At 49.3% G+C, this 135,097-nt stretch overlaps 8 protein-coding genes across 17 annotated transcripts; 4 read left to right on the top strand and 4 right to left on the bottom strand.

Annotated features, from left to right (window-relative positions):
- Positions 1-6,691: 6,691 nt before the first annotated feature.
- zmat3 (zinc finger, matrin-type 3) lies at positions 6,692-20,536 on the bottom strand. The gene is made up of 6 exons (XM_088914425.1): positions 20,414-20,536; positions 14,972-15,339; positions 13,562-13,705; positions 12,358-12,527; positions 11,349-11,443; positions 6,692-8,084 (listed from the first exon to the last, which is right to left on the bottom strand). Exons 1-6 carry the CDS (start codon positions 20,523-20,525, stop codon positions 7,876-7,878), a joined length of 1,098 nt encoding a protein of 365 aa, XP_088770551.1. The 5' UTR covers positions 20,526-20,536; the 3' UTR covers positions 6,692-7,875.
- A 3,338-nt stretch (positions 20,537-23,874) lies between these two features.
- pik3ca (phosphatidylinositol-4,5-bisphosphate 3-kinase, catalytic subunit alpha) lies at positions 23,875-50,293 on the top strand. Of its 3 annotated transcripts, none has more exons than XM_088914320.1 (22): positions 23,875-24,009; positions 25,408-25,505; positions 30,822-31,231; positions 32,360-32,569; positions 33,409-33,659; positions 34,840-35,085; positions 35,577-35,662; positions 36,134-36,239; positions 36,842-36,994; positions 37,111-37,245; positions 38,375-38,499; positions 38,989-39,070; positions 39,361-39,525; positions 39,663-39,766; positions 40,936-41,107; positions 41,878-41,984; positions 42,438-42,559; positions 42,771-42,849; positions 42,999-43,169; positions 44,420-44,537; positions 45,095-45,246; positions 45,601-50,293. In XM_088914320.1, the coding sequence occupies exons 3-22, from the start codon at positions 30,880-30,882 to the stop codon at positions 45,869-45,871; spliced, it is 3,207 nt and encodes a 1,068-aa protein (XP_088770446.1). In that variant the 5' UTR covers positions 23,875-24,009; positions 25,408-25,505; positions 30,822-30,879; the 3' UTR covers positions 45,872-50,293. The 3 variants fall into 3 exon arrangements, with proteins under 3 accessions (XP_088770446.1, XP_088770445.1, XP_088770447.1); XM_088914319.1 differs by having other exon boundaries at positions 23,912-24,052; XM_088914321.1 differs by lacking the exon at positions 23,875-24,009 and adding an exon at positions 24,396-24,469.
- A 1,881-nt stretch (positions 50,294-52,174) lies between these two features.
- Positions 52,175-54,469, bottom strand: LOC148837195 (calcium-activated potassium channel subunit beta-3-like). The gene is made up of 4 exons (XM_088912971.1): positions 54,363-54,469; positions 53,972-54,172; positions 53,053-53,251; positions 52,175-52,579 (listed from the first exon to the last, which is right to left on the bottom strand). The coding sequence occupies exons 1-4, from the start codon at positions 54,467-54,469 to the stop codon at positions 52,175-52,177; spliced, it is 912 nt and encodes a 303-aa protein (XP_088769097.1).
- Positions 54,470-58,006: 3,537 nt separating this feature from the next.
- On the top strand, positions 58,007-71,798 carry mfn1b (mitofusin 1b). The gene is made up of 18 exons (XM_088912970.1): positions 58,007-58,200; positions 60,265-60,388; positions 60,567-60,702; positions 60,804-60,966; positions 61,641-61,765; positions 62,215-62,323; positions 63,276-63,383; positions 64,626-64,779; positions 65,102-65,169; positions 66,387-66,508; positions 67,054-67,180; positions 67,470-67,574; positions 67,971-68,073; positions 68,590-68,816; positions 69,101-69,256; positions 69,480-69,676; positions 70,098-70,232; positions 70,808-71,798. The coding sequence occupies exons 2-18, from the start codon at positions 60,274-60,276 to the stop codon at positions 70,875-70,877; spliced, it is 2,220 nt and encodes a 739-aa protein (XP_088769096.1). The 5' UTR covers positions 58,007-58,200; positions 60,265-60,273; the 3' UTR covers positions 70,878-71,798.
- Positions 71,799-72,036: 238 nt separating this feature from the next.
- LOC148837193 (guanine nucleotide-binding protein subunit beta-4) lies at positions 72,037-108,690 on the bottom strand. Of its 7 annotated transcripts, none has more exons than XM_088913582.1 (11): positions 108,562-108,690; positions 90,676-90,800; positions 82,945-83,062; positions 82,718-82,756; positions 82,038-82,144; positions 80,847-80,910; positions 80,473-80,635; positions 80,294-80,360; positions 79,351-79,552; positions 78,697-78,913; positions 72,037-77,806 (listed from the first exon to the last, which is right to left on the bottom strand). In XM_088913582.1, exons 3-11 carry the CDS (start codon positions 82,999-83,001, stop codon positions 77,700-77,702), a joined length of 1,023 nt encoding a protein of 340 aa, XP_088769708.1. In that variant the 5' UTR covers positions 83,002-83,062; positions 90,676-90,800; positions 108,562-108,690; the 3' UTR covers positions 72,037-77,699. The 7 variants fall into 7 exon arrangements, with proteins under 7 accessions (XP_088769708.1, XP_088769712.1, XP_088769709.1 ...); XM_088913586.1 differs by having other exon boundaries at positions 90,642-90,800; positions 108,562-108,673; XM_088913583.1 differs by having other exon boundaries at positions 90,676-90,797; positions 108,562-108,642.
- A 2,397-nt stretch (positions 108,691-111,087) lies between these two features.
- On the top strand, positions 111,088-120,072 carry actl6a (actin like 6A). 2 transcript variants are annotated; one of them, XM_088913578.1, is made up of 14 exons: positions 111,088-111,272; positions 112,451-112,527; positions 112,667-112,841; positions 114,074-114,174; positions 114,807-114,904; positions 115,350-115,444; positions 115,816-115,922; positions 117,057-117,146; positions 117,594-117,655; positions 117,866-117,980; positions 118,061-118,141; positions 118,453-118,548; positions 118,793-118,879; positions 119,598-120,072. In XM_088913578.1, the coding sequence occupies exons 1-14, from the start codon at positions 111,248-111,250 to the stop codon at positions 119,676-119,678; spliced, it is 1,290 nt and encodes a 429-aa protein (XP_088769704.1). In that variant the 5' UTR covers positions 111,088-111,247; the 3' UTR covers positions 119,679-120,072. The 2 variants fall into 2 exon arrangements, with proteins under 2 accessions (XP_088769704.1, XP_088769703.1); XM_088913577.1 differs by having other exon boundaries at positions 115,816-115,937.
- mrpl47 (mitochondrial ribosomal protein L47) lies at positions 119,939-124,787 on the bottom strand. Its single transcript, XM_088913579.1, has 7 exons — positions 124,630-124,787; positions 124,353-124,498; positions 123,665-123,725; positions 123,395-123,491; positions 122,769-122,899; positions 122,070-122,165; positions 119,939-121,139 (listed from the first exon to the last, which is right to left on the bottom strand). The coding sequence occupies exons 1-7, from the start codon at positions 124,749-124,751 to the stop codon at positions 121,031-121,033; spliced, it is 762 nt and encodes a 253-aa protein (XP_088769705.1). The 5' UTR covers positions 124,752-124,787; the 3' UTR covers positions 119,939-121,030.
- A 221-nt stretch (positions 124,788-125,008) lies between these two features.
- ndufb5 (NADH:ubiquinone oxidoreductase subunit B5) lies at positions 125,009-132,496 on the top strand. The gene is made up of 6 exons (XM_088913580.1): positions 125,009-125,137; positions 129,545-129,630; positions 130,088-130,154; positions 130,437-130,498; positions 131,729-131,835; positions 132,243-132,496. Exons 1-6 carry the CDS (start codon positions 125,020-125,022, stop codon positions 132,361-132,363), a joined length of 561 nt encoding a protein of 186 aa, XP_088769706.1. The 5' UTR covers positions 125,009-125,019; the 3' UTR covers positions 132,364-132,496.
- Positions 132,497-135,097: the final 2,601 nt, after the last annotated feature.

Here is a 135,097-nt window from a genome sequence, read left to right as displayed (position 1 = left end):
CTGAGGTGTTTCGCTGATGATGCCAACATGACACTGCTGAAGTCATAAAAGAAAAAGCCTTTTTGTCAGCATGGTGCAGTCACACAGGGCTCAAACTGTAACACACCCCCCAGGGAAAGAAAAAAAAATATTCAGACAAACATACTGCAGCATTTACAGCTGTACGTTTAAAAAAAGCAGCTGCCCAGTAATTTGCGGTTTGGAGAAAGCCTGGGCACTCCTCTTTCCTGTAACGTGAGCTGGCAAGCTTTACAGTTCCAGTAACAATTACTCACTGCTGCCACACGCACGTAAGAGATTGCAAAAAAGTACAAACTATTTATTTTGAAAAACCGAAATAAAGAGGGCACGTGGCCAAATTGCAGGCTACTGGCGGAACAGACCATGTCACTTGAGGCAAGCAGCTGGCTGCTGGGGTGTCCAGTGGAGGGGGCCCCACTGCGCTCACTCCCTCCCCCAGCCGCTGCCGGAGCTGGGGTCACAGCGAAGGCCTCGACCTTCTCCTCCACTCACCTTCACAGCTGACAGCCCGCGGTCCAGCCCCCGGCCTGCTGACGAACTCGCTAGGCACCGACGGCAACACGGTAACCATAATCCTCACATAAATGAGAATATGCTAGAGGGTGTGTTTCTTTTTTTGGGGGGGTGAGGGTAAAATAACATTAAATGACACCATCAAACGATGTTGGTTTTAAACCTACATTTCCCAACCTAAGGGAAATATCTTCTCCAGTCCAGCATTGATTTGCAGTCCTTAGCGATGAAAAACGCTACATAAATGTAGGGAACTCAAGGGAATTCATTATTCCAAAGAAAACTCAGCATTGAACCAGGAAGGGAGGAACACGCTTGTAAGTTGTGTGCGTCCAGGGTGTTGCTGCTAGAGGGAGCTTCTCAGAATGTGAGAATACAGCAGGAAAATAAAATGTCACTCCTTGCATTTTCTCATTGCTTTTCATCCTGTAGAAGCCCAAAGCTCTGTACATACAGAACAGTCATAGGCACTCAAACACTTAAAACACACCATTACAGAGGAGCAGGTGGAGGTTAACTCCACACTGAAAAGCAGGAGGGATGAGGGACCCGAATATTTCAGCTCCTTCAGGTGTGAGTGTCGCCTCAGCTGCAATGTGCTTTCCCTTCCTTTACTTGCTCCTGTGCTGCCAACGTGCCCCGACGCAGCTCCCAGCTCGGACATTGGAGCAGCATTCAAACCAGACAGGAATCCTTCAGACTCGCGGAACCGGCTCCTCCGGAAACAGAGAGACGCACCCAGGCAGTAAGACAAGGGGCCACAGCTGGCTCACTGACCCTGCCCTCGCCGGGCGTCCCAGTGCCACTGGCCGGGACCAGAGCGGACCGGGCTTCTGCACACTTCAAAACCACCGCAGGCAAACAGCAGGACGGAGAAGGTCTGGATGCGAGTTCTGGTACTGGTACCGATCCACGTGAAAACAGCTCAATAGCAGATGGAAAATTCAAAACAACTTTTGCATCAAACCTTCTACTAGGCAATTAAACACAAAAATTCAGTACTTTCACTGTACTCAATTTTTATAATCTTTCGTTTTTAATAAATCTTGATTCGGATGATCTCAGATCTAAGTGAAAGATATTACTTCCAACATTCCACACCTACTGCAGCTCCAGCAGAACTGGACCTTGGAATTCAGACCAAATCTGCTTAAATTCAAACACCGTGAGCCACATCATCAACCGCATGACTAACGCTCCCCTGAATTGATTCTTCGTCTCCACTACGTCGTTTCCCCTTTGATTAATGAGCCACAGTGGCAATCAGTCCGAATGAGTAAATACGTTGCCATCCGGGGTTGTGAACTGAGTCTGGAGTCCTGGGCGCAGTGTTTTCTGAAAGGGAAATGTAACAGCACAGCAACTCTGTTCCCAGCTGCAGAAGCATGAGGGAGTAAGACAGCATCCTTCAAGGCTCCGAGTCCTCTTATAATAATAATAATGATTAATAATTGCTTACACTTATATAGCGCTTTTCTGGTAATGGGGACCCCCTCCACCCCCACCAGTGTGCAGCCCCACCTGGATGATGGTCTTTAACACAACCTTCTTCTCTGCCCTCTACAGCTGTTTTACTCTGGCAGCAAGTTGTTTTTTTAACCTTGTCTGTGACTGTTAATTTTCCTCTTACTTACTGGTGTGTTTGGAGACGCACCATGAGCTGGAAAGCCTACTGTGTGTCATCCCGAGTGCGGCTGGTCGCGCTGCCTGCCCTGTACTTCGCTCTTTTTAATAGGTGCCAGCCAGCTCTGGCCCACCTCGTCGTTTTTCCTGCATTTGTGAAATAATGCAAAAGTTGTTTGCTTTAATAAAAGTTGTGTGTTTATTGTTATTTCTTCTTACGCTTACGGTGTAAAAAAGTGCCCCATTTACTTTGTTTAATCTTTTTGATTTCAGTGTAAAAAAAGGACAGTTATTTTTCAGTTCTCAAGACACACATTTTCTCTTTTTGGTTCGTCACCAACACCCTTGTGTTTTGAAGCATGGGGGTTACAAGTGAGAAAAGAACCTACTGTACATCAGCCAGGCATGATTCAGTAAAATGGTAAAATATCACATCAAAACTTCAAAATGTCTGTCTTCATAACATTAGTAAATGGATTTGGTATTGACGAAACCAATAGGCTAATTTTAATTTTCAGTAAAAAATTGGTTAATTTAGATTAAAAATCCTCCCCTGATAGAAACTATTCTGCTCACTGGGTGTGCAAAAACACACACGTATATAAAATATAATCACTCCACAGTGCTGATGGAAGAGTATGCTGTTACATTATACCGCATTGCCACACACAAAACCACAGAGAGCAGTTAACAAAGATTAAAGTTTTTTTATTAAATTGTTAAAATCAACACATCTCAACGTGTCCAAAATAAGTGTTCCAATAATTTCAGCAACAAAACATATTTAATAGTTCTGCTTTCTTTAAATATACATTCAATACATCTTAGTTTTTTTCTACAGAGGGAAGTCAACCCAATTTAAGTGTACCTGTGACTATGACCCATTAAAATTCCAGACGTCTTGTTGCACCACAAATTGTTCTGCCTTCACAGGACATAATAGATTCTATGGAAAATACTGAGGGAGAACACATGTCCTTGAGGCATCTGTGACATGACTTTTGGTGGTGTTCAAAGGCACTACGGTTACGCATGTGTTACTTTAGCTATTTGGAACATTTCTACTATCTCTTATTACAGAGATTAATAGAAGCCACTGAGAGTTACTTGCTTGTTTGGGTTCTACTTTATAGCATAAATTTGGGGCGTTAAAGTGTGACAGCTTTCCTCTGATTCCTCTGGAATCAAAGCAAACGGAAAACGAGATGTTGATTTTGAAAATAATGCACCAGATGTCCAAGATCACATATATCTTCCTCTGATGAGCCGCCAACCGGAAAGACAACCGCTTTCAGAAAACACCCACCACTGAGCATCTGACCTTCAGCCCTGTGCTGTTCCAGGATGCAGACCGGAGTCTGTGCTGGCTGCTTGAACTTTTGGAAGGAGTGTGTTTTCCCTCCGTTTAAGAAGAGGCAGGTGAGCTGGGAGGAAAACGATCCTCCTTCAGGTCCTTTCTCGGATTTCTCTGGTTACCGGACTCATTTCTTCTCATATTGACCAGGCCTCTGGATCACGTGTTTCAGATATCGTGCCTGTGCCACCCTGCATTCCGCAGGGTTCATGGCAACGCATAAGGATCCTCCCATTCCACCTGGAGGCGTGCGGGGCCACAGCAGGATAAACCAAGAAGCACGAAGGACAACACACACCACCCGTCTTCCAGAATGCAAGGAGAGTTGAGGCTCCACAGCAAGAGGCCAGTGGGAATCACAAATTGGGAATCCCGAATAATTAACCCACACTGCAAACAGAGAACACAGTGAACATGAAGGCATCCAGAACCTTCTCCCACAAGCTTGTCTGTGCATATCCGCAGCCAGCTGGCATCTGCAAACACCCCGATGTGCTCGCCCCGTCTCGACAGGAGCTCTTCTCCCTTGTTTCTTCCTCGTCCCCGTCTTTGTCTTTCTTGGGTTCTGGTTCCTTACTCCTTCGGTTCAGCAATGGCCCGTTCTGCTGTTCTTCAGGAAATGCATCAAGGGCGACCCAGTCCTGTTAGTGCCACAAGGGCCGGGCGCCAAACAAGGCCCCGGAAAAAAATCCTCTACTTTCAAAAAGAACAGCTGCCTAGAAAATGTTCCGCAAACCTGTTCTTAACTGTGTTGAGAAAGAAACAAAAACTAAATAAATAAAGATAAATACAACTGTGGCCCTATTATTTTAAGGGAACATTAAGTGCATTTAAAAAAGTACAACCAGTTTTCTTACAGTTTAAAAAATGACTCGTTCACCATAGCCAGAGGAAATGCTACAGATGCTTACAGCCAGCCGTTAGGTACTCAATTCCAGTACTGGTTTCACTAAAACCCTGGAACTGAAGGGCAGAGGATGGGGCTGACCTGTCAAACAGTGCCTGCAGCTCTCAGGACCTTAAAACACAAATAGAGTTAAATGTGATCGACTTCCCCTCATATACTCTCTGTAAACGTTTAGTACAAGAGGTGAGGAACAGCAGGAAGAAAGTGACGTTGAACCCACGGGCTCAGAGCAGCAGTTCCCAGCCTCTTCGAGAGCGCGGAGCACCTCTAGGACGAGCTGGTTTTACACTTCGCTACACACTGTACTGAAACTCAGCACTCAGTAAACACTTGCGCCCACTTTAATTTATACAAAGTTCTTAACGATTACCTCCTAAAATGTATTTGTGAAGCCCAGCCATGCCATGTAGAGAACATGTGTGTGCTGAGTAATGAACTGTAGGAGGGTGTGTGTGTGTGCTGAGTAAGGAGCTGTAAGAGCACATGTGTGTGTGTGCTGAGAAACGAGCTGTAGGAGAAGGCTGGTCCTCTTTCTCTGACTTTACAACCAGCATGCGGAGTTGGAGCAGTTGATATCACCTCATCTTTTCCGCGGAACCCCTGTATGAGCTTAGTGGATCTCCAGGGGTCTGCAGAAGACAGGTTGGGGACTGCTTGTCTAGAGCATGGAAATCACACAAAGGGCTCAGAAATTCAATTCATTTCAGCTTGCAAAGTGTTTCAGTACAACTCCCCAAGCTTTTAAACACACAAAAAGCCTTCACAACTAAAAGAACACATGCAATATAAAAATATGTGCAATCAAATCAAAATAACTAAATTACAAAAGGAACACTCTGCATTTTTAGCCACAAACAGTAAATAAGTAAATGTACAAAAAAGAAATAAATGTGTAATGTAACGTTAACCTTCACATTCAAGTCATATAAAGTCACACAAACAGCTAAATGATCCGTGAAACAGTAGAGAGGCTTCTGTCTCTGCAGACAGAGCAATAGATCTGCCTGTGTTTTCACTGAGGAAACTGGCACAGCATAGCTCTGCCTCACCTCTCATACATCTTGTATGTGTGAAAAGAAAACATTGGCAATTTGTAACCTGTAGACACACTGTGTCAAGAGATAAATAAAAACTTAATTTAAAGCAGTGCTTGGGAAGGGAGTGCAGGACTCCCTACAGTGTGAGACGACCTGTGAGCCTTGTGTACTTTCAGCATGGCAGCCAGCACATCCCGCAACAGGGAAAACCTAGAACTGGCTCTATAGTACAGTACAACAAAATCTGAAATGCCAGAGTGTGTTTCAGCACAGAACAGGTTTTTACTTAGTTTCTGTTTTCAAGGGGCTTTGAGATTGCGTGCAAAATGAGAACATCTGTACTGCAAAGGCCACGTGACATATTCTACAGGCGGCCACATGTGAGGAGACCGGTATCTGGCCAGGTGTGAGGAGTCCGATACCTGTCCAGGTGTGAGGAGTCAGATAACTGGCCAGGTGTGAGGAGTCCGATACCTGTCCAGGTGTGAGGAGTCAGATAACTGGCCAGGTGTGAGGAGTCCGATACCTGGCCAGGTGTGAGGAGACTGGTATCTGGCCAGGTGTGAGGAGTCCGATACCTGGCCAGGTGTGAGGAGTCCGATACCTGGCCAGGTGTGAGGAGACTGGTATCTGGCCAGGTGTGAGGAGTCCGATACCTGTCCAGGTGTGAGGAGTCAGATAACTGGCCAGGTGTGAGGAGTCCGATACCTGGCCAGGTGTGAGGAGACTGGTATCTGGCCAGGTGTGAGGAGTCCGATACCTGGCCAGGTGTGAGGAGTCAGATACCTGGCCAGGTGTGAGGAGACTGGTATCTGGCCAGGTGTGAGGAGTCAGATAACTGGCCAGGTGTGAGGAGTCCGATACCTGGCCAGGTGTGAGGAGACTGGTATCTGGCCAGGTGTGAGGAGTCAGATACCTGTCCAGGTGTGAGGAGTCAGATAACTGGCCAGGTGTGAGGAGTCCGATACCTGGCCAGGTGTGAGGAGACTGGTATCTGGCCAGGTGTGAGGAGTCCGATACCTGGCCAGGTGTGAGGAGACTGGTATCTGGCCAGGTGTGAGGAGTCCGATACCTGGCCAGGTGTGAGGAGTCCGATACCTGTCCAGGTGTGAGGAGTCAGATAACTGGCCAGGTGTGAGGAGTCCGATACCTGGCCAGGTGTGAGGAGACTGGTATCTGGCCAGGTGTGAGGAGTCCGATACCTGGCCAGGTGTGAGGAGTCAGATACCTGGCCAGGTGTGAGGAGACTGGTATCTGGCCAGGTGTGAGGAGTCAGATAACTGGCCAGGTGTGAGGAGTCCGATACCTGGCCAGGTGTGAGGAGACTGGTATCTGGCCAGGTGTGAGGAGTCAGATACCTGGCCAGGTGTGAGGAGTCAGATAACTGGCCAGGTGTGAGGAGTCCGATACCTGGCCAGGTGTGAGGAGTGTATTCTCCTTCATGTGGTGGTATAGGACACTTTGGTTTAAAATTGGAGGATCAATGGTCTTTATACTGCACTGTATATTTATAACACTCAAGTTAAAGTGTATTAATTGATTATTATTGTTGTTATTATTACATATATTGAAAAAAGAGTTTTTCTTTTCAAGTGTGTTCTTCCGCTAAAACCCACGAGCGCAGCAGAACATCCTTGAACGTCTCCATGGTGCGAGGAAGGGGGTCAGGACCCCCCCACAGGATTCGCCATGGTCTGTGACTGAAAGGGCGCTGGCGTCTGCAAGGCCCGAGTGCACCGGAATTGGCTTAAAATTACAAAAGCAACCTGGCCGGGCTAGCATTGGAGGTCATGTTAAAGATATTCCACAAGACCACAGAACAGCTTCCACAAAAAACACCAAGGAAAAAGAAAACCTTGTCTCAGAACCGTTTTTTTTTTCTGCACGAAGCCAGCTAACTTGCTAAATGTCATTGCCTTTACAGTACATTCACCTTGTCTGGTGGAAGTCTGGACTGCAATGTCTGCTTCACTTCAACACTCCTGCTGGACTGGGAGGGGATCCCCAGAAGCCACTAAAGCTGACGAGACGCACGGTTTGTTTTCTTGAGATTCCCAGGACGGGCTGAACAAAGCCCATCCCAGCCCTCATCTCAGGCGCTAGTTTCATCACAGCACAGTAGTTAAAACTGAAGATCGATACATATTACCAGCTGACAAAGCAAGGACAGGCCATGGTGATTAGCTTACCAGCAGGGGGTGCTACTGTGCATTCAAAAAAAAAATATAGAATATCAATAAATAAATACCTAGAAATCCAGCAACATTATTTTCTTCTCGACAAAATGCACGGGGGACAGTGGTTCGCTCCGGACGTGGGCCAGGTGAGGGCGGGTCGCCCAGTCCAGCCCCGCGCCCCCCTCCTCCGGCCGGCCCCTCCGGCGGGGCGCTCCTGGGGGCTCCCCGCGCCCCCCGACGCCCCTACGTGTAGCCCAGGTTCTCCATCTCGCTGCGGTAGCGCTGCTCCGACACCTTGCTCTTGTGCTGCTTGCTCTCCAGGTGCAGCCGGAAGTCGGCCTCCTCGCTGGCGCCCGAGTTGCACATGGAGCAGTAGAACTGGCCGCTGGGCGTGACGCACATGGCCAGGTCGCGGGGGATGCGCTGCCGGGGCCGGGGGTTGTAGTAGGGCCCTGCGAGCAGAGAAGTTGCTGGAGAGGTTACCGCGGCAACACAGCGCACGCGCACACGAACGGGAGCGGGGCGTGGGGGCGTCTCCGAGACTCCGGTCCGGCGGTCTCGCTCCGCACCCCTGGATACCTTGCTCCACTCCCACAATGCATTGTGTAACAGAGGGTCTCTGGCTCTCTTTTGTACCAGCCCTTCCTGTCCAAGAAACATTAGCAAGGCTACACTCGGCCCTCTCCTAAAACAGAAACGTCACTTAACCAAACTGAGACGGGGAGAGGTGCAGCCAGTATTTGCAATAGTACTCTTGCTTCAAAACAGCACTTTTTCCAGCATGAGGTTGAACCCCCTGTCTGCTCCGAGCCTTAGGAGTTCAACAGGAACTTAGATCCGCAAAGCTGTGTAATGAAAGTGTGGGTTCCCTCTCCCTCAGTTAGAATTTAAAGCCTGATAATCTCGTACACATTGAACTAAACGCAGCAAAGCTTTGTCAGATGTCTATTTGGCTGGTGGGGGGTTCAAGAAAAACACAATCAGCCTCTAAAGACAACAAATTCGAGTCTTCACTACTGACTGCAGGCTGGAGATACTGAATGCCCCTTTTCAAGCAGTTCAAGTTAAGAGCGTTTTTTCATCAACATAAAAAAAATTACAGAGCAGCTAGAGGAAGCTTTAATTATGCAAGAATGACATTTAGAGCTCTTAAAATATTATCTCCTTAGAAGGGGCTGCAGCGCGCTCAGAGGGCTCCCGCGCAGCCTGGCCTGCTGTTCCCTTATCAGCGCTCCAGCAGCGGCTGAGCTTTCCGCGAAGAGCCGCCTGAGTGACGTCTGTCGGGCTCCTCTGACCTCTGGACTTGGCCCGGCCCAGCAGTCTCCTCGGGACCGCTCTGCTCCTCTCGCTGGGTCCGGCCCGAGCCCCAGGCCAGGCAGCACCGGGCTCTAGTGCCAGGAGCCTGGAAACATCTGCATCCGTGGCTCCGGCTTCGGCTGGGGGTGAAGGGGGGGCACACCCCTCTCCGCTGCTCCCCTCTGCTAGAAGAGCCCCTGTGATGTTCAGCACAACCCCTGCACGCTCCGCCTCTCACACAGGACTGCCGACAGCTTCGCTCCCAGCACGCCCGCGCACACATCCACTCCAGGAGTCCATGAGCGCCGCCAGGAGGGAGAAGCGTAGGAGAAGAGGAGATTAACCCTCCGCCTCCAGGGCAATCCAGTTGCGTCCCTGCTCACTGAAACACACATGCCCAGTGCTCAAGGCCTCTCGGCTGCCGCCTTGTTGCTTTTGTACGTTATGTAAGACCATCAGTCTTCAGAGAATAAGGACATGTGAAACGTGGAGGAAATCCCGATATTTTCCTGTTCGCCAAACTTGCTTTCAGGTTCACCCTTTGGATACTTTTTTCTCGTGGTTCATGAGAGAAAACTGACACGCGCCTCTTTATCACTCGGGCCTGTGGAACACAGTGGCTGGACTCCCGTTTTCATGCCGCAGTCATCACCACACTTCTGCCCCCGAGCTCCTGTGGACAGAAGTCACGTCGCTCCCAGTAAGCTGTGCTCCAGCTTTATCTCATCAGCGAGCAACGCCACATCGACTTCACAAGGGGCAGGTTGGGCCTGTATCTATGGCTTGATGAGAAAAACGAACAGACCCTGTGTTCCACACACAGGCCGGTATCTGCTCCTGATGCTCACAAAACCGGAGAAGAAAACAGGTTTGATAACATTGGATCCTGCTGAGTCCAGGCAGATTCTAACACAGTGTCTGTCCTCATGAAGTAGTTCTTATCGAATAGAAATGCTCTTATAAGTGTGTCCGCTAGCTTCAAACCGTTTTCGTACTTTACTGGCTTCTGAACAGATCACAGATATAACTTTGAAACCAGCAGTCATAGAGAACCCCCACCAATGTTACACCAAAGTAACAAATAGAAAAATGACAGGTTGCTTTTTTAACAGCATAGCAAGATCAAAAACCTGAGAGCTTTGAACATTAAAATGTATCACTGCCATGCAGATTACTAGCTGAAAAACAAACAGCTTTTAATACAGAGGGAATCACAGAGAGGTCTTTTAAATTCTTGTCTGACATACCAGCTGAGTGAAGGCTGCAGAATTTTGAGCTTCAGTTTAAAAAGGCCTGTGCGCTATGCTAGCGTTCACTTCTCCAGAATGCACAAAGGGATTCACAACTTTGCTCTCATATGCAAGCCAATAAGGCTTACAGTATATATATAACACAATGAGACATTGTAACATGACGTATTATCCACAATCCATAATAAAACAAAACAACACCAGTAACTGGTGGCCAGGCTAGATGGAGAAGACATCAGAGCAAGGCAGTAACCACATGTGAAAATTTTCTGACACGCCACTGACAACATGTGCTGAAACTGAGGTCAGTGGTTCATCCTCAAAGGGGTGAAAAACTGCAAGACACAGGCTGACTAAAGGTGACATTCTCCTCCTGCCTTTAAAACAGCACGTCAGGACATCAGAAAGGCTCCAGCCCCATCAGACCCATCCTGCTCTAGTTCTGCACAGTCCCAGATTTACTTAAAAGATCACAGAAACAACAGATTTTTTTTTTCCACTGAAGACGACGACATAAGCCTTTTCAGGCAGGATTACTTTTTCATGCTGTTGTTTTCTTGTGTTGTTTCACAGTTCTGCAGCCTCCTCCTGTTCTGATCCGTTTGAGACTGTCTGGATCTGCTGATTCCGAGCCAGAATTCTGGCTGTCACTTTCACGTCAAGGGCCACACAGCAGCTACCCGCTGCAAGAAGGTCTTACATTTATCTTTAAGACAGCTTCCTGTTGTGCTGTCATTACGTCCCCTGTTGCTCTTGCACAAATACTGGGTTTGTAGTCACGATTAGGCAGGATGAATCAATTCACAAGCCCTGGTGAAGCACGAGGGCAGAACACCCCACCCGTGCCGCGCCCACTCTGACCCGCTCTGCGAACCCTTGACTTCCCGAACAGCCCTGCAGCTCCGATCGGAGACCTCACCAGGAGGGGCTGCTCGTTTATGGAAGAGAGACTAATAGCAAGGCCAGGTGCCAGACCGTCAGCTCATCACCAGAACCATTCTGCCAGCTGCGAGCACTAACGCCCGAGTTAAACAGAAAACAAACAAACCTACATCTGCGTTTACCACAAGAATGTAAAATGAATCAGTCGTGCAGCAGACCTTGGCTGTGTTTTGTAATGCACTGTCCTAACTTCCTTGCTCTTCAGCCTGCGGTAGAAAGCAGTCTTACCTGGCACGTTTGGGGGCACATTCCTGCGATTCTTCATGACTCTAAACTCGCTCCCCTCTTTCCTTGGTCGCCTTTGGCTGGGTTCTGACGAGTCTCTGAAAAACACAGAAATCCACTCCATCAGCTGAGCTCCAGACTGCTGCCCACCATCTCCTGTTCTGAAGGCAGATATCTCCCCTCCCCCTCAGGAGAGAGTTCTTTGTTCTGCTAACACAATGCTACCTTCACCTACAGTTCGGGTTTACAGTTTCTGTTGGAGGGTGTGTCGGAGTACTCTGTGTTTTCTTAAATCATTTTAATACAAGTATTTAAATGTAATCTGCCACTGACGCACATTAAAACCACAGTTTCTTTGGGAACTTCCAGCCACGCCATAGATCTTTGTGGTCCTATGAAAGATCACTAGCTAAGAGTGATGTTTGGCTCCGCATGGCTTGGCACCACTATCGTCCTACTCCGCACCTCGCAACTTTCTCTCGTCTAATTCTGTCTGTGGGTCTAATGTCTGTCCCCCAAGCACTGTAGGGGTGACAGGGCTTCTCCTGCTGCGCCCCAAAGCTCTGGAACTCCTTCCCTAAAGATATCAGAGAGTCACCTTCCCTCTGTTTCAAATCTGGACTCAAAACCCTCTTCTTTAGAAGAGCTTTGATTTAACTGGCTCTGTGAGCCCCATGGCTTTCCTTCTGTATCTCATCTGCCATCTCCTCTTAATGTGTTATCTTCTTTGTTGTTCTTGTTCTGTACGGCACTTTGAAAAGCCAAAAGAATAAAGTTGTTCTGAAAACAGAGAGGCTATTGGATACACATTGATTTCATGTTTCATATTTCAGTGCAGGAGATCACTTACAGTGCAGAGTGTGGACCTCTTCCCAGAAGGCTGTTTGTTTTATCAGTAAAGATCAGCAATGTCCTAGCTTGTCAATGTTCAGTCTGCCCTGTGACGCCTGGCAATCAAGACCCAGCTACCTGTGTAGGGCTGGAAGCAGAAGGGGACTGTACCGCGACTCACACGAAGGTACTGCTCTGCTGGGCATCTGCCAGGCGCAGTCTCTTGGCGTGGTTCTTGCCCTGGTAGTGGGCCTGCGCCACAGCCGGGGAGCTGAAGGAGGCATCGCACAGCTTGCAGTAATCGTTCTCTGTCGCCAGGATCACCCGGCCGGCCGGCTTGAAGGGCGCCGCCTGGGAGGAAGCAGGCAGGAGAGACGGCGCCGGTCAGAGCAGCAGAGCGGGGGGGCCGAGCCCAAGAAGCCGCGGGTCCACCGCGGGTCGACATGGGTCGCGATTCGGGCCCCCTGAGTTACCGTCTTCAGCTCGGCTCACGGGCTGGCTGACTGAGCAGAAGCTACAGACAGGAATCTGCAGGCTACATTGCTAACCAGAAGACTCAACACTTTACAGGTGCATTTGAAATGTCTTACTCCTGTTCGGATGCCTGCGCAGCACGAGAGTTTCTTGGTCTCTGCCAAGAAATGAATCGGGCTGGTCAGGTAAGGCAGCGAGGGGTCATCCTGCTCTGGTTAAGCCTTACTTAGGTCAGTTTAACGCTCTTCCTCAGGCCTCAAACTGTGACATAACGGCACTGCTGCTCTTGATGACTGGACTCTCTGGCCCCTGGCTCGTATCTGCCCCACAGAGAGGCCCCGGAGCCCAGTCTCACTGCCCCACAGAGAGGCCCCAGAGCCTAGTCTCACTGCCCCGCGAAGAGGCCCCAGAGCCCAGTCTCACTGCCCCGCGGAGAGGCCCCGGAGCCCAGTCTCACTGCCCCGCGGAGAGGCCCCGGAGCCCAGTCTCACTGCCCCGCGGAGAGGCCCCAGAGCCCTGTCTCACTGCCCCGCGGAGAGGCCCCGGAGCCCTGTCTCACTGCCCCGCGGAGAGGCCCCGGAGCCCTGTCTCACTGCCCCGCGGAGAGGCCCCGGAGCCCAGTCTCACTGCCCCGCGGAGAGGCCCCGGAGCCCAGTCTCACTGCCCCGCGGAGAGGCCCCGGAGCCCTGTCTCACTGCCCCGCGGAGAGGCCCCGGAGCCCAGTCTCACTGCCCCGCGGAGAGGCCCCGGAGCCCAGTCTCACTGCCCCGCGGAGAGGCCCCGGAGCCCTGTCTCACTGCCCCGCGGAGAGGCCCCGGAGCCCTGTCTCACTGCCCCGCGGAGAGGCCCCGGAGCCCAGTCTCACTGCCCCGCGGAGAGGCCCCGGAGCCAGGTCTCAGTAATGAATTTACCTGCTTGCACGAGGCTGCTGCGTCCGCAGGAGGGGCAGGTGTCTGCTGGCTGACGGGCTCCACCACCTCTGCCGGTATCCGCACAGGGGGAGGCTGCTGACTCCCCGCGTAGAAATTCCTCAGCTTTTTGTTGTGATTTTTACCCTGGAAAAAAAAGAAAAAAAGCAGAAGCGTGCTTAAAGGGATTTTCTGCTCTCGTATCCAAGCTTAAATCAATAACATAATTAACTCCAAGGCCACTGCTCATAAATGATGTCAAACCACTTTAAAGTTTTATTTGGCACACGTAGCCTAGCGGGTGAGCCATTGCACTCTTGACTAACAGGCTGTGGGTTCGAGTCCCTGCTGCAGACACTGCTGCTGTAACCCTAGAATAAGTTGTTTACCCCAGTGGGTCCAGTCCTCCCAGCTGTCTAAGTGGGGACCAGTGTGGCCGGGGGGTCCCTGCGATGGACCTGTGTGGAGGGCTCGTGCTCTCCAGTCTGTTTAACACTACAGACACCAGGAGGCGCTGTGGCTCTGGTCTGGGCTGTGAACCTGAGAAACAGTGTTATTCATGAAAACAACACATTTCACTTTCAAAGGCATCATAGCCTTCTGCCAGGACCCTAAATTAAGAGTCACAAGAGGTTGAGTAACTATAACGTCTTACTGTTTTTCCCAGCTTCAGAGTACTGGAAGCATATTTCCTGTTTACCATCCCCAGAATCTCCAGAATAGACCTGTAAGCCAGGTCCTTCATGGTCCTTCTTCTCTTTTCCTACTGGGATCTACGGGTGTGAAACTTGCTTCCTGGGACTGACAGGTGTAAAACAAGTGTGATCTGGGACCGACAGGTGTAAAACATGTGTGATCTGGGACCGACAGGTGTAAAACGTGTGATCTGGGACTGACAGGTGTAAAACACATGTGTTCTGGGACCAACTGGTGTAAAACATGCATGATCTGAGACCAACAGGAGTAAAACACATATGACCTCTGACCAACTGGTGTAAAACATGTGTGATCTTGGACCAACAGGAGTAAAACATGCGTGATCTGGGTCCGACAGGAGTGAAACATGCAACATCTGGGACCAACTGGAGTGAAACACACATGACCTGGGACCAACAGGAGTAAAACACATGCGTGATCTGGGACCAAACAATAGTAGGTCTATTAGGGTCTGACAGGAGTAAAACATGTGTGATCTAGGACCGACAGGAGAAAAACATGTGTGATCTAGGACCGACAGGAGTAAAACACGTGATCTGTGACCGACAGGAGTAAAACATGCGTGATCTGGGTCCGACAGGAGTAAAACATGCGTGATCTGGGTCAGACAGGAGTAAAACATGCATGATCTGGGACCGACAGGAGTAAAACATGTGTGATCTGTGCAGATCCACTCTGCCCCCACGGCTGCCTCACCTGGTAGTGGGCCTGCGCCTGCTGTGCGGAGTTGAGGGTGACGTTGCAGAGCTTGCAGTACAGGGGCTTGCAGAGCTCCTCCAGGGTGGGCTCCTGGTGGGCCCCCGGCTGGGGCTCTTCGTCCTGCGGGGCGAGGGGCTGCAGTCTGGGCCCGGGCTGGGGCGGGGCGGGGGCGGGGGCAGGGGGTCTCTGCGCTGGCTGCAGCGAGGGGGGCTTGACGGACAGAGAGGTAGTGCAGACCGGAAACCGGAGGGGGTCAGGAGGCACGGCCTGCGGCCTGAGGGCAGGGGGCGATGGGACAGCTGGGAAGGGCAGCTGCTGCTGCTGGCACATGACGCCCACCGGAGGCCTCAGGTCGGGCTCGGGACCTGCAATCAGTGCAGAGAAAGCGGGTCAGCTCACCTGCCTGTTCGGTTCAGCTCCGCGCAGCCCACGAGAGCGACTGCGCCAACTGACATGGTCTGCCACCAGAGCCGAGCCCCTGCACACCTCACGCCAGGCGGGCTCTGGCCCCCAGAGGAGCTCCTGCCCTGCAACCCGCTGTAGAACTCTTATCGGCAATTGTTCTTCTTTAAATGTCCTTTTGCCCCCAGAACCTCCGCAGGGCTTTCGGGAAAACAAACCCGTTTATTCTACAACCCCTCTGAAATAAAACACCTTGCGGAATCAAGCTGCCAAACTCCTATCCGAGACGCCTGCCTCTGCGCTCATCCCTGTGTGTTCGGCAGTGTGCTGTAAAAGGGCATGACGCCCGTGTAACAAAGTGGCTAATAATAGCACTGTGGAGTATGAAAGGATCTGCCAGTGCCGGCTTATAATCGAGCTTATTTGTTCCCTGGAGTGATGCACAGTCCTTTCAGCTGGTGCAGATAAGGTGCTCAAGTATTTCTAATAAGTAAGTCAGATTTCTCATTTTAATAATAATAATTTTCTAGCTACGCTCTGCTCCAATTCCTGGGATACTGCTCAAGCCCTGGCAGTTGTGTTAGTTTACCACAAACCTGGCCCGAGGGCCCCTGTTTTCTGCAATTTTACTTCTGTGGGACTTCACAGTACAGTTTAAAGATTTTTTTTAAAAAAGAACATTCTGAGGCAAACCGGACAGCTCTTTATACCTAACAGGGCTCCACCGCCAGCGTGAAGCTGCTGGCTGAAAATGGGAGCTCGGTATTGGATTTCAAACACCTCCCCGAAACCTCCTCTGATTTAAATGCAAGATTTCTGAGGAATTAAGCAGGGAAGGAAAATGGTTGGGGTGACAAGGCAGTTCATGAATCCGTCAATTTTAATTGATACACACAGATGCAGAACTTGAATGAATGTAAAATATATAAAAGACAAAGTAATATTTATAATTGAGACCAATAATCTAAATGAACAACTAGGTGCCAACACCGGTATGGTAATTTTCCAGGAGTGCAATTCAGCAGAAAATCATCATATTCTACCATCAAAATGCTTTTGTTAATCTGTCTCACTATCCTTCTTTCGACAGATCTCCTGAGAATGAAATTTAGCCCTTTTGGCGCTGCGGTCTGGTTGATCAAGTCTTGCCCAGGGATGCTGTGAAACCGTTTTTCTTCTAAAACACCCTGCAGACGTCAAGAAATCTCTCCCGCAATTGAGAGCGCCTCAGACCCACAAATAGACACAAGCAAGACCTACATAGCGTTTTGTGAAGGTTAGAGTAAGTCCTCGTTTGCCAAAAGACAGGACCCTTTTTCTCAAAGACGCCCGTTTCTTTTCTGCTGTAAAGATATTCTGAAGCACCATGCACGTCTTTAAAGAGTATTCCCAGGAAGACACACCTGATCCGGCTCCTCTCCGGATACACTGTACTGGCAGGTGAGAGCGTGCCTGCCTGTCTTTACCAGAGAACTAAACTCGGCTTCGTTTTCCAGCAGCAGGGCCTTTCAGCTTCAGTCGCAATGCTTAATCGTTAGTCTTACTGTCAGTCTCTAATGGACAGCTTTCAAGGATCCAGAGTCACTATTTTCATTGTCTTTTTGCTTTCCAGGCCTCCAGCCTGAGAAAGAAGGCAGTTCAGTTGAGCAGCAGTGTGGGCGGACAGTGCGAACACCAGGCTAAGCCCCCCAGCATTCCTCTCTTCCCCCGGATGTCCTGGGGTAACGCTAACATTGTCTTTCTCGGGGGGATAACTGGACTGTAAATGAAAAACGGAAACATTCTCTGGGTTTTAAGTCTCCTTTCACTCCTGTAACAAAAGCAGCCGTCGGGGTCTGTGCCTGACTGTAGGTCCTGCTGTCTTTCCAGGTGCCTGTGACCGTGAGACAAGCGGAACTGCAGACCGGCAGTCCCTTCACGTCCCAGCAGAAGAGGTTCAGGAACAGGAGGAAACCCTGAGAGCAGGATCAAAAGGCAACAGAGTGATGGGAAAAGAGGGATATTTGTCATGTAATCTGAGCGTAAAGATGATAACTTCACAACTCCAGAGGGCGGAAACTACAGAATCAGCACACAGGCCATTGTCTCTTCATTACCAGGATCTACAGTATATCAATTATTAACAGAACAAAACATGAGTTTTACACCTTACAGCTGTACACCTGGCTAGATCTGTGATCTAACTGTGATATTCAGCACCTCGGTTTTCTATCTGTTCTGGTCCTTTTTCCTTCCAGTCCTGTTTATGTGAGTCCTTGGCTGTTTTTACCTTTGGAGGCTCAGGCTTTGTGTGCTTGAATACAAGCCTCTGCCCAGACGACCGGAGAAGCGCCGTCCTGCAGGGGCGACTGCTGGCACGTGGATGGGATGAGGTGTCTGCTGGGGAAACACACCCAGGACGAGCAGAAATATGGGCAGTTGGGTGAGATGGAGCGCTGCCCATCGGAGGCATCTGACCCCCAGAGTTCTGGACAGGCCCAGCCAGCACAGGCACTCCCCCGTAGAACGGGCTGAGCCCTGCTGCCCAGGCGGTGTGGGTTCGAGACTGGGCTTCCTCCTGAGCCGACTGATCAAGCCCGCCCAAGCAGTGGGGCACTATGGGCCGAGCGACACTGGGACGGAGTCAGCCCGCTCCTGTGAGCACACAGTGCTGCTAGCAGGGCTGTTTCCACAGCCGGTACAGATCAGGACCTGCCCTTCCCCAGCAGCCCTGCCTCTGATGCATCTAATTCCTGATCTTCTATTTTAATCTCACATTTATGCAGGGTTTTATTGTATTTTGTTTACTGTACTTGTTTAAGCATGATGCGTGTAAAGCACCTTGAGAGTGCTTTAAATATTGATTTTAATGATGCGAAGATGTTATATAAGAATAAAACAGATTGCCTGACTGCTTGACTGAGATGCAGGTTATGGTACAAATTTTACAAAACACCTTCAGCCCATTCCATTTCAGCAGCTAACTGACCTGAGGGTCTCATCCAGCCTTTTCTTGAAAAAGGGTACCTTGTTCCTGATCTCTAAGACATCAGTGTCCTGACCTTCTTCTTATCCTCGGTTCCAGTTGCCCTTCCCTGCAGCTTTCACCGGTGTCCTCTGAAGTCGCCCATGGTGCTGACTTCGACATGTCTGCCTGTGTCATCCATCCATCCATCCATCTCCTAACCGAATTTATCCAAGAAAGGGTCCTGGGAGAGCTGGACCACATCCCAGCAAGCAACAGGCGCAAGGCAGGACGGGAGTGGACATGAGGCCGGTCCACCACAGGGCTCTCACAGACACAGACACACACTCACACCAGGGCCAACATTCCCAGAAGCCAATGAACTAACCAGTATGTGTTTGGACTGGGGAGGGGGGGAAAGTGGAGCACCTGGAGGAGTCCCACACAAACACGAGGAGAACATACAGACTCCACACAGACAGCACCCCAGGAATTGAACCCAGGGCCCCAATGCTCAGCACTATGTCAGTATGCGGCACCTGCCTGTGTCATTTTACTCTAAATATGCTGATTCATATTAATTTGGGAATTACTTTGTACATTTTAATTTACATCATCCAACAGCTAAATCAGGCTTAATCACTTGTTTTTCTTCCATTTTTATCAAATATAACTGGATGTCTGAAGGATGATCTTCCGCCAAGATCCCATACAAACTCACAAATACGATCCCAACAAGACGAGAGATTTTCTTAATCTGTAATTGTCGCTAATGGAGGATGAATCCCTGTATTGCTGTATTCTTTGTCTAACCGTACAGAATAAAAACTAATACCCAACAAAACACAAAACACTTCAAATTGTAAACATACTGACATCTTTGGCTGTCTGGACTACGGACTACATACTATAATGCAAAGATCTGAAATCGTTGAGCTGCAGGATAAACACCTGGTTTGGGGAGCTACGCACATATACTGTATTCGGATGCACACATAACACTGAAAGCTAAAAGCGTTTTAATAATCGTTTACAGCAGCGCTGCTCGACCGAAGCTGAATTCCAACACCACAGCCTGCTCAACTGATGTGCCTGTAATGAAAGTGGAAACGATGTATCATTACAAGTGAACCAACATCAGAAGAACACCAGGTCCACCCTGCCGAAGGGCCTGGGGACCATTAAGATCGCCTTTGTCTCATATAGGGATCCTGCAGTTAACACTGGCTGCCTTCCACATTCTAATATAACCTGTTAGCAGTGTGGATAATCGAGATGAATTCACCAGAGACGAACTCACAAATCCCAGCTGGCTAACAACGTCTTGTGATTCTGCAGCACCTCATTTCTCTTCGCATCCATCAATGTGTTAAGCTTAACAGTGACTTAAAATCGTCCTTGTCTAGCTCGTGCCTGATCCTATTGGCTTTAAAAACGATCCTCGACTGCAATATCCGAGCTGTGCCGTGTATTTATATACTGTGTTTTTAGAGCCTTTAAACAAGACTGGCATGCACAGAATCGCACAGCACACGGAATGCCAGCAGGACGTGAATTGCCCCCCGCACATAAGAGCCGGGCATGAAATGAAAGCCGTGCATGTCAAAGGCTTGTCAAATCGGCTACGTTTGTCCCCACGTTTTTTTTTTGGTGGCCTCTCCTGGTGTGAGCTGCAGCGGTGACACCTGCGCCCGTGCCCGGACCCCGTGCCCGTCCTGCCCCCCGCTGTCCCGGGCCCCTGAGCACACAGGCCGGGGTTGCACAGGGAAAATCGTCAAGTCCTGGCAGCCGCAGAAATAATCCCCCCCCCAGAAAAAAACAAACACCGCCAGCGCCTAGACTCGCACCTCTCTCCTACGGCTCCGAAGGGCAAATCAGCTCCGCCATCTCTAAACAAGAAACACACGGCAGCCCGGCCCGCCGCCGTCCCGGCTCGCACCTCAGCAGACGGGAGCCGGGCGCTTGGGAGCCGCGCACAGAAGCAAGCTTTTCTGCTCCTTGTGCCACCAGCCCTGCTGCGGAGCGCATCAGTCGCCGCTCGCAGGATGTGGGCATCCGCCCCCGGGGCACCTCGACCGCCGTGCTTCGCCTACCTGGTAACCGGTGGAAAAGGGGGTTCCCATAGTTTAAAGGCTGCGGATTAAAATCTCTGCAGTAGTCGTTATGTTGGTAATAGGCACCTCTGTTCTTCACGTTCATCGCCATCTTCACCGCATCCTTTAACTTCTTTCAGCCAGACATGGGGCTTCCGCACTGTACAGTACGAGGGGAGGGGGGAGAATACTGGGCTGTCCCTGTCTCCCCCCTCCTTAAAAAAAAAACAAATTTCGTAAACGCGAAACCTGCGGGCTACACGAGAATACAGTTTTAACTAAAGTTTCCCTTTACAGATGACCAAAGCGTCAGACTTCGGTCTTGAATGTCTCGGGAAGGGCAGCGATTAAAAACTCCGCCTCCCCCTCCCTTCCCGAGAGTAGTACGGTCCGTTTCCCATTACAGCTGGCCGGTACTGTACTGGGAGGGGGGGGTCTGCCTGCCCGGCCGGGGTTCTGGCTGGGTACCGTACGCGCACACTTCCATCTGTAAACTATCGACATCCTCTGTGTGCTCAGAAAGACAGTGGAAACACATTCTAAGGGGATATGACAATAGGCAACAGACAGGGGAGAGGGAGAATATATACAGTATATATATATATTTATGCAGCTCCATTTAAGCAGTTTGGTATGTTTAAATGCTTCACAGATAGATGTAAAGAGAACTGCACAGGTCATTTTGTGTTATTGTGGCACCGTGACACAATAGTTATAATCCCTATATTAGAAAAAGTGTTTAGGAAAATAATAATATACAGTATATTGAATAGTGTTACACAGAGCCTGATGTACTTTCATCTGTAGAGGTACCTGCAGCACATTGGAGAGGAAATTCATTGGCATATGAAGACAACAGACTGTTTAATAAAGACTAATGTTCAATCACAAAAGCACTTACAGTACCAGCTGCTGTACTGGCTGCCCTCTAGTCCAACAGTATAAGTTACTGGGGGGCTCAAAACACTGAAAAATAGAGCAACGCCGAACTGGGGCCCCTGGTGGAGATGAAACAAGCTGTTGTGAGCTTGTGGTTGAAACAGTACAGGACTATGTGACTGGGTAACTGCACCAGAGCTCCTCTGCACAGCAGATCAAGTGGACGAGCAGGAAACTGCTTCATCGGTTGAATTAAGCCAGGACACTGGGGTTAACTCCCCCTCTCTTGTAACCAGTGCCCTGGGATCTCCATGTAGTGCGGACCTCTGTTTAACATCCCAGATGAATGATGGCACCTTCCACAGGACAGTGTCCTGTATCCCTGGTCACCATACTGGAGCTTTAGCTTGTACATTCTGGTCCGGAAGGAAGAGCGCCCTCTACTGGTCCACCAGAGAGGGCCCACCCTACTGGTACAGCAGAGCCCCGATTGTCCACGGGCAGGCCTGAGGCCCAGGCGTTCTTAACTTCTCAGAAAGCAAGTTTACAGTCAAGAGGAGGCCGTCAGACCCCCCCCCCCTAGCATCCAGCATTCTGAGGCCTGATGAGTTCAAGCTGCAAGATGGGACCTCAGCTACCTAATTATAACACCTTTCCCAACTTCCTGAGGTCCGATCGCAGGCATTCATCGCCTGTGGCAGTTAATCCTCCCGGTAAGACACCTGACAGTGAGACGGGCCCCGGTGTTAGCTCTTATCCTGTGTACAGGGTCAACACCACCTCCCTTCACCCCTCCTGACAGCAAACGTCCAGACAGCACCCCCAGGCTCCTGGGCAGCTGGAGCGCTTCTGTCTGTCTGTGAGAGCAATCTTCTGGACAGGTGACTGAAAGCAGCTCCCTTTAATAAAGCTTGCACAAGGAAGGAAGGTGCCTACAGAGTCCTAGATTCACACAGGCTCCGTGCATATATTTCAAAAAGAAATAAATGTAGAGTATAAAAAAAATCCTAATAATTTTACTTTGGCTTGAATGCTGTTTTTGATATCATTTTCAACATCTACTTGAGAGGACCCTTCAGCTGATATCATGTGACTATTTTCTTTTATTTAGTAAAAGCCTGGCTCATATTGTTCAGCACTCCCAAAATACTTCCAAAGAATGAATGAGAGCAATCTACATTTTCTATATATGAGAGAGTGTGTTTAAAGTTGCTGATGCTTCTCTCTAGTAAATATTTGAGGGGTTTAGATCGCACTGCCTGGCAAGGGCTGTACAGCCTGTGCTCTGACATGTGACAGTGTGCTTCATTACGACACAATGATATTCAGGGCCTCACTGTCAACAGCACTGCATCTTTATTGTGGATCAAACAGCTGTTCGGTACTCATCTGTCACAATAACATAAAACACCCATCGGTTTTCAAGCGCTTTATCCAATACAGGGTTGCAGGGAAGCCGAAGCCTATCACATCAAGCAAGGGGCGCAAGGCAGGATACACCCTGGACAGGGCACACACATACTCACACCAGGGGCAATGTCACAGACGCCAATCAACCCACCAGTCTCTTTTTCAATTAGCAATGATCTTGCCTCTGCTAAAACCCCGTAGGCTACAACAATGCCACTGTGCAAAGTGTCTTTGGACTGTGGGAGGAAACCCGCATGAACATGGGGAGAGCATGCAAACTCCACACAGACAGCACCCCAGGTCCAGGACTGAACCCAGGGCAGCAGCACTGACCGCTGCACCGCCTTGCTGCTGCGATATAAAAAACGTGTGTATCAAAAACATTCATACAATAACGACCATATTCATGAATCGGCACATTCGTGTCCAAATTTAGTTCTTTAACCTTTCATCACCTCTTGACATTTTTCTATTCCTATTTCTATATATTTTTTGGGAAACAAAACATCGTTTGCAAAAAAAAAACTGCCTATCCTGTTTGTTTTTTTTTAGCCCAAGTTGGGTGACACCTAACCAACTATTTCGCGCTGTTGAGCTCACAGTTCCCGGCAATTTTTAGGCGTGGGAGCTGCACAGATAACAAACACATGGTGCGTGTATCTAGAGACACATTATTATTATTGTTGTTGTTGTTGTTATTATTGTTATTAAGTTGTCCCGGGCACACCTTCACAAAGTTGCAATACGCCGATAATGTAATTGTTTGCCCTAACCCAACACGGTTTGGGCTCCGAGTTAGAGGAAGCAGAGCTAAGTTTGTCTGACGGTGGTATTTGCAGGAGGAGGAGGAGGATTGCTCGCCTGTGGAAAAGGGATTTTGGAAATTCTCGCAAGCCCTCCCAAAAGCTCGCGCGACAGCGGGAGTTTTTTTAGGGGTGGAAATTACGAAAAAGGAGAGAGAGAGGGCGACCTTCCCCGGTGTGGAGAATATTTTTCATTTGCGAGTTCCCCCCCCCCCCCCGTAATTGTTTTCGGTGGATGTTTAGAGAGCGTGTCGTCCGCCGACGGCCAAAAACACGTTTGCGTTTCTGTTGTTTGTGGTCGTCCGTGGCTCCCATGGGGGAGATGAAAGGGGGATTGTGTTAGTTTTTTGTGTGTGTGTGTTTATTTTCCTTGCCTTCAACTGCTTCGGTTCCACGCAAGAAAAACAGGGAGCGGGAGCCGCGCGGTTGCTATGGAGAAGCTGCGGCTGACAGGCCGTGGGCAGGCCTGAGCCTCGGGCTGGAGTTTGCCGGGAACGGGGAGAGGTCGGTGGGAGCAGCCGAGGGGAAACTAAAGAGGGAGACGGGGGTGAGTGGCCGCGGGGGGGGGTTGTCAATCGGATGAGTACAAAAAAATATGGAAGCATGAATCCCAAAGATCGACTGACCCTGGCGTGTTTACCGTGTCTTCACAAGCGGGACGGCGGATTTGTGGGAATTAACACACCGGCCATCGACGGGAAGCTGGGAAATCGGCACTGTGTAATAATAGCAGACAACAGGACTTGCATTGCAAGCGCATAGAGCGAGAACGGGGATGTCACGATGAAAAGGGATTATTTAGCCATTCGCGGCACTAGGGACGGAGGTTTACTAATAATTGCTGCAAGTACAGTTTGCGAAACCGAGAGACGTTGAGGAAGCCTGGAGCTCCGGACCAGCGAGCGAGGGGTTCAGACAGCTGCTCCGCAGAAATCGCCGAGATGAGCTGCGACGGGGTGTTTTAGTAAGAGGGGTTCGTGTGGGGGGAACAGAAACCAATATACTTGGAAATGTGAAGTTTGTTTTAAAAAACACACGCACACACACCGTTTTCCAAGCCGCCTACAATAACAGCGCGACTGTGTTTTTAATGGAGTTTCTCGGGGTCGTTGTTTTTTTCTTCCTTCTTTCTTTTTCTTTTTTAAATGCCGTTGCGATTCAGCGGCCGTGGCTGGTGAGGTGAATGGAGTGAGCCCCCCCCCCCCCCGGGATTAGGGGGCGATTTGGAGGGGTTGCGGTGGGTCTGTCGCCGAGCAGGGGTCGGTGCCTCTGACAGTGGGGAAATGAGACGTGGTCGGCTGCAGAAATGTGGTCTTGGAAGCTGCTAAGGTCCTATAGGTCTTTGTCTTCTCCGCTTTGAAATTCGGGGGGTACCCCCCTGGTCTTGGGCTCCCAGAGAACGGAAGCCCGGGTCTGCTTTGGGGTCCCCCTTCAGAGATCCGCCTCCCCTGTGCCCCTTTCTGTACTGTATGCAGGCAGTTCCTCACATTGGGGCCGGTTTCGCAGAATTTCCCTCCCTAAGAAAAAACTTTTCTATCCTCCCAAACTGGAAAGTTGTATTGCATGTCTTTGGGGGGGGCGGTGGGTTTGCGAAACGTCGTTTTCAGCGACCGGTTGCGAGATCTGGCCCCTAGTACTCGTTTCCACTGAAAAGAAAAGGAAACGGCAGAATGAAACATAGGGTTCCCTGTTTTGTTTTGTTGTTTTTTTTTAAAAAGAGGATATGGGTGGAATCGCAAACGGACACATGAGGCCTTCAGCCCTAACCGTGATCGGTTGTGGTTGTTGTCTTCTGAACCCACGAGTGGGTGCGAAGAGAGATTTTACCAGGCCTTGCTTCACAGCGGACGAGATGCGTGTGTCAAAAGAGTAAAACTGTCCTTTATTAATGTTTCCCGACAGAATATGGCCGTCCAGTGACGAGTTGCCAGGGCAGCGAGCGACAATGCTGGTGGACTGAAATCTGGAAGGGAGAGTTATTTCAGACCAGCGATCTAAAGGTAAGATCGCTGACAAGGAGGGACGGGGTCGCCGCACACGTGCACTGTTTTGTGTGCGTGCAACATATGGGCTATTTTTATTGATGTTTTTTTTGTTGTTGTATTAACCTCCAAACCTGCTTCTGCTCTTCACCGGTATCTGGTGAGCGTTGGTCCAGGGATGCATGAGAAAACGTGAGCTGCATCCCCTACGCCTGCGGCGTCTCTCGCATCCTTGTAGAAGCAGAGCTGACTGCCTGAAGAGCCCTGATTGACAGCCTTCAGCTGGGGGCGAACCCCAGAGATGTAGTAGTGGCTAGCACTACAGTGTCTGCCCGCCTTTCACACCACCTGAGCTGGCCTTAACTGTGCTGCGGGCTTTCCTGGAAATGACTCTGTGCCATCGCTGAGTTCGCCGTGGTTTTACAGAGGTTCTGGTATAGTTGGCCACCTCGTCGAGTTTGCAGGTTGCAGTTTAGCAGGCTTGGCGGTGAACTGGTGGGGTTGCAGCCCTTGTCTTTGGTTCTGGTGCTCTTGCGTAGCCTTCCTGCTTGATGCGTGGTTTTGGACTCTTTGGACCTGTGAGTGCCGCGGAGGTGCCCGGGGCGGCCCCGGTGCAGGATCTTTCCCACTTCCGGAGCAGGAAGGGAAGCCTGCTCCTGGTCTTGCGTGTCCCGGCCAGGCAGTTGGAGCCGAGCGGAGTCTGGCGGCTGGAGGTGGGGCGCCTGCGCCTGGAGACAGGTGGGAGGCTGTGCACCTCTGCGGCTGTCTCCCTCCCAGCTGGGGAGGGTGGTTTGGTTTGTTTCCCCTCTTTAAAATAAAGTTGTGTGCATAGGAACCTGCTTTGCTGTTACAGCCCATTCTTATCGCATGGCACCGTGCCAATGATAAATATTAGGCATTCTTTTGAGTTTCTGAACGTTCACAAGTATTTTTTCGAAAGACGTAACTGTCACCCCAGCTGTTTTCTTCAACGTTTTCCCCGCAGCTAAAGAAGTCAGTTGGGCATATTGGATGTTTGCGATTCTGCTCATGCGAAAAAAGTTTTTTTTTTCCGGACGTTTTACAGACTCGGCGCGTACTGCTGATTTATTCTAAACTATCGTGTTGTGTGCTTAAAGTAACACTTTCTTAATGGGCATTTGTTAGTTCTCTGTATCCTTCAATGCTGTGCAATGTTCTCAGAGTCCACCTCTGTCTCCTCCAGCTGCATACTAATCTCACGAGTTGTGTGTCCAGAATGGCTTCAGTCAGTGTGATAAGAGTTGCTATGGCGATGTTTACAGTTCGGTCCTCTGCTCCTGTGTGACTGTATTGTCTTCTGTCCATTTGCCAGTGAAATGAGTCTTAACAATTGGATTGCAGCTTTGTCCCAGGCTGCACATGCAGGCCTGCTCACTTTTCCCCATGGGACATCTGCAAGCCCATCTGCGGTAGGCATGCACAGAACTAGTCATAGTCTAGGGCTGCTAACTTTTTTTTTATCTGCATAGCTGTTGCATATCACATAACCTGGCTTCTGCGCAAAAGGCTACGCATGAGCCCTTTCAGAAAAGGCTTCTTTCTTGTTTTGATAAACACTGTGTGTAATACTACGTATCAGGATAATTGGCTCCTCTACAGACTGAAAGGTTTAACCACCATTGTGCAGCTGGAATACTCATGTTTTGTGATTGTTCATTTTCCCATTTTGTAGAAGGGGACAGAGCATGGATTAGCAAACATGCCTGTCGTGCTGATCTCCAACCAACTGAATAACTTTTGATGGAAACACTTGCATGAATTGCTTAAAGCTGTAAAATTAAATAGGCTATCACATTGATATAAGTTTAAAATCAGAGTGCATTTTTGCCAAGACTTTGTGTTTGCCAAGCTAAATGGTGTAATAGCCTGTTATTTTTTCCCCAAATGTTTTGTTTGATGTATTTTTTAAGTCATTCATTTGATTCTAGAAAATGAATGAATGGTTATTTCAAACTGTGTTACATCCTTAGGAAGTGTGAAACTGAAATGCATTTTTCTTACAATAGCCATCCGAAGTGGAAGAGCTATTGCCACTAACCTAACCTTTTCAGTAAAATATCTTTAATTGTCGGACTGCAATTTTATATTGCAGCAATTTGGGTTAGCAGAATAGAATATAAATGCATTATTTAAAATAGATTAAGTGGGACTTGTCACAGTCGAAATGTTCATATTCTTTAAACAAGTCATCTTTAAGAAAGTACTCTTGTGTTTAAGGTGTCTAATAGATGGATACTCTTATGTCATCACATTTTTGACATCAAGATGTCCTTGTAGGATAGCTTATTTGAACATTTACTCTGCTCTCTTGATCTCAACGCCTGGTTTTTGTTTCGGAAAGGGTGTGGCAATCTTTGATCTTGGACTGACGATAGCTTTCCATCCGAGCAGACTACTCGCTGTTTCCTGTGTTTGTGAAGTGAAACGTTTGTTCGCTAGGTGGGGAGATGAGTCATGCATGTCAACAACCTCTGTTGAAGTGAAACTGCATTGCAAGAAGAGGCCTTTGGGTGTTCAGCAGCAGCTGAGCATGTTGTAAAATCCTTGCATCCGATACATCTCTTCTAGTAATAGTTTCGTTTTCAGATCACACTGGGTAAAAATAAGAATAGGGGCTTTGTGTCTATTTTCTGTCTATTGTGTTTCCTCCTGAAGTAGTTAGTACGTTGTTGATTGTTTTGTGTGTGTGTGACCCGTGCAGATAGTTTTGGGTTGATTCAACTTCTTTCAGTTTGTCCTTTGAGGTTTTAACTGTATCCTGCGTCCAGGTATGTGGCTGGAATTCACAAGCATTTGCAGGACTGGATGGAAAGGAGCTGGAGTGTCTCAAGTCTGACGTTGTGTAGCTGCAGGTTTTCTCTGCTCTAGGGTGCTTTGGTTTTGATGGGCTTTGCCGCCAGGCGTACTCAACCCCGGAGTCCGTTTACGAATGAGGAGCAGTCCCGGAAGCTGACGGGGGGGGAAGTGTTCCGGATTTAGCCGTCTGCTGCAGACCTTCTGTTAAGGAAAGATTTTGGCAGCAGTGTGGAGGGAACAAAGTACACTCCTCTTTTCTGGGGGATGAGTTTTCTCTGTGGGTGACTCACAGGCTGAGCAGGTCTTTTCTTCCAGGCAGTTAACAGCGACACGTGAGCTCATCTGAACGAGCGAGACTTGCCGCAGTTGTTTTCCTCATTGCTGTCCCAGTCCTGCTGGTGTGTAATATAGTGGCTCATCTGTAAGCCACTATTTGGAGAGGGAGACATCTGTCTCTTAAAGGAATGCCACTGATCCCCAATTCTCCGACCTCCTTTCCAAAAGGAAGGCAGAGTATCTTTCCGCAGCTTGTTGTACACAGCTGTAGGTTATCGCATAGAGCATGAGAGGTTATAGACCAGAGTCACTGCGCTGTCTTTGTCAGGGTCCTTGAGGGTTTGGAATACTTGTGTTGGGTCGCCTCGTCATCTTCTCTGTTCAAGACTCAAAGGGTTCACCGTCTGTGCAGGGCCTTCCCTTAAGCCCCAGAATGCACCTGGTGGCCCTTTTCTGGACTGGTACCAGAGCTACCACTATATTTGTAATCTTTTTTTGGCAATATGACCGAAATTGTGTACTGTATTTTAAATGAGGCTTGTTGTTGCCATTTGTAAACATACCTTGCACTTGTCTGCGGTAAACATGAGACGCCAGGTGAAAATTATAACGTCAGATTTTGATTTATACTTATTTTAATTTAATAATAGCCGCCTTTTCTAAGTCTTATTAGTAAATCAGATGTATGAGATTTTATGTCTTGCAAGTTTTGGGCTCATTTTTTGTAGCATGATAAGTCTGTTCCTAACAAGATTTGTTAAGTGCGGCATGCGCTGCGTTATCTCAGGGCGTCAGCATGCACTAACTGCAAAGGAAAGGTAAATTCCCCTCTGAGAAGTTGAAAGAGGAAACATTTCGGCTGTTGTGCCTTCGTCACATGTAATACTTTTAGTGTGATTCTACCTTAAAGGGGTATCTGCTGGCCAAGAGCTTCTGGATCTCTTCATTGTTACAAAACAGATCAACCACATGTGTTAGCCTTTGACCACTGTGGTTATCAGCTGGACTTCTCTCCAGCTTCTCTCACTTCTAAGATAACCTAGACTTGTTTTGCCGGATCTGAAGAGACGTGTTAAATAGACTTTAATAACGTGCGATTTATTTTTTAAATGCTGAAATCTAAACATTTGAAGTAAATGACTGACACCTCCCACTTTTCCTCCAGTGTGTATATGCACGGATTTAAAGTTCGACGGTGTTCTTTGCCATATTAAAAGCCAGTAAATAAAAGTGCTTGTGATCGCTTTAAGTGGAACTCTAGCTGTTCCTCCTGATACACAATCTCTAAACCTTAGAGGCTTGTGCTCTACAGGTTAAACATTTGGACGCAGTAAATGCAGAGAGAATGCACTGAGGGTAGATTACTAATATGTTCTTTTCCTGAAGACAGAAGACGTGTCTCAAACCACTGCTGGCGCTGTGCAAGCTGTCCTCTTGTTGTGGTAACAATCTGCGGTCCTCATTATCACTGAAGCAGCATGGCTGGCGTAGAGAGTGTGTGTGTGTGCGCGTTAGCTTACATCCTCTTTAAGTGTTAAAATGTACCCGATTAAAGAAATTCATTCACACATAGATACCTTGTCTGTTCAGTTCCAAGTGATAACATATGGTTCTGAAAGAATAGCTTCTCTGTAGGTCTTAAATTTATTGTAATGCCAAAATAGACTCCTTTTGTGCAGTTTGTCAGAGGCATAATTAGCGGCTGGTGTTCGATGCTTCATGGCACCTTAAATGCAGCAGGAAACAGCATTTTGGGGTTGATGGCAAGCTGAAGTAGTAATCAGGTCTGAGATTGGGTCTGAGCTGTCGGGGAAAGTTTGAGAAAGAGAAACCCCCATCGGTACACCACAATAATTCATTAAGGCAGCACGTGCCCCCCTCCCCAGTGGTGCAGCTCTGATGCCAAAAGAAGAGCAAAGAGTGCTTGCGTCATGCTTGCGAGTTCACTTCCTCATCAGCCCTGTCATGTATTTTTAAAGACGAGGTGGTCGTGTGCTCTAGGATGCAAAGACAAGAACGATGCAGGCGTCCGAGTACAGAAAAGACAGCAGTGTTGGCCGGGACATTGGACTCTTCGGCGCGTTTGTGCATTGCTGTGTCCTTGTGCTCCTGTGAGCAGGCGGCGCTGTGGCTGGTGTATGGCTTTAGCTGCACAGAAGCCCAGGTAGGCAGATTGTCCCCCGGCCGAGTCAGCCCAGTCCAGGCTGTTTCATGCTGACGTTCTTGTTTTCCTCTCCATAGGAGAAAAGAACTCGCAAAACGTTATCGGCGTTCTGTAGGAGGCGAAGAGGAGATCAAGATGCCTCCCAGGCCGTCCTCAGGGGAGCTGTGGGGCATCCACCTGATGCCCCCGCGCATCCTGGTGGACTGCCTGCTGCCTAACGGGATGATCCTGACCCTGGAGTGCCTCCGGGAGGCCACGCTGGTCACCATCAAGCACGAGCTGTTCAAGGAGGCGCGGAAGTACCCCCTTCACCACCTCCTGCAGGACGAGACCTCCTACATCTTCGTCAGCGTCACACAGGAGGCGGAGCGGGAGGAGTTCTACGACGAGACCCGCAGGCTGTGCGACCTCAGGCTCTTCCAGCCCTTCCTGAAAGTCATCGAGCCAGTGGGCAACAGGGAGGAGAAGATCCTCAACCGAGAGATCGGTAGGCGTCCGTCTGAAAATCTTGGTCTGAGGTCTGTTTTAAATTCAAATGGAAGAAACCATCCCTTTCGGCCGCCTTAAACATTTAAAATGGTACCTAACTCATCAAGTTAACCAATAAAATGAGAACTGGAATCTTGTGTGTGGTTCAGGGCCCAGACCAGCACAGGCTGAGAAGAGCTTTCACAGGCAATTTAAAAGGGTTTGTGTGACTTGAGTCCTTCTCGGACGGGTGAGATGTGTGTGGCAGTGCTAACGGAGATCTGTAGGGTGTAGGACATGGATCTGTAGTCTAAGGCAACACTGTGGAGGTTGGAAGGAAGAAACAAGAAAACAAGCTGTGGCCCAGCGTTTTAGGTTCTTTTAAGTTCGTTTTGTTAGAAAATTGAGTTTCCACCCACGTGCACGGGGCAGAGTCCCATCAGTCCGCTGTTGTATCCACTCCTCCCACTGTCCCACAGCTGTCCAGTCCTGGTTCTGGGGGGGGGCCCACTGGGTCTGTAGAATTGCTTGACATCTTTAAAGCAGCGGCACCTGCAGAGCTGCGAGTATCCAGCTGGGTTCGCTCATTATCAGCTGTGGTGGAATGAAAGCCTGCAGATGGACTTTCCCTCCTGGACCAGGATTGGACACCACTGTCAGACACATTCTGGGCACTATGTACTGGGAGCGTTTAATACAATTCTAGATATAGAAGTATCAGAAATGCTCATGAAAGCTGGGTTGTTTTAGCTTTATGATCGGCAATAGGCACATGTTTTGCAAACATGGTAAGCATCAGTGTTTCACCGTTTGATTATAGAAAATGTGCCATGTGACTAATGGAGAGGGATGGGTCATCGGATGATTACTTCCTTTGTCTTGCATTCTGTCTGCAAAGGAAAGGCTTTTTTAGGTGATGCGTTTTTATCTAGAAAATGAAACACCAGCGTTAGTGGCATAAGCTTTCCTCGTTTTATTTGTAAAACTGTTGTGTGGGGTAAGGTGTTGGTAAAAAAATATTGCACTGCCGTTTTCCTTGGGTGCTGTAGAAAAAAAAGAACACAATGCCCAGGAACAGGAGGGCTTGGTGTACTTAATAAAATAGGCGTTTTATCCTCATGGCGAGTCCTGTGCGTTTCTGTTCCAGGCTTTGCTATCGGCATGCCTGTGTGCGAGTTTGATCTTGTGAAGGATCCTGAAGTGCAGGACTTCAGGAGAAACATCTTGAACGTTTGTAAAGAAGCAGTGGACCTCAGAGACGCCAACGGACCCCACAGCCGAGCCCTGTACGTTTACCCTCCCAATGTTGAATCGTCGCCAGAACTTCCGAAGCACATTTACAACAAACTCGACAAGGGTAAGGAGGGTCATCGGAAGGCTTACGTCAGCGGTCGGGGCTAGAAATTATATTTCTGTATAAAAAAATATATTTGAGCCTTTTTAGGCTTTTATTGTTTGCATACTGCTGCATGCAATCCAAAATCATTTTCTGGATTTTTTTTCCAAAACTGCAAGTGGCAGACGTTAGTATGTACTTGAAAGGGTTGTGTTGTGTTAGTTAGAGGTCTGGAAAATGAGATGTTATGCGCAATGAATTGTGTATACTTTATAAAAACAGTCCCTTAATTGGAGGCTATCATAATAATGCTTAAGAGGATCAGTTAGCTGAGTGCGCTAGCTGTGCCAGCTGCTGTTTACTTATTTCTTACAATCATTTGATTTAATACACTTGAAATTCTAATCTCACAGGGATATGGATCTGAATGGTTGCAATTAAGGAGAGCCAGGAGTAATGTTTTGTGTTTTTGAATAATGGTTATTTTTAAGGGGAACTTACAGACCTCTTAGTGGTGGCTACTGACATCACATAAAGCAGTGAAGCAAAAGGGCATTGCTAGTAGTTTATTTTCCTTGGGTGGTACCATCAACCAGCAGGTACATAAACCATTTGATATATTAAAATCGGGTTTTTTAAAAAAAAATTGTACGTTAAATCTTTCTGAATTTATGTAGTTTTGTATGATCTTGTCCCTCATCTGAACTCGCCAGTCTTACTATTAAGTCCCAGCGCGCTGACGATGATAAAACACCTGAATCCGTGTTGTCTCTTGGACAAATTCTAATTCTTTTGATCTTTCCTGTAAAACGTTTTCATGTTGGTGGTCTCTTCATGTTCCTTTTTTTTGTGCGGTTCAGGTCAAATCATCGTCGTGATCTGGGTGATAGTGTCCCCCAACAACGACAAGCAGAAGTACACCCTGAAGATCAACCACGACTATGTGCCAGAGCAGGTCATCGCGGAGGCCATCCGGAAGAAGACCAGGAGCATGCTTCTGTCCCCGGAGCAGCTGAAGATGTGCGTGCAGGAGTACCAGGGGAAGTACATCCTCAAGGTGTGCGGCTGTGACGAGTACCTGCTGGAGAAGTACCCACTCAGCCAGTACAAGGTAGGTCGCCCTGTGTCAGTTGGCACTCCTCGTTAAAATAAACAACTCGTGTGTGTGAGATGTGATCACTTTATTAGGCATATACAATGTCTTGTATTAGGAATTTGTCATTTTGCATGCCCAATCTTGCTCTTTATGAGACACACGGACAGGGAGAGAAGCTTGGGGTAAGAGCGCAGGGTCAGCCACTTATATGGCACCCCTGGAGCAGTTGGGATGAAGGGCCTTGCTCGGGCTCAACGGAGTAGGATTCCTCTGCTGGCCGTGGGATTCGAACCGACAGCCTTCGAGCCACCGCACCACCCTATGTGTGCAATGTGCATGTCGGTAATCTGCAGGTGGTCATACTGGAGCGCTCTTTTTGTGTTTTGATCTTTTTTGTGTTTTATTGGAAGAGGGGTTTCACAGATGAGTACAGCAAACAACTGTAATGGCATTGATAATGGTTTATTTATCTTGTTTCCCATGCTTGTGGCTATCCGCTATTGTGCCCGGCATCAGTGGTTGCAGGTGTATTTCTCCAAAGCACAGAAGGTTTCCACATTGACATCTGGCACACAAGCATGCTGAGCAAAGTTTTCCCTGGGCACTGGCAGCACCAGTATCGGGTAGCGGGGCACAGAGAAATGCTTCCTGTTGAGGTTCCCCACCAGGCAATATTTACGTAGATTAACCGAAATGAGCATAAATGTAACTGCGGTGCACAATTGCCTTCATCAAGTGTCTCGTCTAAGGGAAACCGCCAGCTGGTTACTTGATATTATCCAAAACCACCATTTATTTGCTAGTGTCCTTTTGAATGAATTACTTCTGTCCATCAACGCGTTTGAATCTCTCATGCATGCGTCCCTTTCCTTGGTTTTCAGAAAAACTGGTTTATATATGTCTGTGTTTTACAACGTTTTCTCTTGTACAGTAAGAGGTTTTGATTGTAATGTTGTTTGAAAAAGACCAGCACGCCCGGGCATGGGCACGTATCGGCCGAATGTCTTTTGCTTGACCCCTGGGAAACCGTGTGCGGTTGTGGGAGCTGAGGCCCTGTCTCCTGTCAAAGCTCGCTGGAGGCGATCCTCGGGTCGGTTAGCCGCTGCTGACCGGTGTGGGCCGCGCTGGCCGAACGGCCTCCCCTCGTAGGTGACCATCCCGAAACCCCCCTGTCCTGTGCTTCTCCCTCTCCCAGTACGTGCGGAGCTGCATCATGCTGGGCCGGATGCCCAACCTCATGCTGATGGCCAAGGAGAGCCTGTATTCCCAGCTGCCGATCGACAATTTCACCATGCCCTCTTACGCGAGGCGCATCTCCACCGCCACGCCCTACATGAACGGGGAGGCCTCCACCAAGTCGCTGTGGTCCATCAACAGCAACCTGAGGATCAAGATCCTGTGCGCGACGTACGTCAATGTCAACATCCGGGACATCGATAAGGTGCTTGACTCTCTCGTACCTCCGTCGCCCGAGTCCCAGCCTGTCGGGTCGCTCCCTCCCGTCGCTCCGAATCGAGCGGCGACGAGGCCGGCACTTGTAAGGGCTGCTGTGCCTCGGGAGAAGCGGAAATGGGCTTGGCCGGGAATGTTCTCAGAAAGTTAAAAGATTCTGGTTTTTCATATGCAAAACGAGTTGCAGTTCTTTTCAAAGTGTTCTCTTTGCATTTCTTCCCCCCCCTCAATTTCTGCTGCTTTCTGTAGGTTGTGTTTTTAAGTGGAGTAACCTGCAGAGTGTAGTCTAAACCTGTTTGTTCTTTTTTTTAAAAAAGTCTTTACTAAAAAAAAAAGGGGAATATGGATATGTTTCTAGCACATTCTCGGTTTTAACGGTGTGAAATGCGCAGCACACCTGTCTAAAGAGTGGACTTACTTAGCGTGAAACATTGTTCGTTTTCATGCTGTGGAAATGTTGACATGCTTTATGCTCCGTAGATTTACGTGCGAACGGGCATCTACCATGGAGGAGAGCAGCTGTGTGACAATGTGAACACCCAGAGAGTGCCCTGCTCTAATCCAAGGTATTCTGCCCATGGCTCTTCAGGGCTGTAACCAGATACTCTTATCCCTGTATCTTGCTGGAATAGTGAAGCCTTTAGTCATTTTTCCTAGGTTCTGACAGGAAAAGCCCATGAAAGCTCAACTTTTTCTTCCAAGTATTTGTTAAACTTGTACCTCTAGTACAGCTATTTCTTTGGCAAATCTTTATCGGAAATGATTTTGCAAAGCTAATGACTTCATAGGAAGCAGTGTGCATTGCTTGGGTTAACGTGCTCTTGAAGTGATCCCTGATCCCCGAGTGAACATGCGGTGTCCGCCTGTTGAGCAAAGATCTTTTCTAGATCTTCAGTCCCAGTCTGGTGACGCCAGGTGTGATCAGGTAACAGGTAGTAACAGAAGCGTAACTGACTGTTGGCTCAGTGGTCTTGCTGATGTTGTTTCCATCTGCACGTTTCAATTGTTTTCTTCTGAGATTCCCCCTTTCTTTCCAGGTGGAATGAGTGGCTCAACTATGACATGTACATTCCTGATATCCCCCGCGCTGCACGCCTCTGCCTTTCCATCTGCTCTGTGAAAGGCAGGAAGGGAGCCAAAGAGGTGAGGCCTCTTGGTGCGCAGAGCAGGCAATCTTAGGAGCTGTTCCCTTCTTCCTGTCGGCTGCTTGCGCAATCCTTTCGTTTGTTTCAGGTGCAGAGCTGTCGCACTTCTTGGATTTTTTACTTTTAAGGTTCTGTGCTCGGTGACGTGAAATGAAGGCGGGGGGAATAGAAAACATGGCTTCTGTGCGCAGCTAAACTTAGCCCTTGACATCCTGTGGTCAATGGGCGTGAGCCGAGTGAGCTAAATTTGCTTTCTCGCAGAGTGTATGTGAGGCAATCTGTGGGGGAAGGTGGGTGTTCGAGAACAAGGTTAGAATGTAGATTGAAACTTTCGTAGGATATTGTTACTAGTTTTGAAGCAGAAGTTAAATACAAATTGAGCTGTAAAACATGTAAAACAGTTTGTTGCTTGGGTTAATGTGGTAGCCTTAGTTTGCATAAGCATCTCTTTCAGTGATAGAGGACATTATAATGCTGAAGGTTTGTTTGCGGTGCATTTATGCACTTCGCGTTGGGTGACCGGGCTGTCAGCTCACTGTGAAGCACTTTGGTGAAATGTGCAGCTAATGTGGCGCACGGCTTTCTGATCACTGTCCTCAGGAGCACTGTCCGTTGGCATGGGGGAATGTCAACCTGTTTGATTATACACACACTCTCGTCTCGGGGAAAATGGCCTTGAACCTGTGGCCTGTACCTCATGGCCTTGAAGATTTGCTGAATCCTATTGGGGTCACAGGCTCTAATCCCAACAAGGTAAGGGACTAATAGGTACCTGAGGAATGTGCCTTGTGCAGCACTTTACTGTGTTCATGATGTCGTGCCTGGATACGATGGGTAACGCGGGTGTTTTCTTGTCTGCCCTTATTCAGGAAACGCCCTGCTTAGAATTAGAGTTTGATTTTTTCAGCAGTCCTGTGAAGTTTCCTGACATGGCGACGGTGGAGGACCATGCGAACTGGACCGTCTCCAGAGAGCTGGGGTTTAACTACTGCCATACTGGCTTGGTAAGGCCGTGTGCACCTGGACTGGGGAATGCGTGACTCGTACCAGCCCGTTTATACTGCAGTGATGTTTTCCAGTGTGGTGTTCCTTAAAGGAAACAGGCATGCTTTTGTAGAAACAGTGTAGAAGGTATTCATAGATTCTGCTGGTTTTGATTTAGCTGCTGTAGGTGTTTTTCTTTGCAGTGTAGTTATTGAAAGAAATAGAAGCTTTTTGTTAAATTTTTTAAGCATCCTTGTACTGCACACTGAGATGCTTCCATTTAGAAACGCTTCTAAAACAAAGCTCTTCTTAATATCTGAATCCGATCCAGAACTTGTGGACTGACAGTTGTTAAGCCTTGTATATATATATAAAAAATTTGTTTTAAAATTTCTCGGTCATCTGATGCTGCCTCAGGAAAGGCAGATCTGTAATTAAATAAGATTTGGCCAAGAAGAAGTAGAAGAACTGGGCAGATTGGTCCTGAAACCCTTTTAGCTGAGATTGAATCTCCCAGATCAATAAATCTCATGAGCGCTGCTCAAGCACAAAACGAAACAGTTTGATTTTGCAAGGAGTGCGATACTGCACAAGAAGACAAGGTTTTACAGCATATGGTAATCAAGATGGTGCTGTGTTAGTGGCAGCCTGTGCAGCAGCTCTGTGTCTTTTTGTTGTCTTTTCGTTCCTTTCAGTTAGTGTCAGTGAGCTCGTGTTTTTCTTTCATATCCTTGCCGGTACAATATATGCCAGGGGCTTGTGCAATACATTTATATTTATACTTATATTGTGCAATACAACTTCTTGTGTACTGTTCTGGTTTGTTCTTTGTATGTTCTGGACTGTGAGTAACTCTTCTTAGTGCACTTCTCACTGTACTGATTGTATTGTATTATTATTGTATCATTCGTTACACTGTTTTGTGTTGACTGTTAAGCTGCTATTGCACTGCAATTTCCCTCACGGGATCAATAAAGTATCTATCTATATGCAATCCTGCTAGCATGTGTAGCACAAAGTGTCTGTTGGTCGGGTAGAAGCCTTCTTGAGCCTGGTAGCAGACCAGTCTTGTGTGTCTCGTCGGCTGCTGGGCTCGCGTCTCTCCTGAAGCGGTGCTGGAGTGGTGAGGCGGTGTTCGTGTTCTTGCAGAGCAACCGACTGGCTCGGGACAACGCCCTGACGGAGAGCGACACGGAGCAGCTGCGCCTGGTGTGCAATAGGGACCCTCTGTCTGAAATCACTGAGCAGGAGAAGGATTTCTTGTGGCGGCACAGGTGCAGCATTTAAGTTCACATTTATTTGTCATTCCAGCCATGCACAAGTGTACAGTAGAACGAAACATCGTTCCTCCTGGTCCATGGTGCAATTGCAGACAAGACACCGACATAGACATTGTAGACAGATACACATAGTGCAAATTACTGATAATAATACTAATTGTAACTAAGAGTGTGTACACCAAAACAGAGGCAGTGTACACAGGATATACACATAGTGCAATTTAACCATCATAGAATAGTACAAAAATTACATCATACAAAACACACTGGGGGGATTTAAACCCTGTTTCTGGAATTGGAGTTGGTGCAAGTAGATTCCAGGGTGTTGAGAAGCCTGACAGCCTGTGGGGAAAAAGCTGTTACAGAGTCTGGTGGAGCTAGCCCGTATACTGCGATATCTTTTTCCATATGAACATTTCTTGAAGTGCATATCCAAGTCTCTTTTAGTTACTGACATCATTTTTTGTCTTGCTTTCCCCAAAGACACTACTGTGTGAACATGCCTGAGATTCTCCCCAAAATCCTCCTCGCGGTGAAGTGGAACTCCAGAGATGAAGTAGCACAGGTACTGATGAGCACGCCGTGAGGCCGATACCAGATTCTTGCATTGTACAGCTAAAGAGCGGTAAAGCCTAGTGAGATACAGACGTACAGTAGTAATCCATGACAAACTGCCTTGTATAAAGATATTAAACCTGTGGGGAAACTTCCCCCCCCAAAGTAATTTGTGCAGCATGTTTTTGTTCAGTGTGTTAATGTAGTGCTGAGATCACTAGATATTTTTATGACCGAAACTATTAATAAGACTTCCTGTTCAGACTTCCCGTTTCTTCTTTTACTTTCTCTTTTGCATAGATGTATTGTCTCTTAAAGGACTGGCCAGCAATAAAGCCAGAGCAGGCCATGGAGCTGCTGGACTGTAACTATCCAGATCCGATGATAAGGGATTTTGCTGTTAGGTGCCTTGAAAAGTATTTAACCGATGACAAGCTGTCTCAGTACCTCATCCAACTTGTACAGGTACAGTGGAAACTGCCCTTATTGTGTAATCTTGTTACACATGCCTTAGAATCTGTGAAATACTTTTACTCATGAGCTTTCTCTCTCGTTTCTCATTTTTTGGCTTACTGTGAGTATGTGTGCTAATTTACCACCAGGTCCTGAAATATGAACAGTATCTCGATAACCCCCTAGTGCGATTTTTGCTGAAAAAAGCATTAACCAACCAGAGGATAGGACATTTCTTCTTTTGGCACTTAAAGTAAGTTTTTTTTTTTCCCAGTATGAAAGGAATAGTGTATGTTGCATGATCCAATACAGTGCAGAGAAAACGTTTGTGACACCCCAGTATGTTTTCAATGCAAAATAATTTATTCATCCCTAGGGGGGGCAGTGTAAGATTGTGGGGATTTCAGTGTTTGATCATGATACCCTTGTTTAATCCCTTAAATGCCCAAATGGGATTATTTACTTATTCAATGTTTTTTGAGATCTGGATGGGTTGCCATCATTGGCACAGTTATGAATTTGGTGTTGTGTTGGCACAATCTCCAGGAGAGTATCATACAGCAAGACAGTGATCCTAAACATACATGCAGGTCTATAACAGAATTGCTGAAGGAGGAGAAATTGTGTGTTTTGGATTGGCCAGGGCTACAACCCAGACGTAAACCCCATTGAGAAGTTGTGGCAGGACCTGGAGTGACTTGTTTATACAAGGAAATCTTCAGTTGTCTCTGATTAAAGGCAGGTCTGTTAGATATTGGTTTAACATTTCCACCAGCAGGTAATCATTCCAGCTGATGGAGGCACCTCCAATTACAGACCCTACGGGTTCTGTACTTAATCTCTCAACAGTATTTACTGTTGGATAATTTACTAATTAAAATGTTTTTCTGTTATACATTTACCAGTTTATCTGAATCTTTTGTTTAGAATTTCATGAAGATCTCCTTACTTTGTAGGTCTTAAAATATGTGTACATGAGCCAGCAGAGGGGGTTCACAGACTTTTTCTCGGTACTGCATGTTGCTGTATCAGAAAAGATAAAACAATCCGTTCTTGGTTTGCTCTCAACAGCCTTGTGAAACAAATGGCCCCTGATGGGGCTTGATTGCTCTGTACTGTAATAAAAGTATTAACCTGCAGCATGCGTCAGCCGGGTGCAAGGCCACAGAGCAGTGTTTGTTGTAGACGGTATCGGGAAACGTCATTTTTGCACGAAGACCACGATTCCGCCCACAAATCTCAACCAGGCAAACAAGTGAAAAAAACAGCAGTCTGTAAACAGATTGTGATCCATTTTAATTATCTGAGCATTGAACCCCTGCTACATGCATAGTAAACTGGCTTGGATGCCGTTTGTACTGAAATCTGAACGCACAAAAATGCACAAACGCACATCTCCTTCCCCTGTGATTCCTCTGCAAGGTCTGAAATGCACAACAAAACGGTGAGCCAGCGGTTTGGGCTGCTGCTGGAGTCGTACTGCAGGGCGTGTGGGATGTACCTGAAGCACCTGAGCCGGCAGGTGGAGGCCATGGAGAAGCTCATCAACCTCACTGACATCCTCAAGCAGGAGAAGAAGGATGAAACGCAGAAGGTAGAGGCTCAGGCCCACCCCAGAGAGTTTTGGGGTTTCTTTTTTTGCTGGTGCTGCGGTGAAGTGCACGTTGCTTGTCACAGCTTCATAAGATTTGGAAAAAACAAATCTGATAAAGAATCTGAAGAATTGCAATTGTTAAGGATTAGATTTTGTTGATTAATTTGCCCTTCCTTTTTGCAAGAATAGATGCCTAACTGCTGTTTAGCCAATCCAGTAATCTAGGTTCCTAGCCTGGGTCCTGGGAAACACATGATTTTCATTTCCATCTGATTAAATTAGATAATTGAACCCTTAATGATAAGATGCACGTGGAATCCTAATTGTTTTCACTGTCCCAGTCATGTTGTAGGATGCCTTTTAACTACCGTGTCTCATAAGTGTGGATCTCCCAAGTTTACGGTTGGCGAAACTTGGAGGGTTCTGAATCAAGCAGCATGTTCAGTGAAGTCAAGGGCCTGACTGAGACAGAAGCCTGCAGGTGTTGGTTGTCCTCAGCACACCAGGGTGGGGAACCCCTGCAGTAGACCACATTCTTGAAATCTGTAGTCAGTCCTGCGGGAGGGTGAAGTTCTCCTCAGTGAGGAGGATGATAACTCGGACTTGCCGTTCTAGCCTGGGTTCAGCTTCTCTTTCTCTCTGCTGCTTCACTCAGTCAGGACTTGCCCGGATCTGCAGGGGAGTGTTGCCGAAAGTCTTGAGCTTCTATCGTGACCAGCCATGTTTGCGACCTTCTCCGAAGATGAGCCAATACCCCTTTGTCCTTTCAGGTGCAAATGAAGTTTCTGGTGGAGCAGATGAGGAGACCAGACTACATGGATGCATTGCAGAACTTCACCTCTCCACTCAACCCTGCACACCAATTGGGCAACTTAAGGTTTGAGACGGAGCTCCTGTACATAACAGCAAGCTTTTGTTTTGCAAGCTAGTGATCACAATGTAATACTGTTTTTTAAAAAGATAAAGCCTAGAGAGCATATTGTACAAGTGACATCTAATGTGCTTGCATGCTTTCTTGAAATAATTACATTTTGGGTTAAAACAATCAGCAGATCTCCTCTGTCCCTCCAGCTTCCACTTGAGTCTTTAAAGGCAGCTGGTCCATAATGAGTTAATCGGCTGACATATTGAACTAGTTAGATTTCACTCTGTTCTGTGTTGAACTGCTAGGCGGATGCAATGAATCACATTAAGTGGATTGTTTCTGCTCATTAAAAGCTGACTTCTTTAAAGTTCATTGCACTAAACGTACAGCAGGCTGGATGAAAACATGGAGAGAGAACACTGAGAGTGTCAGACTTCCTCCTCTGTGTTTTTCTTGTTAATTCAGGCTAGAAGAATGCAGAATAATGTCATCTGCCAAAAGGCCTCTGTGGCTTAACTGGGAAAACCCCGACATCATGTCTGAGCTTCTGTTCCAGAATAATGAGATCATCTTCAAGAATGGAGATGGTAAATATTTCCTGTTGCGTGAATTTGTGCACAGTGAGTGATGTGTTATGTATTAATTGTAATCATAATTATTACAAAGTTAGAGGCAAGACTTCAAACTCCTAGCCACAAGTATAAGTCTTGTCTTGTAATTGTCGATGGTGAATTATGGATGCCTTTTCTTTTTAATTGTTACATTTCTCTCTTAAAAGGATTCTCTGTTGTTTTTCAGATTTACGACAAGACATGCTGACTCTGCAGATCATTCGGATCATGGAAAACATTTGGCAGAACCAGGGTCTTGATCTCAGGTATCCCTGATGACACTGTGCTGGCCAATCGCAGCTTTCCTGCCCGAGTCAAATGGTGCTCTGCTGGCTCTGGCCAGGAAGTGTTTTTCCAGGGGTCTGCTTGCTGTGATTTCTGCAGGTTCGATGAAAGTCTTTTATGCCTTTTCCAGGATGCTTCCCTATGGCTGCCTGTCGATCGGCGACTGCGTGGGGCTCATTGAGGTTGTCCGAAGCTCCCATACAATCATGCAGATTCAGTGCAAGGGGGGGCTGAAAGGCGCATTGCAGTTCAACAGCCACACTTTGCACCAGTGGCTCAAGGACAAGAACAAGGGCGAAATGTAAGTCTCTGCGGAGAGCCTGGTTTAGCACTGGGACACGTGCTGTCAGGATCCCCACATCACACCTTTCTCCTAGTCTAAATCAAATGCCTGCGCTGCGGGAAACACAATCATTAATGCACAAAGCATTCTTCCTTTCCCATTGCTGACATGTGGGGACCTAGGAACACCTTTTATATTCAGAGCTTAAAAAGAATCGGCATTTGACGAGTGCATTTCAAACCACATGGAAAGTAAAATGTGCACAGTGATGTGTAAAACCTCCAATTTACATCGCCAAATCAACATCATTTCCAGCAATGCACAACCCCGTATTTGCTTTATTGTCTGCGATTCAGAACCAGGCAACAAAACATCCCGTAATGTGAACCGGCTCTGTTATAATAATATCCGTACATATATGGTGCTTTTCTGGACAATCCACTTAAAGCACTTTACAGGTAAGGGGAACTCCCCTCCATCACCAGCAGTGTGTACCCCCACCTGGATAATGCGATGGCAGCCAGAGTGCACCAGTTTGCTCACAACATAGCAGCTCTCAGTGAGTAGGAGAGAAGAGTGAAGAAGACAGCTCATAGATGGGGTTATTAGGAGACCATGATTGTTAAAAGCCAGGGGGAAATTTGCCAAGTTAATTAAGGTAACACCCCTACTCTTTTAAAAAAAAAATGCCCTGGGATTTTTAATGACCACAGAGAGTCAGGACTTCAGTTTTACATCTCATCCAAAGGATGCGTATAGTATTTTACAGCATAGCATCCCCATTACTATACTGGGGCATTAGGACCCACACAGACCGCAGGGTGAGCGCCCCCTGCTGGCCCCACTGACACCTCTTCCAGCCGCAGCCTGAGCTTTCCCAGGAGTCTCCCCTCCAGGTACTGACCGGGCTCAGCTACTGCTGAGCTTTAGTGGGCTGCCAGGTGTGAGCAGAAGCGTGATAGTACGTTACATTGTAAACAAGCAGGCTTGTGAACACATCTCTTTTAATCCAACAGAAATATTACTGACAAATACTACTTGTTAACTCTGCATGCACATGTAAAATCATTCGATACTGTCAATTAATTTGGGTTCGATTTAAGAACCGCTCTGAGAATTTTGGATTGCGGTTCCACTTTAAATGTTAAAGTACATGAACTGTTTCAATTTTCTCACAGTTTAAAAACTCAAGTCCCTCTTCAGCACATGGAAACTTCTTGAAGTGAGCTAGCTCACTTAGGTATTGATGATCCAATGCCTCTGTCCAGGTATGATCTAGCGATTGACCTGTTCACACGTTCCTGTGCTGGGTACTGTGTAGCCACGTTCATCCTGGGGATTGGCGATCGACACAACAGCAACATCATGGTGAAGGACGACGGGCAGGTCAGTCCGTACATCTCTTCACTCCTGAGCTCGAGAATTTTTAAAAACAATTTAAAAATTGTTCAGGATTTCATTGTGACAAAGTGATAGGATATTCACTAAGTACTAAGTACTATGAAAATTATCCCCATGGAATAACCAGTGTAAAATTGCAAATTTGTGAATTGCATTGATTTAGGACTTTCAGCAAGACTCTGGTAGAGTAAAACAAAGATTGCTTAATCCTTTGTCAGCCTATATTGATCCAGTAAGGCTGTTTCACAGTAGCGAAGGAGTTGTTGCTTCTGGTGTTTTTATTTAGTTTCTTTCCCAGTTGATGCTGCTGTGAATAACCTGCTACATGAGAAATGACCATATCCAATACAGCCAGTGGAAACTGACATTCCTGGAGCTAATCTTGATCACTGAGGAGATTGAACTGGAATTCCCCTGAGCAGCTCCCACACAGGGCCTTAAACATCAACCCCCCCAGAACATATTCTTTTGCTGATTCGAGAGAGTTTGCCTGGTTTTCCTTAATTTTCTTAATTGCAAAGTAATTTTCTTTGTTTTTCAAGCTGTTCCATATAGATTTTGGACATTTCCTGGATCACAAGAAGAAGAAATTTGGCTACAAAAGAGAGCGCGTGCCGTTCGTCTTAACCCAGGACTTCTTAATCGTGATCAGCAAAGGAACCCAGGAGTGCACTAAAACAAGAGAATTTGAACGGTAATTCAGTGTTGACCTCTTGTTTGCCATTAGTGTATTTTACTTAAAAGGGTTTGGCGGGATGACTTGCTAAAATTAAGATACAGGAATGAGCAGCAAGAAAAGTCCTATGTTTCTTTGCTTTGTGAGGTTTGGTTTCAGGTTTCAGGGGCTCGTTTTGGTTAGTCCTTTTGATACAAATTTTTGTCATTTTTCAGTTTTTTTTCTCAACCTTCACACACTTGATGAGCAGCTGTAGAAGTGTTGGAGCCGGGCGGTTCGCTCTCTGACTCCTTTATAAGCCCGCCGGCCTGCTCCGTTGGTCTTTGTCGGTTGACCGAGCTTTGTCGATTGTCCCTCTCGCGTCCCGGGCAGGTTCCAGGAGATGTGCTACAAGGCATACCTCGCGATCCGGCAGCACGCCAACCTCTTCATCAACCTCTTCTCCATGATGCTGGGCTCGGGGATGCCGGAGCTCCAGTCCTTCGACGACATCGCGTACATCCGCAAGACCCTGGCGCTGGACAAGACGGAGCAGGAAGCCCTGGACTACTTCATGAAGCAGATGAACGACGCCCATCACGGCGGCTGGACGACCAAGATGGACTGGATCTTCCACACGATCCGGCAGCACGCGTTGAACTGAGGCGGCGGCCCGCCCTGCCCCATCGCGTGGCATTGCACTACCGGCCTGCGGACAGCGGGCGACGGAACCACCCTTGTAGCACTGAACAATCCGGAACTCTTCTCTCATCGTCTTCATCATCGTCATCTTTGAAGCCCGAGCTTTGTTTTGTTTTTTTTCCCCTTGTCCTCCAAGCCTGCAGTTGTGTTTCCCGGCAAGCAGTTCCAGGTTTCAGCGGTGGTGTGAGAATCTTTCGTGAAGGAGGATCCTTTTGTTAGTGTCTCAGCGGTGTGCTCTGGTCTCCTCTGAGAAGCAGCTAGATATCCAATTTCTTGTTTTATGGCCTTTCTAAAATCACTTACCTCTTAATTTAACAGGAGCTCCGGGGGAAGGGGCAAAGGGATTGTAAAATGTCTTCCTTCTTTTTGCCTTTAAATATGCACAAAATATTTAATCTCCTGCGCAAAACACAGGGTAAACATTTTTTTTTCATGTTTTGAAATGCGTTATTGGTTTCAGTCCTTATAAAAGGTCAAAGCAGTGACCCCTGATGGGCGACCTGGGTTCCTGTACGAGATGGCCTCAATCCAGGCTGTGACACTTGGCGCACCGGCGACCCCTAGTGTCTACTGGCAGTTTTTCAACTTATTTTTACCTTTCAGCTTCTGCACTCCTGTAAGCATGAACGGCCTTAGTACACTTCGTTGTTTTTAAATAATGTACCCTGTTTACACAGCTTAGTAATACTTTTTTTTTTACCAGCAAGCTCAGATTCAGTCTCGAATTTCAGCCTTTGCTCGCGATACTCCTGTGAATCTGGAGCACGACTCCCAGGTCTCCCCTGTAGAGACGCAGACCGTGACGCCGAGGACGGTCGCGTCTGCTTGAAAGGGGGCGAGCCTCTAACTTCTTCATCTCTGAATGTCTGGTGCGGTGAATGTCGGATTGCATCGACCAAGCTGAGTTATGAGAGGTGGAGGGTGGTTTGTTTGTTTTTCTGTGCATAGGGAAAGTCACCATGGAGCTAGAATCTACATGAATGTTATGCTTTTAGAACCTTAAAGAAGGAGGAACGAAATAATCATTGTTTTCTTACACAAACACTTAACGAGGGGGGCAGTGTGACTTCAGGATGCAGGATCCAGTAATTTTTAAAAAATAAAATGCACATGATGCTGCTAATAGTTTGCTGTTCGAAGCAGCCAGACAGTGATATCGCCTTATACCTCTCCCTCTTGCCAGATGTTTTGTGGTACCAGGTGTGTGTGAAAATAAGAAACCAGAATACAATATAATTTACTACCATTCCCACGTGTGAAAATTTCCCAACTTTTGAGTCAGGTGGGGTAGAGGTTTTCCTGAGATGGTTTGGACAGCTTGGAAGGAGGTGAAGTTCTGCAAGGCAGAGCACTCCCGCAAATCACAGCTTATTTAGGCTTTTGTTCTCTGAAAGTAGCCGCTCGTGGTGCTGAAAGGATCCAAAGCTCTAAAAATAGACGCAGCTTAAAGGCAGTGGAATTTACCTTTTGGATTGCTTATGGGAAACAAAGCTCATTCCTATAATCTTGCTTGGCTGCCGTGCGAAACTAAAAATGTGAACTCTAATGGTCGGGCAGGGCTGCGAGGTGAATCCTTCTGTCTGCTTTCCATGGATTCAGATGTTTAAAGAAATCTGGCAGGATATTTATACGCAAAACCAAATGAGAATGCCCCCCCCTTCACCGAGAGAGAACTTTATATTGGATTATTTCCTTTCGCTGACGGCAGTGAGAGACGTTGTTGCAGCCGCCGCCGCTGCATAAATCTGCACGGTCTTGTTGGCAGTGACTAAAAATAGGCCACAGTTGCAAAAGACATGCGACAAAAATGGTGCCGCTCAATTTTAATAGATTTGCAGACGGCGTGTTTAGGATGCCTCCTCAATATTTTAATCCCACTGTACCGCGTATTAAATAACATCCTATCTCTGGCATCGAGTTCGTTCTTTGGTAATTGGAACTTCCTATGTCATCGGTGTCTCTCAAACAGGTGAGGCTCGAAAAGCAGCAGCGTTTCTGTTTGGAGTCTCTGTAAGGTGTCTGTGACCGTTGCTGTGATGGACTTGCACAGTGAAGGCACGTGTCTGTTAGTGAGGGTTTCATTAGATTTTGTACAAAAACAAAAGTCGGACTTTCACGGCTACTCCTTTAATTTGATGAGGGGCTCCGTCGGATATTTTTTTGAGAGGAAATGAGATGCCGTGGCACGAGAGAGATGTTGAGCACCCACTTGCTGAAGACTACAAATGTGTCGACTGAGCCAAAGTTTATAAGCAACATAATTGGTTGCTTGTATATAGCGTGTGCTGTGCAGTACATAAGATGACAATATAAAACTGCCCAAATATTTTGCAAAAAAGAGAAAGTAAGCAGGCTTCTGAATGGGAACGGGTTTTCTGAAGAGGATTGTTTGGTATAGACTATAGAAACGTAAAATACTAACAGCTTTAATCATCAACGACACTCTCAAATCTTGGCGATTAGCCTCCAAGCCTCCAGCTCTGCGGTTGTGACCTCTTTTGCACAGAAATGTTGCAATAAATCGAAACCAAGGTTTACTCTTGATAGGAACTTACAAGGTAATGTTTGTTATAGGTGTTAGTGTTTTTAATGGAACTTATTTATTGTAAATCGACAATAACTACTGGCACAGTGAAGGTGAACTAAATTGCCTTTCAGCCATAGGAGAAGTAACTTGACTGGTTTATAGAGGGACGTGAGTGTTTGTAAATCTTTTGGTGAAGAATCGTGGTGCTGTGTTTGGTTGGAAATGCATATGGTGGTAATCATGTCCAGTTCCAGGAACTCGGCCAAGGTTTAAAAGCTTGTTCATTATCACAGTGTCATCTGCCATTATGATATGAAGCTTTTTTTTTTCTAACAGGGTCTGGGAATGAGGCCAGATCAGCAAAATATTTTCTGTATTGAACACTACAAAGTTTGTAAAGGAAACAAGAAATCTTGCCTACTCTTAACACTTTGAATAAAATGTGGAAATCTACTGAGAACCTGCTCTCCATACTGCATTCTAAATGCATTAAACAATTTAGAAAGAAGGCCCAGATTTTGAACTGTGAATTTAATTTTTTTCAACTATATTTAGTGGAGTAGATTCTCTAAAGACTGGGGAAAGTATATACAGTATTCCAGACTTCCTATGCATTCGTGTGAGATACTTGAGGTTTTCAATTTTAAACTACAAATGTGGTTCTTATATGCAGTAAACCAGTCAACAGCTATACAATCGTAACTGAAGTGTGTAGGTGGTTTTGCACTTTGTAATTTTTTTATTTCTTTTTTTAAAGAATGCCTTCTGTCTAAAAGCAAAAAGGCTTACTTCTGTGCATGTAAACAAGTCATTTTGCTCTTTAGTATCAGAAATGGGTCAGAGACATTTAAAACCTTGTAGTGTACAGTAGCCTTACGCAATTTTTTAGGCCTTTACTAGCATGATCAGTGTCTTCTGTGTATACGTCTGTCTGTACAGGTTACAGACGCCTTGTTTGGGCCGGACCCAGATACAAAGCCCATTGGACGCCAGTGTCTAACTGTTTAAGACCTATTTAAGATGCTTTTCACTTGTTACAAGATTAAAAAAATAAAATAAATGTTGAGAGGGTTTAGATATGCTACATGTAGGATTCTGTAATGGAAGAAAAACCTTCCATGCTTCAGTTTTAAAGGTTTTACTTGAATTTCATTACGAACCACCTTTTTGTGCGTCGCGAACAGAGGTGTGGTCACCATGTGTGCAGCACTGAAGGTCAGCTAGCATGGGCAATTTCATACCGATCGTGAATGTTTCAATCCTTTGCTCAAACTAGTCTCTTCAAGCAGTTAGGGATTCTAACAAATTAGTACTGTTTTATTATAGACTTAGGCCAAACTTTGAAGTAATACAAAGCATGACAGAGCATTGCTATCTCTTGAGTTTTGTTTGAAAGGTGCATTTCCAGAGGGAGAGGGAGATCTGAGGCTGAAAAAGTCTTTGCCATCTGGGACAGTAAAATGTCTGGAGGGACGAGAGAATTTCATGGTGTGCCCAGGACACATCTCTCCAAGTTAGTTCTAGCTTTATTTTCATTATTATTAACATTATTTTTAATATATTGTGGGCCAAATAAAGATTGCATAAAACCCTATTGCATGCAAGTTAAACTGCAAACTCCCTGTTACTTTGGTCCATTCTGCTATTTAGCTTGGAAGGATAATGTTTGGCCTAAGACTGCACTCTTTAGTAAACATTTATTAGACTTTAACTGCTATCCAGTAACAGTCTGCATTTTTCATTTATCTATTGTCTGTTATTCATCATGCTATTTAATTAAACGATGGCTTTGTACCCTGTCTGTCTCGGATACTTTTGAGTGTGATGTAATTATGTACAAATAAATTTATTTCAAGTTGACTAGTTTTCTTTTCATATCCTCATACAATTGGTACATGTGGGGGAGGAGCTGATACAACTGTGAAGACAGACCTGGCATAAAAAATAGAAACCGTTTAGACTGTTTTCATCCTTTTTTTTTATCCTGGATGATGATAATTGAACAGGTGTGAGTGCAAGGCAAAGGATCAATCAAAACCTTTGACCATCTGCCAAGTGCGATCAATAAACGCTCGGTTGCGGAGGCTTCCTCCTAGTTCTTAATCAAAGACCACCTGCCAGCCAGACACTGGCCTTGTAATCTGGGCTCGGTGCCCCGTCAGCGGCCGAGTGAGGCAGGCCAGCAGGATCGCCATGATCCTGGGTGGAAATGTTTCATGGCTTTTCAGCACAGCATTTCCATCTGAATGTGAGGAGGAGCCCCCTGCCTTGGAGCAGCCGGTACGTGCCCCTAGGCTTCCTGGAGGAGCCGCTGGAGCACCAGGCCTGAGTCTGAAGGGAAATGCAGGCCGTTCGTTCGGGTCGCAGCAGCACGTGGCAGCAGCTCCCAGGCCGCGGGGGGTCCGCGACTCCCCCCGGTGGCACGCCAGCGCACGAGTTCAGATGCCCCGCGTCCACGCCACTGCGCCGTGCCACCTCCCTCCAGACGCGCTGCCGGTGCCGTTCTCGCTCGACGCATCTTCGTTTACCTATTTTTACCTGCAGGTAGCCTTTGCCCAAAATAATTGTACCAGAGTGTCGATCTAATTTTCATCTCAGTGGAGAGAAGTGGGCGTGGCTCCGTCCACCGTCCTTTTCAGGGGGGACGTTTTCGAGCCGGCACAAGATTTCAAGGCGGCTTGCCTTTGAATTGTTTCACCCTGTCATGAGAAATGAACAATTTTTCAGTTTTCTGAATGCCTGCAGACTGCTAACAGAGTACTGAGCGCCTGTTGACATCGTCCGACCGCTTTGGCAGGAGTAGCGGACAGCTGCTCTGTACACAGGTGCTGTCAGAGGCATTAAAGGTTGGAACGTGTAAGGCACCAGTTTGCATCCCTGTGAAGGTATAGTGCTGGAATGAGCAGTGATGGCATACAAGATGCCATCATTTTTCTGATGAATGTGCATGGAGTCTTGTTCCAGGAACTAACCCCCCTATTTATAACAGAACTGGGGGAAAATCAGTTCTGAGGTTCAATGTTTATGTTTGGCTTTCAGACACTAATTGTATTGTGCATGGACTGTATACACACAAAACCGTTTGCTGGGTGGGAAAGTGAGGAAACTCCAGCTACATTACGTACAGAAGCTAAGGAATGTTGTAATAAGGAAAGTCCCAAACAAGAGGCCGTTCGGTGCATCGAGCCCGTTCAGGAGTCGGTAAATAATCGATCCGAGGATCTCATTCGGTCATGTCTTGGAAAAGACCAGGGTCCCGGCCTCAATAACGTGGCCAGGGTGTTTGTGCCAGAACCAGGCCACCAAAGAAACCGCAGAGGCCACGACAAGCTCGTTTCTGCACTGCGGAGCAGAAGATCGGCAGTATCGGGCAGCCATGACGTCTTCGAGAGCGGCTCATGTCTTGTTCGCAATTATCAAGAGCAGGAGTAGAGAAATCAGAAGTCAAAAGAAATCAAAAGTTTAATATTGCTTGTGACAATGGGGAAGAAGAGAAGAACTGACAGCGAAAGAGTTACAAGCTCTTCCAGGTGGGGTTGAACAGTGTGGCCTTTCCACAGTCGGGTCCCTGCGTCAGTGTCTTCAGAGGAGGGAAGATCAGCTGTTTGCCGTGTGTGGGAACATCCGCGTTTTTCCTTCATTTTAAGGGCATTTTGTTTTGCCGTTTGCCCACGGCCTCAGTGTCTAGTCTCTGAGGTCAGGGGCGCCCCCGCTGGGAGGGCCCCAGGGCTGCAGGCCTCAGCAGAGCGGGGCGTGCTGGGCTTGCCGGAGCCGGGGTCTGCCCTGGAAGAGCTTGTAGAGCTTGCTCTGGCCGCTTCGCCTCGACCCCGGGGTGGGCGGCCCCGAGTCGCTCTTCTGCGGGACGGCGGGGAGCCCCACGGCCAGCTGGGACAGGTGCTGGGTGAGCTTCACCATGGCCACGATCAGAGCGCCGGCCACCAGCAGCAGGGAGGGCCACAGCAGGCAGTGCAGCACCACCGCGCTGTCGTACTTCTTGAACAGGATGGCGTCTCGGGGCTTCTTGTCCGGGCTGTAGTGGCAGGAGAAGGGGCTGCCGTGGCCTGGGTGTAGGGAGCGCAGGATCCTCTTGGCATCGCTGAGCAGCTCGTCCCCGTCTCGTAAGCACTTGGGTATGTAGAAACACTGGAAACACAAGAGCACAGCTCGGTGAGCTCTGCTGTCGCACTGCCTGGCGGGCTTTGCGCAGCAGAGAGCGAGTGGCTCTTGCACCCCCTCATTCTGGTAGCTAAACAAATTCTACACTGGGTGGATAATGCTCTGTGTGCGGCATTAAACACCCTGGGGGTTTAATGGTAAGGTGCTCATTTTTATTTTGAAAAAGTCTGTCCTGGCATGGAATGAGTTGTAACAGGTCTCAGCTGTATCTTTCCATGTGTCGAGTTCGCAGCAACACACAACCTTCCTGAATTGCATTACATTTACCATTTTGCCCTGTTTTTCTTCAGAAGGAGCATGTCAGGCAGCTGCCCTGTTGTGGTTTTGCAACATGAGGAATCTATGAGGAACAGCTGCAGCAAGCTTGTCTGAGCGACACGTCTCTCTATCAGGTGTCTCCCATGTTCAAAGGCTGGAGGGGAATTTCTCTCCTGCCCTACCTTGGGGTTTTGCTGGATGACCTCGTCGTTGTAATGCAGCACAGCCTTCTGCCCCGAAGAGGAGAGGTTGACGAAGACCTGCAGGCAGGGGTACTTGGCCTGGCCGCGGCAGTCCACCCCGCAGATGAAGGTGCAGTCCACCCAGTCCTCCAGGATCTCCGTGCGGATCACCGTGCAGTTCGCCTGCTCGCTCCAGCTGCTGCAGCGCGAGCATCGGGGGGCTTTATTAACACTGCACACACCACTCCCTGAATACTTATTCCAGCCAAGTCAGCAGTTCATTCCATTTACATTTGATTACATTATGAAGCTGGTGCAGCGTTGGCTTAAGGGGTCTTCCAAGGGCGTTATGCCTGCACTGTATGGACATGACCTGCATCATTTCTAACTTGAACAAATTAGTTCGGAATTATCTGGAATTTAAATCCATGTTTAGTTTATTTACAGTACCACACGTAGAGATATAAGCTCCACTACCTTGTTAAAACTATTACTGCTGTTTAAGACTCTGTTCTTTTAAGCTCTTGTTCTCCTGAGATGTGTTGCTTACTCCCTTTATTGTCCCAGGTGGGAAATCTGTTTTGCAGGCAGGTGAAAGAACACGATACAGTGTGCATTTAACACAACAGGAACCCATTAACTAGTAAGAAACAAGCAAGCGTAAGTAAGAAACAAGCAGCTGAAGTCATCTCCCCAATTCAGAAAGACAAAGAAGAGAGGTCACCAGCGTGTGAGAAACTGCAGACACGGACAGTGAGACGCATGCATGATGAAAAGCTGATGAAGCAGGTTAGTAGCTGCAGGAGGAGACGCACGTCCCGCCGCTGGTCCGTGCCAGTATGTCAGCCTTGAGCTCAGGGGCCTTTTGGAATCCCTGCAGGACCCGGACGCGAGCCGTGTGCGGCTGCTGGCTTCTCACCTGAGCATGTAGGGTTTGACCACGGTGATGCCCAGCACAAAGAGCATGAGCACAGAGAAGGCCATCATGGCGAAGCCCAGCAGGACAGCGCGGTCCTCCCCGGCGCTGGACACGGGCGGCTGACTCCTGCATCTGTCCGTGCCCTTCCCGTCCCTGGCCCTGCTCCGAGGGTCCTGGACGGGCACCGAGCCGCTCATATCCCTGCAGAAGGCAGAACACATGCAGCTTCTTCTGGAGCACCAAGGCCGGGGGACGGGCCCTCGCCCTGCTCACACCGCTGCGCTGCGCAGCGTGGCCGGGCCAGGTGAGGGAAGAACCCGAAACGACGAAAGACAGATGGGGGCCGAGCAGTCTGAGGCGGCGGAGGAGGCAGAGAGAGCGGCAACCCTACCTGGTGAAGCGTCTGCGCGCGCACTGCAGCGTGATCTGGACCGGGATTCCGCAGGACCCCCTGCGCGACGCCGGCTGGAGAGACATGTCCGCTCCCGGCTGGGACATGGCAACGCAGCCTCCGGCCCTGCCGCGGCGGAGCACACACACACACGCTAACGCCCGGATGAAGCGCGTCGCAGAGGCATGGAGCCTCTGACAGGAGGATTGCAGGTGCAGCTCGCACCCTGTCCCTCACCTGGGCCTGGCTGCCGCGGCAACCGCCCGGGTTTCTATAGGAACGCCAGCAGACCAACCAGCTAACGATGCCCCGTGGGCTGTTACAGGCCCATAGGGAGACTCCTTTCCTCAAGACGTGCGTGTCCTGTGCTCCATGTTTACGAGGGATTAGCTCCTGCTGTGTGCAAGGAGGAGAAGTGAACGAGAGGGACCACTGCACTGCCACCCACCACAGCACACGGGCAGAGGACGGGCTCCTCCGGTCTGCGCCTTGGACAGAGCAGGAGACCTGGCACAAGCCTTCAACAAGCTCAACCCTGCAAGCGTCTCCAATGAGCAGAGCGACATGAACCGGAAGACTCTGATGGAAACTACTCGAAGGTGTACTTCAAACTGAGAGGCAGAGGTGTGGGAGTGTGGAACAAGCTGCTCGGCCCTGTTGTTTAAGACGGTACCCTGGCCTCTTCCAAGAAACAGCTGGATAAGATCCTCCAATCACCAACATACTGACTACCAAACAGTTAGATGGGCCGAGAGCCTTTGTCTCATTTGTTCCGTTTCCTATGTTCAGAACAGAAGGTTAATTAATCTCCACAATAAGTGATGCAGCTACCAGACGAATCTGGCATAATGTGTGCAAAAGGTTACAACTCCCTCAGATATTTCGGCTCAGATTGAAATTTCAGATTCTCCAGCAAAAGCAAACTGCATACCAACAGTAAAATACTCGAGTGGAAGAGACGTAATTTTGTTTCCATTTTTGTCCTGAAATCTTTGCTTTGTCCGACAGTTAGAGGGTTTATGGGCTTAAACAGCAACAGGGTCTAATGTACCTATTAACTCAGATCACAGGCAATAACGCTCTTTCTATCCTGTCCTTTCACTTCATACCCAACCACGAACTTCATTCCTTTCAGCAGCCGCCTAATGATCTGTTTGTCACGCTGAGATTCTTCATGTCAAGATGTTGAAGCTGGTCAAGACACATCACCACCTTCCCCTGGCGCTCAAATCTCTCTGACTGCTCGCAGAGAGCGCAGGAGAGGCAAAACCAGCGAACGTACTGTAACTGTCGAGGGTTTTTAATTCACCGGCACACGCGAAGCGCAACGCAACGTCTTCCGCTGCAGTTGAAAGAGAACTGATGCATGCCATTACAGATTTTAAGATCCTTTCGGATCAGCTGTTGTCAGCTGCCTAGAGTAAGTGCCTTCGATCTTGCCACTGAGTGCTTCATGATATGACAAAGCGACTTACATGAGCAGTGTCATCGGCGCTGCTGTGGAGGACTTCAGCCCGGGCGATCTCTCTCGGCTTTTTCAAGGTTCCAGCGAACCTAGCGCTGTTTCTCCCATTTCCCGGGCTTCGATCTCCCAAACCGTCAGGTCTACAGCAGACTGAAGTTTCAAATCCAACTTTCACCCTGACAATATCCCTCTGTTTAATAATGCATGAAATGTGTTTGTGCAGGTGCTGCTCGCAGGGGGAAAAAAGGATATCAAAATAACAGAAGGGCACACAGACCTTTGCTGTACATGCAGATTTTACGAAGATATATCAGTTTTTGCTGCCGTAGGCAGGAGTGATGTAAAAGCTGTGTGCTGCAGAATCGGACTGCTGTGTGTCCCCAGATGGGTATCACCGCCTGCTCATGTATAAAGATGGAAAAAGCCACCTGGGTTATTGAAGAAGCATTAACATGTCCCTAATATTTTAGAGTGTAAAACTTGTTCTCTGTGTATAAGCTGTAGCTTCCCACGGTTTTAAACTAACACATCTCTGACAGGCAGGCTCTGATATAAAAAAACATCGACTCGCATCTGCCCCAAGGCCGCTGAGAACAAAACGCAGTGATTTTCTTCCTCGTTCTTTTACAGATGTGTTATTTCGGGGGCAGATCGAACAGCTTAACCTTGGATAACACCCCGGCATTCTGTATACGCGGTCGTTCCTAATGCAAGAAATTGTACAGGGCTAATAAAGTGATGTTATGTTAATAAAGTGGTGTCATCCACCTGGGAAGACTTGAAAAGACATAGAGGAAACATCTATTTTCCCCCCCGGCAAACCCATCCTCTCCGTTTTCATCTGCCAGATGTGGGACAGCCGATATCGTTTGAACTGCAACATGCTATTGGGTGAAACATTTCCATGCACCTGGGCGAGACCGTGCCCTGGACCTCGGGACTGTAGAGCAAAGAACCGGTTGGTATCCCGCCCAGCTGGGCGCTGTGGCCAGACTCCTCTGAAGAGCGGAGCTGGGGAAGGGACCGGGGAGAGTCAGTCCGGTGAGAGACCCGCGACACATCTTCCATTGCAGAACCTGCAGTGATCGGCACACACGGAGAACAGCCGAGATTTTGCTCCGAGCACCGCTCTTCGTAGCAGAGTCCATTTTAAGCGACGCACAGCTGTACAAAAGGTGCATGCCTGCAGGAGGGTTTTCTCCGGACAGTGCCTTATTGTTCCGCTTGAGGCCACACGAGCACCTTTTCAAACAGTGAAACACGATTGTGAAGAACGTCACGAAGAAGGAGTGATGAACTGTGAATAACTTCTCCCTTCCTTTTCTCAAGATGCTGGCTGTTCCCGCCTGACAGCGATCTGTGACATGAGCGCTCTTGCTCAGAACCAGACGGACCAGGGCAGGAGTACACCCTCCTGGACTGAGCCCAGTCCACTACAGCGCTCACACAGGGACCATTTAGGGACACCGCTGTACAAGAAAGAGAGGAGAAGACCCAAACGAACAGGGAAAGAACATGCAAACTCCACACAGAAGACTGGATTCACACAGAGGACCCAAGGGCTGAGGGCAGCGCCAGCCAGTGAGACACCGTTCTGTAGGTTGTATTAATGTAGTATGACTTTAACCTGTGTTTACGTTGTAATATCAGAGTCTTGCGCGGATGGGCAGGTCAAGGATCGGTGAGCAAATACTGATATTTTCTTGTTTACTGCAATATCACTCTGAAAAAGCGCTCTGTGGAGATACGGGCCCACCCGTGCAACTCAATTTATTGGTTCAAAACCGATTCCGGTCTTTGGAAAGATTGTTTTCAAAGCGACGAATGGTGGTTCACAATATTTTGGGCTCACTAACCCCTCTGTCGAGGTGAATTTCGGCGCCCAAGGGCAGGGTAATAACGTTGACTTTAAATGGCAGTTAAACGTAAGCATCTCGTTGCACTTGTGCATATGACAAATAAACTGAACTGAGCTGAACACTGCAGCGCTTCTGAGCGCCGGCGGGGTCGCTAGAAGAAGCAGTGACACGCTGCGCCCGCCAGGGGGGGGGGGGGGGGGGGGGGGCCATGCCTCTGGTGCTTTGCGCTCTTGTCAAACCACCGGTTTACGCGGTGAGCTCTTGTTTCCCCCCCGGACGGTTAACGCGGTGCGCTCTTGTTTCCACGCCGGACGGTTTACGCGGTGCGCCCGTGAGGTCGGCCCCGCAGTCACGCCTCCCCAGCCGGGCCGAGTTCTGACCGAGCAGCGGAGCGGAGCGACCTGTCCAGCTCGACAACACCGCACTGGCCGCGGAGTATGAGCAGCCGCAGCTGCCTGTGAGGAGGCCCGGAGACCAGGATAGACGAAGGGAGGCGGAATCTCAGCTCTGTCAGGTATAGCAGGAGCTACATTGCGGTTTTCTGCAGTTCCGAACAGTGATGAGAATGTGAGGAGACACTGCGCACAGATCCGGTGGCAGTTTCATGGCGAGGAGGGTCATGAGCGGTGTGTTGAGAGTCGCGTGTTTAGGTGCATTAAACTGGCTGACTGTCACCACTTGAAGATCCCGTAGCCCGGTGTGGGTTTTTATTGCTTCCAGGCAGTTTTGTTAACAGGACTGCGGTTTCGTTTCGTGCGTGCGTGCGGTCTTGTTTCAGTTTTGAATCTTCAACTGGGTGGTTTTAAAGTTCCAGTACTGATAATACCGGAGCGGTTCCAAGGTAAGGCAACTAAACAAAACACAGGCCTCTGTGCCCTTCTTGTTAATCTCCTGTTTATGAAGCTTGTGTCTGACCAAGGCGTCCGGCCCCAGTCGAGACAGGGAGAGAATTCAGGAAAGTCAGGAAAGGGGAATAAATTAGTCTGGGATACTTCCCGGGTCATTAATTAGCGGTACGTGAAGGAATGAGGGATATTCTGAAAAATTAAGCCTTGCTTTGCACAGCCAGGTTTTCCCGCGAGTTGTCTATTTTTCCCCAAGTCTGCATAATCATTTGGTTCTGAAATTCTTTAACTATCGGGATAATTATATCGTCGAGTCTGAACCGAGCAATTTCTGCAATTTTTCCAAGTCCAGTGTGACGTAGGACAGGTGAAGCGCTGTCGTTACGTATATCGCCTACGTCATACTAGAAGACTTGTGTGATAGCACCAGTTTCAACACTTCAAACTGACACTTTTTTGCTTTAAAGTGTCTGATAACCACAAGCTATGCTTTAAAAATAGCTGTATAATACATTTTCTTTAAATGTTATTCATGATGACTTTTAAGGACTCAGAGACTATGATTGCTACAGTATTAAAAATAAGCAAGGTAATTTTTTTCAGTTTTTTCTTACTACGTACTAGGGACATCTAAAACTGACGATTGAAAACGCTCCTTTTCTGTTTTATAATATCTAGTTTGTGATTTTCCTGCTTGTGAAGTAAAGTGTAAACAGAAACAAGGTACTAAAATAGATGAGGATTAGCCAGCTGTTCCCTTTGCAGTGCAGTCGTCACTCGGTCAGGTCAGGGGTGCTATTTCTGTGCTCTTCTGGTACTTGGGAAGGATGCACAATATTATTGAACCCCAAGATTATTAACTTTATTTGCTTTAGTAGTATAACCTTCTGTAAGTTTGAGAGACAGACTTGGAAAGATATACTACACAGAAACTAAACTAAAACCTTTTCCCCAGCAGTCTGCTCAAGTGGTGTGTAAGATGGGTGTGGCTGTAAAGAGTGTATTTCCCAGGGCTCTTCTGTGTTTACACACTCTCACAGGGTGTGTGTGTGTGACCTTACTTATGCATCCTAGGAGATAACCAACTGTCACGAGGTCACCTACAAACCAGAGCTAAACATTTCCTGTCCAGATCTCTGTATGGCACAGAATTCTCTAGTTTTCTCATGGGTCTGTTCCTGCTGTAGCAGTGCAGTACATGTTTTTTGCACAATTAATTAATGTACAATTATGTGCAATTCTCTGACTCTTTGTGCTTGTGGAGTCCCAAATCATTCCGCCAAATAGAAAAAAAGTTAATGGCCTCTTAGAATTTTTTTGAAAAGTGAGAAACATTATCCAATCTGTAAGCTTGTTGCAGACTCTCTCACCCCCTTGGGTAAATAAGGACCTCCTGTTCTCAGTTTTAGACACACTTTGGTGCGTCGTCCACCTGTATCCTCTGATTTGTGTTTCCATGGTTATCCTGAAAGAAATCCACGGGCTTGTCTTGGTTAGTGATTTTAAATACTTGAATCAGGTCGCTTGATAGTCTTCTCTGTTCAAGATCAAAAAGGTTCAGTTCCTGTCGGTGTGGGACACTCCCTTCAGACCAAAGAGACTCAGTTCCTCCAGCCTGTCAGTGTGGGACACTCCCTTCCGACTAGAGAGACTTAGTCTGTTTGCCTGTTAGTGTGGGACACAGCTGTAATGTCCACAGTCCCTCACGTAGTGTCGAACTGGCTGCTTTTCAGGACAACAGCATGGAGCAAGGAGACCAGTCCCCCCTGAAGCACTTTGTGCTGGCGAAGAGGAAGATCAGCTCCATCTTCCAGCAGCTGCTGGATTATGTCAACGAAGGGGCGGCATTCCTGGAAGGTAAGGGAAGAGGACCGCAGGAGTCAGGATCTTGGCTGTGCTGCAGGTGCTGGAGTTTGCGTCCGTCCCGGCGCTAAACCAATCGCTGGGCACTCGAGTGGAGTGGAGTGGAGTGGGCTGGGCGGGAATGCGGGAGAGGAGAGGACGAGCCTGAAGCTGTTTGGTCTGCTCCTGCCAGAAACCTGCCGGACCAAGGAGCTGGAGCAGATCGCCACGGCGGAGCAGAGGGCGCGGATCCAGGCGGACACCGAGAAGATCGCCGTGATCAGCGAGGTCCTGGCCCGGAGGCACATGAAGGTGGCCTTCTTCGGCAGGTACCGGCGCGGCGCCGCCGTTCCTCCGCGTGCCTCCCCCCGCCGCGTGCAGAGCCCGCCGGCGCCCGCCTGACCCCCCGCGGCTTCGTTTCCTTTCCCAGAACCAGCAACGGGAAGAGCACGGTGATCAACGCCATGCTGCGCGACCGAGTGCTGCCCAGCGGCATCGGCCACACCACCAACTGCTTCCTCAGCGTGGAGGGCACGGACGGGGACAAGGCCTACCTCAAGACCGAGGGCTCGGAGGAGGAGCAGAGCGTCAAGGTGCGGCGGTCTCCCGGGCCGGAGCGCAGCCCGTGTGTCTGGGAGCTGGCGTTGACGGGGGTTCCCAGCCCTGCTGCCCCTGTACCCTCGGAAAAGCACGTCGGTATCAGCCGGGGCCTCGCGGGAGCCTGCCAGCTTTTGGAAGGCGGCGCCGTCCTGTGCATAGTGGTATTGGGTCTCCCCACCCCCCCTCCACCCCCTGCTGCCACACGGTTTCCCCCCCAGGGGAACTGGGCACGGGCGTCGTGGTGCGCTGCTCCGCAAGAGTTTAGAAGCTCGGCAAGGCCCTGCCTGGCTTAAGAGCTTGAGGAGGGTTGATATCACTCTGGTATCCGGTGCAAGCAGTGTGGCTCTGCCCGGCACTCCGGTGCAGTCCTTTGCGCGGTGGGAGAGGTGCTTTGAGCCCGAAGGGGGATATAAATGGGGGATTAGAGGCTGTCTGTCAGGGCAGGGTACGTCGCCACCTGATGTTGGTTGGCTTCATCTGGCACCGTTGATGCCTGGAGTGACTTTATTTTGTACCGAAATCACGATGGATGTAACTGAGGCCTGTCTGTGTTCTGTTCACTCCTGTGAGTGCTTTATATGAACTTAAGTAACAGGATTTAAAAAAAAAAGTGTTCAGCATCCCTTTGTCTGCCCCCCGCTCCCTGCTCCCTTCCTGTTGCCAGCAGACCGTGAACCAGCTCGCCCACGCCCTGCACATGGACAAGAGCCTGGACTGCGGCTGCCTGGTGAAGGTCTTCTGGCCCAAGGCGAAGTGTGCCCTTCTGAGGGACGACCTGGTGCTGGTGGACAGGTATAGCGTCCGGTCCGAGGCCGGGGCCACTCGCGTCAGACAAGACTCCCGCTTCCCCTCTCGAGTGTGTTTGCCGAGCGCCTGAGCTTGACCACGTGTGCCGAGAGCAGAATGAGCCCAGGCCTCTCCTGGCCTGTCATTCCTGTTCAGCTGGTGTGCTTAGAAGAACAAGCAAGGGTGCTTTAAAACATTTAACTTTCATTTAATTTCACCAACTGTTTTTAAAGAGCAATGCTGAGTTTGCTATGCGTCCTTAAGTGTTATGTCAGCAAAACTCAGTGTTGCCAAAACTTTGTGGTGGATAAACATCAGACCTGGAGTCCAGACATTTTACAGGGCGGGGGGTGTCTTGTCCAGTTTCCCAAGGCTTGGAGACGGACTTTGACCCCTGCAATCCAGATTAAACACGGGATGAGTAGTAATTTGTGAAACTGGTCTCACTCTCCCAGTCCAGGGACTGATGTGACAACTGAGCTGGACACCTGGATCGACAAGTTCTGTCTGGACGCGGATGTGTTTGTCTTGGTGGCCAACTCTGAGTCTACGCTGATGAACACCGTAAGTGTGCACACGGCCTGTCCATCTGCTTTGTTCACAGGAGTGCTAAACTGTTTTTTATTCATTACTTCCTGTATTTGCCTGCGATTCTGAGGGGTCTGTTTTTGAATCCCCCCTGGCTAGCACTTTGAAGAGTGGTTCATGTTTGCCATACCACTTGTTGAAAGGCTAATGACGGTTGTGCAATGTTTCTTTGTCAAACAAGAAATGCCTGTGTTAGAGTCGTACATTTTACACCCAGAGTTAGCAAATAACTACTGGAACAGAGACATACAGCATTTGTACACGCTACAGAGTGACATCTCTGTTTATCTCTGCTGAACTATCTGAGGCACTCCAGAGCACACAATGTCAGACAGGTCATCCATGCCAGTGCTTTCAGAGGTCGGCTACTCTGGCCTAGTATTTACAGTAAGCTGTTCTCTAAATAGTCCCTCCTGCAGCTGCTGAAGGAGAATATGATATGTTCAATGCATGGACACAGACATGAGGATTATTGACATTCTTACAGTTCGTTTTTTTTCTGACCTTGAAGGGTTTTCAGGCCATTATATTTAAAGGTGTACAGAGAACAGTGTGTGTGTGTGTGTGTGTGTGTGTGTGTGTGTGAACATCGAAGAATTGATGGCCTGTTCAAAACTGTATCACAAAGACTTTGCACCCTCAGTGCAGTGCAGTCTGAAGTGTGTACAGCCTGGGTCCCAGTGGCAGAGAGGCTACTGCCCTGGTGGTGATCTCCACATGCCCCATGATGGGCAGCAGTATGGCAAGAGCCTTGTGATGTGGCCTGTCTTTGTCCATAGGCAGTGGACGCCACAATGGACACCCCAGTGTGAAGTCACTCAAAGGGGCGTAGGGCCCCCACGTTAAGCCTGTGATGAGGGCCAGAATCTATAAAGGCCTGGAGTGCACCTGGAAGTCTGAGCGCTTCTTGTTTCCTTTTCACTCCAAGGAAAAGCACTTTTTCCACAAGGTGAATGAGCGTCTTTCCAAGCCCAATATCTTCATCCTGAACAACCGGTGGGACGCGTCGGCCGCCGAGCCCGAATACATGGAGGATGTGAGTAGATCCCGAGTATAGGGGGGACGTGAGCAGAGCTCGAGGCCGCAGGCCAGCTTGTTGCCTGGATCGTGTTTGATAGGCGAGCCGTCCTGGGCCTTCTCCTGGCTCTGGTGGCGCAGCAGTGCAGCACCTTGCTGCTGACCTTGTTCAGTCGGCACTAGCAGAGACTTGGGTTCTGATGGGCCGGGGAGTCACGAGGCTGGGGTTCTGTTGGGCTGGGCTGGGGAGTCACGAGGCTGGGGGTCTGTTGGGCTGGGCTAGGGAGTCACGAGGCTGGGGGTCTGTTGGGCTGGGGAGTCACGAGGCTGGGGTTCTGTTGGGCTGGGCTGGGGAGTCACGAGGCTGGGGGTCTGTTGGGCTGGGGAGTCACGAGGCTGGGGGTCTGTTGGGCTGGGCTAGGGAGTCACGAGGCTGGGGTTCTGTTGGGCTGGGCTGGGGAGTCACGAGGCTGGGGGTCTGTTGGGCTGGGCTAGGGAGTCACGAGGCTGGGGTTCTGTTGGGCTGGGCTGGGGAGTCACGAGGCTGGGGGTCTGTTGGGCTGGGCTGGGGAGTCACGAGGCTGGGGGTCTGTTGGGCTGCGATGGGGAGTCACGAGGCTGGGGGTCTGTTGGGCTGCGCTGGGGAGTCATGAGGCTGGGGGTCTGATTGGGCTGGGCTGGGGTTCTGTTGGGCTGGGGAGTCACAAGGCTGGGGTTCTGTTGGGCTGGGCTGGGGAGTCACGAGGCTGGGGGTCTGTTGGGCTGCGATGGGGAGTCACGAGGCTGGGGTTCTGTTGGGCTGCGCTGGGGAGTCACGAGGCTGGGGGTCTGTTGGGCTGCGCTGGGGAGTCATGAGGCTGGGGGTCTGATGGGCTGGGCTGGGGTTCTGTTCGGCTGGGGAGTCACAAGGCTGGGGTTTTGTTGGGCTGGGCTGGGGAGTCACGAGGCTGGGGGTCTGTTGGGCTGCGATGGGGAGTCACGAGGCTGGGGGTCTGTTGGGCTGCGCTGGGGAGTCACGAGGCTGGGAGTCTGTTGGGCTGCGCTGGGGAGTCACGAGGCTGGGGTTCTGTTGGGCTGGGCTGGGGAGTCACGAGGCTGGGGGTCTGTTGGGCTGCAATGGGGAGTCACGAGGCTGGGGGTCTGTTGGGCTGCGCTGGGGAGTCACGAGGCTGGGGGTCTGTTGGGCTGCGATGGGGAGTCACGAGGCTGGGGGTCTGTTGGGCTGCGCTGGGGAGTCACGAGGCGGTGGTTGACCCGGCAGGTGAGGAGGCAGCACATGGACCGCTGTGTCAGCTTCCTGGTGGAGGAGCTCAAGGTGGTGGAGCGAGAGCAGGCCCCCAGTCGAATCTTCTTCGTGTCGGCGAAAGAGGCGCTGAACGCCAGGATGCATCGAGCTCAGGGCATGCCGGAGGGGGGTAAGCACGCACGCCGCGACCTGCAGGCACTTTCGGGAGTGGGCAGACAAGACAGACGTGCAGGCTGAAGAAGACGGGCACCATTCTGTCACTATACGTATGTGTCAGTTGGTTCTCCCTGCACTGCTTGTGCACAGAGCTGGAGTGCGTTATGTCACTGTAAAAGTCGACTTCGGTGTAACGTCAGCTTGGACAATAACGCAGAATCCATTTAGCTGGGTGTTAAACTTTTTGTTCCATTTTTTGTTCTTTTTGCTTGTGTAAAGTCAGATCAAGACCTGCTGCTTAACTATGTCAGGACTAATTTCACTTTCTGCGACAGGTGGTGCTTTAGCTGAAGGGTTCCAGGAGAGACTGAAGGAGTTCCAGAATTTTGAGAGAACGTTTGAGGCAAGTGCAGAGGCTGAGAGAGGCTTGTCCTGCTCCTCCTGGCTTTTCTTCTTCCCTCTGTGATTCTGTCCCTCTGTAGGGCTGCTGACTCACTGGTCTTGCTCTCCTCTCCTCTGCAGTACAAGTGCTGAATGCACACACAGCAGGTGCTTTCACAACAGACCGGGAGCTACTGCCTCTCTTTCCTCTCTCTTAGGAAATGCTAAGTTTTACTTCAGAGCTCAGCAAATAAACGGGAAATGAGGACCAGAATTCAAACGGTATACTTCCAGAGGGAACTGATCTAGATTGCTAACCTTTAAAATCAAGCACTTTAGTCAATAACACACAAAAGTATTGCACGCCAGTTCAGAATTTATCTGGGGTAGGTATTATACACTTTTTTTAAAAATTAAGGTTGCTGAAAAAGTTGAGACAAATATTATGTCCTATTAATTTTTGGGTTTTGTTATTTGAAATGAGCTATCGGCATAATGAAGTTGAAAACTGCCCCTCTGAGGAAACAGTAGCAAACCGTCTTGACACTAACCTGCTCCACTGTTCGCTTGCGGAGCTGTAGAGCTCACCGCAGAAGAGCTGACAGTTCTGGTCTCGCACGGTACTCCTGTGCTCGAGCCCTGCCCTCCCAGCGGCCCTCACTGCTCTGTGCACAACCATCGAGCTGTGTCCTCATTGCTGAAGTCTAGATTTACTTCGGCGAGGCTCTGAAGACCCCTCTCTCCTCTGTTCTTGCCTTCATTTTTCCTTTTTCTTTCTGTTTTTCTGCTTTCTGGTTGTTATTTTCTTTTAATTTCCCTTGGGATGTGATGTATTAAATGCGATTTATTTAATTTTCCAATGTCACAGTGGATTAGTTCCTCTTGGAACATCCTCAGTATCGCCATCTAGATGTTCAGCTGTGTTTGGTTATCTGCATGGTTATAGGAGTTTCAGTTATTGTCATGTTTCTTTTTGTGACTTTTGGGTTTTTGTGATTTTGAGTTTCTTCATTCTGGAAGAAGCACATTACTGTGAGAATTGAGGGAGTGGCTCCTGGGGGAAGGTACTGGTCTGCTGCTGCAGGTTTGCGGAGTCGGTGGCCTTGAGTTGGTGTTGCGTTGGTTTTGAGTTGGTTTCCGTTTGCGTTGCCAGCAGCAGCTCGGTATGTTCTCCCCACTCTCCGAGCGCGGCCGCGCTGTGCCGCTCTGTCATCACAGTAATGTGTCGTGGCCTCGCAGGAGTGTATCTCGCAGTCAGCAGTGAAGACAAAGTTTGAGCAGCACACGATCAGGGCCAGGCAGATCACTGAGACCGTGAAGGGCATCATGGACGCCATCAATATCACCTCAGCAGAGAAGAGGTGAGCGCCTACCACTTCCTCTCCCGCGTCCCAGGGCACCTGAGGGCTTGTTCTCCTCCCCTTCTCAAAGCTGCCCGATTTCAACCGCGAAACCCTTTGTTTCAGCTGCTCTGAGTCTGCACTGCTGCCTTCTGTAGGCAGCAGCAACAACAGGAGGACCAGCTCGAATTCACCAGCCTCTGCCTTTCGATCAGCCTTCACAGAAACTATTTTTAACTCCCAAAAGCTGTTTGTCACGGCTGATCTCCAAGGGCTTGAGATGAGCGTTAATGTCCCTCTCTTGGAGTCACACCAGTATTTAATGGCGACCCTGTTTCCACTGTTAGCATTTTATGCAGTCAGGCAGCAGGTGGTGAAGCATGTGTTTGCTGCTGTGGGTCTTGTTGCCCAGATGACTTCTGCAGAAAGCCTTTGGGCACATCTCCAGAATGGCATCAGCACTTCTACAGCCTGAATCCAAATAATACAGACCAGTCTTTGTGGTGAAGTGACACCTGGCTGACCAAGTGTCTAACGGCTCTCCTCCGCTGTCCCCTCGCCCCAAGAGTCCGTTCGCTGGAAGAGAAGGACGACCAGGTGGACCGACTGGAGTTTGTCCGCAATCAGCTGAACCTGCTGACCGAGGACATCAAGAAGAAGATCAAGTCTGTGACGGAAGAAGTGGAGGCCAAGGTAAGAAGAAACTGAGCTCGTGCCCTCCCTCAGTTCATGTCCCAAAAGAAGCAGCACAGCTGGAGCCAATAGGGGGTGCGGGTCTGCGGTTCTCAGGCTGTCGAGGTGCCCTCATATGTAACAAGCTGATAACCACGCTGGCTGGGCTGGACGTTATCCTAAATATATTCTGCCAAGTTTAAGTCGGGAGTAAGGATTGAGACTGACTCCTGGAACAGAGGCTCCCCAGACAGGAACCATCAGAATCTCTGCTGTAGACGATCTTGACCTCAGTTTTTTACCTTTTCAGGTTTCCAGCGCAATGGCGGAAGAGATTTGCCGTCTGTCGGTGCTGGTGGATGAGTTCCACTCTGATTTTCATCCCTCTGCGCAAGTTTTAAAAATGTACAAATCTGTAAGTGTACCGCCGGTGGAGAGCAGGCCCGTCCTGGTCGTGTTGAGGAAGAGAGGGGAAACTCGTGGGGCCTCGCCGAGATCAGCTGACTCTTCAGTTCCTCGGCTCGAACTCGCAGGATCAAACTGTAGGCAGTCAAGGGATGCTTTTGTAAACGAAAGAACGATTGATTGCTCCATGGTATTGGCGAAGACCTGCCAGTGTCAGATTTCCTGATCCAGGTGGCCTTCGGCACTTGTGACCTTTCGCTAGCAGAACTCAACTCCACCCCTGCTGCTCGTTTGCGGTTGAGCTCGTTATCAGTCAGGTCCTGTGTGTTAATCTCTACCTGGAGCTTCAATGCCTGCACCTGTACTCGCGTGCGGTGACTCTCATGCCCCTCACCTGTCTTTGAAGGAACTTCTGAAACACGTGGAGGAAGGAATGGGGAAGAACTTGGCCTTTCGCTGCTCCAGCGCCGTCAACGCGTCTGTGCACTCGGCCCAGCAGCAGATGATCGGTGAGAACATGCGGGAGGGGGTGAATTCTGCCCACGAAGCAGTACCACTGCGTCTTTCATTTGCCAACACAGAAAAAAATCACAGCCAGGTTTTTATGAGGAGTAGACGCGTTTTAAAATAAAAGTTGGGCCTTTGGGGTACACTCTGGCCCTGGAAGAGTGAAGTAAGAGAGACGGGGAGTTTGTTTTTCCAGTTAACGCAGGGAAGCCCCAAGGTATAGGAGCTGTAATTGTAGTCATCCCTGTGTTTTGCAGTTTACGAAGTCCTTAGTATCATGAGGTTTTGTCAAAATTAAACTTCTTTTTCATCAACGGTTTGACCATAAAATGCACACTCTGTATAAGGATTAATTGATGTGTAGCTAGACTGATAAGAAGCTGGATAAATGGGAAAAGCAGCTTGTGTGCCGGATAGCTGAACAGATGTCCAGACCGATAGGAACGTGCATCCCTACCTTCTCTACCTGGGCTGAAGTCCTGAGTCCTGACTGCTTGTCCTCCTCCTCCTCCTCTCAGAGAGCCTGCAGCCTCTGCTGCCCCCTGCTGCTCAGGACCGGCTTCACATGCTGGTCCCCTGCAGGAAGTTCGACCTCAGCTATGACCTGAGCTGCGGCAGCCTCTGCTCCGACTTCCAGGAGGACATCGAGTTCCGCTTCTCCCTGGGCTGGGCGGCCCTGGTCACCCGCTTCCTGGGCCCCGCCAACGCCAAAAGGGCCCTGACGCTGGTGGACAGAAGCTTCCAGGTAGGAGCGGCGTGCCGCTCGGAGACCTCGCGCGGGTTCAGGGTTCAACCCCTCTCCCCAGCCGTGAGACTCCCCTGCTTTCATCATGAAGTTAAAAAGTAAATACAAAACCCCAAAGGAGCACCCCTGCGGTGTTGATATCCCTACCCTGCCCGGTTAAAAGGAGCGTCTCACAAGCACAAACACGAGGGGCCACGAACACCCCTGGGTCTAAGCTAGCTTGAGCTTGTGCGCTCCTGGCAGCTGGGAGGGCTTTCCTCATCGTCCGTCCTTCCTCTTCCCAGATTCCCCAGCCTCTGGCGACGACTCCGCCGGCAGTGGGGGCTCTGCCTGGGGCCCAGGGCGCCCCGTCTCAGGACGAGCTGGTGCTGTCCATGGCCGCCGGCTTGGCCTCGCTCACCTCGCGGACGTCCATGAGCGTCCTCATCGCCGGCGGAGTGGTGAGTGTCCGCCTGTCTGGCCTCCAGTTCAAGTTCAGAAAGGGCAAGCAAGGAGGGAGTTCTCCCGGGTAAGGACGGGTGTTCTCCATGCCTGGCCTCAGGTGCTGCCTTTGATACAAAACTAACTACAGGTAGAGCTGGCAGCCAGGCCGGCGGCAGTCTGTGAGGGCTGGTGGCAGAAAGGGCAGGAGGGGCTGATGGGTCCTGCTCTTCCGCCGGGCAGGTGTGGCGGACGGTGGGCTGGAGGCTGATCGCGCTGTCGGCCGGGCTGTACGGGCTGCTGTACCTGTACGAGCGGCTGACGTGGACGACCCGCGCGCAGGAGAGGGCCCTGAAGCGGCAGTTCGTGGACTACTCCACCGAGAGGCTGCAGTTGATCGTCAGCTTCACCAGCGCCAGCTGCAGCCAGCAGGTCCAGCAGTAAGTCCGGCTAGCCGCCCTGCGGTGACCGCCCCCGCGTGACCCTCTTGCCGGCGCTCGGTGTGACCGCCTGCGTGTTGTCCGTCCGATGCTTATTCATTTCTCGGATCAATGGCGACAGTTTTAAAAAGGTATGTGAGGTAGCAGACTGGGTGGGACGTAGTTCGAGCAGCTCCAATTTAAAGGTTCCTACGACATTGACCTGTACTGACCAGCGAACACCAGGGTCCGTGATGAGGTAAAGGTCTTCATACCTTCATAGCTGTTCAGCTCTTCGGGGGCCACAGGCAGCGAGGGTGCGGGGGGCGTGCGGGTGTGGGCAAGGGGCCGCGGGCAGCGAGGGTACGGGGGGCGTGCGGGTGTGGGCAAGGGGCCGCGGGCAGCGGTCAGGTCTTCACATCCGTTTCCCTCGGCGCCGCAGGGAGATGGCTTCTACCTTTGCGCGGCTGTGCCAGCAGGTGGACCTCACGCAGAAGGAGCTGGAGGGCGAGATCAGCAGGCTCACCAACAAGATCGAGCGGCTGGCAGCAGTCCAGAGCCGGTCCAAGACCTTGAGGTGAGCGTCGCCGTCTTTACGGACAGACCTTTCCGGGAGACCTGAAAGAGCGGTTTAAAGATCCTTGTGTTGGACACTTGACCTCGACCTGTCTCAGGCATCCAGTTCTCGCCTGTCTTGCCTTGTACACACCCATGCATCCCTCTGGCAATTTTATTACAGTTATTCTGCTGCTTTTCTCACACCACATCGCTCTGCTGTTGAAGGTGTAGCCACGTCCCATGATATGTGCAGTTTTACATGACATGAAAGCTTGTGCTGCTCATCAGGCTATGTTCCAAAATACAAAAGCAGTTGCTGCAAATGTCGCTGTCGCTGTACGTAGCTCCATGGTTTTCAGGGATGTTTCTACTGTAATAAAGCCGTGAACACTGTCTGCCGATAGTTCTGGTTAGTAGGCTGGCTTGCCTCCCAGCCAGCCTGAGACAATACTGTACAGGTGAGGACCACAGGTCTGCATCACTCTGTTGCAACTTTCATCTTATACCCAAATGCCACCAACGCAGGGCTCTTGGCTAGCTTTCTGTATCAGGTTATTGTCAACCCACTTCTTGGATGCTGTGCTTTTCTTTTAGGCACAAGGCAACAAGACTGGAGACAGAGCTGCAGAATTTCACCACGCAGTATTTACAGCCTGAGCAGTAACAGTCTCCCCACCCCAGGCCAGAGGACCCGCAGGCTCTGCGCACCGTCGCAGGAAGGAGATCTCTTTTTATAGCAGATTTTATTTTTCATCAGAGAAGTCTGTACCAAGAGTTCACAAAAAAGGATCACCCACCCTTTCTCAATAAGCCCTTCAGATGTTTTTGTACCTTTCTACTTTTATCTCCCCTCTAGGATCCTTAATAAACCTAAGGTTGAAACAAGTACCTAAACGAAACACACCTGAATCACACAGGTCTGAATAATTTTTCAGGTATAATGTGGTGCTTTAGAGAAGAGCTTTAATACTCTACAACAAGCTAAATTACCAGAGTTCAATCCCTGTTTGAGCCGTTTTACAGGTATATTCACTTTTGAAGATCATTGTTGTCAAAGTCTGATTTGAAACAGATGGACATTTCCAGTCCTGCACTGGTCATTGGTCTGGCATGTCTGTTACTACAACACATGGAGCTGTGCTCTGGCTCGTCTTCCAGCTGGTGTCCACAAGACCTGAGCAGTGATTTAAAGACCGTTTCTGCTTCTGCAGATCATGGCTCTACCCTGTAGTGCTGTAACCTTGAGCAGAATATGTGAAATAACTCGATCGGGCTTTTGAGGGGCCATAACCTTCAAGGTTAACCCCAAGGTTTGCTCAATCTTTGCCATATTCACTGTTGTGAAAGTCCGTTTTTGAGAAACATGAGGTTTGTATAGAACTGTTTGATTACCACAATTGTATTTTATATTTTTTGGTAATGGTTTGTACAAGCATGAGCTGGGTAATACTGTTAAAAAAAACACTTTTTCTTCTTTGTAAAAGTCCCATCTATTATTGCTTTTTTCGGTTTGAAGAGCCACTGTAGTTACCTCTTTTTATTTATATGACAGAAATTTAATTAAAGTATCAAATTGTTAAAAGCGCATTTTTGTGTGGTGCTGGGAATTATTGGTCGATGAGCCAGAAGTGGCCGTTTTCTTTTGTCCCTTTGGCCTTTACAGCAAGAAGTAGTGCAGGATAAGTTAAGATGTAGCTGCCAAAAAACATTTTAAAGTTGTAATTGAAAAAGGCTTCAGAATTACAGACTTCCCATCACTATATGTGAATCACAGTAAGAGACTCGGCCTTCTCCGAGAAGCAAGGATGTACCACACAAAGCACTTTTGTTTTTTAGTGGTTTATTTGCAGGTGGATTTCTTACACGTGTGCCTATCAGTCACAATCTTATAAAAGCTCTGTTGCTACAAATTTGCACTGAAGAGTATAAACTTACAATCTCTTAACATAGTGAACACACTGAACACAACAGCCTTGGTTAAAAGCTTTTTCTTTTTTTTTTTATTGGTTACAATATCAAGTCATGGCAACATATCAGTATCACCGAGCCACTGTACAAATACAAAGAAAAAAAATCTGTTGTGGAAAAAAAAAGTTATCTGGTAGCAGGTGATTATAATTATTTCACACAAGAGCACTGTAAGAGAAAATGGTGGCACCAAGTCCCTGGTTCTGACTGGCTCAAAAAAAACATTGAAAAATAAAAAATAAGACTTTGTTGGGAGTACATACAAGAGCCAAAAGGCAGTGCATTGTTACTAAAACAGTGTTAATGTTGTGGTGATGACACACAACTCGAGCAATGGACAGCCAAGCTTCGACAGTCGGCACCTTGGCTCTGTGCTGTCCCCTCTAGCCCATAAAGCACGACCGCGTATGTCAGGGCTGCTTGAGGCCAACAGGCCTCTGTCCATCAACCACAGCGAGGAGGGGGGGGGGTGAGTCTGCTAGCTGAAGCCCTGGAGCATCTGAGCCCTTCCTGCCCTGCTGCTGTGACAAGACTTCCTGGACCACAGGGGGGGGGTTAGCTCCCTCAGATAGGGGCGGGGTCAGGGGCGGGCCTGGGGGGGGGTTGATGTTGGGGGGGACTAGTCTCAGATAGGGGCGGAGTCAGGGGTTGGAGTAAACCTCGCAGACAGGGACTAACCTCTCAGGACAGGGGTGTGCCCCACTGACCAGGGCCCTACCAATTTTACACCAGGAACCAAGGTAAAAAAAAAAAAGGGGGTAGCCCACTGGAAAAATAATGAAAATGTATTTATACATTTAATGCAGTTATTTAATTAACGGGTCAGACCAATACTTTCCCTCCCTTGGGATCTGCTTTCACCGAGGGAGGCGGCCTGTTCCATGGGGATTAAAACTGACCCCACCCCTCCCTCTACGAAACCCCACTCCGCCCGGAACATGGGAGACCCCAGACGTGTGTGAAAAATAACGTGAAGGTCCAGAGAGGACGAGAAGGCTCTATTGTCCATGAATCACTCAGTCAATCAAACCCCCGGACTCCCCTCATGGTCTCGACCTCAGGGGTCTGGATTCAGGTCTTGCTTCAGCACTACTGCTGTGCCCCACCTCTCACTCATAAAATGGGATTTGGGCCATTTTTACCCCCACCTCCCATGGGAAGCTAGAATCCCCAACTGCAAAACTTCATACACACGACAGAGGTGGCAACGGTTTGCTTTGCAGCGGTGGGGGGCGGGGGGGGAGGGATTATTGAACTGGCCGCACTCCTGGGCGTTATTGTAGAGGGTTGAAGAGCAGGTCAGGTTTTGACAAGAGCAGCTGGAGAGGGAGCAGTTCTTGAAAAGCGGCCACAGTAGGACCAGGAGCCCCTGGTTCTGCATGAGTCTCCCAGTGCCAGCCTCCTGCCTTGATAAAATCAAACCCTTTGCACATCAGGCTGCTCCATACTGCCTGAACAAGCCCCATCATTAGCTTCCTCACAGCAGATGCATTATAAAGTGGTCAGTGATGGTTTTATTTTTTTTGCACTTAAGTATTGTTCATCGCCCAGCTGTACCAAAAGTTGGTTAAATCGATGACCATCAACAAGGTGGAGAAAGTAAAAAAGAGGCAGAAATGCCATCTCTCGCTTCAGGCTGAAAGGGGCTCTGTTTTGTGTGGTGGCAGAGATAGCGTTTGATCTTTAACTAGGGCGGGACCAGTTGAATAAGGCTCCCGGGTGTCTAAACTGTTTCTGAAAGAACCAGAAGGGCCCCCTTGTATTCAGTCAAGTTGGTGGCAACGATGGCCAAATCTGCACATCGTCGGCCACCAAGGGGCCTCGCAGTCTGCTCGCCCTTCACCGCAGGCTTCGGCCATTTCTCTCCGAGTGCCAGTCTTGGACACGACTGAGTGATGCTCGCGGAGGGAACAGGGAGGGGTTAAGGGAGCACAGGAGGAGGCTGAAGCAAGTATTTTTTAACACCCCCCCCAATCATCATCATCATCATCAACACGCAACTCCGAGCGCACTATGCCAACGGGAAGACGTCAGCTGCCTGGCCCAGGTACGTACAAGCGGGAAAGGGGAACTGAAAGGGCAGCAGGAGGCGTGTGAACCACATGAAATGGTATAGAATTTGAGCAGTAGGAGGCAGGACTTAACAGGACTAAAGTGAAACCTTGAAATACGCAATTGCATGAATGACTAATTTTGTTTCATATTCTTTTTGAGGCAACCTTGGGGTTGGCATGAATGACACCGGAGGGGGGGCTCGTCTTCCATTTCAAATGCATCAGGGATGTGGGGTACCAACCTCACCCCCGTGTCATTTCCCCAGCGCCCAGGGGGAGGGCCTGCAGCACACCGTCTGCACTCTAAAGCAAGGGTAAGCCCGCAGTGGGCCCAGCCCTGCCGCTGGGCAAGTAATGTTGCTTTTCTTTCATCATTTACACACGCTCCCAGAACGCCTTCACCACAGCTACATAAACAGGTCAGATTATAAAAAACCTAAAAAGTAAGCTTGATCTTCATGTGCCTTTGTCCCATTTCTAACAAAAAGCTGTGTATTGTACACGCATATGTAATGTGATTGATACCCTTTTATCATTGTTAGAACTTTAATACTGTTGCATTATTTAACAGAACACTGCAGTATCCAACATCGCACAACACTAGACACACCCCAGGGCGTCCCGGGGGTGAGTCAGAAAGGCTCCGCTTTGATCGGGGAGAACCCAGCTCCTGGAGCTCTAACCCGAACCCTACACGAGGCAAGGAGTTTGAGAAGAACAAATGTTGCTTTCAGTTTTTAAGGCCATCCTCTAATGTGATTCAAAGAAAAACCTCCAGCAAGCCCACAGCTCTACATGAGCTATTAGTAAGATTGAGCATGGTTCTGTAGTAGGTTTAAAGGCAGAATTACCCATGAAAGTTATTTCTATTGAACTGAACTGGATATTCACCACTGCATCTTAAGCAAAGAGCCGTGCTGGGGCCCAGCTGGGCATTCTTGTTAGATGCCTTTATCATTTTAGGCAACTCATGAATTTAACTTCCAAGTATTTAACACATTCAAGAAACTTTTATACTGGATCAGCATTAGGGCACTGGTCTTTCTGTTCAGTCTTGTAAGCAAAAACATTAATACAAACAGACCTTAAATAAGTGGCACAAAGCAGCTGTTATGTAATTCCACTTCAGTGTTCAATGAGGGTATAATTTTGGCACAAAGCGTAGCCTTGGAAAAAAAAAAAGGCAGGTTGACCACACAGTACGGTAAGGATCTTTTCAACACTGAACCGCAACACATCTTACATCACGTTTACCTAAAAGCATCTCTTTCTGGAAAAGCCACATTCTATCGTCAATCTATGCAGATTTTTTTTTTCCGGAGAGTAAAAAATAATTTGGGAACTGTTGGCTAAAAACACAAAACCGCAACTAATTATACTACCCGACTGTAAAAAGGATTTCTTCATAAACAATAAATACAATAACCGTGTTCGTCCTAAGTGCAGAAAGCAACCCGGCTCTTCATCGCGCTGCAGTAGCTCTACAGAAAAGGAAAGGAGGAGGAGGAGGAGCTGCTCCGCCCGCGACAGGACGCGCCGCTCCGAGCGGGAGAAAGCCACCCCTCTGCTCGCCTTTCTTTTGCCTGGCGACTTGGGTCCCGGCCCGTCCTGGGCCTGGCGCTGCACGCGAATACGTCTCGCCCGGAGGCGATGGTGTGGTGCGGCGCATGACGGGCACGAGCCCCAACGAGCCCCCCCGCCGGGCGACGCCGGGGGGCTGGCGGCTGAAACAAACCCGACTGCTCAGGCCACGGTTCGAAAACGGCAATCGCGCGACGGGGGTCCTCGGTCGGGGGTGGCCGGTACGGAGGTCCGGAGATGAGGGGGTGCTGCAGGAGGGCAGGAGTGGGGCCGTGGGACCCGGGGAAACACGGGTGGCCGGACAAGCGCATCAGCGCGACTGACACTGTGCGGCAGCCGCCCCCCCAGCCCCTGCGCTTGGCCATAAGACAATCGATACTGACTTCGCCGGCTCACGCTTCGAAAACGCGGACTGCTTCCTCATCGAGTCCCTCCGTTTACCTCGGCAGAGCTGTGCAAGCCGTGTTCTGAAACGGGCCGCGGGAGGGTTCTGATGCGCTACGCGCAGGTCCTGCACCTCCGCTCCTCATCGCCACAAGCCCGAACGTGCTTCCCGGCCCACCTGCGCCGCGCCGGTCTCTCGCCTTCACCGAGCCAGCGCACACGGCGGTAACGGGGGGTGGGGGGGAGCGTTTCGGCGAGGGGTGAGCCAGGAGCAGCGCCCGGGGGAAAGAAGCGAGAGTGAGGTCCTAAAGCAGAGGCTGGGGGCCAGGAGTCTGGCCCACCTCAAGCCCTCTCCACGGTCAACAGGATGGGCCGTCTCCCCAGTGGCTCTGTACCGGTGACGTGGACATTCCTGGGGGACGGGGGGGACTCTGTTTAACAGTGCTGCTGTAAGTGGAGCACCCGAGGACCGACGAGGACAGGAGGGCGCCGCCCTCAAGCGCCCCCTGTTGGAGGAGCGGGAATCGCGACCTACCGGCTGCCCGCACCCCCAGGGACGGTCAGTCTGGACCAGCCCCCATCGAATCCTTCAGACCGTAAGGGGAAGGTCTCTACGTCGGTATTCCTCTCTTCTCAGCGGGAGAAGGGGACCAGACCTCTGTGACATTCGCTGTGCAAGTGGGCCTGGACTACAAAGACAGAGCAGTCCATTCATTATTGCAAGACACACCACTAGCATTTTTAACTTAATGTACATGGTGTGATACTACAATACAAACATACACATTAAATTGCCCCGTCTCCTCAAAATCCAGCCAAATGCTTTGTCCAGGACATACAATTACCATCTGCAGGTGAAGCAGGTGAAAGGTCATTGTCTCTTTCTTAATATTCTGTTAGGGGTTACTGATCAGTATTGAATTCATTGACCACTGGTCATCAGTTTCAGACAACCAGGCAACTAAAAAAAAAAGAGGGCTAACCTCTTACTGAAAATACTGAATTAAATCTATAAAAGGACAATGGATGTTTTATATATATATGCGTATATATATATATTAAAAAAATCACCGACGAGCACGTTGTGATTGGCTACTATCAGGTGTACATTTTGATATGTACAAAAAAAAACACTGAGCAAAGCAGAAAAAATAAATCAAACATTTAGGGAGTGGGCAATAAACAAAAGAACTATATATAAAAAAAATACATATATATATTTATATAACAATGACTGGCTCCTAGCTTCTTGGTCACCATGGTAACATGCTAGCCCCTGCCAGATGTCAGTGGACGGCCAGGGTTAATTTCTCATGTCCTCCTCTGCCTGGACTATGTACTGCAAGCCTTGTGTAGTAAGTGAATAGAAAAAACTTCACCTGGAAAGGTAGAAAGAATGTTACTCTCGCACAGCCGCGGGCTGCAGCAGTGACCCCCCCCTCCCCCCGCCTTGCAGGGGGGCCATGTGGTTCACCCCCCCCACCAGCCGCGCCCGCCAGTTAGTTCCAGATTCGGAGGAAACTGTCCCATGAGCCCGTGGCTACAGCCATGCCGTCGTCCGTGACCCCTAAACAGCTCACTCGGTTGTCGTGGCCGGCGAGGACACCTGGGGGGGCAAGACGGAGAGGGTCAGAGGGTCCCGTTGTTCCTTCAACCCCAACAGCCTCCGGTCCCAGCCACCGTGGGGCGCGGCCGCACAAACCCGAAGCCCCCGGGGCGGCAGGCGGCCGAACCCGGAGCTCAGAGGGGACCCGGTGGCGGGGGGAGGGCGCTCTGCCGAGCCCTCGTTCAGACCTCTCTGGCGACACGGTGGGGCCGCGCAGTGCGTTTTGGAAACGGCACGGGGAGACGTGCACGCCTCCATCTTGTACACAAGAACAGCCAGGTGTGCAAGAGAGGAGCAGGAGTGGGGGATTGATGCGAGGATCTCGCCCTGCCCTGGTACTGGACCTTTATGGCCCGGTAAATTAAGGACCTTGATATGCCAGCAGTTCCTACCCCGACGTGATCAGGGCTGTATTCTGCTTCCTGTCCATCTGGTGTTCTACTGCAGTGCTGAGCCAGCAAACTGCATCAAAGCCTCAACTGATGGACAGTGAAACCCCCTGCAAAGACCCGCCCCCTACCACAAACCCCCGCCCCAGTGCCCCTCGCCCTGCCCGCTCTCCCTTCAGCCCCGCCCCAGTGCCCCTCGCCCCGCCCGCTCTCCCTTCAGCCCCGCCCCAGTGCCCCTCGCCCCGCCCGCTCTCCCTTCAGCCCCGCCCCAGTGCCCCTCGCCCCGCCCGCTCTCCCTTCAGCCCCGCCCCAGTGCCCCTCGCCCCGCCTGCTCTCCCTTCAGCCCCGCCCCAGTGCCCCTCGCCCCGCCTGCTCTCCCTTCAGCCCCGCCCCGGTGCCCCTTGCCCCGCCCGCTCTCCCTTCAGCCCCGCCCCAGTGCCCCTCGTCCCGCCCACTCCCTCATCCCCACCCCAATGCCCCTCGCCCCGCCCACTCACTCACCTGCGCGCTCTCCCTTCAGTGTGTCCCACACGTTGCAGTTGAAGTCGTCGTAGCCTGCAAGCAGCAGGCGGCCACTCTTGGAGAAGGCGACGGAGGTGATCCCGCAGATGATGTTGTCGTGGGAGTACATCATCAGCTCCTGGTCCGCGCGCAGGTCAAAGAGCCGGCAGGTGGCGTCGTCCGAGCCCGTGGTGAAGGCATTTCCGTTGGGGAAGAACTGGACAGCAACGGCAGCAGAAAAACAGTTATTTAAAACCCACAGTGAGCCTTCAACAGCCATGTTGAACTCACCGAGAAATGTCAGCCATTTCCTCTTGCAGCAGGAGACAGACGAAGACACTCCACCGCCACACATTTGCATTTACGGCATGATAACCCTTTAAGTACCACTATCATTCTTCCTGATGCAAATGCAGGGTTTGTTACAGAATGTTACAGAAGCCAAGCTTCACCCAATGATGCCCCACTTAACCCCTCCTAACAACAACGTTCCAGAAACGACGATAGCCTCACTCCATCATCACGCAAAATGATCCCCATCACCTCAAATCTTTCCTTTATATACATTCAACTTTCTTCGGGGTCCCGCTAGAAGAGTTACCTACCCTCCCAGACGAACGAGAACCAGGAGGCGGCCGCAGCCCGCGTACTCACACACACAGCGTTGATGTCGGACACGTGGCCCGTGAACGACTGCCTGCACATCCCGTCTCGGACGTCCCACAGCTTGGAGGAAGCGTCGCAGGCCCCCGACACGAAGGTCTTCATGTCGGGGCTCAGGGACAGGCTCATCACGTCGCCCGTGTGGCCCGTGAACGTGGTTGTCTGCTGGCCGGTTTCGATGTCCCATAAAGCACTGCAAACCAGGGCACGGGGAGCCGTCAGCGATCACGAGGAAGACCGCGGAAGAAACACACCTTTCAGTTTCTTAACCCTCCATCATCTCACTCTGCAGAACACGCGTGAAGGTCCACTTGTCTGGAGTACTCCCAGCCCCTTATAATTTTACATTAAATGGAGGAACAAGCCTCACATGCTTTTATGTTTGGGTGAAAAGGTGACTTAGAAAATCGTGTGCTGGTGGTGATCTAATCAAGTGGTGTACAAGACTCTATAACACGGCAGTCTTCTTTGGCACTTTAGCCAAAGTGGGGAAGCTCACTTCGATAAGTAGCAGTCAGCTGGAGCAAAGACTTAGAATGGCAGCGACAAGGTCACACATCAGAAAAGGAGGTTATAGAAAAATAGACGCTTGAAATCATTGCTAGCTTCTAAACTTGTAATCCCACTAAGAGATGAACGATATCGGATCCCATTCTGTAATAGATGGAGCTATTTTAGGTCTTACAAGCTGCGGGATTTTGAACTTGAGGCAGAATCAAGGTCTGATTGTCTCACAACTGCTTTGGAGTAAAGTTCTGAAGGCTGACATGCAGAGCTAAAAGTAATCAGCTGCTCCGAGCACCTGATGCCATACAGGTCTTTTCTTCTCTTCCTGGGGAAAAAGACCCATGTTTAGGAGCCTTTGAGAAGCTCCATCTCTTTTATCTACGAGACCTTTTCAGCCCCCGGTTGCACACGAGAGGCAGCGACTCACCAGGTGGTGTCTCCCGAGCTGGTGACAATCTGGTTGTCATCCAGAAAGCGACAGCAGGATAAGTAGCCTTAAACAAACAAGTGAACAAAAATCGTTAGCCGGAAAGCACATTTCAGGTCTACTGTACTGAAACAACGCGCAGTGCTCTGCGGAGGACATGATCTTCGCGGGACTTTTACCTGTGTGCCCGGGCAGCTCTCGGGTGACTCTCACGTTGCCCTCTCTGGTCTTCAGGCTGTATATAGAGCAGATGTTGTCCAGGCCGCCACAGGCCACATAATTCCCAGAGGGGGCGTAGGCACAGGTCATGACCCAGGATGACCTCAGAGGAATGGCATGCATCTGGAGAGAGCAGGGAACCGCAGCTTACCAACTCCACAAGGGCCACAAGACCCCAGCTGGAAGTTTTAAACTTCACAGAAGCTTTATGCTAATTGCAGTATATTTTAAAAAAAGCACACGATCCAATGAATGTCATCTAAAAGACACCAATCGCACCAGAAACACATCCGGGATTAAGACGAATAAATGTCCTTTAACAAGGAACCCTTACCTTGTTTGTCGTATAGCTGTCCCAAATAATTAATTTGCCATCCTGAGAAGCACTGACAAGTAATCTGTTCAGAAATAAAAAAATAGATGTTGTGAAAACACTGAGGACAGATTGTTGTTCCAAAGTTAGACATACATCTCTGATGGCCAAGGATTGTGATTCTACCTAAAAATAACAACGCTATCAGTTCTAGGCTACTGTAGTATTTCTCTTCTTATCAATTAAAAAGTACATCAGGTCCAGCGGAAATCTACGTTTACAATTGAACAGGCAGAAGAATAATCCATCTTTCTAGGCGCAAAGCCAAGATAAGACAGGCTGTAGTACTGGCGAGCTCCACACTTCAGCCAGCAAGGAAAAGGTTAAGAGTTCTCGTTAGATCAGGAAAAAAAATGACAGATGGGCTGAATGACCTACTCTCACTTGTTCTAATGTTCACCTCTTTTCAAATTCTCTGCGGTTTGCATTTCTAGCTGCACTCTTGCCGGCGGTAATTTTACTCTGAAGAGCAGGTTTTCCTGCAGCCATGTCTGGCTACACGCTATGATCACAGCTCATTCAGAAACGCCCAGCTGGATGGCCCTGCCGTCACGAAGAGGTGGCCTGTACTACACACCCCTCCCTCGTTACAGCCCTCCCAAGCTGAGCCAGGCTAACGCAGCTCGCTCTCGGTCTCCATACAGAGCGCCACAGCGAACCGCAGCACAGCACACACGACACACTCTTCACTTCCAGCTGCTCAGGGAGACAGAGGACTCCAAACCAACATCTGAGCAAGTGAGACGCACACACAAGACTAAGACGAGTGGACAAATTTACTTCCACACAGATATAAAAACGGTCAGCTGTTACGGTGAGGGTGTGCAAGTCGAACCACAGAGTGAAATCACTACGAATTCACCAATTTATGTAAATCGACACAGATTATCTTGAGAAAACGCATTCAGGTCCAAGTAAAATGATCAGCACCTTCCCAAGGGCTCAGTATAAAGTGAACAGTATAAAGCAGTATGGCTCTTATAGAAGACCTCAGTCAGACAGAAGCCCACGCCTGTGCAATAATGCCACACAGCGTCCAGCCTCCGCTGTTTAAACAGATCCCTTTAAACGGCCCGTGTCCAGTCCAGGGGACGAGCCCGTGTGCATGACGAGCCAGCGGGAGGCCGGGGAGAGAGAGAGACCGGTATGGACCTGGAGTCGGAGCCCCAGTGCATCGCGTAGATTTTGGCCAGGTGACCCCTCAGAGTGCGCCTTGTTCTCATCTGAATGCGCCCCACCGAATCCAGGCCAGCTGTGATCTGGGAAAAGAAAATGAAGAAATCTTGGCTTCAACAGGAATGAAGGTACTTGATGTAATGTTTTTTTTTGTGGTGCTCTTTTCTTGAATTTCAGTATTATTATTATTAAAGCGCTGGAGCGGTCGTTCCTAATTTCCTCAGAGAGGTGCCTGTGGATGGAGAAGTACGAGCAACAGCAGGACTGCAGGTTCACAGGGGTTTCTTGCCCTTAGTAATTAGAAGGAGCTGCTCGTCAAGAGGGGCCAAGAGGTATCACTCCCTGATCTGAGACAGGAAGAGGTCAGATTCTCCCTTTTTTAGGGGGAGGAGGAAAGGCCAGTTCAAGTTGCACATCACCGGGAAACAGAACGTTACAGTACCATACGCCGCAATATTTATATTACAAGAGGAATTTTGAACTGTTACAGTACTAATCTTGCTGTAATAATTCTGACAACGTGAACAGCACGAATGCATCGCACACCAGTTCGTCCCCACTGGCGTACATTTTCAGCTCACGCGGGGCTGTGCAGGGACCACCCGTACTTGAGACACGCCGCAGCTTCCCGGCAGCACGAGCGCAGCGGGGCTTACCTGGGACAGGGTGGAGTCGCTACAGGCCTTCCTGGCATCCTGCGGAAGAGAGGAACAGAGCGCCAGTGGCCAGTCAGCTGCAGGGAGGACTCCTTGCAGGAACAGCTCATTAGGAACAGTCCGCGGTTCCACCCGGGCGACGGAGAAAAGCCCTCGCCGCAGGGACCGACAAGACCGCCCCCCTTTCCGCTCCTGCCCGAGCCGCAGCGGGACGCCGGCGGCCTCACCTTGATCTGGCTGCGCAGCTGCTCGGCCTCCTGCCGCAGCTGCTCCAGCTCGCTCATGGCGCCGTCCGCGCGCGCTGGGGGCGGGGTCCGCGTCGCTCGGGCGGCTGCTCACCGGCACCTGCGGGGGAGCACAGGCCCGTCAGGCCAGGAGAAACACTCCTTCCCGGTCTCGGGGCACGGCCGCAGAGCCCGCCGGGACAAATCCCAACAACATCTACGCTATTCAATACCTCATCGACGCCTTTATACCGTATTTACCCAGATATAAGACGCACTTTTCAACCCCCACATTGCAGGTGGCCTGCAGCTTATGTTCAAATAGAAATGAAACACAAATTCGGAAGCTGGTCTGGCCGGTGACTGGTTCCGCCGGAGTGCTGAACAGCTCTGAACTGTGACAGACCTCCATTTTGCTTGGCCCCGGCCTGTTGTTGCAATCTCGTGATAAAAAAAAAAACTTTCATATTCATTTTAAGTCATCCAAAATGAACAAGAGATCGCAGTACACCTCTGCGTCAAAGAGGGAGGCGATTCTGTGCGCTTAGCGTCAGGCTGGGAGGCCGTTTGTAACGGACAAGCAGTGCAGAAGAAGATGAAGGAAGAGCTCTCGCCTGAAACGAGTTTTAGAGGAAGAAAGGGTGGTGTTTATCCTGGCATTACTTATATCATCTTTTAAAATCCGCTCCCTTTTCCTTTATTTAAGCCACTTTTATTCAGAAAGGCATCTTGTCCTTTGTCCCCAAACTGTTTCATCTGACTGAGGCACTTATGCACAATGATGATTTCCTTGATTAAAACCACTACGCTCCCAGTCCTCCCTGTACAGGTGTCTTTCTGCAACGCAGCCCCTGCCCAGCGGCAGAGAGAAAGGCCAAGACGCCTCACAGGGACGGGAGAGGAGGAGGAGGAAGCAGCGAAGAGTAGTCGCTCATCACCTTGTACAGAAGCCAAGCGGCAGGCAGGCAGAGGCCTGGCTCGCTACCCCCCGTCAGAGCAGAGCCGCCGCCGGCCCAGGAGACCAGTCTGGGCTGGGGCTGCCACCTGGCTCATCGTGCCCGCCGACGTCAGAGCGCTGGCAGACGCGTGACTGCAGATCCAGGGCAAGCCGGCGCCAGGCGCTGCCCAGCTCCTTCGCCGCTAGGCCGGGCGGGGGCTGGACAGGAGCACATGGCTGAGACCCGGGGGCAGGAAGACGGAGAGTCTGGACCCGGAGGAGAACAAACTCACTCTTTTATGGAACGAGGGGACTGGATGTAAAGGAAGGGGGTTAAAATGCCATCTGTCTCCGCTCAGACTTTAATAAATACCCAGTTCACTCACACCGCAGTTGTGTCAAACATGGTAACTGGCTTTCAGAAGGCAAGGCTGTGCTCTGCTGCGAAGTCTGTTTTGGTTTTGCTGGGCTGCAGCGAGTGGGTACAGTGCCTTTGCACGTCACATCTCACCCACTTCTTTGCTTACCCTTAGAAACAGGCCTTAATCGTTTCAAATAAAGAGGTCGATTTGACATTTCTTATCACAGAACTGAGAGATATGCTCTAGTTTGTAGAAGTGCTCAGGCTGCAGCCTGGACACATCCGGTGTTTTCTGCAGAGGGAGCGAGCGGAGGAGGAGCAGAGCCGAGCGGGGACGACAGCGACGTCGTCCTGCTGGACCCCCCTGTACCCCACCCACACCCCCGAGAGGCTGACCCATTCGCTCCCGGCGCTGCTGAAGCACAGACCGACAGCTAACGAGGTCCCAAAAACACTTGAGAGAAAAATGTAAAAAAAGAAACTTGGTTTTGGAAGTAAAAGTAGTTCATACAGGATACGGGATGGCTATTTGCACTACAAATGGAACAAACAAAAACAGGCTGGAGAATAATCAGGATGCCTTTATATTTCTATATAAACACTGCCACCCTGTAAACAAAAGGGCTCTCATTGGATTGAGCCTACTCCCAGCACTGTCAGCTCACATACAGCTTCTGCGTTTAAAGAACAGACGCTCTGGGAAGCTGGTCAGCATACAGACTTCAAAGCCCCGCCTCCACGCCCACGAGGGGCACCAAGGCACTCCAGGCCACAGAAAGCAGCCGCAGACAGGAACAGCCGCAGGCCTGTGCCCTGCACTGAGCTTCACTCCCGCTGCCTGTCGCCCTGCCCCACTTCTGCAGCATCATAAAGGGACAGGCAAGTGGACATGACCTTGGTTTTCCGGGTCACGCTGCTCCTCCTGCCTCTGCACTCTACTTATCTATGGTGGAGGGGCTTTCGACAACGCAGCCCCACAGCAAAAACAGGAAATGGCCCCGCCCCCACCCGAGCCCCGCCCAGTTAAGCCTGAGCCCCGCCCCCACCCATGCCCCACCCTGTGACAGCCGAGCTCCGCCCCCTACCCTCTGCATACCCAATCAGCACACTGGAATCGGTGTCCCTCTGCCACCAGTCAAGCTCAGTACCAAGGCTTCAGCTCCAAAGTGCACGCACATCCCCCTCCTTCAACCCTGCAAAACCTCTCAAAACCTCACCGGCAGGTGAACCCCAGCTGGAGAGAAATGCACGTCGCTCACTGGGGTCACGAGGATCTGGCCTGCCCCTGCCTCCACTACTCCTCAAGAACATTAAGCCAAAGACTGGCTCACTCAGCACAGACATGCGGGCGAGGTCGCCTCGTGAACAAGGTCAGGCCGCGGCCTCTGAAGGGACAGTTTATCGCAGAGCGCGGGAGCAGCAGGATCCGCGCCAAGGGCGAACGAGCAGCAGAGCTGAAGAACGAGCAGCCGGCAGAACCAGAGGCACTGGGAGGCACGTGACCGTGAAAACCAGTGACCTCGTTCGAGCAATCTAGAGCTTCTTCTGAACTTAAAGAGGAGAATCAGGTCAAAATCGGTTAAAAGGGATGTCCCAAGATCAAATGCAACAATAAAAATAAAAGCTGCAAAAGCTTAAACCGTAGATGTCTTCGTCTGATCATATAGCACAGTCAGAATGACCGACGCATTGCTCAGAAACTATTTCCTGTTTGTCATGGAAAATGAAGACAAACAAAAACCAGACCACAAACACACAGAACTCGAACTATCCACTCACATGGATTTCCAACACATGAATGTTGACAGTCCATCTGTTTTAAACCCGGAGCACTGCTCTTCACAGCCCTACTCGAACACCCATCTATCACCACCTATTCCTGTTGTGCTACAGGAGAACTTGAAACACGAGCTAAATTTTCCAAATGTCCTCGGATTAACGGTTTATGTGAAGGGCTCTTCAATTATCGGGAGCAATTTTGTTACAGCACAGAATGTTTTTTTCCCTTAAAAATTAAAGACTTAATTAGTAGGCTATATTTAGAAATCTAAATAAGAGATAATGTGAAGAACTTTGCCTAGTTTTAAATTGGAGTTCATGAAATCACAATTCTCAACTAAGCAGAGTGCATCGTTAGCACAGCTACATGTATAAACCACGCTGTCTTCATGAGTGTAATCATGTCATTTAACAACCACTTTAATTCCTACGTCTACACACATGAAGAGACACCTTCTAGCCAGTACGGAAAGTACCACAACAATTTGAACATTATACCCAATTGGTGCCAGAAGAGACTAAGGAAGAATCTCATTTTATTTCTGCATTTTCTGCACAAGTCAAATCAAGCGGCAACAAAAACTAAGATCAGGGGTTCCAGGGAAGAGATGCGCTTGTTAGTTCAGGACTCCGGAGTCTAAACTAAACTGCTTCAATCCTCAGGAGCAGCTTTTCTGCACACTGTTCTTCTTTTCTTGCCTGGTTTGCAAGCCTTAAAAAAAAAACAACCAGAAGGATATGAGAAGGATACGCCGGAACTCCACAGGGAGTTTACCTTAAGACCATCCAGGCTTTTCTCAAGCAGGGCACTAAGTGATGGAGGGGTCTGAAACTCTGAAGGTGAGCTTTACTGCACCATGTGCCACATACAACTAACACACTGCCCAATGGCTAGATGCATTCTATACAAACTTTAACCAAAAACATCTTATCTGGCAAACAAAACACTTTGCGAGCTCCCTTTTTTCATTTAAAATGAATGAGATGTCCTGATTTCTTAATCAGGCTTCGCGATCCTCTCTCCAGTGCCAGTGGAGTCCGACCGGTCAGAAGGAACATGTCCGCACTCATCTGATCGAAACCAAACTGCGCCGCAGTCCGTGCCAGCTGGGTTCTTTTTACAAGCACAGCAGTACAAAGGACCTGGAAACACGGCCTTTTCTGACTGCAAAGGTTTTCGCGACATGAAAGACTATTAACTTGTCGTATGTGGACCTAACAGCTCTCCTCTTCGCTGTCCCAGGGTTCAAACTCAAGAGATCCCAGGTCGGATCTGGACTGCTGCTCACGGCCATCGGGAGCCGGCGGCAGGCAGGGGGGGGGGGGGCAGCTCTTTGCAACGAGACCCCTGTGTGGCCGACGAGATCAAAACCGATCACCCGGGAATCCGGGGCCACAAAGGAGGAGGGCCCCCGTTAGCCCTTTCCTCACCCCCGTACCCCTCCGCCACAGAGGGAAAGCATCAGTCTAAAAGCAAGAAAAGAGGATCTGGCCCCTTTTCCCCCCCACTTCTCTCCGGTCAGGTTGCGAATGGAACTGGGAATCTCTCTCCCGGTGGGAAGTGTATTAAACACTGGAGCAACGCGTCACCCGTAGGCAAAGGACCGCTAAAGGCCCGACCCCAGATTGACAATGTACCCCTCAGGCAGCAGGAGGGCCTTGGAGACGGAAACTTCTCAACCATGTGCGCTCGGCTCAGGACGAGCGCTCCCTACACGTCAAGTGCGGAAGATTTCAAGAAACAAGATGTGGGAGGCAAAAGATTATTTTGCCAAAAAAAAAAGCTTCAGAATCAGCTCTACCTATCATCAACACCCCTCGTGCGAGAGGGCGGGAGGGGTCAACAAGCTGGAGGCTTTTGCCTGAACCCCCTTCCTTTGGGGGCAGCGAGGAATGAGGTATTTGCACCTTTAAGTGATGTGAAGTGGATGTTTCTGTGCGCATAAAACACACCCGATTGGATCTCCAAAACACATTTCTGTGAATGAAAGGTATAATCGTATTGTACTAATTGCTTATAAACTTTTAGTGCCTGGATCATTCATAACCTGTCTTCTGGGTCACTCGTGACATGATATCGGGACCGCCAAAATTATGACAGCAGATTTGCCCTTTGACCTGCTCAGAGTATTGCACGTCAACTACTGAATTTAAAACTCTTTTGTGAAATAAAAATGTGGTTCTCTGCACCACTTTGAAACATTTTACGCCGCCACTCACAAACAACTGGCATATATGTGCGACGTCTGAAATGAGAATAAAACCGTCCACTGCAGTTCCTTTACCGCACTGCAAGTACAGTCACAAAGGGCCCGATCTTCCAAGAAGCCACAACAGATCCTAGATGAAGCTGGAGAAGGTGGTTCCTAACTCCAGTGAGACAGATGAAGCCCATTATAATTAGAAAACAAACAGGCAGTGTAGTATTAAGGCAGGGAAAAAAAAAGCTAGAGGCTTTGATCTCGTTGTTTGTCCCGAGCGCTGCCCACATACATCATAACACACTCCCTCTGAACGCTTCTTCAAACGAGGGCGGGGAACAGGAAGGAGTTCCTCTGCCATTTTTAGCCTAAATGATCCCAGCGCCGAAACTCACAGCGAGCACCGTGCAGGAAGACGCAGAAGCTTGCTTCCTGGCAAGGAAGGGAGCAAAACTGGTACAAAATACTGACGCCGGGGTAGCAGATCTCTGGGCACAGTGTCACACACGAAGGCCGAGCTCCAAGCCAAAGATGAAAAACATTCAATTTCCTGAGAAACGAGCAGAGATACAGCGTGAAAGTGACCTGACTCCGAAACGAAAGAGAAAGCAAGAGTGAGGTCTTTGTTTTGGCCACAACAGAAAGGTTACTGTAGCAAACAGGCAACTTGTAAGGTTTTACAAAAGGAAGTGAAGAACTGTGACAGGGCTGCAAATCCCCCCTGCAGCTGGAAGATGATGAATCAAATCTTTTTAGCCAAATTTTTAAAAAAAATTATGGTTCAAACCAAAATAAAAGTGTGCACAAATGTGAGAAAACAAAAAAAAAAGACTATTTCAGAAGCATACAAACAGACAGGCAAGGCACCCAGGGTATGATTCTTTGGGCAGAACAGGAGGCACTTCCTTACACAAAGGGTGGGGGGAGTGTGGAACCAACAACCCAGGCGTGTGGCTGAAGCCGATACCCAGGCTTCCCCGAGACTCGTCATCGTCGGGCAAAAGCACAGGTTAACAACAGCAGACACGGGCGGAGCTGGATGAGACCCTCAGGCCGATGAAGTTCTCGGGCCGAGAGGGCAGAGTGTCTTCCCCCTCGAGCCTGTAACCCACCCCGCAGCGCCCCAGGCCTTCCAGGGGTCCCCCAGCGCAGTTCTTCTGAACTACCCCAGTACCAACGGCGGGGCAGCGGCCTCACACCAGTCCAGGAGAGAGCCGCGATCAACGGGCAGCTCCGTCCGCGAGTCGACCCAAGACCTCTGCCCACCCCAGTTAACCCCTCGCTGTCGGGGTCTACCCTGGGTTGGCCACACTCGACCACTTGGGACGATGTTCCCCACTGCTCAGAAACCGACAGCTAAGATTCCCGGTGTGAAACTGAATTGTTTACCATTTCGAGGGAGTTCTCCCGTGGATTAAAGGGGTACCCACGATGAGGCCAGCGAAGTGTGCAGAAAAGCAGACCCACATGACCAAGGTATGACACACTGTCGTAGCTCAGATCCTGGCTTGAATTAAGATGTCTAATCTCCACATTTACGCTTCACACTCAACATGCCCCATCTGTGACAAGCGCTACCTCTGAAACGACTTCTGGTAGCGATTAATTAGAGCTTGGCGTCTACCTGGTCAGGTGCACTGGCCGAAAACGACGGTTTAACGCGATTTAAAAAAAAAAACAACAACAAATCTGCCAACACACTTCGGCATCTGTAAGCGCTGGCTTCTCTCCGATTATAAAGAAAGCAAAACGATATTATTTCCGAGACAGAGCCGCAGCCCGGAGACGAGACTCGCCATCATCAAGCGACAGCGCAGATTAACGAGAGGCGAGCGATACAGGGGCGTTTAGGCTTAAAGTCCCCCTAAACGACCATGACAAAGCAGAAAACGGCACTTTTAAGCCCCGACGGCGCTACAGGATTCATAAGTCGGCACTAACGCAGGCAGCACGAAACCCGCAGGCCGGACGGTAACCTTGCGCCGGGGCGCAGCCGGCTCCCGGCTCCCGGCTCCAGGGCCCGCAGCGAGGGCTGGGAAGCCGGGAAGCCGGGTCTCGGCTCCCCGTCCCGGAGCCTCGGCCCCGGCCCAGGCGGCCCCGCCTCACCCGAGCCCGGGCCGCGCAGCTCGGTCTGCGCCCCGGGGGGGCTCCGCGCTCCCCCGCCGCCCCTCCACCGAGATATAGAAGGAAAAAAGGGTTTAAAAAAAAAATCCACCTCCTGGCGCTCGTTTCGCTGCCCAGACCGTCGCTTTTTCCCCGGGAAACAGCGCCGCGACCAACCCCGACTAAGGACACCTCCCGGAGCCGCACGGAGAGGGAAGGGAAGCGAGCGGCGGCGGCGAAGACACCAGCCCTGCCCCTCCGGGCCGGGCCGGGCCGCTCTCGGTACCGGAGAACACGGGGACGAGCGAGCAGTTCCTACCTCCTCCCCCCCCGCCCGCGGCCGGGTTATTTACCTGCGCTGGGCTCCGGGGGAGGGGGGGGGGAGGAGGGGCGAGTCTCGGCGATCTCCTTCTCCACCGGTGCGCCTCCGATCAGATCCCACACATGGCCGCCGCCGCCGCCGCCGCCGCTGCTGCTGCTGCAAAGGGGGGATTTATAATTTTTTTTTAAAAAAAAAAGAAAAAGAACAAGACGCTTCTGAGACTTTGTTTTGTTTTGTTTTGTCTCGTTTGCTCGTTCGTTCCCTCCACCTCCCTGCTAATTAGAATACGGTGCAGTTTTTCCCCCCAGTTATCGATACGGGCGAGCGCGGATTTAAAGGGCCAGCCGCACCGCGTCTGCTCGCCACACCCAGGCAGGCGCAGGGCGCACGGCCGCGGCGCACACGCGGGGAGGGGGGAGCCCGGGCGGGGACCAAATCAAAACTCCCTCTTCCCCGCCTGTCAGTCTTCGACACACACGCACACACTCGCCCTGGGCTGCTCTGGGGGGGGGGGGCACTGCGGGGCAGATGCGCGCCCCCCTCCCACCCCGCAAACCGGAGTAGGTTGTGCGAGCGCCGCCCGCACCCCCCCCCCCCCCAGTTTCCTCGCTAATGGCACAGTCCGGCGGCCGCCTGCAGCAGCAGCAGCAGCACGGGAGCCTGAGACGGCGAAAACAGGAAATCGGGTGGGTTTTCCAAGGAGGAGGGAGGGGGGGCCGAGCGCACCCCCCCCTCCCCGGCAGCGGCCGGGAGTCCAGTCTACTCCCCGGCCTGGTCCTGCCGCAGCCTGGCGCGGTGTGGTAGCAGGACTGCTCCCCGCCGTGGCAGTGGAACAGCCCGCAGTGATGGGGAGGAGGAGGAGGAGGGAGAGAGAAGCGTAGCTCTCGGGCTCTCTCTCCCTCTCACCAGCTTTCCTAGAATATTGCCCAATTTTAATTTTAATGGTGTGGCATTAAGAAAAGGAAAAAAAAAACTACCCTTTCCTGCGTAGGCTGAAACGCTGTTCCGGACAAAATACAATAAAATGAAAAAAGATTTATTTTACCGAGTCGCGCTGTTTTGACGCACGTGTCTTATTATTTAAATGTATTTATTTTTTTGCTCCGGGGGCTGGCTGTTCATGGAACACCTGTGGGGACGATATAATAATTGATCATATGCACGGTTGCCATTTGTTATAATTCGTCATATGCGTTTATCATATATGATGTCATTTGTGCTGTGTGCTGGTTGGGAGAGAAATGAATTAAAAAAAAAACGAATCTGCTACCTACACAAAAAATAATCCTCTACAAAACAGAACTACTGCATCATGGCTGCTGTTACATGTTAGGTGAGACCTAAAACTGTAGAGCCATTATCATATGGTTGAGACGTGCTCTTCTAAGAAGAATGGGTTTGGCGTCACTCCTTCCAAAGCTATAAGGCTGTGCTCCGTCTCTCACGCCTGCACCAGGTACTGCTGGGTCCAGAACCCGTGCACCACCGCAGAGCAGCCCCTGGATTCAAACAAAACCAGTCACAGCCTCCGGATAATAACTCAGGGGGGAGGGGAGGGGCCGGTCCGTGCGACTGGAGTGGAGAGACTGAAAACCAGCTCAATCGCCAGAAAACTGCAGCTCAACCCCGTCCGCTGTTGGGCACACAGGCTCCACTGTGTCAGCCCTTCATGTTCCACTCTCCTGTGGTTCCCAGCCCTGTCCCGGAGGAGCACGGAGCCTGCTGGTTTAAGGTTGAGCTCTACGCCTCCACTGTTCGTCGATGACCAAGCTGATCCACTTGCATGTTCAGACTTTCATTCAAAGTTTCTTCGGTCAGTTTCGAGTGATTTCAAGGAAACCGTACACAGCCACTTCCCTGCCTGATGACCGTGGTTTCGGACCAGTTGCTGAGGAACAGACACAGGTGGGAGGGACACTGCACCAGACACGCCAACAAGCAGCTCTCTTCCTTCTGCAGAGGTCCAGTTGGTTACACTTCAGTCAACAAACCGTTGAAGAAGAAGGACCGTTCTAAAGCCCAAGGCATCGGTACCGGCTTGATAGCAATTACAAATCCCACCTGACCTTTCAAGAGTTGAAAGCAAATCGACAAATACGCCGCATTTAGAAAACTGACACCTACGCGTCTGCGATTAAGAGCTCAGCCGGAGCAAAGATTCAGAAGAGACAGCGCTCCCCCAGGCACAGGGCAGAGGACTGCTGCCTCAACACAGCTGTTCGCCACAGAACAGGCCGGGAGCACGTCACCGTCTCCGGTCTGCCAGTCTGTACTGTACACATTACTTAGCTGGGGAATTCAGTCAAAGTTTTTGAATCAATCGTTTTTCATGTATTCTTCCACCTACAAGATGCTTCCCAAGTTCCCTCTCTGGCAGGCCAAGGCACTCAAGAGAAGAGTTGTTGACCAAGCCTTATTTTCTTAAATGTTTACTGCCTTTCTTGCCTATCTGCTTTAGCAGCCACAGCGTGGATCACAGCCAGGGAAACCATCTCTGGCCGTCAAGAGTGGCTGCTCTGGAGTGCCACACGCAGTCAGCGGCTGACGCGCACTATTCGCTCTTTCCACGCTGTGTGGCTGCCTGAAGGGCGCCCCCGTGGGGGGAGCGACGTCAGCGCGGCCCGTCTTCGTGTCACACGGATAACCGGCCCCCCAGAGCGCTGCAGCTGTCGACAGGAAGAGAGGTAACGCTAATTAGCACCATTCCTCCAGCCCGAACCGTGGGGATGGGGGGGTGTGGGGAGCGGCGCTGGGGTTCATGCATAAAAAATGCCCTGCGCCCACCAAAACACAGACAGCCACCAAGCTGGGGGATTAAAACATTCATGAAAACACCTTCAAAGTTCATCCTTCACAGCACACGGCACTGACGTGCTGCTGAGGCCTTTTCAGGATGGTTTATTGCCTGGGCTCGGAGAGCGGCGCTGGAAGACTGGGTGAGTTGCTGTAAGTGTCCAGACCATTTCTGCAGATGGCTAATGGGCACTGAATTCGCCAAACTCTTGCAGCACTCTGCGAAACCTTACAGTACATGAAGCGCTCTGGCAGCCTAGTCCCAGCCCAGCGTCAATTCTGCCCTTCTGCTCGTACAAGGTCATTGGAGCTCTGACTGGATAATCCCACCTATCACTTCTGTAACATTCTGTTTGCTTTTTCAAAGACCAATTTGTCTGAAATTCAAGTGCAATCAGGTTAGTTACTTCAAAGCTCCAATCAGAACATCATTCCATTTCCCTCCTGGGATTTCATAATGTGGAAAATATGACCAAAATAAAAACAGCCTGGATTTCCTGCTCAGGCAGAAGAGCACTAAATATTTCTGGTTCCTATCCTAACAACTCAATGATCTACATTCAAAACACAACAGGTTTCAGCCCGCTTCTCCGTAAAAACAGAAAGAGAAACCTTAACACCCTTCCCTTCCTCCGCCCTCTTGCCTTTTGCTCAGAAACCCTCACTTCAAAATCAAAACAAATATTTATCTAAACGTGTTTTTTTTAGCGTAAGCTTTTAATTAATAAACGTGTTAACATTCAACTTCTGGCTCTTCCGGCTTCACTGAATATACTGCGAAAGATCTCCTTTCCTTGTTTCAATATCTTTTAAGTTGTGCTTTTCCCTGAACCGATCTGTTCCTTTAAGATGAGCAGCACAGAGATTCAAAGAATATTTACCCCTCTTGCACCTTGGGTGTAGAATAACCTTAATTTGAGCCGGGGTCTTGTACGTGACAGCAGGAGGAGACAGCTGATGCATTTGGTCCCCCTCTTCTTTATAAAAGGATTAAGTAATTAAAAATAGGAATTTTGTTTTTTCCATTAGGAACTCATGAATTGTTAATGCCACCAATAAAAGTGAACAGTGGGGATGACTTCCCCTCATCTCTGCAAGAGCTCTGATCAATGATGAAAGGGGCAGGAGCCTCCCATGTTTTGTTTTTCAGGATGGGGATCAGATGGGATGCAAATTTAATTTGGAAGATGCTTGTGGCTGCTGTTAACCTTTGCCAATGTCCACAATGCACACTTCAAATGGAACAATAAATAATAATAATAATAATAATAATAATAATAATAATAATAATAATAATAATAATAATAATAACAACAACGATCTTGTAGGGATCTTAATCGCATCTGCGTTTGTGGTTAGTAATGTTACTTTTGCCTTGAAAAAAGTTTCCAGATGGTTTTTCTTAGTGCCTGTCATGGTGCCGTCTAGGATAGCTGTGTGCTCAGAAGGCTACAGATCAGGGCTGCACCCCACCCACAGATGCTCTGCAGTACTTCAATACGACAAGCTCCTTCATGGCAAGACTGAGCCGGCTAATTGTCTGCTAAAGAGCTGAGCAGCTGGTCATCACAAAACGCAGAAATGAAGCAGACTGAAAGCAGCACAGGTTCAGCAGTCCTGCCACAGTAAAAAAAAAAAAAGACTATTTTGTGCAATAGGTTGGGGACTCTTATTCACAACAGGATACATTATGAAAAAAACTGTAGCTAGAAATGTGTCAGACTGTTACTTACTCAATGTGTCTTTGGATTGCTTGACAAGTTGTGCAAGTGTTCTGTTTCTTGTCAGAGTTGTTGAATAAATGCGAGCAAGGTGGCTGGTAGCCTCCCCAGTCCTACATTTCTGAGGATTTAAACAGGAAGAGACAGAAGAGCCACCAGAGGGAGGTACGAGAGGACCACTGGTGGCTGAGGAGCTGGGGGGGGGGGGTTGAAGTTGCCATCTCGGGGATTATTGCTGAACGCCTCTAAGTCAGACCAAGTAAAAGCTAGAGAGCTGGCCAGCTGAAGCAGTGGCTCGTCTGCTGTTCACAATGAATGCTCTTTTGCAGTAGTAATCTTTCACACGGCCTACAGTTTTTGAGCTAGGACCTCTGGACTCAGCGTCCTGTGATCTCGTCAGGGAGGGACCCCGCCCCCCCGCCCCCATCATGTTGAACTGCGTGTCTTGCAGTTTTATCCTCTGGATGCAAGAAGTGATGTAAACAGCTGAAAGTCATGTTACGAATGGGCCTGTACTTAGCAAATCGCTGCCGTTAATCAAGTCTGCCACAGAGCCGCTGTGCTGGTGTGCAATGTTAGCACTTGGTGGTGACAGTGCTTATTTCAGGGGAGAAACGGCAATATTTCTCCAACAGCTCCCAGCAAAGGAAGGTGATTTGAAGGAATGGAGAAGTGGAACTCGGCTCTCGTCTAGTGACGAGAGTTGCATGCTTCTAAGGAATGTACAAGGCAAAGCATCCAATCAGAGCAAATTACATCTTCTAAACGAGGGTTGAGACGTCAATGAAAATGTCACAGTTAAACACCCCGCAGTTATCAAAAACAGGTTAGTGCTCAAATCAGATTTCGAGTCTTATAACAGCATACCTTCCAGCAGAACAAGTTTGCTTATTTTTATTTCTACCGAGATTTGAACACTGAAATCCAGTAGTACTATCTGGATCAAGGCGAGCCTTTGCATGTCTTCAATGGGACATTCAGGTGATCGTTAAAGCTACATGAAAGTGCTTGTGACTATATGCTTTTTTGCAGCCTTCAGAAGCAGAAATTAAAAGCTTAAAGGACAAATGGTTTTCATTACTTTCAGTGGAAGGCAGACAGATGGTCTGTCTATCTTTTGGGGAGACAGAACCAGAGAGCTCCCTGACACATAAACCCCAACCTGAGCGGCAGGCCATCACATCAGGCTGCTTGTACCGTGGGTCACTAGTTAAGACACAGGAGCAGTATTTACAGGTTCAGCGACAGGCACTGGAAAGGGATTAGCGGTTCACTCAGGGCTCAAACAGCATTCTCTGTTTCGGGTTTTCTACACACAGTACACTGAAGCTGTAAAGATGACCTTGAAGACAACAGAAATACTGCACAAGGAACAAAGCACTGGCCTAACTCTCACCAAAAGTGTGCGTTTTTCACACGCGGAGCCCTATTTAGCTGAAAGCGTGAGGCCTGTGTAAAATAAGAAATATATTTTGTGTTGTGATTTCTGCTGTTTACTAGAAAATGTCAGATTCGTGTGAATCTTTTTTCACAGCTACCTGAGTGTTACTGCCCTACACAAGGTAAAGCAGCTTTTTAACTGCTACCTGCACTGGACAAAGGAACATGCCAAATGAGCAAATGTTTGCTTGCTACTGTAACTCTCAGTGCCGCTTATCTAGACTTTCAGGAAAATTAATCATTGCTGAACTACAGGGCTGTATGCCCCAGAGTGTGAAAGAACAAGAAAGTTCATGTACTGTATGGAAATAGCAAAGTCTTAAGGTTCACACACAAATCCTCAATTAAGCCACAAAAATGCTGGGAAAATACAACAGAGTTAATAATTTGAATAGGCAAATAACTGGAGGAAGAGGTTTTTACTGGAAGTTTTAATTCTGTATTTCATTCCATCATTGCTTCTACCTGTAATCAGTTACATAGAGTACTCAGCAATTGTCAATGAAACTTGATTGACAATACATAATCAATGAAAAGATGTGTTTATTTTTCCTGCTTCTACTCAAGTAGTTAAGAGTTGGTTTTGTCTGCTTGTCTGAGCAATGCAAGAGCTACAGGAGGGCATGACTGCCAAATTTAACATAACAAAGCCTCCCCAAAAAGCTTGATATTGTGCAAGGCAGTAGCTGCTGGCTACTTTCACAGCTTCACAACAGAAAGCTGAGCTGCCGTCACCAACTCTAGCCTCAGGAAAGGGGAGCAAACTCAGTCTGAGGGCGTGTGCTAGCAGTATGAAACTGACAAAGGCAGAATCTTGTCTGCAAGGATGCGACACTTTGAAATGCATGGTCTGGCGGGGCAGTGTGAAAGACGTCTGTGTGCTCGTGCCAGCAGGAAGAGCTGCTTGACAAGAATTTCTTCTGACGTTGCAGGATGTTGCCTTTCCACCTGACAGGTAACCCAGGGGACGTTATAGATAGATAGATAGATAAGACTTTATTGATCCTGAAGGGAAATAGTATGTAAAATGATGTATTTGAGTCCTCGGGGCCGTTTTCCAAATGTAGCCTGAGCCCCTACCATTGGGACTTCCTTTGGAAATGTGTGTTTTCTTCTTGTGAGCTACCTGGGTTAATGCTCCCGACCGCACAGCCTGGCTTCGCATCACTGGAGTGCTGAAGTCTGCCAGTCCCCCTGATGCGCTAGCCACATGCCCTGCTCCCGAGATAAAAGAGGCCGCCTTCGGCCTGAGCCGCAGCTCACAGGCAGACCCCTCGCGGTGACCCTCCTGAGAAAGCAGGGAGCTATATCGGGAAGCCTCTTTCAAACTGCCCACGTGATGGAATAACAAAGTCTCTTTCCTAAAAGCCCAGTGACGTCAATGAGAGAATGTATGAAGCCTCCTGTGCCACAGTGCAGATTAGACGTGTGATATTTAAAAATGTCTGGTTTCCAGAGAGCAGTATGAGGGCTCAGCTGGGACACTTATCACAGCTGCCACCAGAGCTTCCCCTCTAGATGCTCCTCTACACTTTTCTCAGTAATAAAGTTATTTTTTAACTCATTCAGACTACCATTAACATAGAGGTGTGGCAGCTCCCCTTAAACAGGTTGTAATTACAGCTGACCTGCCACTAGAGGCCACTAATAATAATGTTAATAATAATAATAAAAATAATAATAATGTTGCTTTATCAGCCCTATACAATTTCTTGCATTAGGAATTCATCTTTGCGCAGACCCCAGCTTGCTCTCCATGAGACACACAGACAGGGAGAGAAGCTGGGGGTCAGAGCGCAGGGTCAACCATTGTACACCACCCCTGGAGCAGTTGGTGTTAAGGGCCTTGCTCAGGGGCCCAACAGAGTAGGATTCCTCTACCGGATGGATTTGAACCGGCAACCTTCAAGCCACAGGCGCAGATCCTGAGCCACAGAGCCACCGCTCCGCCCCACTACCTGGCCTCTAGACAGCTTGTAAATGGCCACACAAGAGGGAATTGGTTTGCTGCTCAATATTGTTCTGTGTCTCTGTATTGTGTATTGACCTATAGTCGTATATGTTGTACATTTATGAACTCTTGATGTGCAAGACAAGTTCCCTTAGGGGCAACAGAGGTTAATTCAATTCAATTATTTAATCAATTAATACTTAATTGGTTTAGGAATGCGCATCCACAAGACGTTACAAGATGACCTGCTGCTCAGATTGAAAGGAGGCCATCAGGCCCCCTGGTTGTGAGTAGTGAGTTGGGTTGAGGAACTCATCCAGCTGCTTCGTGCACGAAGCCACTGTAACGGCTTCAACAATGTGGCTGGAAGGTTTGTTCCAGACTCCTACAACTCTCTGTGGAAATGCACACCTCCTCTGTGCGTCTGTGCTGTAAATCCACTCCCTCTTGTGTCTCACTGTTGACTCTGAAGAGACTCAGCATATTGATACTCTGTTCCAAAACGAAAACACAGAAACTGTCTCATTTAAGATTCTCCGATGGTCCTTATTATTCCTTTACAGTTCAATCCAGAGGTTCCCAGTACCGGGGAGTCCGGCCTGGGCCAGGAGAGTCCACTGCTCTCGAGCCAGAACCTGAGGCGTGCACTGTCACATGGATGTGGTTTTCTTTCATGGAAAGACAGCAGACATGCGACTCCAGGAGTAAGAGGACAGGTCTTACACATCTCTGCAAAATGCTTCTCTCACTCTGCTGCGTCTATTCCTCAGGCCCGTCGGACTCTCAGAGCCCCGCAGACACGCCCACGAGGGCGGCAGCTCCCACACTCCCACACGGGCCGCGCCTGAGTGCCGGGCGAAGTGCATCCCCTCCGATGTGTGAAGCGCCGCTTCAGCATCCTCTGGGATAAGAAGCGCCACGTAAATGCAATTAAATGAATAAAATATAACTGGGATCACAGTTGTGAGCCGCCGCAGTGACGCTCGTCTGCGGTTTAACACCGCGCGTCTGAGGCTGTCCTTGACAAAGACAGGAAGGGCATCAAATACAGGCCAAAAAACCGTTTAGCCAGATATTTCATTCTGAAACGATCGTTTACTCGTCTATAATCCCTTTTCAAAGCTTTGCCTCTTCTGAAGCCGTTTTCCTTAACTCCACTGCTCTACAAAACAGAGCCCAGCTCGACTTCCAGCAGAGGCCTCTTTCAACAGAAGAGGCAACGAGAGGAAACGTTTTTCTGTGCCTATGAATGACTTCACGCTGCTAAAGACTGAGACAGTCAGATGCTCATGAACATGTCGAATGACATTTCTCTGTGCCTAGAACCAGCTGTATCCAGATTTCAGGCCACAGCCTGAAGCGGCACTCTACAGACGTGAGATGCATCACGTAATGCAATAGTTGCAAGTAAAAAAAGCTGCAATAATCACATCTATGCATACATATCATATGGGGAGTGAGCCATAGCATAGTGCGTGAGCCTTTGGTCCCAAAACTAACAGGCTGTGGGTTCGAGTCCCTGCTGCAGACACTGCTGCTGTAACCCTAGAATGAGTTGTTTAAGCCAGTGGCTCCAGTCCTCCCAGCTGTCTAAGTGTGGCCGGGGGGTCCCTGCGATGGACCTGTGACCCCTCCTGGAAGGGGTCATGCTCTCTGGTCTGTTTAATGCTGGATATTCCCGTTACAGCGCTGGTGGGTGTGCCGAGATATTTTACGGTTTGTTCCCTGTCAGTTTTTCTATTGCACGCTTACCATCTTCAAAATGACGGTAACACCACATCCTGGAAATCATAAAAGTAGCTTCCACCAACATTAGGCATGTCTGAATGCATCATCTTCAGGTTGTTCTTCCTTAAGCGAGGTTTATGCTGCCAAGACGAAGGTACTTTGTGTGCAAAGAAGGACAACATGCTGTTGATTGACTGTTAACTTTGAGCTACTATCAAGCCAACACAGTGTATGGAGCCGCATTAGGCCCTGTAGTAGCTTCATCCTCGCCAGACCCTCCAGAGCGGCCCACCCTTTCCAGCATAACACTCAAATAAGAATCCACTGCAAAATGTAACCTTGGCAACGGCAAAAAAAAACCTGCCAGTCAGAGTCTGATGGTCAGACCCGACTAAAGACAAAATTAAAAATTAAAATACCACTCGTTCACGGATTTGGTCTTTAAAAATGAGTTAATAATACCTTCAGGGACTCCATGGCTTTGGGGCTTCTGCCTTCTTAAAAATCGGTTTCTTTTTTCGGCTCGTTTTATTACTCTAATCTGTCTTTTGTCACAGGCTGCTCTCTGCAGTTGTGGGTTCAAGCCTGGGCCCCGACTGTGAGCAACTACACAAGACCAGCTACAATACGTGTGTGACTACCAGGGCTCTCGGCGACACAGCGCCCCGTGTGGCCGGAAATGCGGCGATATGTCATGTGGTGGGTGAGGGACGTGCCCCTTCCCCAATCAGCGTTGACCCTGCAGGTAGGGGGGCGGTGCTGACTGTGACGTCTGGACACACGAGTGGTTCGACGGCGAGCGGGAGGAGGGGCCTTCACCGCCCCAGTCGCCCCCGTGTGAGGTCACAGGGACTGCAGCCGTGACGCCAACAGAGAAAAAAAAAGACATTCGGTTGTTCTAATTCAGGAGGTGAACTCTTGCCACAAACTGTGCACCTACTATTTTCAAATAGTTACAATGCACATTCTGCTGCTCTTTATTTCCTGATGCATGAAATGGAATTTAGAACTAAGACGCACGCTGCATCATATTTGTCCGCCCAAAAAATACACCCGAACAGAACCTGCATTGAGCTGTGTTTCAGATTACTTTCAAAATTCAAAATCGCCTTCTCTGCTCCGGCAGGCACTCGGCTGTCCCGCTCGTTCTCTGCAAGGTTTAGCTTTCCTGCTCCACCGGGAAAGAGCAAAGATCACAGAAGCGCTGGTCAGATTCCTCAGCTCTGAAGCTCTCTGCCCGCAGGCTGGCAGCTCTCCTCCAATGGCTCAAAACCAGTCTCGGCTCCTAGAGTCTGGACAGAGTAGTTATGTAGCAGCTAAGTGACCTCTGTAAAACACTCCCGGACTGACGAGATGCACTGGTGCTCTCGGATTTGATTTGCATCAGAGTGACTTGAATGCACTTAAATGAATGCCCCTTAATGTATACACGGCTTTCCATTTGTTATTTCCCAAAAGCTTCCGGAGGGTTTTTATTTTTTTATGAGATTGTATTATAAAATGTTAATCCCGGCAACGGTAATCCAATCAATCAGGCAGAAACCGCCCGTGTTGAACACGCAGGGAAACGTGCACAGCAGGTCTCGGATGAGATGCCAGTCTTAAACCACATCGTGGAAAACGTGGACCAGGGCGTTGTACGATTTCTTGTTTCTCTGGGCTCCGCTCTTTCAAAAGAGCAGAATAAATAATGAGCTTTGTCGTCTGCTGTTAAGATTCAGCTCCAGATTCTGCTTTGTTATCAAGAGCTTGAGGGGAAAAAGAAGAAGGGGGGGGGGGGGGGTTGGAGGAGAGAAATTCAGCACTCTGGGGGAAAGAATAGAACATCAATAGCTTGGTTTCTAAAAATAGATGCGGTCGAGGCTAAAAATAGGCTTGCGGATCCAAGCAGGTAGCCTGCGTGCCTTCTCAGCCGTCTTGGTGCTGCTCCCTGACAGATAGCCCTACATGCGAGCGTCGTAGCGCTGAACCTGCTTTGAAAGCGCAGAAGCGCAGATGCCAGGTCTGACATCACCAAGGCGCCCAGGGGCGAGAGAAAGACGTGAGCCGGGGACTCGTCTGGAGCTCACATTAATGCCCCGAAAAGAAGTCGCAGTCAATCGGAGCGGATACATGCCCGTGTAACCCCCTACTCCCGCGAAACATGATTTATACACGCGATTTCTTTTTTTTTTTTGGTGCTTACATTTTTCAAGCATGAGCCTGTCCTAGAATGACATCATATTCGCTGAATTTGCGACGGACATCCTCCGCAGGCACACATTACACAGGGCAAGACTGCAGTACACATGTACGCAAAAAAACAAAACAAAACATTGACAAACCGAGGCGAAAACGGGCAGAAACACGACATGACAGTGTGAAGTGTGCTGCAAAATTGTAATTAAACGGCGCTATCCCATCTTATTGATATACGCACGCGGAATAGGACTACTGCTGTTTCATTACACGCACTCGTTATAAAAGACACATATATACTGCATATGTTACAGCCTAAAAAGGAAAAAAAAATCCGTGTTTTATCTACCAGACGCATCTCCAGGGGTGGTTGGTCGTTGCCCGGGCAACTCTCGCAAATGGCAACTGACGTCACGTAGGTAGGAGAAATACCACCCAGCGCAGAGCTGTCATCCATAATGGATAATTCAGAAGGGCCCCACTTGAAGAGCGCTAATGTGACTCAAAGTACACGAGTCTCCCCCCTTGCCTGCCCCCCCACGACCCCTTTTTCCCCCCACAGATTACCCAAGAGTTCAGACGAGCTCGGGCTAGAGATCATGCGCCTTGTTCTCTCGGCCCGGCTCATTTTAATCTGCCGGCTCCCCATTACGATTCGCAGAACCCCCCGGGCAGCTGCTCGCCTGACTGCTGGCCATCGATGGATAATGCTGAGCGTAAAGAGCCTCATTTTAACCCGTCAGTGCATTACGGAGACGAATCGTATAGCCTGCCCTTTCGGAAGTGCTGCTGCAGATTTGCACACGATAGCATGCTCTCCGTTTACTAAATAAACCAGTTCTGCTGTGTGTTAGCTGAATGCAGTAAAACACAGGGGTATTTAGACTTTTGTCCTCATGACCTGCATCCTTAAGGCTTTAGACATTTTTACTTTAACAGTCCACAAGTTTGTAGAATCCGTACAGTGCTCTGCTGTAGACCATACCTGTCTGTTTGCAGACTGAGAGCTTTCTTTTTGGCTTGAGATCACCCTTAATTCCTACAGGGTTGACAATGGTGTAGTTAAGCACAATGCCCAGTGTGGACTAAAGAGATACAGGCATGTGCCTGGATTTTATTTGCTTTAGTTACTCAAATGCACATACAGACTATGGTAGACTTCAGGGTAACAGAAATTAAAGACAAATGTCCTGTTATCTGTGTCCTGTTTACATTCATTATTTCCATAACTCCCCCAGAAGGGTTTTATGTTTTTATGTTTGATGAAGATGTATTTCAATTTAATCCAGGCAACAACACCAGTGTGCCAGAAAGGCTTTAGATAATGTTCTCAAAAAAGGTTAATTCTGAATTTTCAGGGTAATGAATGTCTTTGGATTGAGAACTGTTTAATGGATAAAAAACAGAGAGGACTGATGAGGATAAATGCCCAAAGTGGGGTGATGTAATTAGTGGAGTACCCCAGGGGTCTGTATTAGGACGCCTGCTCTTTGTAATTTATACTAGTGGTCTAGACTCTAGTAAAGTTAGTCAATTAGTCAAAGTTGCAGATGATACCAAAATAAAAGACAAGCTAACACTGCAGAAGCTGCAAAAAGAAATTAAAAAGGACAAAATTCAAGACTGAACAAACATCTGGTGGAAGACATTTAATCCAGACAAGTGTAGACTGTTACCAGCAGGTAACAGAAACATAAAGAAGAAATATAATAATGGAAACGTTCAGCTTGTAGAAGCTTAGACTTAGGTTTTTATGCTGAAACATCATTTTCATATCACAGTCAACGAGGGTAACCAATTTCTAATGCAAACTGAAAGTTTGGATGTATAATTAAATGTGTAAATTTTGAATTAAGAGATAGTAGTTTAAATTCAGATATATCTTAGAATATTGCATTAAATGTTGGGCAGCACAACAGACACAACACGGTGTTCTGCTCTGGAAACAGTACAGAGAGGAACAGTGAAGTGTGTAATGTACCTTCTCCGGCTTAAAGTAATGTTATACGCTGATTGAGAACACAATCCCTTAATCATGAGTAGAGAAGAGTACAGGAGTTCTTTGTACAATTGAAGTATTCAACTTTTTCAAAAGCTTTAACAAAGTTAACACGATCAAATTCTTCAGAATCAACAGTGAACCACAGACTAAAGACCACAAGGGGAAACGGTGTGGAAGTGCATTTAAAACTGAGAACATCGGGCACCTCTGTGCACAAACGGGTGTGGGAGCGTGGAGCCAACGATCCAGCCCTGTTGTTGTTGAAGCTGATGCCCTTGTTTCTTTCTAGAAGTGCTGGATGAGATCCTCTGATCAGCTACCAGCAGCCAAAAGAGCTGAATGAACCAAACGGCTTCTCTTATCTGTCACCTTTATGTTACTGTTTTCCCATATTCAGCGCATCATGACATCCTTACCGATTACTTAGGAAAGACGGTCATGGTGGTCAATCATCCTATCAACCAATCAAGCAGTCATTCGGCAAAGATTCATTAAAAAGAGAATGCAATAGCAAATATATGGCCTTTGTTCCTGAAGGAGTGGCCCCTGATTTCTTGTTTTCAATTTCAACAGCTGTCGTACAGGTGTGTCACTCCATCAGAAATCTAAGCCTGAGATATTCTTGACGCAGTTCACCTTCCTACATTGCCGACATGACCGGATGGACAACCACATGAAGCACGCACAGGACCAAAGCACATTCCCGACGGCAGAATGTGTTGCTACAAGTGAAATATGGTGGAACATAACCAGAAGGTATTTTGAAAGCACTGCATTATTGCTAAATGTTGTGATTCATTCATTAGTTTTCATTTCAAATGTTAAAATCGGAGGAACAGTCACTCCCTCCTCATCTTCCACCCCTTCCACAATAGCCTTAATGATGCTTTAAACTTCCAGCTCGTTAAAAAAAACAAACTGTTGCAACAGTAATGAAGGCAAGGCTTGTACACAGGTCTGTAAACGGGTCCCCACACTGAGGAAATATCCATACGGATTCTGGCAAACTCAGCAAAGGCCTTTGTCAGCGGTGGGTGTGTGAGCTCCTGAAGATGCTGCAGCCTGTAATGGAGTTCACTGCCCGTCTTTGTTCTGTACTCCTTGATCGTTCCCTTTCTTTCCTTGGTGCCATTGTTGGATCACAATGGACACACTGTCATTGTCGACTCTTGGGGAAGTGTCACCCCAGCACAGCAATAAGGCTGTGTTTGTAGTGGGGAGAGCACACAAGAGCACGCCATTGTAACCAGACTCGCTGTGGCGCCCAGGTGCAGAGCGTGTGGTTCCTGTCCGCAACAGCACTGCCAGTAGCTGGGAGTCCGGTACTTCTGGTAAAGATCTCCAGCCACAGAGGAAGAGTATTCGCCTGAAGGACTTAGAATTGTGTGATTTCAAAAAATGTTTGTGGAGTTGCTTACAAAAATATGACATGTCTCTGAATGTGTAAATTTATGACAACAGCTCAGGAGTTTCCATTCATGCAGATCTTCATACCCGAAAAACAACAACAAAAAAACGCATTAAAGAAATTAATTGTTCAAATTCATCTTGCATTAAATGAATACTAAAAACAGACAAGGACAAGTCCAGTCCAATACCCCAGCAAGCCAATCTTATAATTATTTCCTGATTAAGAAAAACCTCTGAGTACAGAAGTATGAAGTACAGAAATCATTCTGGTGGACAAGACAGTCAGGAATCATATCTCATACTGATCAATCAGCAATCAATCAGGAATCACTCCCTAATCTCTCTCTCTCATACCAATCAATCAGTCAGGAATCACTCCCTTATCTCTCTCTCATACTGATCAATCAGGAATCACTCCCTGATCTCCCTCTCTCATACTGATCAATCAGGAATCACTCCCTGATCTCTCTCTCTCATACTGATCAATCAGGAATCACTCCCTGATCTCTCATACTGATCAATCTGGTCAGTAATGTCAACCTCCACACCTCAAAAAATCACTATTGGAATAACTGGCTGCCCCCTACAAAAAGCTCTTCATATACATTTATAATGTATTAATATGGTAAAATAAATAAATGTGATGATAACAACCTCTGTTGTACACTGATTGCATATCAGCTACAGGACCCTAATCCTGACCACAGCCTGAACAACACCCCAAAACACAGCTAGAAACTATGAGATATAATTGTTACAATACTTTTGATCCTACAAGTACGCAATATTTTCCCAGTCCCTTACAACATTATTGATAACATGTTAGTAGATTATTTATAGACAGTTACTATTTTAACCGTGACAATTTTAACTAAGTAAGAGAATCACAAAACAGTGGATCTCATTGGCCACCATTGTTCTGAACAGCTGAGACACTAGAAATAAGATTTTGTCTTCTTGTTTCACGTAGGTCAGCTGAAATAACTCCTTGAGAGCTACAGTCTTCTGGCTTTCATTCCACACGGGTTCTCTCTTTGTTAAATGGACCAATCAATTAGTTAATTGGACCAATTTAATTATCTCCCAAGATGTGATGGAAGTCAAAGATGAATCCTGTAATAACTGTTGGCAGAGAGTCCTGGCAGACCTGCCCTGAGAAAATCCAAGCACATTGACACCCCCTGCGTCATCAGCCCTGACTACAGTTCCTGAACCGCATTTCAGGAAAGACCAACCTTAGACACCCTCGCGGGTAAGAAATATTCACAGAAAACGAACTGAGGCAACACAAACGAATACTAGACAGAAATATCGAAAATAAATCTTCTGTAGGTTAAGTGACATACTTGTTATTTTCATATAGTCCAAGATTAGACACTGCTACACTTGTACTTTTATTTTATTTTTCATATTTAGGAATAGAAATATCTTCAACGGTAATATTGTTACACTGAAAAAAGGTCATTCATGAAAATGTTGCAGCAATAGTTTGCATTACTAATGAGCCAAATGTAGTGTCTGAGCCTAGGAACGTTGTCACAGGAATGACAAAGCACCCAAACTGCACTAACAGGTGGGCTCAGAATTGTCACTTTCTGTCAAGAAAGTGCTGGCAATCTGATTCTTTGGCTCTAAGGGTGTGGGGCGGCAATTTCTTAATGTGATGGAACATGTGGATCTGAGCTTGGTGGGGTACCCCACCACGCTGACAGGAAAAGACACACAACACCGCAGTGACCTGTGTGTGCATCTTCCACACAACACGGTCACATAGAAACAGAGTCTCTCCTCTCCCCTCCCTGTGCTCTGTACCAGGGCTGGGCTGTCCTGGTTCTGATGTGCCTGCAGGGTGCGCAGGTCTCTTCACAGCAGCTGGGAGAGGCTGGTAAATTGCTCCTGTTGAGCCACTGACCAGCTGATGTAGGTCAGGAGAACCTGGCTGGACTGGAAACACATCTCCTGGTTTTCACTCCAGGGGTTAAGGGCTTTAATTATTCAGCCGCCGCCTTAATTTGTGATCCAGCTGTGCTCCTGGTGATGGCTCAACAGAACCGGGCAGTTCTCTCGCCCTCCATCGGCAGCGGCTGGAGAAACGCAGCCTGTCCGTCTGGCGAGCCTCTGCCTACAGGGCCGGGCCCGTCGTCAGGGCGTTCAGCGGCCGCGGCGATCACCATTTAGAAATGGCTGACTTTTTAGCCATTTGCAGCCAATAGTGCCAAGTCAACTAGGCGTATAATCTGCATTTGCGGGTTTTTTCCTTTTAGATAAACATTGCATTGCAAATCTCACTGAAAATGAAGCGCACGGAATCTGTTGTTACCCCAAACAAATGGCGTTTGGGGGACAGTAAGAGAAAGTAATAATTATGCTGTGATGAACAGCAGCCCGTCACTAAGCCATTTTGTTGTGTGCTACACGACAGCGACAAACGAGCCACCCAGAGCCAGCCTCGACATCCACGCAGCGCAGACGGAAGCCACGACCAGCAGGCTTTAGAAACCCAGGGTGTCACCATAAACCTCACCGCGGAGCGGATCGGCGCTCGTCGCCCTCCGCGGCGAATGAACGGCTCTGATTCCCCTTCGCCCTGTCTGGGGCGTGTGGAGCGACACGCAAAATAACGGCAGCAGCGAGGAGACACGCAGACGACCGACGGGGCTGTGAAATACATCGGAACCCGAGGGGTTTACTTACATGATTCAGTGGTCTTGTATCTTGTATCCCGAAGCAGGCAGACGCTCGCCCTTTCTTCCTGTTACTCCCAGTAAGCGCCTTGGTGCAGAGCCGTGCGCGCAGTTTCGGTTCTGTGTCCGTGCCGAGTGTGGGTGGGTGTGGAGCAGATCCACAGCAAGGCGGAGGTGAGGGGCCGGGCGGGGGGGAGGAGGAGGAGGAAGGGGGGGGGGGGGCACAGTTCTTTAAAGGGGCAGTCCTTCTCGCTTTTCTGCAACATGTATCACTGCCCGCTAAACGGCAGCAGTGGCAACAGTGTCACGGGTCTGTAAACGCGTCCGCGTCTGCAGTCCAGGCCTGGAGACCAAACGACACGTCCCCCCCCCCGGACCCCCAGGAAAGAAGCAGCAGCCCTCTTCCTCTCGCATCCCAGTGACGTTTCAGGCACAGCTGCTCCGAGTCGACCCCACTCCTGATCAGACTGTAGCAGATTCAGTTCACGTCAACAACTTGATCGGCATAACCAATGGATAACTCGGTGTTGCCAAAGCATATACAATTAACATAAAATATACAGACATTTACATACCTTTACAATACATACACATCATAAGACATTTACATTCAAACATATGGAGCATCACTGGGAGACAGGCTTGCTGTTCCTCAGGCTGGGACAGGCTGGGACATACTGGGCTGCCAGTTCAACTGAGTTCCCTCCTCCCTCTCCCAGTAGGATTGGGACCTGTTGTGATTCTGGCAGGTCTGGGAAATCTGGGATTAGATTAAGGGAAGAATGTTTCTCTAATCCCAGAGTATCTGTCACAGTGCAGTAGGAAGTGCACCTCTGTCTCTATTTCTCCCCGCTGGCAGTGGGAGCACAGCCTGTCCTCTCTGGACAGCCAGGTCTGCCTGTGTCCAGTTTCTATGGCCAGGCTGTGGTCACTGAGCCAGTCCTCTCTGGGCAGCCAGGTCTGCCTGTGTCCAGTTTCTATGGCCAGGCTGTGGTCACTGAGGCTGTCCTCTCTGGGCAGCCAGGTCTGCCTGTGTCCAGTTTCTATGGCCAGGCTGTGGTCACTGAGCCTGTCCTCTCTGGGCAGCCAGGTCTGCCTGTGTCCAGTTTCTATGGCCAGGCTGTGGTCACTGAGCCTGTCCTCTCTGGGCAGCCAGGTCTGCCTGTGTCCAGTTTCTATGGCCAGGCTGTGGTCACTGAGCCTGTACTTCGTCAGGGTCTGTTTCTGTTTGCTGTTTAGAGTCGTTCATTTCTACGCTACTCGTACTGGCAACTTTTAGCATTCCAGAGTTGTTTGCATCCAGAAAACATACGTTGTTAGCATAAAAGAGGAAAGTCATTTTGCGTGAGCATTTTGCTCGGCCTAGCACGGCAAAACTGTCTGGGTGGCAGTTTTGCAACGATTCAGGAAAAAGGCCAGGCAGTGCCCTCGCAAAATGACATGATTTAAGAATCCCCCCAGCCGTACTTAAGTCGATTACATGTATCTGTAAATGGCATCACGTCACGGCCAAATTACTCTTCTGAAAAATCGCAAAGCCCAAAGTACATTATTCTAAGCTTTCACTTTGTCGTTGTCAGCCAAAACCCCAAAACAAAACACACTTCCTTCACAACGAGCGGTGGGTGATATTCCGATACCCGCCCACAGAGCGACGGCACTGTGCGTGTGTGTGTCACACCGTGTCCCGTCTGACAGCCCGCAGCTCCCCGGCGCCCCCGCAAGGTGGCGCTCTAGCGGCGGCCTGTTCCCGCTGGAGGAGCGCACGCCCCAGCCGGGGTTAGCGTGCCACAGCCGCATTCAACAGCCCCGGAGTGTAATTAAAGTGACAACCAGCAGAGGCGGCAGCAGCGTCACCGCCTGGTGCAGGGTGTTAAGATCAGATAAGATCACTTTATTGGCCAGATACAATTTCTTACAGTAGGAATTTGTCTTTTCGCAGACCCCAGCTTGTTCTCCATGAGACACACAGACAGGGAGAGAGAAGCTGGGGGTCAGAGCGCAGGGTCAGCCATTTATACGGCACCCCTGGAGCAGTTGGGATGAAGGGCCTTGCTCAGGGGCTCAACGGAGTAGGATTCCTCTGCTGGCCGCGGGATACGAACCGGCAACCTCCCAGCCACAGGAGGAGGTCCTGAGCCACAGTACCACCGTTTTTACGAACTCCCCGGGCAATGTGCTGCTGACAGGATACGCTTTAATTTCTCAGTTTTCTATGCATCCCGTCCCCATGCAGAGAATATGCATCCAAGCAAACCCTTTCCATCCCGAAGAAAAAATCAGTTTACTATTTTTTAACGTGGATTAAAACCTTCCATGGCAGTGATATACTGGGACAAACGTCTCTGATGTTCTTGCAGTCTGTCTCTGGGGCACTTGAGACAAGCACGCCGGACCCGACGAGCGCCTTGCACACGGCGAGTAATAGATACCCCTCTAGCCTACCGGCGCCCTGCAGGCGAACCGTGCCGGAAATAGTCGAAACATTCCGGAAACTGCCGAAGCTAGGGACGCCATGTTGTGTGTGGGGACGCGTATGTGGTTGTGTCGTATAAGCCAGGACGGTGTAGTACCTAATTTCTTTTGTTGGGTTAAAAAGGCTGGGGGGAGCAGAGTTTCTCGCAGTACTAGTTTTCAGTCGTGATACAGCGGGGCTGTGCGTTTTGTTTTTTTGTGCGGACCAGCAGCGGGAAAGGATGAGCGGCGGGGTGTACGGGGGAGGTGAGTCCAGACGGGAGGGAGCCGCCACGTTTCTTGCGAGTGCTTTGTGCGAGCAGCAGGACCGAGGGGGCCTGTCGGGAAGCGGACACGGGCCCCCACCCGGGGAAGGGCACCCACCCGGGGGTGGGGGAGCGCTTCACTCTGAGCAAGATTACAATCGCAGCGGTTTGCGGGATCGTGCCGTTTTCTAAAACTTTTCCCTTCGAAGGAAGCCTTCTTGCACCGGGGAGGCTGGCAGTGACTGTAGAAGTTGCTCGTTTATTTTATTTTAAATGTACAAAGGAAGGGTTAGTGAGCTGCGACGGAGGTGAGCTCGGTGCACAAGCCGCCTCTTTGCCAAAGCTATTTCGCGGCCGGTCCTGCAGCTGCGGCCGGGACGTGTTTCTGCATCTCGGCACCGGGATGAGAGCCTCGCTCTCTGTAGCTCCCGGGCGGACACGGGGTGCAGGACCCTGCGCACGTCTCATGAACTGCCCCCCCAGGACCCACCTGCACAGCGCCCACTGCTCCTAGCTCTCCCCTCTTGGTGCGCGATTCGAGGAAAGCAGGACGTCCGCTTTGATGAAGTTCATTTACCTCTTCATCCAGGGCAGACAACGGTACCGCCGTCCTGACGTCAGTGAGGCCGAGTTTGCACAGGATGGGTTCCCGCACGTTTTAATGCTCAACAGGTGTGAGCCTGGCCAGTACCTGGAGGGGAGGCCTCCTGGGAAAGCTAAGGCTGCTGCTTGAAGAGGTGTTAGTGGGACCAGTAGGAGGCGCTCTGTGTGAGTCCTAATGCCCCAGTATAGTGACAGGGACATTATACTGTAAAAAGGCGCCGTCCTTCCGATGAGATGTAAAACCGAGGTCCTGACTCTCTGTGGTCATTAAAAATCCTGGGGTGTTGCTCGAAAAGAGTAGGGGTGTTACCCTACTGACCTGTCCTGGCCAAATTCCCCCCAGTCCTTTACCAGTCATGGCCTCCTAATAACCCCCGTCTCTGAACTGGCTTCATCACTCTGCTCTCCTCCACTGAGAGCTGGGGTGTGGGGAGCGGACTGGCGCATCGTCCAGGTGGGGGTGGAGGGGATCCCCATTGCCTGTGAAGCTGACTTTGTGTGGAGAGTCCAGGAAGGCGCTCTATGAGTTTGAGGAATATTGTTGCGTGAACGTTAATCGGAGTTTGTCCGTTTCAGATGAGGTCGGTGCCCTGGTCTTTGATATCGGCTCTTACACGGTGAGAGCAGGGTATGCAGGAGAGGACTGTCCCAAGGTAAGACGCCCTGTCCGCGGCTTTAGTGAAGTTGCCTGATCAACGGGTGAATCGAGGGGCCCGCCCAGGCCCCCCAGCTCGGGGACCCCCGGAGGAGCGCCTCTGACGGCCAGCCTGTCCTCTGCTTGTGCGCCCGCAGGCGGACTTCCCCACGGTCATCGGGGTGGCGCTGGACCGCGAGGACGGCACCGTGCCCATGGACACGGAGGGGGACAAGGGCAAGCAGGGTGGCACCACCTACTACATCGACACCAACCAGCTGCGCGTGCCCCGCGAGGGCATGGAGGTCATGTCCCCGCTGAAGAACGGCATGAGTACGCCCCGCTCGGCCCGGCTGGGGGGGGGGGGGGCGGTACCGGGCCATCAGGGCCCCGCTCGGCCCGGCTGGGGGGAGGGGGGGCGGTACCGGGCCATCAGGGCCCCGCTCAGCCCGGCTGGTGGGGGGGGGGGGGCGATACCGGGCCATCAGGGCCCCACTCGGCCTGGCTGGGGGGGGGGGGGGTGGTACCGGGCCATCAGGGCCCCGCTCGGTCCGGCTGGGGGGAGGGGGTGGTACCGAGCCATCAGGGCCCCACTCGGCCCGGCTGGGGGGAGGGGGTGGTACCGGGCCATCAGGGCCCCGCTCGGCCCGGCTGGGGGGAGGGGGGGCGGTACCGAGCCATAAGGGCCCCACTCGGCCCGGCTGGGGGGGGGGGCGGTACCGAGCCATCAGGGCCCCACTCGGCCCGGTTGGGGGGGGGGGTACCGGGCCATCAGGGCCCCGCTCGGCCTGGCTGGGGGGAAGGGTGGTACCGGGCCATCAGGGCCCCGCTCGGCCCGGCTGGGGGGGAGGGGGCGGTCTTGCTGGGAAGAGCTTCCTCTGGGGTCGGTGAAGGGAAGTAGTGGCTGGCTGGGCGCTCAGCAGGCACCGTGTGTGTTGGGTGGGCATGGTGCAGGGTGACTCCCAGCTCAGTGCAATAAGGCGAATAGCAGAGTCATCCTTAGCCCTCTGTGTTCGTCGCTGATCGTGTAGTGTTAATTGACCAGGCACTAGGATACCCTGCTCTTTCTCTGCTGGCTAGGCCTGCCCCTCAGCTGATGTGGAAGGAGAGAGAGCACTTGTCTTCATATTTCATTATCTGTGCGCTTGGAGAGGTAGTCCTTTCTTGCTTTGAAAAGGTCAGTTTGGACAACGAAGATCTCCTGTATAGGAGGATGGTAATGATGCTATTTGAACACAGTGCCGTGGTCTCCTGGAGTTCATTTCACCAGCAGGACAGCCGCCAGTCCTGTGCTGAGCTGAGTGACCGGGTGAACTTGGTTTTTGAGTACTGGTTCCGTTTCAAGTCTCGTGCCCCCGAAACGCGCTGGCTTGTGTTTTGTAAGGGTGTGACGGTTCACCCACCTGGTGTCCTCTGGGGTGGTCCGAGCTGTTTGTTTGAGACGGAGTGTGACTGATCTGGGTCTGCTGCCTCTTTAGGTTGAAAGCTGAGCTTCGGGTGGTTGCTCTCGCTCTGAAGCCAGCGGGGGGCCGGTGGGTAACTGGGTTTTTCTGGTCTCCCTCTAGTTGAAGACTGGGACAGTTTCCAGGCCATTTTGGATCACACCTACAAGATGCACGTCAAGTCGGAGGCGAGCCTCCACCCCGTGCTGATGTCCGAAGCCCCGGTGAGTCCGTCCGCCAGCCCGAGCCCGAGCCCGGGTTTGAGCCTCCTGCGGGGCCGGACAGGGCAGTCGCAGCGCTGCTCCGTTACTCGGTGTGGCTCGGTGATGTGAGATAAGATTGTAAGAAGGGGCACGAACGAGAGGAGACAGTGCGGTCCATCTGGTCCATTTGGTAGTTATTGGTTAACAGAATCTCATGCAGCTGTTTCCTGAAATAAACCAGAGTATCCGCAGTATAGCAGGGCAGCTTGTTGCAGACTCCTGCAACCCTCTGTGTAAAGAAGCCTCCCGACTCTGGTTATAAATGCTCTTACCCGTGGTTTTGACTCCTCCGGTTCGTGATTCACTGTTGGTTTGTTGCAGAAGTCTGTTTGGTTGGCTGCCTCCCCTTGTTATGTTCTCTGCTCAGGTCTAAAACTGACATCGTCGTGCGCCATGTGTAGTTATACTGTACGTAAAGGTTAATATTAGGCGACTTGGTCTAAAATCATCTTAAGATTTTTATGTTTTTCAAGATATGTTACCAGCAATGTGTGGCATCTGTTTCTCTTACATCTTGTGTAAAACCAGATTGCACTCTTATGGTGTGCTTTGCACTACGTTTTTTTTTCATTTTTCTTTTTTAAATACAACAGTGGAATACAAGAGCAAAGAGAGAGAAGCTGACAGAGCTGATGTTCGAACATTACAACATCCCTGCGTTCTTCCTGTGCAAAACGGCTGTGCTGTCGTCGTATCCTTTCTGTGATGCTCCCCGTCTCGGGGGACGAGCTGCTGCCGCCCCGTGAGGGGCTCGGAGTCGGCTCTGTGCCGGTTTCCCTATGGGCTCGGAATTAAAGTGCGCCTGGACCAGTATACAAACACACATGCTGCTTTATGCTTTCGACAAGAACATTTTACTTTTTTTTTGGCAGAAATGCTTGTTTTGCATTCTCGTCGGGCTTTTGAATAGATTGTAACATTCAGATTGCAAGACCTCAAACTCTTTCATTAGGGTTCCTCCCTCACTGTGGGGTTTGTTTAAATGAGCAAAGTCCCGCGTCGCTGTCCTGGCGGTGATTCTCAAAACCTTGCAGCATATCGCGTATCTCGCTCATGCCCAGTATTGCATCTTTTTTTCCCCACTCCTGTGATGTATTTTTGAAGAGGTGCGACCTGACCCTTAACCCCTCGTCCAGGTTTGCAAACGGGCGCTCGACCGGTCTGGTGCTGGACAGCGGTGCCACGCACACGACGGCCATCCCAGTGCACGACGGCTACGTGCTCCAGCAGGGTAAGGCGGCCGTCGCGGTCTGCAGTCCTGCCCTCCAGGTGGCGCTCTGTCCGTCCCGAGAGTCGCTGGGCTCAGGCCTGGAGAGAGCTCGACGCCCGCGCAGCGAGAGAGAGGCTGCAGGTGTGGTACGCGGGGTCGAGCTTGCTCTCGGATTGAGCCCTGACTGGTTTGTAACGATCATTCCAGACGTGTTGAAATTGGAATCTGCCTTTCAAACGGTTAGATTGCGGCAGCAAGCCGACAGCTTTGATTTAGAACTGCTGTGAAATTTAAAAAAGTACAGAAATATTATTTACAAAGAAGACGAGACGGTTCATTGAGGGGTGGGGCATTTTCTGTGGGGGTACGCTGAGAATCTTCTTTTCTTTCAGGTATCGTGAAGTCGCCTCTGGCGGGGGACTTCATGAGCATGCAATGCCGAGAGCTCTTTCAAGAAATAGGTGTTGAAATAGTTCCTCCTTACATGATTGCTTCAAAGGTGAGACCTGATAAAGTAAGTCTAATCCATTCCTACGCTTCATTTTTGGGTGTTTTTTGTTTTGCAAACATCATGGTGGAGGGTTTTGTAAGTATTTTGTGACCAGTCCAAGGTGCATGTGCCTCTGTGTGTGTGCAGCTTTGGGGAAACTTGTGTCTCCCCCCAGGGACTGAGATAGTTCAACCACAAGCGTCAAGGAGTAGCAGTTAGGTCCTAAAGTTGTGGTTAATTCTTGGTCCACAAAGGGTATCGGGCATACTTTCTAACCAAGGACTGCCCTAGCTTCATGTGGCTTTCACCTCAGGAGGATAGTTCTCCTAAAGGGGATGAAGGTGTTCTTACCTTGTTTCAAGAGCAGTAACGGATGGACAGCTGTTTTGAGCTGCTCTTTTGAAGCTAGAGGTTTGCTTCGGCGCCTGGAGTGTCGTTCACGAAACACTGGTGACTCCCACAGCTGGAGGATCATCGCTGCACTGAGAGTCACATGTCTGACTGTGTCTGTGAGGGTGACGTAACCACTCTGCCTGTACATCAATAGTACATACTACACATGCACAGGTACTGTATTTAACCTGTATAAACGAGTACAGGCTACATATGCACATACTTAATGTAATTTCCATCTTAACATTTTTCATTTCATATAGGTCGGGTCTCCTGGTATCTGCTGATTCTTTGCTCTTCAGGTTGCCATTTTCCATGTGAAGTAAGGTGTACATTAGGAGCGGCTTCTGAAAACGTATTAGTGCTGCGACACTGCAGAGCTTTATTCTGCTTGACCTCTGTCTCCTCCCTGTCAGTCAGCTGTGAGCCGTGTTTTCACAAGCTGCATGGTGTGGAATATTTCATCAAAAAGATGGGTTCGTCTAAAAAAGGATGTGGAGTAAATGAATTTGAACAGCTGTTCCGAGTTGTATGGATTTTTTTGTGTTGGATTATTCTTCAGCTGCTCCTGTTTGTCTCGCATGAAATCTGTCAATTCGAGTTATAAAACATGCACATTATATTGTTGCCACATGCTGACTTCTCTTAAAAAAAAAAAAACCCCCACTAAATTAAGACTTTTTTTGTGGGTGTAATGTGCAAACATCAGTCTCGGCTCATGCAGATTGACAGCAAGGCCTTCCTCTGCAGGAACCCGTGCGGGAAGGAGCTTCTGCCAACTGGAAGAAGAAGGAAAAACTACCTCAGGTCACCCGTTCGTGGCACAACTACATGTGCAACGTAAGCGCCCGGCTCTGCAGCGCCCTGTGGGCCTTGTCCTGTGACCAGCTCCTCTGCTTCCTGCGGTGCCTGTTTGTCCTGCTCGCGGCAGGAGGGGCCGGAGGAGTCCAAGCGCACAGTACAGGAAGGGCCTAGAGGTCTTTCAGGTCCTTCTCTGTGGGTTTGGCGCATCTAGTTTTAGTTCCAGGCTTTTTTTTTTGTCTCCGCCCTGTGTGCAAAAATCTCTGATGCACGGACTGCATCCTTTCAGTTTCTGATGAGCAGCTCTCTTCCGGGTTCGAAGGCCCCATCAGTTAGTCGTTTAGTTTAGTCATTGGGCTCGTAAACAGAGATGCTAAAACTGGCCTGGAATAATCACTTTAGAGCCGTGTGTGTCACTGTGTGAGCGGCGCCAGCAGTATTTGTTGCGCCGTTTTAAGACGACTGATCGCTGTGTTTTCCCTTCAGACTGTGATCCAGGATTTTCAAGCCTCAGTGCTGCAGGTGTCCGATTCTCCATACGATGAACAGTAAGTCTGGGCGTTCGTACTTTAAAGTCCTGCTGGAGCTCGGGTTGCCAAGGAGAAGCCACACAGGCCGTTGGCTACTTGTTTTTGAGAATGAGTGTGCCACAGCGACTGGGCTCTGTTGTAACCGCAGAGCACCACGTACGGGTCTGTGCCCGCTGTTGTCCTGAGTCCCCCTCGAGTCGAGCTGCAGATTTCACCTCCTCTCCGCAGAGTTGCAGCTCAGATGCCCACAGTGCACTACGAGCTGCCTAACGGGTACAACTGCGACTTCGGCGCCGAGCGGCTGAAGATCCCGGAGGGCTTGTTCGACCCCTCGAACGCCAAGGTGAGCCCCCTGCCGCGTGCGAGGTGAGCGCCTGGCCGTGCCCGCGTCACGCCCTCATCCTCGCTGCCGCCTCGTTCTAGGGCCTGTCCGGGAACACCATGCTGGGCGTGGGGCACGTGGTCACCACCAGCGTAGGGATGTGCGACATCGACATCCGGCCGGTGAGTGGTGCCGCCGAAAGCGATGTGCAGAATTTACTGGAGCTTGGCGTGGGGGGGGGTAACGATGAGCAAGGGGAAAGTGCGAGGGGGTAATTCCGATCAGGCTGCATGTCCGTGTGGTCGACGGTTATTCTGCTAGATCTCCCAGGAACTGGCTGGATGAGCCAGCTGTAGGAAGCAGAGCGAGCGAGACGGTTCTTCTGATCTAAAGGGGGTAGATTCTTTAAAAAACTTGAACCTTCCTGGGGGTTGTGTTCCCCGCCGGGGTGCGCAGGCAGTGACGGCTCTGTGTCTGCTTGCTCCTGTGGCAGGGCCTGTACGGCAGCGTGATCGTCACGGGAGGAAACACTCTCATCCAGGGCTTCACGGACCGCCTGAACCGCGAGCTCTCCCAGAAGACCCCTCCCGTGAGTGCAGCCCGAAGCTCCCCAGAGCGCGGCTTTATCGAACACGCCGATTTGACTTTGTAAATCTGTAACGACCGACAGTTTCCATTTTATTCTGTAGGGCTTGAGTGATTCTTTTGAAGCTTTTTTTTTTTTTGTAATATGGTCAAGATGCCAGGACTTTATGTCCCCACCATTCAGTGTGTCTGCCCAAGCCAGCCCTGTACCCCGGTGAAGAGGGTTCCCCTTTTTTTTTTCCCCTCAGAGCATGCGCCTGAAGTTGATAGCCAACAACACGACGGTGGAGCGCAGGTTCAGCTCCTGGATCGGAGGCTCCATCCTGGCATCGCTGGTGAGTGGAGCTGCCGTTGCCCTGGGGTTCGGGCTCCTGGGTGGCTCACTGGCGTTGGGCCCCGTGGCCCAGGGGCGGTCAGTTGGGTGTAAGTGACGGTTGTTCGAGTGGCGCCATGCAGTTGGCACTGCGTGCCCAGGGCAGGGTGGCATTAATCGGTTCTGGCCCCTGCCAGCAGCGATGGCAGCGCTGGTTTCCGGTCGGGCCCGACGTCGCCCGACGAGCGGTTCAGTTCTCGTTCTCCCGCAGCGGTGCAGGACTGTAGCAGCAATGCCAGGTGTCAGTAACCCGTGAGCCCACCCTGGGTTTGCATAACACAACGGCAATTCCAAACTCAGTAAGAGCGTGGTAAAAGCGCCACTGTTGTGTGGCTCTCTGGAGATGAGATGGTAGAGCACAGAAATATTTCTTTCAGTTGAGCGCAGGCAGGCACATTTGTAGTGGGGAAGTGGAGGGGACTTTGAACCTGTGCACTGCACCAAGACTGAATGGATAAGAACTTTCACTGTTTTCCTGGAATAATTTTCAACTGTGCAGTGTCTTCTCATAGAAGTTGAGGAAGCAGGGTTTTTACAGACGGGGACCCCCCTAAGAGAATCACTTTGGAGTGGGACTGTGCACCTGAAGAGAAAGCAATCTCCAGTTCTCTGCAGGACCCCTCCAGTGTGGAACAGAGGGCTTCAGAAGCTCGTTCATCTTCGGTTATTTCTTTCTGCAGGGGACTTTCCAGCAGATGTGGATATCGAAGCAGGAGTATGAGGAAGGAGGAAAGCAGTGCGTTGACCGAAAATGCCCCTAATGCCACTTCTACCACCCTTCTACCTTAACAGACAAAACGCCACCTCCGAACTTAGTCCAGCCCTTCCCACAGTACTCAGGAACACCAAGGACACTTGCAATTTTGTAGTTTTTTTCCCCCTTATTTTATACATATGTAATTAAAATGGCTTTCTTTGTATTTTTATGTAGAAAACGTTTGTGGCGCACATATTGTACAATCAGTGTACAAATAGGTTTTTGCTATTTTCTTACTTTGAAGACAAACTACTGTTAAAAAACATAGTTCTATCGAATCTTCCATTTTTATTTTAAAAAAAGGCTTTTTCTAAGCCTCTTTTGATACCAAACAGTTTGTGATGACAGAACTAAAGTACATACAAGCAGTTTGGAAATAAACTTTTTTTTTAAAGAGATTGATTTTCTTTATGTAGTATATTCACCAGTTTAATATTGTGTTCCAGATTACAACACTCCGCTGTTCCAACAGTTTTGCAAAGTTGGGACTGAACTGAATTGAACATATGTGAAGATAGAGCAATAAATACCAATTTTGAGTTAGGCAATATACACCATAATGTCACATTTTCTGTGAATGGTCTCCATGGTTTTGGAAATAAGGGGATCCCTGCTTGAAATCCGTGTGCCAGCATATACAGTGGTGTTCCATCTCTTGGGAAAAGCCTGCCCCCTAGAGATCAGATCAAGCTTTGCCTATAATGTAAAGGTAAAACACGTGAAACACAGGTCAGGTGTGTGGCTGCGTCCGCTGCAAAGGAACAAGTAATAGGTTTATTCCATGCTGAGAAGAGAGAAAACATTTTGGCTGTGAAGCCTTCTTCTCTCTTCACCATGGAACAAACCTATTACTCGTTCCTTTGCAGTACAGTTAATGTACAGGCTGTCGGAATCATTCATAGACATCATCTACGACACTTCTCACACTCAGGACAGGAATTCGTTATAGAAGCTCAGGATAGAAACAGGCAGTTTTTATGTGATTTAGTTTTTACCCTATTAAATAAGAAAAAAAACAGTATCCAGACTTTGATCAGTTGTAACAATTTCAATACAGTATATTTACAAAAGACTTTAACAATTACTAAGGTAAGGTTTTCACTCCACGGTCTTCACCAAAGTCTCCTGCCACACAGAGTTTATGCCCAACCTCTCAAGCCAGCCAAGATGTACAAAACACTAGATTTTAAAATGCTTGCCCTGTGCAACAGCCATCACAGGGTGTGGCTCTGTGGTGACATGTCTTTTCTCCGTGATCTTGACTAATCGAAGTAAAAAAGCACGTCATCGTGAAAACCTTGCTGGCCACGTCACTTATCCGATGCTGAAAGCGGCTGGCTGTGGGGAAATGTACGGTTACAACTTTGCAGCCTGTTTGGGAAACTTCTCCCTGAGTTTCAGCTGCTTGTCAGCCTCCATTTTCTTCTTCTTGTTGCTGATACGCAGGCGCTTTTCAATGCGAAGCCTAAAGGAGAAACAAAAAGTGGCAAGTTTATACTTTTTCATTCTTTAAACCAGGGGTCTTGCCTACAGCTCCTGGAGAGCCTGATGTCTCCTGGCTGTTGTTCCCCACCAGCTCTGGGTAACAGCTGCATAACTAATACTCCTAACCACGATGAATGGGTAACTATATCTTTAAACACACGAATGCCTTGTGTTAAGAACATTAAAAGACCTTGAGGAAAAAAAAACCTTCCCTATAGTTAATTTAGACGATCGCTAGGCTAGCACTTGTGTTGACTCTCGGGCTAAGAGGAAGCAGAAGGCAAGGCCCTGCGGTACAGAGCACGTCAGCTGGCTGACCTGAACAACTGCACCCCTCCTATACTGTCCCTTTCAACCAGGACTCAGGCTGCGTTACACCTCTCAACTAGGGAGGGTTTGAGTCATCATCTGTACCAGACCTTGAGGGAAGAAAAGCCTACACGTCCAAAACAGAATTTGGTTAATTGTTGAAACGGGAACTCGTGTTGGGATAAAAAAAACAAACGACACTTGACCTTACAGCAATTTAGACGGAGACCCCTGTTATAGGCATTATGGCAAAGTTAACGTTTACCATTTTGAAGCACACCGAACGGGATTTGATAAAAGTTATTTCCCATCGTCTCCCGAAAGAAATTTGGAAGCCGTATCAACAGTGCAGACGCTAACCTTCTACAGGAGCAGAACTGCCTGGGACTTTCAGTCCTTTGACCCTAATGCCATTCGGAAACTGGCATTCAATGGACCTGTTTTCCCAAATCCTAACCTGTTTTCCACAGAATCCCTAATCCTAGAAGTTGGGCTTCCAACCAAAGTATATAATCGCAGAAGGCCACAGACGTGGAGGATATCAGGCTGAGGCAGAGCTAAAAAACTCCCTGTCTATCCTACACAGCGAGGCTGCACTCACCTTACGAAGTGACTGACGAATGGAGGAGTGAAGAAACGTTTCCTTGTGTATCTTCTGTTCATGTACCAGGGAATTGCCCATTCCTTAAATCTGTACCTGAGGAATCGAGACATGACTCCCTCAGCACAGTGTAACAGGTAAGGACCGGAACAATGTGAAGTTAACACAAGACACCTTGAGTCACCACAAAGTGAACGTGTAAAACAGAGGAACCTTCAATTCTTTTTCTAACTGTTTCGTCCAGTTCAGGGTTGCAGGGGAGCTGGAGCCCTACCCCTGCAGGAAACGGACACAGGGCAGGACACACCCTGGATGGGACATCAGTCCATAGCAGGGGGCACACAGACACAATCACACATTATCACAGCAGCCTATTAGCCTATCAGTATGCCTTTGGACTGTGGGAGGAAACGGGGGCACCTGAAGGAAACCCACAGGCAGAGGAAGAACATACAGACTCCACACAGACAGCACCCCCGGTCTGGAATTGGACCCAGGGCCCCAGCCCTGCAAGGCAGCAATGTGGACCACTGCGCCAAGCAACTGAGGAGCCCTGGACTCCAAAAGCCACTGTAACAGCACAAGGAACAGTGCACGTTTGCTTATAGAGTTGGCGGCTTCACACCCCCACAGCCCCACGCTCCCTCTCTGGGGCCTCAGCACCGACACGGCGACCGGGCAGCGTGGAAAGAGCCTTACCAGTAGGTCCAGCCGAAGATGTGTTTCCTCCAGGCCCCCGGCCTGGCCCTCTCCTGGCCGGTCTGCAGCAGCCTCAGCGCGTCCTCTCGCTCCTTCACCACGGTGTCCAGCCTGATCATGGACCGCTCGACCTGCAGCAGAGCAACAGCTGCCCCCTTAATACTGCCCCCTGCGCCTGCAGATCGACCGCCAAGCTGCAACGCCACACGGTTTGAAGGCTAAGCCTCGGAAACCTTTCACAGCCCTTCACCGAGACCGGGCGGTAAACAAGACTGGGAACACAATCCCAAAAAATCATAGGGCTGTGTGAGAAAACACAAACGCTGAGCCTTAAATATTTGGACCTTTTTGTGTTGGGTAGCTAAGTAATCCTGTACCAGTGTCCTCCATCTCAGTGATGCAGTGATACAGTTATAAAAGGGCTGTCTCGTGGTGTTTGTATAACAGCTGTGTTACAGTCAGGCCATTGCCCCGGGTCTCAAGTCTTCAGAAGCTAGGCGTACAGCGTACTGGGATGTTGTTTCTGCACAGGGAGCTGGACACTTGCCTGGGCTCTACAGCTCAGCAGAAGACCTCCCTGAGATGTTCGGGGCTCAAATTCAGACTCTAGCCCCAGTTACACTTACTTTCTTTAAGCGTTCAGGACTCGGCATCTGAATTCTCTGTCTCTTGGCCTCCTGTTCCACAGTCAGAAGCATGTTTTTCTCTTTAAGCAGCACATACCTGCACAGACAAGACAGTCTTAAGCAACAGTTTGTTTTTCCTCAGCACCAAATGTCTGTCACTGTATGAAGGATGAAAACACATTGTAATCGAATTCGGCTAGTAGTTCTCATTAAAAGATGAACAGTAGCAGGCAACAGCGGTGGATGTGCGTGAGCCCCGGTCTGATTTACCACAGCTTGTGCAAGTCTTCATTGCTTTTTGTCCGTAGCTGCTTTGCAGTCCATGGAGCTCCTGGGGGAAAGCAACGTAATAAAATTAGAGTCCACAATCGATAAAAAAGTTAACAGGCAAGACTGCAGTACAGTCACATTGGAGACGCGCTCGAGGTGTCAATCCTAACTGAAATCAAAAAGGATTTACTGCCAAACAGCCTCACAATCTCAGCGTTAGATACAGGTACTTCTGGAAACAAAAGGCAAACATCACATCTGCATGACAAACACATCTACTAGGGGATCCTGAATAAAGCCACGTACAAGTAACAATAAGGCTACGATACTAAAAGCAAAATAGAAGTGCGTCTAGCTTCTAATTTATGCAATCAATCTTGGATGACAACTGTATGCGGCGTGTATTCAAGAACAGATACAAACGAAGTGTCACCGACTAGCCACCCTAAAACTAAATTAAAACTATGTATTCTAATGTGGAGAATGTATTCAGTCGAGATAGTCTGAGGTGAAAACCACCGAGTTAGTACGGAAATATTAAAGGCTAAGAACTCTTAGAGAGTTCTAAAGATTTTTGCACTCGCTGTAAATAAAATGCCTCTGGACTTAATGTTAAACGCGACTGAAGCACAGGGCTGTTCCAGTCGGCGGTTCTGACCGCACTCGGACCCGGGGCGGGTCGGCTCACCTGATTTTACAGTGAGCGCTCCCCAGTTCTGCGGGGAATCAAAAAACTCCTCCAGACCCCGTCGGCACTGGGACGCGTGGACTGCCCTGCACTGCTTAGCAAGACCGGTCCCCACACTGCTCCGAAGAAGGGTGTGGGCATTTGCACTTGAAGAAAGAGGAGAAACAGGGAGATGCATCACACTTCCATCACCAGTACATTATGTAGTGTATGAGAGGCTTCACTTGCAACCGGACACAGGCTACACCTACAAATAACTGTCGCAACACTGCGTTACCTGAGAGGATGCAGAGACGGACTGTTCAGGGGAAAAGAAGCATGCCGAACCGAACAGATCCCGAGCCCTTTCTGAAACTGCCTGCAAAATGACAGAACTCGCCCCAGCGAGGTCGCAGCCATCTTGGAAATGACCGTTTACCCGGCGTGCAACGCGGTGTCAGTTTTGTCCGGAACTCGTCACGTGTAGTTAATTGCATATTTAGGAAATTAATTACCTCTTGTTACTGATTGTGAAAAGGTGTAGGGCGACGAGAGCAAAATAAATGTATACAGAAATAGATATGAAAAATAAAGTCTGCTGCCCTAAGTAAAGATGGCGTTTTGGCCGTTACTGCAGTGCTGAAGTCCGATCATCGACTTCCTGCCGTCCGCTTTGCCCTTAACAGCCATGGTGGGCATGAGCGTCCTGTCGTCTGCGGCTGCATTTGCAGCTAGATTGAATGTATTAAAATCCGGGTTTTCGAAAGGGAATTTTCTCTTCAGGACTGTCCCACGAATAGAGAACGGTAAGGAAACTCACTGAGTCTTCTAGTGGCTACGATGATCGCCTTAAAAACGCAGTCTGCTAGTTTTGACCTTGTGATTCTGTACCTCAAAAGCGAATGACCCGACATGGGTTATCATTTGTAAAGCGGCCTGTAATTTCAATATTAAAGCTGTAAGAAAGTTGATGAATTTATTTTGATGCTTTATCGTGCCGGTGGATGTGTTTCGTAAATCGATTGCTTTGGCGTAGATAAATCGTATTGTGCGAGAGGGAAGCATTACGTTTAAGCTTTATTTTTGTTTGCTTCAAGATGGCGGCCGGAAAGCTCGCTCCGCTACAAACTGCTACTATGTTTTACCTTTCTGCTGTTTTTGTTTGGCAGATTTAAGTTTATGTCAAATTAAAGATTTGTGACACATTAGAGAGCGTGTTAATGTTGCCATTGTCCATCCGCACACAATTGCTTATAACCGACATACCTGGTGGGAACATTGGGGATACACCTGCACCAGGTAGACAGGTAGAAGATCCGGCGTCCGTGCTAAGTCCAGGAGACGGCCCTACCGTCTCCTGTTGTCGAATGCCCGATCGCTCAGGAACAAAACGGACGAGCTTTTAAACCTTATCCAAACCGAGAAAGATGTTAAGGAATGCTCAGCCATCTCACGGAAACCTGGCTGAACCGAACGCTCCCGGACTCCACCGTAACCCCTCTCCATCTTCAGAGCCAACAGGTCGGCAGAGCTTTCTTTAAAAAACTCGAGGAGGCGGCATCTGGTTCACGGTGACTCGGCTTTGGTGCACGAGTGTTTCCGTACTGCTTCTGTTCATCGTACACTGAATTCCTCAGTACAAGGTGCAGAATTTTTTTTTTCCTGCCCAGAGAGTTTGCTTCTGTTGTTATCGGAGATTATATTCCACCACAAGCAAACGCGAACTCGGCGATCTGTGAGTTAGCGCAACAAATGTTTTTTTTTATTGCAAGATCTCGTCCAGATTCTGTTGTTATAGTTTTTAGGGAATTTTAATCAGGCCTGCTTGTCTGACGAACTAACAAACTATAAACAGCAAGTGGATTGTTATAGCCGAGAAAACAAAACACTGGATCCTTGCTACACTGTTTCCTGAAGCCTCCCGCGTTTTTCCCCACGCAACGCTCGGTAGATCCGACCACACTCCCCTACTCTTTATTCCGTCGTAAAAATAAAAACTTAAATCCAGTAAACCTAAAAATGTTACTGTTAAGTCGTGATCGGCGGAGGCCATTGAGATGTTGAGGGACTGCCTTGACTTTACTGACTGGGACATGTTCAAAGCCACGTCTAAAACCATTGACCGGCACACTGATGTTGTATCATCTTACATAAACTTTTGTGAAGAATTGTCTGTTTCTAACAAAACATTGACTTTGTATAATAACAAATCCTAGTTTTTGAAAGAGGTGCAACTGCTGAGGAGTACGAAAAACTCAGCCTCCATCAGCGAGGATAATGTACAGTATAAATCAGCAACATATAAATTGTGCACAGCCATAAGGATAGCTGAATCAAACTATGCCCAAAAGATTGATCCTCGGTTTTAATCAGACATCGGAACGGTATGGAAGAACCTAAAGAATATGACAAACTACAAAAAACCTACAATATCCCTACCAGACGACAACTCGGAGCTCCCACAGAAGTTTGACGGGTTTTGTGCACGCTTCAATAAATTAAACACATCACACACACACACACACACACACACACACACAGGAAGAGGTGAGAATTGGGTTAAAAAATAAATAAAAAGAAAGCTGCAGGCCCTGATCATGTAAGCCCTGCTGTGCTCAGTCACACTCTCAGCTGGCTCCAGTGTATACAGCTATTTTCAACAGCTTAGTTTACATGAAGTGCCACAATGCTTTAAAGTGGCAATGATAATTCCAGTACCAAAGTCCTCCAAACCAGGTTGTCTCAATGATTACAGATCTGTTGCCCTAACATCTGTGGTTATGAAGACATTCGAGCGTATTGTCCTGCACCTCCTCACGGCTGGACCCACTCCAGTTTGCCTACCGCGCATGCCAATAGGTCTGTGGAAGACGCCATCAAATTGGTCCTCTGCTATACACTACAACACCTAGAGATGCCAAACACCTATGCACGCATTCTGCTCATAGACTTCAGCTCTGCTTTCAATACTATTAACCCTCTTAAACTTTTCAATAAACAAATTGATATGGGCATTAACCCTGCAACGTGCCACTGGCTGCTGGATTTCCTGCAATGCAGACGTCGGGCAGTCAAGGCGAATGAGTTTACCTCCCATCCTCTGCCCATCAACACAGGCGCGCTGCAAGGCTGTGCACTCTCCCCACTTCTCTTCTCCTTCTTTCAGCTTCACAGCACAGTACTGTCGAAATACGCAGATGACGCCACCATCATCGGGCTCATTACTGAAAACAGTGAAGCACAATATCGGCTGGAAGGAGATAGAGCAGTCACTTGGTGTGCTAACAGTGACCTACAACTTAACACATCCAAAACCTTAGAGGTCATGGTGGACCTCAGGCACTCACAGGATCACAAATCCCCCATCTCCATCAACGGTCAACAAATAGCCATAACCGACTCATTTAAATTCCTGGGCTCCTATATCTGTAGCTCTCTAAAATGGCATATCACCACAGACCATCTCATCACGAAGGCACATCAGAGATTGTACTTCTTCAGACAATTATGGAAGTTTGGAGTCAGTCAACACCTCCTTGTTCGATTTCTACACAGCCATTAAAGAGAGCATTGTGACGTCTTCTATCTCTGTGTGGTACAGAAGCATGGACATCCTAACAAGGAAAAGACTTCAACGCATTGTTATGAAGGCCTAGAAGATCACTGGCACTGCCCTCTCCTCAGCTGAATCCTTGTACACCCAAAGTACCACCACACGCGCTAACAAGATCATTGTGGACCCATCTCACCCCGCACACGACTTATTTCAGCTGCTCCCCTCGGGTAGAAGTTTCAGATCACTGACATCCAAAACTTCACGTTTCAAGAACAGCTTCTTCCCGACTGCTGTTTGGCTGCTCAACAAGTTACGTGCCCCCAACCATCAAAAACTTAGTATTGTGCTTTATGACCTGTATCACATTTAAATTGCACTGATTTGTCTGTTTACATTGCAGGGCATCAACTCGGCATTTTATTGCATATCCGATGATAGAGTGAATTTTAATGTTCTGTATTGTGTACAGCCTCTCGTCGTCCTGTATTTTAATAATCTGCATTGTATATTGTGCAGTCTGGTCCTGTGCTTATATTCTGTATGTTATTGTCACATGTCAAATGTCTGTAGCAAAGCTGTACCAACAACAATTTCCACCGGCCTTGGTGGTGTGGCAATAAAGATTCTATTCTACTTGTTTCAGTTCATATTAAGTCTCTACGGGCTTGACAGTATATCGCTTTCTTGCAGTAACGATGCCGCCTAGAAAGACTAGGTTGCTGTTTAAGGTGATGATGGTGGACCAATAGGTGGTACAGTTCCCTCTGCACTACAGTTGGCTATCTAATGTCCCAGTATGGTGCATGTATCTACTGCAGGAGGTACCAGCCTTATGACGAGATGTTAAGCAGAGTAGAGGAGTTTATTACCTTATGTACATGTGGATTGGATCTCTTGGGACAGAAACAGCACAGCAGACAACACCACACAATGCAGCCAGCACATGACAAACATAATAAATACATAGCACTGAAAAAAACATGGTAGACCATTCAAAGAGTGCATAGTGCAGACGTGCATTGAGTCTGAGGCCCTGCAGCGAGCTGTTGAGGATGCGTACTGCAGTAGGGTAGAAGCTGTTCTTGAGTCTAGTGGTCCGCGTTTTAAGAGCGCAGAGTGGGAGAACGGTCTGTGGAACATAAACGAGACACCGCCTTCTTGAAAACACGTGAAGTCCTGATAACCTGGTCATTAAGGATTCGTGGTGCTGTTTGTGAAGGCGGGGCCTGGTTACCCCCAGTGTTCTGGTATCATTCCGCTATGATCTTGGACAACTGGCCTCCCCGTAGTGTTGCCCATAATTGAGCTGGTGAAGACATTCCTGCGTCTCCCCCGTGATCTGCTGTGCTGTGGGGCTGATGGCAGGAGCTGCAGTCACGCACGAGCCAAATGGCACTGCGTATCGGGGCCAGACCAAGCAGGTCTCTTCTTGTGTGAACTATACATTAGGGTCCTTGAGGATGAATCCACTGTATAAACTCAAAGAACTGTATTTTTCTGTTGTTATACTGCACTCCATGATGCATGGAGTTTGTTAATGAAGGATACCTGCTGTGCATTTCCAGCTACTCATTCTGCTCCTCAGCCCAGACTGCAGTGTTGCTAGTGTGTCCTCAGCCTTCCTCATGATGACTTGCTCATGAAACTGTCTTTGCAGCCACTGTGCGATATGGGAGCCATTCGAAACGGATGTTTGTCATCAAGCCTACCAGGTTCTATGACTTGCGTTTCCTTCGTTCATTGGTAAGTGTCCTCCCCTATCATTGCAGGTGCTTGTCCCATCCTGTGACTTGCAGCAAGTAGATCGCTAGTGCTCATGAGAAGTCTGGTGTGATGGATCCAAGTTGTTTCGTCTTGAGACAAAAGCACAGAGGGTTTGACTCAAGAATTCAAGACCCCGTTGACAAACGTTGATTTATGGTTTACTTTACGCTCAGCGGTGACACAAAAACACAGCTGGAGGTTACAAGGAAGTGGTTTTAAGACTGAGAACAGGCATCCTCTTTCCACTAAGAGTGGTGGTGTCTGGAACAAGCAGCTCTGACACGTTAGAGCTCATTGCACAGGAAGCTTAAACAGGTGGCTGAATGACACACTCATCCCAATCACCCACTAGCAACCAGAAGACCCCGGTGTGTCAAACAGCCTCTTAGTCGATGTTTTCCTATGGCAGGATAACCAAGATTTTTTTCCTTTGCAGTACTTCTACATACTGTTAACTGGCATCCCAGTCACTGTGATCATCACGTGTGTGAATGTATTTATCGGTAAGTTTGTGAACTTAAACTGGACTGTTCAGATTTGTTTTAAAGAAAGACCTATAGTCATTTAAAACTAGGGAAATGTGTAGTAGTGTCTGAATCGTGTGTTGCAATTTGCCATCTCGTGTAGATTCTGCAAAATGCTGGGAGGGATCTTTTTATCTGTGTAATTCCATCTAAATCCTTAAGATGCCAGTCTTGTCTTCCCAGAAAAAATGCATTTAAAAAATAAGTAGTGTATCAACAGGCTGCTGGTTATGAAGTTTCAAGTGGCAATTGTCTCAACAGGGCAAGCGAAACTGGCAGAAATCCCAGAAGACTATGTCCCAGAACACTGGGAGTATTACAAGGTATGTTGCCCGTTTCTTTCATCGAGGACATTAGTGCTGACATTCTTGTTTAATGACATGTTAGTAGAAGGCTGTACAGGAAAAATGCTTAAATGTACTATTACGTTGTGACACAAAAACTGTGTCCCTGGAATTTCAGGATTGTTCTGCGAGAAACCCTGCAACTCTGCTGTCTTTCTTGTTAGATCTGAGATGCAGTCAGGCCGGGCCTGATTAATACTTCAGAGTCCTCATAGGAAGGAAGTGGTCTTAGTGGGCCAATAGGTGGCACTCTTCCATCTAGACCAGAATTCCAAACCCTCTAAAGTGATAACATGTCAAAAACGGGTCGCTGTTCTGTAGGAAGTACCCCTTCAGTCTGAACTCGGGTCCCTGCAGTCCGAAATCCAGTCTGGAATTTGGGACCCCTGAGCTTGAAGGAGAATCGGAGGTTTTGTCAGGACCATGTTGGATATTGTGCAGTAGCAGGGATATTAATCCCCAGTTTGGAGACCAAAAATAAAAAGGTTTCAAAATCTGTAATACCTAAAGTCCACATCTGTACCTTAATTAAGGTTGATGTCTGTATCCAGCCTACCCTAGAGACCCATACAAACCAGGTCTTGCTCCGTGGTGAAAGAGGAGTTTAATTGTCACGGAGGATGTGATTGTGAGTTTCACTTCCTCCTGGACACGTCCATGAGGCAGTGCAGGTTGCCTCGGTGTGGTAAACAGTTCCAAATGGGGGGGCGAGGGGGTGTTGAAGGAATGAGTCTGCTAGTGATAATCTGCTTCGAGCTCCTCTGAAGGTGCTCACCTGTCTGCAGGCTGGGCCCCACAATCGCGGGTTCGAGCCGGGGGTCACACCACCAGCCCAGCGTGACTGGGATTCGCAGAGGGTGGGGTGGGACTGAGTCTGTGGGCAACACAGTGCCTCCTGTGGCCTCCTGGGGTGCTTGCAGGCCTGCGGTGCGGTCAGTGAGGCACTGACCCTGCAGGGCGGGGCGGTGCTGCTTGTGACGTGTTCAAACACGAGCGGCTCAAACGGCCGGGGGGGGGGGGGGGATCCTCCTGCTCTTCCTCACTCTCCCCCGTGTGCAGTCACAGGGCAACTGGCGATTCTAAACTGGGCGGGCAAAACCAAATTAATCTCTGAAGAGGAAAGCTGACAGTCAGCTTGTAGATGGACCCGTGCAGAACCAAGAGGTTCTTCTGTCCAACGTCCCGGGTCTGTCCGTCTCTCTCCTTCAGCACCCCATCACCCGGTGGATCGTCCGGAACTTCTACGACCCGCCTGAGAAGGACTACGAGAAGATGATGGCTGTGATCCAGATTGAGGCGGAAAAGGCTGAACTGAGGTTAGTGGCGGCGTGGAGACTGAAGAGCCTCTCCGCTCTCTGAAGCGTCTCCGTGGAGCTTGTCCCCTCCGCTCAGCTCGGCGAGGGGTCTGACTGAGCAGGCTCTCCCTTCTTCAATACTTCAATACTGCCCGCGATATCGAGAAGTAAAATCACTGTAGCTGTTATTGTTTCATGCCCTTAGCAGACCCCTTGTCATCGTCCGTGTGTTTTTGGGGAGTCCTGGCTGACGTTGGTGTCTATGTGTGATTGCGCGTGCCTGGGGGGCGCCCCTAGGCTCCCCAGTGAGGACAGTGTAGCGGGCCCTCGGCCCATCGTTGTTCCAGATGTCCCGGCGGGAGGCGGGGGGCGGGGGGCGGGGGGACCCGCTCTGCGAGAGTAACGCGTTGCCTTTGCTTGCGCCACAGGCTGAAGCAGCAGGAGGTGCGCAGGCACATGCGCCACAAGGGCGACGGGCCCTGGTTCCAGGTGGAGACCATGGACAAGCGGCTAATTGACTACTCCCACAAGGCCACGCCTGACAACTGAGGCAGCGCCGGCCTTCCGTGAGCCGCAGAGACAGCCGCCTGCTCGCCTGCTCGGCGGGGGCGTGCTCGGAATTTATCCCCTGTATATGTTTGTATAATAATGCGCTGGCTTAAATAAAGCCTTTTCAATGTTTCAGTTTTGTTTAAGAGTGTTGTTTAAAACTGTGATCCCCTGTGGTCCCTGTCCTGCTGACCCGGTTCTGCTCCATCCAAACCCTCAGGTACACAGTCAAGTCTTCATTCACTTAATATGGGGCGGAGCGGTGGCTCTGTGGCTAGGGATCTGCCTGTGGCTGGAAGGTTGCTGGTTTGTATCCTAATCCATTGGGCCCCTGAGCAAGGCCCTTCACCCCAGCTGCTCCAGGGGTGCTGTATAAATGGCTGACCCTGCGCTCTGACTCCCAGCTTCTCTCCCTGTCTGTGTATCTCATGGAGAGCAGGCTGGGGTCTGTGAAAAGACAAATTCCTAATACAAGAAATTGTATATGGCCAATAAAGTGATCTTATCTTAATAGTTAATTTGAACTGTGTCCAACTCTTACACACATTCAAGCTTTAACCAATGTACCATTTTGCAAGAGATTTAAATTCTCAAGCTTGTGACTATTAACACATGCAAATGTTGAATTGAAGCAGCTCCTTGCTGATCCATTATGGCCTAAGTTATCTGCTGGAGGAGGATGGGAATGAAACCCAGCAGGTGTGGGGCTCACCAGGACCAGCACTGGGATCTACTAGTTTAAAGAGAGCAAACTATTCATTTTAAAAAGATTTTGAATGTAGTTTCCTACCCTACCTTTCATTTTTGAGCTGGTCATTTTTTTTAGTCCCAGGAAGTGATGGCAGTTTTGTCTGTTTTTGTGCTCTTAAGGAGACGGCTACCTGCTCTGCCCACATGTCTTTCGTCAATTAGATGTGATGCTCAGAGTCTATTACAGGGGTGCCCAACCTTTTTTTAATGTAAGATCTACTTTTTCATGTGCCAGTCCAGTGCGATCTACCAGTGGGAATTTGAAGCTCCGATACAGGAAAAACAGACTGTGGGCACAGCGGTACAATAACGATACCCATCACTAAAATGACAGCAAGTAAAAGCAAGTGACTCAGGCTACAGTGAACAAGTCATGTTCCCCATTTTAGAAAAAAAAAATCCTACCTTCATGTGATCATGGGCACTGAGAAGCTTACTTGAGGACACTTGTAATCGTTTTTTGAGCGTGTTGACACTGCTGATCATGTTGATGACACTTTTATTGTGTCCCTGCAGCTCGACATTCAGCTCGTTCAGCAGTTCAGTCAAGTCTGTGAGGACTGCTAAACCCAGAAGCCACTGGTCGCCCTCTCATTGGGCATATTCACCGTGTTTAGACGACTTGAGAAACTCTTTCATTTCAGCTGTCTGTACCTGCCAAAAATGTTTGATTTTGAAATCTCCAAACAGCAAGTCAGCAGCAGCGATGACTGCCGCTTTCCCTCTTGTATTGGGCCTCGTGAAAACCGACTGCAGCTAGTTGAGATTTTAATTTTTCCACTTTTCTTTTCCGTAACTCGCTTTTAGTGGGGAAAGTCCACATCCTACGTTTTGTGTGCAGTTTTGAAACGTTCTCTGTTTCCTTTCTTTCGCGTAGACGCTAGCATTGCAGATTTGAATGTGAAAGTCACAAAAAATAATCACACTCCCATTCCTTGTGGTGACGGTAAGTCTTCGGGCTCTTTGCTTCATCATTTTCGCTCAAACACTACAACTATCAAAAAAAGGCAATCTAACTTCTCAAACTGCTGGTGAATTTGTCACAGCCAGTCTGTTTCGCTCCACTATGCACTGTGGCGAATGTGGGGTTCGTGCGGCAACAGCCAAGGGACCGGTCTTGGGCAGCACACACAACTCTCTACAGAGCACCTGTAGCCTTTCCTTCAGTGTCAGCCAGCACTCAGGGAAGGGACTTTTCCAACCCGTTCGACAAGGGTTAAACACACACAAGGGCAGTAAAATGTATGACATTACATACACAGATCTGAATGAATTTTTAGGCTATCGAAAAAAGTAGTCAAATAGCCCATTTATTTTTTACCACACATTCTTGCGATCGACTGGTTGGGCACCCCTGGTCTATTACCTAAGAAATGCAAAACAGGCACTTAGAACTGATCTTGACTTTGTCTGAGGAGAGCGACACTCTGGAAAGCTGGAGAATCCAAAAAGATCATCATTAACCCACAACTGAGTGAGAGAAGCCCTAAACCACACTCGTGGTTGTGGCACTGAAGCAGTGAGATGCTGCTGTCTGGTTGGTCAGTCACTGGTTTTCTTTGTCTGGTGTCTAAGACATTTCTGGGAAAACAGTCTGCTCCTCTATTTGATCAGCAGGAAGCAGGTGAATATCGGGTCGGACGTGAAATTTTCATGCACCTCGTAACAAGCCCTGTCACCACGCCCGCCTTGGACTCGACGTCTGATCCACCCGAGGTTCAGCAGAATCGATTAACACTTATTTACTTATTTTCGGCGATTTAAACATGTGTTGACTGGTCAGCCGGGTCCGAGGAAGCGGAGTCGATTCGGGGCGTGTTCGTCCAGTTCATCTGAAGGTCTGGTCTCTTTTGGGTGCGTAATTCGCACAAAGAAGGACAATCGGGTATTTAAGATAAAAAAGGTCGAACGCTGTTTTACAAAACACCCTATACGGGCAGGTCATCTTACCCCCCACCTCACGTGAGCTAATCGCTAATCAATG

The sequence above is a fragment of the Atractosteus spatula genome, chromosome 4, assembly GCF_055471065.1.
Source record: "Atractosteus spatula isolate fAtrSpa1 chromosome 4, fAtrSpa1.hap1, whole genome shotgun sequence".
Classification (NCBI taxonomy): Eukaryota; Metazoa; Chordata; class Actinopteri; order Semionotiformes; family Lepisosteidae; genus Atractosteus; species Atractosteus spatula.
The sequence above is the reverse complement of the archived record's forward strand: the minus strand, read 5'-3'. Positions and strand labels throughout refer to the sequence as shown.

Excerpts from the sequence above, each read along its gene's own strand:
- zmat3 (XM_088914425.1), bottom strand. The coding sequence starts at position 20,525 with ATGGCGATGAACGTGAAGAACAGAGGTGCCTATTACCAACATAACGAC. Across the intron at positions 15,340-20,413 it reads CCTTTTCCACCGGTTACCAG|GTCCCGAGCCCGACCTGAGG; the intron begins GTAGGCGAAGCA and ends CACTGATTGCAG. Across the intron at positions 13,706-14,971 it reads AGGCGCAGGCCCACTACCAG|GGTAAAAATCACAACAAAAA; the intron begins GTGAGGCAGCCG and ends TTTTTTTTCCAG.
- pik3ca (XM_088914320.1), top strand. The coding sequence starts at position 30,880 with ATGCCTCCCAGGCCGTCCTCAGGGGAGCTGTGGGGCATCCACCTGATG. Across the intron at positions 33,660-34,839 it reads ACCCACTCAGCCAGTACAAG|TACGTGCGGAGCTGCATCAT; the intron begins GTAGGTCGCCCT and ends TCCCTCTCCCAG. Across the intron at positions 37,246-38,374 it reads ACTACTGCCATACTGGCTTG|AGCAACCGACTGGCTCGGGA; the intron begins GTAAGGCCGTGT and ends GTGTTCTTGCAG.
- LOC148837195 (XM_088912971.1), bottom strand. The coding sequence starts at position 54,469 with ATGTCCCAGCCGGGAGCGGACATGTCTCTCCAGCCGGCGTCGCGCAGG. Across the intron at positions 53,252-53,971 it reads GTCAAACCCTACATGCTCAG|CAGCTGGAGCGAGCAGGCGA; the intron begins GTGAGAAGCCAG and ends CTCGCGCTGCAG. Across the intron at positions 52,580-53,052 it reads TCATCCAGCAAAACCCCAAG|TGTTTCTACATACCCAAGTG; the intron begins GTAGGGCAGGAG and ends TTGTGTTTCCAG.
- mfn1b (XM_088912970.1), top strand. The coding sequence starts at position 60,274 with ATGGAGCAAGGAGACCAGTCCCCCCTGAAGCACTTTGTGCTGGCGAAG. Across the intron at positions 61,766-62,214 it reads GACCTGGTGCTGGTGGACAG|TCCAGGGACTGATGTGACAA; the intron begins GTATAGCGTCCG and ends TCACTCTCCCAG. Across the intron at positions 70,233-70,807 it reads AGCCGGTCCAAGACCTTGAG|GCACAAGGCAACAAGACTGG; the intron begins GTGAGCGTCGCC and ends CTTTTCTTTTAG.
- LOC148837193 (XM_088913582.1), bottom strand. The coding sequence starts at position 83,001 with ATGAGCGAGCTGGAGCAGCTGCGGCAGGAGGCCGAGCAGCTGCGCAGC. Across the intron at positions 80,636-80,846 it reads ACAGCTATACGACAAACAAG|ATGCATGCCATTCCTCTGAG; the intron begins GTAAGGGTTCCT and ends TGCTCTCTCCAG. Across the intron at positions 79,553-80,293 it reads AGCTCGGGAGACACCACCTG|TGCTTTATGGGACATCGAAA; the intron begins GTGAGTCGCTGC and ends CCTGGTTTGCAG.
- actl6a (XM_088913577.1), top strand. The coding sequence starts at position 111,248 with ATGAGCGGCGGGGTGTACGGGGGAG. Across the intron at positions 115,938-117,056 it reads CAAAGGTGAGACCTGATAAA|GAACCCGTGCGGGAAGGAGC; the intron begins GTAAGTCTAATC and ends CTTCCTCTGCAG. Across the intron at positions 117,656-117,865 it reads GATTCTCCATACGATGAACA|AGTTGCAGCTCAGATGCCCA; the intron begins GTAAGTCTGGGC and ends TCCTCTCCGCAG.
- mrpl47 (XM_088913579.1), bottom strand. The coding sequence starts at position 124,751 with ATGGCTGCGACCTCGCTGGGGCGAGTTCTGTCATTTTGCAGGCAGTTT. Across the intron at positions 123,492-123,664 it reads GAAGACTTGCACAAGCTGTG|GTATGTGCTGCTTAAAGAGA; the intron begins GTAAATCAGACC and ends TTGTCTGTGCAG. Across the intron at positions 121,140-122,069 it reads TTCGTCAGTCACTTCGTAAG|GCTTCGCATTGAAAAGCGCC; the intron begins GTGAGTGCAGCC and ends TTTCTCCTTTAG.
- ndufb5 (XM_088913580.1), top strand. The coding sequence starts at position 125,020 with ATGGTGGGCATGAGCGTCCTGTCGTCTGCGGCTGCATTTGCAGCTAGA. Across the intron at positions 129,631-130,087 it reads TGCGTTTCCTTCGTTCATTG|TACTTCTACATACTGTTAAC; the intron begins GTAAGTGTCCTC and ends TTTCCTTTGCAG. Across the intron at positions 130,499-131,728 it reads AACACTGGGAGTATTACAAG|CACCCCATCACCCGGTGGAT; the intron begins GTATGTTGCCCG and ends TCTCTCCTTCAG.